The sequence below is a fragment of the Loxodonta africana genome, chromosome 17, assembly GCF_030014295.1.
Source record: "Loxodonta africana isolate mLoxAfr1 chromosome 17, mLoxAfr1.hap2, whole genome shotgun sequence".
NCBI lineage: Eukaryota > Metazoa > Chordata > Mammalia > Proboscidea > Elephantidae > Loxodonta > Loxodonta africana.
The window spans coordinates 40,094,925-40,239,103 of NC_087358.1; positions in this window are offsets into that span (position 1 = coordinate 40,094,925).

The window sequence follows — 144,179 nt, forward strand, 5'->3', positions numbered from 1 at the left end:
ATAAATTCTCTATTTAGTTCTTATTGGTATATTGTCATACCACAGATCAATGGAACCAGAGTGCCACTGACCTTATCGGTGGCTTGTATTACCAAATCATATTTCTCAAAATCTGTATTAACCTGTTGCTGTCGAGTTGATTTCGACTCATGGCAACCCTATAGGACAGAGTAGAACTGCCCTATAGGGTTTCCAAGAAGTGCCTGATGGATTTGAACTGCCGACCTTTTGGTTAGCAACTGTAGCTCTTAACAATTATGTCACCAGGGTTTTCAAATCCATATTATCAACCAAAAATTTAAGTGCACTCAATTAGTTAGTGTGCATTCAAATGCTGAAAGCACTTGCTATTGAAAAGAATTTTTATTTACATCAAATTCTTTAGCACAAACATTCTTTTCTCTGTGTTCTTCTTAGTGGTATTGTCTACTTTGTTCAGGCTGTGCTCATTACACCAACACTAAAAATAACAAGTATTTACACTCTGGAGAGTGATCTCTGCCCCCTCACTCCTGGTCACCACCAATGAACATTGGTCTCTCTATATCTACTCTTTTCTTCTAAGAGTGGGATAACACAATATTTAATATTTGTCTTTATGCTGTTGACTTATTTCATTCAGAATTAGGTCCTCCAGATACAACAGTGCTGGTGGATTTGAGCTGCCAGCCTTTTGGTTAGCAGCCAAACTTTTAACCACTATACCACCAGGGCTCCTCTTTGACTGTTTAGATACCATTTTTTTCTCTTTCTAACATTATTGCTCTGGGTAAGACTTCAAGTACAATATTGAATAACAGTGGTGATAATGGGCATTTAATGGGCATTTTATGGGCATTCTTGTCTCGTTCGTCTTCTCAGGGGAAAGGCTCTCAGTCTTTCTCTTTGAGAACAGTGTTACCTGTTGGTTTTGCATATCGGCCCTTAATTTTGTTGAGAACATTTTCTTCTATTTCTATTTGGCTGAAAGTTTTTATCAGAAAAGTGTGTTGAATTTTATCAAATACCTTTTCTGCATCAATTGATATGATCATGTGGTTCTTTTCCTTTGCTTTATTTGTGTTGTGAATTGCATTGGTTGATTTTATAATGTTGAACTGCCATTGCATTCCTGGTATGAATACCACTTGATCATGGTATATGATTTTTCTGACAGGTTGTTGAATTCTTTTGGTTAGATTTTTTTTGAAATTTTTTGCATCTATATTCATGAGGGATATTGGTCTGTAATTTTCTTTTTTGTGAAGTTTTTGCCTGGTTTTGGTAATAGAGTGATGCTGGCTTCATAGAATGAGTTAACAAGTATTCTTTCCTCTTCTATGTTTCTGAAGAATTTGAGTAGAATTGGTGTCAATTCTTCATTGAATGTTTGGCAAAGTTTCCCACTGTCCACACAAAATTTTAAACTACAGATAGAGCAATCAATATGGAGTAGTAGAATGTAAATGGTCTTCTTTGTAGAATCAAATAGGCCTTCGTACAATTCTCTGCTTTGCTGTTTATTAGATTAGACATGGTCAAGTTACTTTTTGAAATGTAGCGTAAACTTCTTTATCATGCAAATGGTAATATGGACAGTTTCGTTCAAGATGTGGAAACAGACCCTTCCCTTGATTCTTCATACTAAGAAAAAAAAAAAAATTAGCTTCTTAAAGTTTTAGTAAGTTAAGCATGCTATTAAGCCTTAGTGAGGTCTGTTGAATATCTCCAGCGCCAGCAATGCTTCCAGTATCTTAACAGTGATCTAACTGTATGGATACGTTCTTGTTCAGAATATGCTTTCCCATCGTGAAGAAAAAGAATATGTCTGTTTTGGTCACTTACCTATCCCCAGCATCTAGCATAGTGTCTAGCACTCAAAATAAGTGGCTTAATGAGCTGAGGAACAGAAAAAGAAAAGGAGTGTTGGTCAAAACTAATCCAGCTGTAAGACCAAGTCAGCGAAGAGTCTGCCATTGTCTTCACGCTTTAGTCACTTTGAATTTCTTGTTCTCTTATTTGGAGCAGTCTTGTATCCCTGCCCAGTCTTTACATTCTATTCTTGCTTCAGGAAGTAGGTGGGGAAGAAGGAAATGTATATCCTGTTGATTGCTAAACAACTTTTTTACTCCTACTACTAACATTCTAAGAGTCCTTACCACATTGTTTTACCTTCTTTACCACCCCTCTTCTTTCAAGTATTATAAACAGTTTTAAAGTCATACTTTTTCTTTTATGCACCTAACATTTATTATTCATTTGCTATATATGTTCCAATGTTATTTTTATTTCAACCAACTAATTAAAAAGAGAGAGAGAAGAATGAGAACCCTACGAGGAAGAAATAATACTATCCGTTTACCCTTTTATACTACTGATAAATGTACTTAGAAATAGCTGTGCATTTGACTTAGAGAAAGACAAATGACATAAATGCTGTATAACCTTCTACAGTAATTTGAGAGGTATATTGAAGTTTTAGGAATGAGGTAGTGCAAATGTGAAAAATGAAACAAGCAACAGATTTTTGGGATTTACACAACAAAAGTCAAAATAATCAAACAAAAAAAGATAGAAATGGCATCTGTCTGGAGCCCTTCTGAAGATCTCTCTCGTGCAATTCAACACCAAGTGCTCTCATCACCCTATGTTAGCCACCAACTGTGCTCAACGCCCCCTCCTCTACCCCTATGCCCCATCTTATAGAAAATCCTTGATTCATGTCCTGAAAACAACTCTTCACAGAAAATCTCATCTACTAGCAGGAATCCTTCTCTGCATCCTGTGGCAATAGGAAAGAAGAGGCAGAACTCTCAAACTGGGAGTGGAAATGCCCTTTCCCACTGATATATTGTTACACTATTTCCAATTTTAAATAACATTTACAAATATATATTTTTAAACATCACAGCTAGTTTTTCACTTGGGGCTACCTATATTTTATTCCAAAATATGGACTTTTAATAAAGATTATTACCTTTTTCATACTTCTGTTTCTAATTAATAAAGTCACGTTAATACAATTCGTTTCTTTGCTTTGTCTTCTTCCTGGTTGACATTTGACCAAAAGTTTCCAATAAATTTTTTAGTGAGTTACTTTTTCTCCCCTTGTACTTTTTACCGTTTTGGTTGCTAAATGTCCACTAGGTACCCAGGTAAGATTTACTATAAGAACAGAAAAAAAAAAAATCTGTTTATGGCCTTTTTGACAAAGATCTTATATGGTTCACACAGTTCTTGTAATTCTTCTCATTGCTAGATTGAATCCACCATCTTCTCAAATGCTAACTTAAGCAATTTTAGAAATCAGAATATTATTATTATTTTATCTTGTAGGTAGAAAAAGAAACTTTTTTCTAGGTAGATTATTAGAAAAAAGTGACATTCTGAAATGCAAAAATATTTCGTATTTTCTTTAGATAATCTTTATTGCTCTAACCATCTTCATTTAATTTGCTGAATACGGAAGACAAAATTAATGTTCTATTTGAAGTATTTGAGTCCTTGAGTGGTGCAGTTTATTCAGTCGTGTACTAACTGAAAGGTTAGAGGTTCAAGCCCACCCAGAAGCACTCAGAAGAAAGTCCTGATGATTTACTTCTAAAGAATCAGCCATTGAGAAAACCCTAGAGCACACAGTTCTAATCTGACCCAGAGAAGGTCGCTGTGAGTCAGAGTCAACACTATAACAACTGGTACTTGAAGTATTTATTTGTTAATTATGCCTATATGGAGACAATACAGTGAACAACAAATATTTAAAACAGAAATTTACTCAAATATTCAAGGTTTTAGGTCTAGAGAGACATAGTTAAAGTCCATGGATTAACAAAAACCAAAAAATCCACTGCCTTCAAGTCGGTTCTGACTCATAGTGACCCTGTAGGACAGAGTAGAACTGCCCCATACAGTTTTCAAGGAGCGCCTGGTGGATTCGAGCTGCCAACTTTTTGATTAACAGCTATAGCTCTTAACCACTATGCCACCAGGGTTTCCCATGAATTAATAAGCAATCCTGATTTAAGAATGATGGTAATGGATTTGTTATTTATGTTGTATATACGAAGCATGCATACACCAAAGATATGGGCCTATTATTATGATACAGTGAGAGGAATAGGAAACTTTGCTGTTTTCTATTTAACATCTTTGATTCTCAATGACTCCGTAGCACATCAACTTGTACATTTACATCATTTAATGTTCCAAATGCTTGATTTGAAAAGAAGTAAAAGTAATTCAACTCTATTGTGGCTCATTTTATTAAATAGAAATGAATAAAATGAAATAGCTTTAACCAGTTTGATTATTGAGGTTAACTCCACAAGCCTGTACTTTATACAAATCCTTTAGGAAATAGCTACATCCAGAGTTAAGCTAAATTAATAACCAGATACACTTTCATATAGAGAGGCGAAGAGTTTTATTAGAACATCAGAAACAAAGAATTATTTAAGGAAATAATGATTCTGGCATACTCTGCTTAACGTCAATGTCTAGTATGTGCCAGAATTAAAACATAAATTATTTATACAATTACAAAATGGAACAAAGAACTGATAACCGTACAAAGAAATGGAGAAAAAATACAGTTTCTTCCAGTTATAGCCTATATATTAAAAGCATAATTTCTATTTCACAGTAGGTATTTTCTATAACAAGGGGAAGTTTTTATGTTCTAGGACAAAGTGGCAGATATTCTTGATATCAAAGCTAAATATTTCAATGGTTAAGTCTTTGACTTTAAGCAAAGCATAAAACATGTGCTCTGGTAAAACTATAGATTCCTTTACTGTTGTTTTGATACTTCTGTTAAGACAGTCTCAAAATACATAATCTGAATCTGTTTTCATACCATTTCCTTTTACAAATAACTGATTATTTATATCTGCAATATGACACATTGGGAAAATTACTAGGTAGTTTGCAAAAGAAGAGACATTAAGCACTCTGCTACTTGAAACTTCACTCATAGTTTATAGGGAGCAGATCGTGAACAAATGTCAGAATCTATACGTTGCCTGATGAATCTAGTACCTTATTTGACTGGGCAAGAGACTAGGAAAAGCAGTCTTATCCTAGCATAATGAGAATCACAGGTGATATGTTTCTTCCCCCACCATCACTTTTAATTTCAACATGGACAATCTTTAAATTAATTACTAACCAGGATAAATAATTGCTATTTTGTATAATAAAGCATTGCTATTAAACGACTCGATGCACTAGTTTTTTTTCTCTTTCTTTATTATATTAAAATATGATTTTCAATCCTTTAGTTATCTAATCTAGTGTTAAATAAGGAAAAAATACTTTAAATTATGGCCATGTTTTTCGTATCAGTTAAATTATATAATTTTACATATAACTTGTACTCAACAAGCACTGACTCAGTGTGATTACTTTTTTATAAATTGTATTAAATGGAAAATAAGAGAGCTTTTATTTTAAAGGTAACAAAATTGAAAGACACTTTGAAAAAGAGGAAAACATTAGTAAATTTGAAAAAATATACAAGAATAATGTGAGCTTCTTGTAATACTACTAAGATCTAATGTTATAATTTCTTATTTGAGTGTTTTTATGGACGATGCTTATCAACTGTTTCTCTTTAAAGGCAATGTTTTTAAACTTCCAGCAGCAACACATTTGAAAAATCATGTCTTGAAATCAAACAGAACAGAATAAGAGTTTTGAGAACTCATATTTTTAAAGAACATTTTGTTTTGTTTACATAACTACATTAGTGTTGGGGGAGAATTTTGGTGTGATGTCAAATGAATGTTTTACTGTGCATCATGATCAAAAAGTGTGAGATTCACTATTTCTAGAAAAATTTCCCTGCAAGAAGAGTGAATGGGAAAGGAACGATGGGCCTACCATCCAGGAAAAGACAAAGAGCAATAAGTGTCTGATGTTTTGATTGCACAGTGTATAACACTGCTATCATTTTTGGCTAAAATACATATCTTTAAGAATGAGCATAAATGAGATCATTGGGACCGATGTACCAGTCACAGTACCAGAGAAAAATCTGTAGTATAATATACACAGAGCCACTCTCACTCTGTTCATGAAAGCACGGCCCATTTTATTCCCCTGCCACTGACTTAAAATCTACTCAATTTTAATCCTTTGCTCTTATAGTCCAGGTTCCCAGTATCTTATATATTAAATTTCAAAATCCAAAAATCTCAGAAATGCATTGTTTTCCTTAAGTTTGCAGCATACACATTGATGGCAAAAGATTAAGCAAACTGGTGTGAATGTACTCATTCCCATTATTTATTCCCTTCATGCAGATGTTCATATATTTCACCTTCAAAAAAGTTGTATGTTTGAAAACATGTTGCCCCAAAGCACACACATATTATGATGAACTTATGGTGAATGCATAGTACCTTGCTATGTATTCTTTCTAAGATCCGAAAATTTTCGAATTCCACAGGACATTTGGGTCTGAGAGTATAGGAAATTAGAGGCCAGTATCAATTTCTAAATGTATTTCACACGAAAAATAAAACGTATTGGTATTTTCATGCTCATGAGAATAACGTTGAAAGAATATCCTGGAGCAGGGATGGATTACTCAATAAGCAAGGTATGCACGAGCTTAATTGTGCTTACTTACAAATCTATAGTGCCCAATTTCACCTGTTTTCACTGTATCAAAGATGTGGTAAAGCCCATGCGAAATTGTGTATTTATATATGCTGTTGTTGTTGTGGTTAGGTGCTGTCTAGCCGATTTCGACTCATAGCAACCCTATGTACCACAAAACGAAACACTGGCCGGTCCTGAGCCCTGCTCATAATCGTTGTTATGCTTGAGCCCATTGTTGCAGCCACTATGTCAATCCATATCGTTGAGGGTCTTCCTCTTTTTCACTGACCCTCTACTTTACCAACCATGATGTCCTTCTCGAGGGACTGATCCCTCCTGATAACATGTCCAAATCATGTAAGACATAGTCTCACCATTCTTGCTTCAAAAGGAGCATTATGGTTGTACTTTTTCCATGACAGATTTATTTGTTCTTTTCGCAGTGCATGGTATGTTCAATATTCTTTGCCAACACCACAATTCAAAGGTGTCAATTCTTATTTGGTCTTCCTTATTCATTTTCCAGCTTTTGCATGCATATGATGCAATTGAAAATACCATGACTTGGGTCAGGCACACCTTAGTTTTCAAGGTGATATATATAATGTTATACCATCCTTCCTAGGTATCCATGGGGGATTGGCCCCAGGACCCCACAGATACTAAAATCTGCAGATGCTCAAGTTCCTTATATAAAATGGTGCAGTATTTGTGTATAACCTATGCACATCTCCCCAAAATTTAAAATTATCTCCAGATTACTTACAATACCTAATACAATGTAGGTAGTATGTTAATGCTAACACGTAACGATTAATGTTTTCTCAGTCTTTTCAGGTACTTTATCTTGAACCAGAGAGACAATTTTTACCATAGTAGGCACAGCATTAACACTTTCACAGATTCCAGCTTCTTTCTTACCCATTACTGTGTGAAAGCTCAATTTGTTCTTACCCACCTTACCGCCTATTTTGGCAAGCGACATGCCACTTCTCAAAAAATATAAGATTTTTATTTTCTCATCTAGAAATAGCACTTTATGCTCCCTCTTAGCTTTTGAAGGATTGCTTTGACTACTTCGTTGCTTTTTTAGGAGCCATTTTTTCACAGAAATAAAAGGTGCACGCAACACAAGAAGAGAAGAACCAGATGCCAGGCGAACATTGCTCAAACTCCAAGTGCTGGAGAGAGACTGAGGGTCTGTGAAATGGCAGGAGGCGACAGCAGGGAATGCCCACACACCAGTTCATTCGTGTGCATTCAGTGCCATGCTCTGCACGTGGCAAAAAGGTTTGCTTTTTTGGAACTTTCTCTTTTTTTTTGCAAATATTTTTAATCTATGGTTGATTGAACCTGCAGATTCAGAACCTGCAGATAAGCAGGGCTGATTGTAAAACCTGTGAAAATCAGAACCTGTATAACACAGAAACCTGTCAGAGAAGGAAAACTCAAATATATTCCACTAAAATGAATGATGGAAAAGTGGTAAGACTGCACACTGTTAAAGGCAGAAAACTTGCAAGACGCAGGTAAACAATGCAGTTCTATCAAGTTCTGGCTCTCACAAGTTTCATTAAATACATATAACCCATTGCCATGGAGTCAATTCTGACTAATAGCTACCCTATAGGACAGAGTAAAACTGCCCCATAGGCTTTCCAAAGAGCAGCTGGTGGATTTGAACTGCTGACCTTTTGGTTAACAGCCATAACTCTTAACCACTGTGCTACCAGGGCTCCAAATGTGTATATTTGATATGTAGTTTGCCAGATTAATTTTACTGAGTACCCTACATATTTTCTGTAGAATTCCAGGAAGGCTAAGGAACAATGAGGAAAGATCTATGGTTATCACATAATAATCTAGGTCTAGGATTATCACACAATAATCTAGGTTTAGGATCATCACATAATAATCTAGGTCTAGGATTATCACATAATAATCTATTCTAAAATAGTTTCTGCAGTTTATTAATCACAGAACATAAGCACAAATCATCAGAACCAACAATGTCCTAGGAAAAAAACAGAAAAGGGAGGCTTACATAAATTAGAATAAATGTGAAATAGTTTATATCATTACTTTAATAATCCTTATGATGGTAAAACAAAATAATACTCAGATTGTTATTCTTAGTGTCACTCTTAATGCAGCCTTGGTTTAGCCACTGGAGTTCTACGAACCTCAAATAACTCCCGGTAAACTAGAAATAATAACATGTACATGTCTGGCCTTCCCACTGGTAGTTTTATCATGTACAATGATTGAAGGACTTCAAGGGAGGAAAAAAATCACTGATGTTAGAAGTTTGTTTTTTTTGAAATTGTCATTTAATATCATTATTCACTAAATTTTATCCGTGTTGGAGAATATGATAATGTACATATGTATGTTTTAGGTAATTGTGAGCTGATGAACCTATTATAGACATCTTTAAAAAATTATTGTGACTTTATGTCCCTTCTCTGGAAAGACTTGATGTTTCCCACTTTGGATTGTGAGCAGCTTATTCATCCACTTTTGTTCATTTACGTATTTTTGATCTCATATTTGCACCACGCTTTCCTGGTTAGTGCCACCTTCAGTTAGCAACACCAATGATTTTTTTTTTTTCTAATGTGCCAGCTCAGATTTGAAAAATTTGTCTATAGATGGTTTAATAAAAAATGTTAATTCATATCAATGATCTTAATTAATATATCTGACCATTTAACGAAAACATAACATTAGCATATTACAAAATATGGAAAGAAAGTGCAATATTATTAATGTCTTTGTCTTTTTCAAATTTCATAATGTTTATACTTCTGATTCAGCCTTCAACCTTTTTATGGTGGAGATGTTGCTCACCTTCCCCAGGTTGAGTTAGGTGTTCTTACTCATAGAACTCTGACCGTAAAACCAAAAAACCAAACCTGTTGCTGTCGAGTAGATTCCGACCCATAGCAAACCTGTAAGACAGAGTAGAACTGCCCCATATACTTTCCAAGGAGTGGCTGGTGGATTCAAACTACCAACCTTTTGGTTAACATCAAGCTCTTAACAACTACGCCACCAGGACCATAGCATCTGTTTTATTCTCTGTAATTAAACTTTCCTTGGTAGATTAATATCTTATTTCTCATTACATAGAACATTGCTCAGAACTTACTAGAATCTTTTTTTTTTCAGTCCTTTTCACTTTGACCTGAAATAGAGCACATATTTAAATCCAGCATATGAAGAGTTTTGACATAGGCATACACTTATGCAACCTATACTTCCTGATAAAATTTTATCATTTATTTATTTTGAATAGCATTTCTTGTCTACTTATTTCCTTTTAAAAATTCAAGTACCTTGATTTTTTTACATTAATCTAACCCACAAAAAAAAAAAAAAACATAAGTTGGTTATTTCAATGTGTTTAGTAATAATCTAAACATATTGAAATAACCAACTTAGGGTTTCCTCCCCTCAAAATAAGTAAATAAAAGGGGACACTAAATTGTAACGGAATCCAAGAATTTTTCTTTCTTAAGCAAGACAATAGACACTTAAAAATTATTACATTTTACTAAAGGTTTAACTTTATAATTCTTATTATTGCATGAAATAAGGTAATTGTAAAAAACGCAGAATGCCCGGTGATACACAGAAAAACAGCAGTTGCAGAGGGATGTGGAGCAGCTAAAGTTGTTTTCTAGCCTCCAGAATTTGAAATGGATAATGCATTTGACCCTCTCAACACAGTAAACTCACTATCCCCAGAGAACACTTTCACTGGCTTGTGAATCTCTGTCTAAGTAGTACCCTGTGTGCTAGTATAATAAAGATCAAGTTGGTAAAAGTATCTCTGGTCTTAGTTTAATGCATGAATACTTCTGGCAACAAAGATAAAACCAGAAAATACCCAGAGGTATCTAAGGAATGGCACATGGAAGATAAAATTATTCAACTTAGTGGAATTGCTGAATTTAAGGCCAACATAGAAATTTTATCAGTTTATCCTGGAAGAAATTGAAAAATGTAATACTTCAAATAATATATTGTAGAAGATGAAATGCTTAACTTGCTGTTATGGGTGTAGCTATATCTGTTGGCTTATTGCTGTATTGCTCAGTGAAAAGAGAAAGTAAATGATGGATTTTTCAGAGCTAGAACTGCAATTCTTCAAAAGCACTTTTAAAGAAAGTCATTGCTAACTGTATATTTAGTGTTCACAAATATTTACAACTATAGGAATATTAGCAGTGGTATAAAGGTGAAAATTAGCATTATTGAAATATAGATCCTTTGCAAATGTAGATGTCAGTTTTCATGTTTATTCCAAATGGGGCATCAGACCTTAATAACGCAAAGATAATTGTTAACAAAAAGTGAATTGTTTTAGTCTTGGCTTTATGAATCTGCCTAATCACTTTGGAGTAAAAAGTAATTAAGAAATCAGAGATTTGATCTATGCATCTAATTAAAACACTTTTCTGTTAGTTTATTCATACATTTTTTTCAGTCATCTGGATTTAGTGAGGCATATAAGCCCATCATGCCAACACAGACATGTTTCTATTAAACCTATTTATAATACTGATGCATCCTTAAAGGTTTATAATGCTTTTTAATTTTTTCAACAATAATGCTTTATTTTCTGACAAATATATATATATATATCATGTCCAGTCATATGAAATACATATGTAAATACTTAGCATCCCAATTTTACAGGTGAGACTATAGAGAGCAACAAGAGATTATTGAAATATTTTCAAGTTTCCAGAGCTACGTATTGATATGGTGAAAGCTAATAATCTTGTTGTTTTGTTATGTTTCCAGTTAAAATTATCTAACTGGAAAATTATTAATCATATAAGGATGTGCTTGTTTGTAAGGAGAAGCATATTTTGATTAGAAGCGTGGTTTAGAATCCTCAGTTCATGTTGTTTTATACTGCTTAACAGTTAAATCAGAGTTTGAGATGGAATTATAGCATCTTTTCATTTAGATTAAAAAAAATCATTTGACAGCTGTAAATAAGCTGTAGTTATTCTCTCTTTTTGGTTGTATTATATCTACATATTTGTCTGAAGTCAATGAGCTCTGCAGAAATGTACTTACATATTGTCTTGTATCTGAACTTAATAAAAAGCTACAAAACAGAGGGTCAGACATTTTTACCAGAGGGAATGAAAGAGGTAAGGGTGCAGTCAATGCTTTACCCAGACACCCTCAAATGCCTTTTTCTTTAATGGGCCCCTTTTTCAGCTTAGAGATGCATTTACCCCCAATAGTGCATGGAGGACTGTCCTTGAGCCGTTGGAGTGCCTTACTGATAAATGTAGAGAGCTAGAACAGCCTGGAAGCTCCTGTGCCTGAAAGTATAAAGCCAGTGCTCTGGCCTCAGCAGAGGGCAATACTGAAACATAGAGTTCACCAGCTGAAATCATGCTGAAACCATGATTTTTATCCTAACTTTTCACTCCAGCTTTGCTTCTCCCCTACCCATGAAAAGTTTCCCCTACTTGCTAACTGGATTCTCTTAATATATCACTTGCACATGATCCCAGGAATTGCTCTTGGGGAACTCAGACTAGTAACAGTAACAAATTCACAACCACTCCAATGTAGCCATGAATCTAAGGATTTGTGTCTAAACTAGGGTCCGCTAATTTAGACACAAACGTTAATCTCTTTGCCTCTCCATTATCCTATGTTTCAAAGATGACCTAATCCCTTCTAATAAGATTTAAAAAAAAAAAAAATTTCTAAAGATGCTAATACTTTGGTTTGTTTATAGTCACATTCGTTTGTTTATAGTCAAGTTTTCCTGGCCTGGAAGTCATTCTATACCGATTGAATTTCATACCTTTGCTTTTAACCATGATATTACTTTCAAGTTATTTGGATAAGACTCTGTGGCAACTTACACACTAAAAATAAAAACTAATGGCATGGATATAATTACTTATAAATGAATAATCCTGTTCAATATTTCATTTAGTGAAGTTTAATAAAAAAAAATAAACCCACAGACATACTTTTGAGATACTTCCCCAAATCATTCAAATTCTAGAGAACAAAAATCTCTCTTAAAATTTCTTTAAAGAGATAACTAGCTTGCTTGCATATTCATTGGATTGATGATTATAGCTTTTGCTTAGACTATAAAGACACATTTTTCTTTAAAGTGACTTTTACATTCTCAGCCAACTCATTTCTGAAAATTATGCACTATCGTCCATATATTTACAGAAGTAACCAAGACTCAAAATATTTCATGGTTTCAAGGTACCATGTAGCCTTAAATAACCTGAAATTTATCAATTTTAAGATTTAGCAAGGTCTTAAAAATATGGATCTAATTTTTAAAATCCTGTGTTTATTTCAAAAGTACTAAAATTAAAAGAGAATTATCTAGGTAAAAACACAATTAATAAAGAGTAATTTTACTCACAATCCAGATATCTGGGAGAAAAAAGAATTGTATTTCTGTCCAATGATCTTGATAATTTTACATCGGTAGCAGTTATGCATCACAATGACGAACTTAATAGTGTCAAACCAAACCAAAACCAAACCCACTGCCGTGGAGTGGATTCCAACTCTCAGTGACCCAACAGGGTTTCTGAGGCCACAAATCTCTACAGAAGCAGACTGCCACATCTTTCTCCCTCAGAGCCACTGGTAGTTTCGAACTGCTAAACTTTGGGTTATCAGTTGTCGATTGCTTTAACTACTGCGCCACCAGGGCCAACGTATAGCATATTTGAAAATGTTTATGTTTAAATAAAATACAAATTCAAGCCCTAAGAATCCATCATGGTTGTGAAGAAAATAATATATGCTGATACTAAGGGCTTTTCAGAGTCCTGGTGGCACAGTGGTTAAGAGCTAGGCTGCTAACCAAAAGGTAAGCAATTCAAAACCACCAGCTGCTCCTTGAAAACCATATGGATCAGTTCTACTCTGTCCTAGAGGGTCGCTGTGAGTTGTAATTGACTTGATGGCAAAGGGTCTGAAGGGCTTTTCAAACTCCCCCTCTGCACAGAGGTTTGCATAACCCTAGGATTATATTCAGAGTCAAACTTAAAGGAAGTCAATCACCAATCATTTGTCCACTGGAGTTATACATAAGAAGCCCATTATCTCAGCGTATAGGATACCAATTAAACTAGCCCTTTTACTTGCATAAAACCCCAGGTAACCAAGGAGTCTCTGGTGAGACTTGGGGGTCAGTGCCCAGGTGTCAAGCTTACTTAACTGGGCATTCATGTCTTTTGGTATCATTGGCTCTCACCCAGACAATGGAACATAGTGAGCTTGCCCACTATTCTCAGGACATGCCAACCTCAGACTTCTTCCCATCTGGAAAGCAACTACTCTCTCTTTTTCCTATGCCCAGAGGCAGTCTCCACTTTTTTTTTCCCATTCTAGACACTTGAATAATTGATTTGACAAGATTAGATTTTGAAAGAAAGAAAAAAAAAGATATGATGAAAGGAGTAACTAATTCAGAGTTGAGTAATGAGGCTAAGAAAGGAAATGATGATTTGATTATTTTAAGTGAGCATAAGTTATTCAGGCTAATAAAGACATGATAAGACAGTCTAGAAGGAAGAAAAGACTGTATGAAGAATAGATGCCAAAAAAAGCGTAATTTATCGTCACAGAGCAAAGGTTAATTTTGGAGTGTAGTTATAGATTTCAATGAAAAGATGTGGGGTGGCTACACCATGAAAGTTCAGGTCCTAAATCTCACTTACTGGCTGTGTGACCTTTATTATTTATTTACCCAGCTAAGCCTCATTCTCCTTTTTCTAAATTATGGGTGGTAAAACCTCACTTAAATAATCATCTATTCTATAAATATTTATTAAACACCTATTTCTGTGCCAAAAACTGTAAAATACCACAGTCAAGAGGCAAAAAAAAATTATTTCAGGTACCTTAATTTTAATTTTAATGAAAGCATAGAGTACTTGAAGCATTTACTGGTGAAGATTAAAAACTACAGCCTTCAGTATGGTTTACACCTCAGTATAAAACAAAAATCCTCACAACTGTACCAATAAGTAACATCATGATAAATGAGAAAAGATCGAAGTTATCAAGGATTGCATTTTATTTGGATCCACGATCAATGCCCATGGAAACAGCAATCAAGAAATCAAATGACACACTGCATTGGGCAAATCTGCCACAAAAGACATCTTTACAGTATTGAAAAGCAAAGACGTCACCTTGAGGACTAACGTGTGCCTGACCCAAGCCATGGTATTTCCAATTGCTTCATATGTGCGAGAAAACTGGACAATGAATAAGGAAGACCAAAGAAGAATTGATGCCTCCAAATTATGGTGCTGGCAAAGAATATTGAATATACCATGGACTGAGAGAAGAACAAACACAAGCTTGTCTTGGAAGAAATACAACCAGAGTGCTCCTCGGAAGGGAAGTTGGCTAGACTTTGTCTCACATATCTTGGACATGTTATCAGAAGGGACTAGTCGCTGGAGAAGGACATCGTACTTGGTAAGGTAGAAGGTCAGCAATAAAGAGGAAGACCCTCAATAAGCTGAGCTGGTGCAGTAGTTGCAAAAAGGGGCTCAAACATAGCAATGATTGTGAAGATGGTGCAGGACTGGGCAGTGTTTTGTTTAGTGCACATAGGGTCATGGTGAGTTGGAACTGACTAGGTGGCACCTAAAATCAACAACAAACAAAATAAAACAAAACAAAATAATATATATGTATATATTACATTTTTTGAAAACTGAGATTGTGCAAATGCTGAGAAGGATGTGGTACAAGAGAAACTTTCATTGTTGGTAGGAATACAAAATTGTACAGCCACTTTGGAAGAGTGTGACAGTTTCTTTCAAAGCTAAATACAGACTCGACGTAAGATACAGCAATCATGTTCCTAGGTGCCTACTCAAATGAGATAAAAAAATAAATAAATAAAAAGATATGCCCACATAAAAAGCTGAGGATGACTGTTTATATCAACTTCATTTATAATTTCCAAAAACTGGAAGCAACCAAAACGTCCTTCAATAACTGAATGAATAAACAAACTGTAGTACACGTATGAACTATTATTAAGCAATGAAAATAAATCAGCTCTCGAGTCATAAAAAGACATAGAGGAATCTTAAATTCATATTGCTATGACAGAGGCAGTCTAAAAAAACAACTACATACTATATGATTTCAAGTTTATAACATTCTTTAAAAGGGAAAACTATAGAATTAGTGAAAAGATCAGTGGCTTACAGGGTTAGAGAGGTAGGAGGAATAAATAAGTAGATGGCTCTAAGGGCGTAGGACAGTGAAGCTCTTGTGTATAATGCTGTAATGGTGAACACAAGACATTATACATTAGTCAAAATCCACAGGACTGTACAACACAAATTGTGAACCCTAAAATATACTATGGGCTTGGGTTAACTTTAGTTCTTGTGAGAACTCAAGGTGAGGTTGTGATGATTGTGTCAATAAACACTAACAAGGACAGAATTAGAGGGTAGAAGATTAAAATATTGTTGTTGTTGTTCTTGTTGTTGTTAGGCGCCATAGTGTTGGCTCCAGCAACTCTATGAACAACAGAACAAAACACTGACCAACCATGACTGTCCTCACAACCTTTGCTGAGCTTGAGCCCATTCTGTTCAAAGGACTGCCTCTTGGTTTATGCACAGGTTTCTCATGAGCACATTTAAGTGTTCTGGAATTCCCACTGTCTTCAATGTTATCCATAACTTGCTGTGATCCACACTGTTGAATGTCTTTGCATAGTCAATAAAATACACATAAACATCTTTCTGGTATTCTCTGCTTTCAACAAAGATTCATTTGACATCAACGATGTTATTCCTCATTCTGTGTCCTCTTCTGAATCCGGTTTGAATTTCTGTCAGTTCCCTGTCAATGTACTTCTGCAACTGCTTTTGAATGATCTTCAGCAAAATTTTTCTTTTGTGTAATATTAATGATATTGTTCAATAATTTCTTCCTTCTGCTGAATCACCTTTATTTGGACTCTTTGGTCTTCTTTCTTCAATCCATTGGTTCTTGATCACATGCTATTTCTTAAATGGTTGAATGTCAACCATTTCTTTTTGGTACAGTGACTCTGTGTATTCCTCCCACCTTCTTTCGATGTTTCCTATGTCATTCAATAGTTTCCCTGTAGAATCCTTCAGAATTGCAATTCAAGCTCTGAATTTTTTTCTTCAGATCTTTTGCCTTGAGAAATGTCTAGTGTATTCTTCCCTTTTTGTTTTCTAACTCTAGGTCTTTGCACATGTCATTATAATTCTTTACTTTGTCTTCTAGAACCACCCTTTGAAATCTTTAGTTTACTCCTTTACTTCACCATTTCTTCCATTTGCTTTAGCTGCCTTAAGTTCAAGAGGAAGTTTCATTGTTTCTTCTGACATTCACTTTGGTCTTTTTTTTGTCTTTGCTGTGTTTTTAATGACGTTTTGCTTTCTTCACGTATGATGTCCCTGCACAAATTGTCCGGTCTTCTATCATTAGTTTTCAATACTTCAAATCTATTCTTGAGATGGTCCATAAATTCAGGTGGGCTATATTCAAGGTTGTATTTTGACTCATGTAATTGTTTTAATTTTCTTTAACTTCCCCTTGAACTTGCTTATGAGCAATAGATGGTCTGTTCTGAAGTTGGCTCCTGGCCTTGTTCTGACTGATGATATTGAGCTTCTCCATGGTCTCTTTCAACAGATGTAGTCCATTTGATTCCTGTGTTTTCCATTTAGTGAGTTCAACATATAAAGTTGCTGTTTATGTTGTTGAAAAAAGGTATTTGTAATAAATAAATCATTGGTATAGGAAAATTCTATCACCTGATCTCTGACATTGTTTCTATCATCAAGGCCATATTTTCCAACTACTAATCCTTCTACAGGGTCACTGTGAGTTGAAATCGACTCGACGGCACTGGGTTCTGGGTAATTCTTCTTCTTTGTTTCCAAAGTCACATTCCAATCACCAGTAATTATCAATCCATGTCGATTGCATCTTTGATGAATTTCAGACTGCAGAAGTTGGTAAAAGCTTCAATTTCTTCATCTTTGGCATTCGCAGTTGGGTTAACTGCAAAGATTTGAATAATAGACATATTAACTGGTCTTCCCTGTAGGCATATGGATATTATCTTATCTCTGACAGAGTTGCACTTCAGGATAGATCTTGAAATGTTCTTTTTGATGACAAACACGACACCATTCCTCTTCAATATGTCATTCTCTCTATAATAGATCATATGATTGCCTGATTCCAAATGGCCAATGCCAGTCCATTTCAGCTCTATAATGCCAAGAATATTGATCTTTATGCCTTCTAGTTCATTTTTAACTATTTCCAATTTTCCTACACTCTTACTTTGTACATTCCATGTTCCAATTATTAATGGGCATTTGCAGCTCTTTCTTCTCATTTTGAGTCATGCCACATCAGCAAATTAAGGACCCAAAATCTTTATTCCATCCATGTCATTAAGATCAACTATACTTTGAGAAGGCAGCTCTTGCCCAGTCATATTTTGAGTGCCTTCCAACCTGAGGGGATCATCTGAATAGCAGTGGAACATTGTCTGGCACTATATCAGACAATGTTCCACTGCTATTCATAAGGGTTTCATTGGTCATTTTTTTCAGAAGTAGATCGACAAGTCCTTCTTGCTAGTCTGTCTTAGTCTGGAAGCTCTGCTGAAACCTGTACATCATGGGTGACTGTGTTTGCATTTGAAATATCAGTGGCATAGTTTCCGGCATCACAAGACACGCAAGCCAACGTACTATGACAAACTGACAGATGGGTGGTGGAAAATAGTCTTAGTAACTACAATGATAAATGCTGACACCAACAAGGCTCTGTCAGGATTTTTTTTATGTCTGAGAAGATTCCAAAATGTACAAATGACAAGAAAGACTCCCACTCTACTTCCATCTAATCCTTTTCTCTTCTAAATCCTCTGAGACTGTTCCAACTGCCTAACTCAGTGGAAGGTGAATTGACAAAGGAAACCTGGATTAGAATCTCAATGGCCAACATAAATTTCAACATTTTTGGAACAAATGACTGCTATCTAAAGGCTATATACCTCCCTGCATTCAATTCTTACTCCTTATTCGAGTAATTATTGTTTCTTTCCATTATTTTCAACAGCTCCTTCCCCATGGACTCTTTAATATAGAAGCAAGATAATTTATTTCTTATATAAAATATTCTATAACTTGTTATCTTTCTGTATTTTTCTCTTACTCAATCCCTGTCTTAAAAAAAAAATTCAACATTATACTATTAAGTAAGTTATTTCTGTATGTTTAAAAGTATGTACTCTTCTTGTAATTAACAATCTTTTTATTCAGTAATGGATATTGAATTTTATTCATTTTTTTCCTCTATTAAAATAATATTGTCATTTTTCCCCTACATATGTTAAGGTAAGATATCGAATACTGCATTAATTGATGTTAACAAAACTGAAATAATTTTCAAAATTAAAAAATTGTAAGAATAGTAAACAGAACATATTTTATCCAGATTTACTAATTGTTTTGCCACATTTCCACAATTACATTCTCTCTCTCTGGTGGTGCAGTGGTTAAAGTGTTTGACTGCTAACTGAAATGGTTCAAAACCAACAGTGATACCATGGGAGAAAGATGTAGCAGTCTGATTCCATAAATATTTACAGCTTTAGAAACCCCATGGAGTCTCTATGAGTCAGAATCAACCTGATGAAGTGGGTTCTTTGGTGCGTATATAGACGCAAGTATGTGTGTGTGTGTGTGTGTATATATATACTCATACACATATATATTCACATAAGCATACACAGTTAATTCTCATTATTCGCAGCAGTTATGTACTATAAACTAACCACAAACACTGAATAAGCAAATACTGAACCATTACTCCTAGGGGAAATAGGAAATATAGGGTTAGATTCCTGCGAGCCTCTGGTCACAGTGTTTTCTTCAACTGATCCATACATAAGCTTGTTTTATGTGTGGTTATACTTAAAGACCTGTTATTTAATATATACTGTTTATCCATTAACATTGAATTCATAGCCAACAGCACTATAACTCATGCCCGAATGAAGCTTATCTAAGACAAGTAATTTCTCCACGAGACACATTACAGTCTTCTTAGACTTAGGAACCTATACAGCACCTGAGCACTATGCTTGTGGCCATTGAAAACAGTGAAATCACCAACACAAAAAACCCATAAAAATATTAAAAGTGTTGCACTAAATAGATCACAGTGTTACTTGTAACATTTTTATTGTGGAACTTACTCATGTTTTGTTGTGATCTTATATATGATCAATTTTGTAAATATCCCATGTGTTTTTGAAAAGAATGTATATTTTTTTTATTGTCAGAGTATAGTGTCTATTGTCCATTTGGCCTACATTGTATGGAGAATGGCGTGTTAAAGCCTCTAATTATTAATTTGTTTTTTTATCTATTTCTCCATCACAGGAGCTCTGATGGCACAGTGGTTAAGCGCTCTACTGGTTTAGCACTCTGCAGAGAAAGATGTGGCAGTCTGCTTCTGTAAAGATTTACAGCCTTGTAAACTTTACGCGGCCGTTCTACTCTGTTTAGTACAGTAGCTACGAGTTGGAATCTACTGGACAGCAAAGGGGTATTTTATATAAAATAGAGAACTAATGTAAGACTTGGAAGAGGAGGAATGTGGAGTGCTTTTTGTTTCTTTTGTTTTTATTTTAATTTTTTTTGTTTTGTTTTTGGATTTTTAACATTTTCCAGATATAAAAGAAAGAATGAGATAATTCAGAAAATAGATATTTACACTCTCAAATCATGTCAAGGATGCCACCCAAAGATTTTTCTTCTTACAATTCAAAATCACATGATTTTTGTTACTGATGGATTTATCCAAACTGGATATTGGAAATATTGGAAGCGCTAGTCTAGATCTAGTGTATGATTCATTTCTGACTTTGAGTTATGTGGGTGATCTATCAAAAGTGGAAGCAATTACACAGTTTTCTCATTTCTACAAAATAAAAACAAAATAGCTGCTTTTTAATTACCATGATATCCTTTGATGATTGTTCATTGGATACACAGTAAAAAAAAAAAAGCAGTGAGTACAAACTTCAGAAGAGGACAGATTTCAGTTTAAATATTTATATTACCATTTACTAGCTGTGTGATCTTTGACATGTGCATTAACATCTCCATTTTTTGTGTGAAAATGGTTTGTCAAACTTATAGAGTAATCGTGATTATTAGAATCAACTTATATAGAGCTTAATAGAGTGTCTAGCAGCATGGTATTTCAATCATCCTTGTTCACATACCACTATAAGAATTTTGAAAAGTTGTGTAGCCCTCAAATGCAGTTAGGTTGATATGTAAATTTTATCATAAGTTAAAATAATTGCAAAGGATGTATTTCCAGAATATTATAGCCATTTAAAATAAAACACAAAATCATTTTCATAAATTTGTTCAGTGGAATCTAAATGCCATTGTGGAATCTAAATATCACAGTGACTTCATATTCAAAATATTCATTAAAAAAAATAAATAACCTCTTCTATAACACTCAGAAATCTTGTAACCTGTCTTAGTCATCTAGCGCTGTTATAACAGAATACCACAAGTGGATGGCTTTAATGAAGAGAAGTTTATTCTCTAACAATCCAGTAGGCTAGAAGTCTGAATTCAGGGCACTGGCTCCAGGGTACGGCTGTTTCTCTCTGTCAGCTGTAGAAGGAAGTCTTTGTCATCAGTCTTCCCGAAGTCTGGGAGCGTCTCAGTGCAGGAACCTCAGGCCCAAAGGACACGCTTTGCTCCAGGTACTGGTTTCTTGGTGGTAGGAAGTCCCCATGTCTCTGCTTGCTTCTCTCTTTTATATCTTAAGAGATTGGCTTAAGACACTATCTAATCTTGTAGATATCGTCAATATAACTGCCACTAATCTGTCTCATGACATCATAGTAATAGGATTTACAACACATAGGGAAATCACATCAGATGACAAAATGGTAGACAATCGTACAATACTGGGAATCACAACCTAGCCCAGTTGACAGATATTTTTGGGGAACACAATTCAGTCCATGACATATCTTTTGTTTTTTTCTCATGAAATTATATTTCCATTTTATTTTCCATCTTTGACTCTGAGGATAGTATGGTTTGGTATGTAAGTGTAAATGAAGTATAAAATTTCAGCATCAACTATTGATGTTCATGATAAGACTTCTGAGTGAGATGAGGGTGGTTGAGAAGGGGTAGATTTCTAAGAGATAGAAAGAGTGCCGAATATGAATCAGAAACAACAAATGAAGAAAACTCATATTCTTTTTTTCTTCTTTGCCCAGAATATGTCCTTTGGTTGAATACAGTGTATTTAAATTATAGTTATTCTCCACTGCCCACATGTTTTGTGTTTGCCCCATATAGGGTGGGATAAACTATTCCATCCACAACTGGTTTGAATGTTGGAAATGTTGATGCCATGTGCCCCAACACAGCATAAAAAAGGTTTACTGCTTATGTAATGGGCTACCTGGGGAGATTAGGGTAGGCACAAGCCAGTCCCCATGGCTTAAGAGTAGCAGAGAGAGTGGGCTGGACCTTAATAATAACTAGGCATTGGGATTCAGGAAAAGTTTTGTGAGGGTCAGACAGGGATTTGTACTGTTTGAATTCCCCACCTGCATCAAGGGAGAAGGTGCAGGCTTCTTATTGGTTGACCAGATTGAGGAAAAAAGGAAAGTGGGGGTGTCAGCAATCAAACATAAAAAAAAAAATGTACTTGTTCTCTTCATTACAATACATACTAACCATTCAAATATTTTTGCATTTTCCTGAGAAAGACATTGTTCCTATCATTACATCTATAATGGTTCTTCCAATGGGCAAGAATTAAACTATCGTGACTATTCAAATCTCTTATCTACTCTCCTCCATACTGGTTGAACTTAATTTTATACCCATATCCAAAATCTATTGGAACTTATTCAAATATATATATATACACACACATATATATGTTCATATGTAAATGTTATCATAGATTATATACGTACTCACATATATATCTACACATATCTATGTGTATATATTATACAAAGAAAAAAAAATCCACTGCCCTCGAGTCGATTCCGACTCATGGTGACCCTATAGGACAGAGTAAAACTGCCCCACAGAGTTTCCAAGGATTTGAACTGCCAACCTCTTGGTTAGGAGCTGTAGCACTTAACCACTATGCCACCAGGGTATATATATTATACTCATATATAAATATGTATATCTACACATATCTGTACGGTTTCATGATATCTATTATAGTAGGAGTATAACCATTACTCTTGGCCGATGCCAAGCTCAAAAGCTTTTAAGACCCCAGGCTCTACTCACTGAACTAGCAGGTAGAACAGAAACTTTTAAAGAAAATATTAAGCCAATTGACTGGATAAACACCTGAAACCAGGACCCTAACCAACACTTATACCTTAAAGATCTAAAAACGGTGACATGAACAGACATGCACACCAATGTTCACTGAAGCACTGTTCACATTATCAAAAAAGTGGAAACAATCTAAGGCCCATCAGCAGATGAATAGAAAAGCAAAATGTGGTACATACATACTACGGAATATTCAGCCTTAAGGAAAAATGAAGTCCTGATACATGCTACTTACTACAGGGATGAACCTCTAAGACATTATGCTGAGCAAAATAAGTCATTCATAAAAGGACAGATAAGGTGTGGTCTCACTTATATGGAATGACAAGAATAGATAAATATATTGAAACTAATGGTTACTAGTGATTATCAGGGGTGGTATGGAGGAGAGAAAGATGAAATCATTTTTTTGGAAGTGGTAAAGTTTTGTCTATGGTGATGGGAAAATTTGCACCAGCTAAAACTAAGTGTTTCACAGCTTAACTAATGTAACTGATACACTAAACTGTATACAAGAAAAAAAATAAGAGGGTGAATTGACAAACAGTGTTATGTATAACTTCATAATAAAAAAGCAGCCAAATAAATAAGGTAACAGCTGTTGATAATTCTTAAGTGTGACTAAACTCATAAGCTCAGCTTTTTTGGCTCAAAGGTTTAGGAGCATGGTTTCATGGGTCTATCCAGTCAATTGGCCTAATGTTGGCTTTAATGTCTCTGTTCTATATCCTAGTTCGGTGAGTAGTGTTTGTGGTCTTAAAAACTTACCAACAGCTACCACACATACAACAATTGGTCTCCATTCATCTGGAGCAATAGAGGAAGAAGGAGACAAAGGAATCAGAGAATGTAATGGACTGCAGGTCTAATTGCATCCATGAACTACTGTCCTTCACTATGAGACCAAGGGAAAGGGATGGCGCCTGGCTACCACGCTGAATATTTTAATCAAGGACCAAATAAATGGATCCTGATCCAAAGGAGTAAAACTGTGGAACATAACTTCAAATTGTCATGGAAACCAGATTTACTGGATCCAGTGAGACTGAGTGAACCCCTGAATCTATTTCTAGGAAAGAATTTTTAAACCTTGAACCAAAACTACCTCATGAAGTCGTTGCTAAACTATACAACAGTTTAGTTCAATTAATAAAGAATTTTCACCTTGAGTATTGAAATCTTACAAAGAATTATCTTTATGAGATCAAGTTGACAACAGTTGACAACTTTAAAGCACAAATGAAAACTTTAAAGGGCAAAGAGTGTCATTTAACAGCGATGAAACAATATAAGTAGAAATAGCGGAAAGGGTGACACAATATATATAGTATGTTATATTTGGAATTGAACTTCACATGTAAAAACTGTTGAAAGTGTATGTTTTATTATGTATATTTTCATACAAAATAAAAATCTATTGAAATTTATTCAGATACATAGGGATATATATGTTGTGTGTTACGGTTTGTGTCAGCTTGGTTTCAGTGATTCTCGGTGGTTTGGCAGTTACAATGTAATTTGGTAGTCATATAATGATGTAATCACTTCCATGATGAGTCCTGTTATAAGGCAATCACGTCCATGATGAGATCAGCTGTGAGTAGCCAATCGCTTGAAAGGGACTTTCCTCTAGAACATGGCCTGCATCCAATATAGTTGGGCTTTCTGGCAGGCTTGCAGGCATTTTGCACACTCTGGATCCTGCAGCTGGCTCTTTTTTATCTGACCTCTGGTTCTTGGGAATTGAGGTAGCAGCTGACCTGCCAATCTTGGACTCACCAGACCCTGCAATTATGTGAGTCAGGAGAAACCTCCAGCCTGATCCATGAAATTGGGATTTTCCAGCCTCTACAATCACATGAGCCATTTCCTTGATATAAATCTCTCTCTCTCTATCTCTGTATTTATTTATATTTATATATACATATGGATATATATATAGAGAGAGAGAGACACTTCACTGGTTTTACTTCTCTAAGAATGCAGCCTAAGACATGTTGATACATAAATTTTATCATAAATTATACTTAAAAAAAAATCAAACTTGCTGCCATTAAGTCGATTTTGACTCATAGTGACCCTATAGGACAGAGTAGAACTGCCCGTAGGGTTTCCAAGGAGTGGCTGGTGGACTCAAATTTCAGACCTTTTGGTTAGCTGCCAAGCTCTTAACCACTGTGCTGCCAGGGCTCCTTGTTGGTGGCTCTCACTTGTGGGATATTAAGGTTTAATATGGACCATTATATTTATTTGGTAGATTTTCTAACATCTACTAACATAAAAGCAATTTTAAAATTTTTAACTGAGAGTGAGAGACTATCTAACTAGCCTTAGTTTAAGAACCAAGGCAATATTAAAAAAAAAAAAAGCTGGCCATTGGACAATGTTCCTGGATATATTGGATACCAAAAGAGTTTTTATTTCCTACTTATTGCAAGAACATTATTATCAATTTAATTTTAAAATCTGTAAAAGAGAACAGGTGATTATCAGCACTGATGAAAATATGTTTGTATAAAATAAAAAGGACATTTGTCATTTATTATTAGCATGGAACTCAAGGGCAAGGATATGGCTTAGTAATCATTTACCTACATAATGCATAGACTGACAAACAATTCAAAGTTAATGACGTATGATAAACTCCTTAAGGTTATTAACTCGGCTAACAGTAAAAAAAAAAAAAAAAGAATAATATCTAGAAAACAGTATATTAAAGATTTCTATTTGAATAGAATGAAAACTTTTTATTCCTTTTCAGAACATTCCCTAAATTAATTTCTTAATATACCCACTGTGCCCTTGTCAACATGGTTAGTTTCCAAAAATGAGGTCATATTGCAAAATTGGGTGTTTTATGAAAATGGAGGATGACTATATCAGATCACAAAATGGAGGATGACTGCACTATTACATAACTGCCAAATTCATAATTACTAAAGTGCCAAACCACTGAGAATCACACCCCAGTCAAGCTGACACATAACCTTAACCATCACAGTCAGTGCTACTGTCGCCTCGTACCTCAGCATTCGTTACTGCCAGACATACTTCATGAATGTTCAAAATAATCAGATAGTAGATTTTATACTATATATTAGATTTTTGCAAATGTGAAATATTGGATAACAAGACAGTTGATAAGTGAGGAGTAAGTATATGTACCTAAAAGCTTTCTGTGATATGTCCAAATAAGTATATATTAATTAAGTCATTAATTTAAAAATATTTATTAAGTACCTATTATGTACCAGGTACTATTCTAAATGCCAGGAACATAGAATGATTAAAAAATAAGACTGAATAATTTTTTCATGGCTCCACATTCTAGTTTTTTGATAATTAATGAAAAATATGATTATGCTTCATAATGAAAGAGGTAAGGAAAAAAATAAAAGTGGTGTATAGAGAGTGCCAGGGGATGAGGCAATTGCAAGTTTAAAGAAGGTTTCATTTGAGACAAATTCTGAAGAGAAGAGGGAATAAACTTTGTGGATATCTTGAGGAAGTATATGATAGAATGTGCCTGCAATGTTTGAGGGGCAAGGGAGAAGCCAAGGTGGATGGAGCTGAGTGAGTCAGATGGTAAAGGGAAAAAATTAATGGTGGGAAGCCCTCTAGGTCACCTCAATATTTTTGCCCCCTTCTCCCCCAGGTGACATGAGAAGCCATCAGAGGATTTTGAGCACAAAAGTAGTAGAATTTCATTTCACAGTATAATAGGGTTATTCTGGCTGGTAGTGGTGGTTATGGTTGCCGTCGAGTTGATTTCGACTCACCGTGACACCATGTGTGCAGAGTGGAACTACTTCGTAAGGATTTCAAGGCTGCAACCTTTCAAAAGCACATCCTCAGGCCTGTCTTTCAAAGAACTGAATCAACAACAACGGGTTTTTAATAGCGACCCTATAGGACAGAGTAGAACTGCCCCATTGGGTTTCCTAGGCTGTCTGCTGTTAACTAAAAGGTTGCCGGTTTGAACCCACCAGTTGCTTTGGGGGTGAAATATGTGGCAGTCTGCTTCCATAAAGATTAACCAACCAAAAAACCAAACCCATTGCCATCGGGTTGATAGTAACTCATAGCAACCCTGTAGGACAAAGTAGAACCGCCCCACATGGCTTCCAAGGGGTGGCCAGTGGATTCCAACTGCCAATATTTTTGGTTAGAAGCAAAATGCTTAATCACTAGCACCACCAGGGCTCCATAAACATTACAGCTTTGGAAATCTTATGAGACAGTTTTACTCTGTCCTAGAAGGTCCCTATGAGTCAGAATGGATCAATGGCAATGGTGTTACACTTTACAGAAACAGATTGCTACATCTTTCTCCTGCAGAGAGGCTGGTGGGTTAAAACTGCTGACCTTTCCATTAGAGCCAAATGCTTAACCACTGCACCAGCAGGACTCCTTGAAAAGAGTGTATGGGATGTAAATATATATTGAAGGGAGGGGAAAAGGCTTTGTGGAAAGACTCAATTTGTGACATAAAAAAAAAAAGAATACAGTTGACATTGTATAGAATTAAGAGTTTTGTAAGGGACAGGCTTACGGGAAAACAAGTATTTACTTTTAGACATAAGTTTGATAGGTCAATTTTACATCCAAGTGAAAGTGTCAAGCATTGGATATGAGCGTGTAATTCAAGGGAGAATTCTAGTTTGGAAATATAAATATGCTGTTGTCAGTGTCTTGAAATATTTAAAGCCATGATACTAAAAGAGTTATTCAAGGAAGTGCATACACAGCAAACAAAAGTATTTAAAGACCAAGCCCTTCAATCTTTAGGGCAGGAATCTTAACAGTCTGGAAAGAGGTAGAGAAACCTACAAATGATACTCAAAATGATCATCGACCGTGGTAAAACCAAAAGCACGATTTTATTCTGGAAGATAAGTGAGGAAAGAGCTTCAAACAAGAGGGAAATTGTGATAAATAATGCTAAGTAATGAACATATATAATAAAACAATGATATCTAAGAATTAACTATTGTGTTAAGCAACATTTAAGTCCAACTTTACTAGGAGCAGTTTCAATGGAGTGATGCAAATGGAATAGAAAATGTGAAATTTGTGATAATAAGTGTAGACATCATTTTTCAATGGGTTTTCTTATAATGGATAATGTAGCAACGAGGTGGGATTGACGTCCGTAGATGTAGGGTCTACACCTTACTGTCCTTGCAATCGAAAAAGGTAGCCTGCTGCAATTTCATGAGTGAGAGGAGAAGACACAAGACTTCTGGGTCAGAGATAGTTTATTACTTACAACAATAGCAATAGTCTTAATGTCGGCAGTTTTGAGCCTGTTCTATAAACCCCAACTTCCATATGCAGTGAGTTAAGTTATAGAAGAAAAAGCCTGAGTTTAGGAATCTTGAATCTTTTATAATGAAGAGTAAGTATGCTTTCCTTTGGCTCCAACAGGAGATATCATCTCTGCTGCCCAAAACTGATTTCTCTCCAGGAACAAAGAGCAGTCAGTGCCTAATTTTGCAAGATCTGCAGAAACATGAGAGACACATGGAGAATGGTCTCCCAACAGTTAGTAGAGGATTTTACTTAATGAGAAAATCAGCTGTATCTTTGTGTGTTGATGGAGTCCTTGGGTGGGGTAAAATGTTAAGCACTCAACTACTAACCAAAATGGTCACAGTTCAAAATTACCCAGAGGCACCTCAGAAAAAGCCCTGGTGATCTGCTTCTGAACGGTCACAGCCTTGAAAAACTTAAGAAGCATAGTGTATACTACAACAAATGGGTTTACCTTTAGTCTGAATTGACTGCAACTGCTTTTTTTTTTTTTCTCTAATGTTGATAGACATGGTTCAGGAGGGAGAAGGAAATTGATGATGTAAGAAACAGGATGGAACAATTTCTAGGCTGATACAGTTGAGTAGACAAGAATGAGTTAAATCTAATATGCAAATAAAGAGTTTAGTTTTAGGTACTTCTTATACCAACAGACGATCCATGACCATAAGAAGGCAGGCACTTAGACACTTATCTTGGTAATGAGATATATATAGGTGTGGGAGTTGGTGGAAGTTCTTTTCTGATTGCACATGTTTTCTCATTGAAATAGAAATCAAGATAAATAGCTGAGAATGGGAACTAGAAGCAAGATATGACAACATCATAGAGAAAGGAAAGGATATAAAAGAGTTATCCAGGAAATGTAAGAGTATAAACTCAGAGAGTCTAAAAATATGTAGAGAAGACATAGCTATAACTTCCATATGTGCAACACTTCACTGTGATGGATACCTTCTGTTTGGCCCCTGTTTTAGTAATCTAGTGCTGCTATAACAGAAATACCACAAGTGGATGGCTTTAACAAAGAGAAATTTATTTTCTCACAGTCTAGTAGGCTAGAAGTCTAAATTTAGGGCATCAGCTCCAGGGGAAGGCTTTCTCTCTCTGTCAGCTCTGGAGGATGGTCCTTCTTATCAATCTTCCCCTGGACTAGAAGCTTCTCTGCACAGGAACCCCAGGTCGAAATTACCTGCTTTGCTCCTGGTGCCTCTTTCTTGGTGGTATGTAGTCCCTACTCTCTGCTTGCTTCCCTTTCCTTTTCCTTCTTGTAAGATAAAAGGAGGTGCAGGCCACACCCTACCGAAGCTCCCTTTACATTGGATCAGGGATTTGACCTTAGAAAGAGTGTTAACATCCCACCCTATCCTGTTTAACATAAAATTACAATCACAAAATCGAGGACAACTACACAATACTGGGAATCATGGCCTAACCAAGTTGGCACATATTTTTAAGGAACGCACTTCAATCCATGACAGCCCTTCTCCCCAAGATCCCTAGATCCCATGCTTTTCCATCATGATCTCTATCTGTATAGATTACATCCTTTTCCTTAATCTTCCAGTTGGATGCAGCCAATAGGAAGCCACTAAAGGAGACTGGAGAGTCGGAGGAAATTTAAATCAAGGTATTTATTCCTAACGGAATGCTTTCCTCAGGGGCCCCATGAGTTGGTTGTATCCCTTAAATAAAAATTTTTGTTTCTCTTAAGATGGATTCTTCTTCGTACAGGTTTCATTAACATCTCCCTGCTGCCAGGAACACATCCTTCAGGAAAGCCAAGCAGCAATGATTTTCTCCATTCTTCCCTGCTGTCATCTGCAGGCCTCAGAGTAAACCAGCACCCCCACTTAGGCCTGATGTTATCAGGGCTAAAAAGATACAGTTCTGAGCTAACCATCCCCTCTCCTGAGGACATCAGGAAGGCATGATGTAGTAGGAAGCTTGTTAGCAGGATTAAAAAGACAATTAGTTGCTTATGCTGTAATAAAAACAATATATTTATTTATTTATTTTATTTCTAGGGATATATAAAAGCAGAAGGAGGAAGTTTTCAGAGTCCCCTCAGCAACAGTGCAGGTGGGGCACACAAACATAAGTTTGCAGTCCACCTAAGTGGACCATGCCTGGCTAGGGTGAGACCAGCAATAGGTGGGGTCCCATTTAAGCCCCTCACTCATGGCACGAAGTGAGGCGTGCAAAGTTATCTCTTTCCTGACAGCTCTTGAGGGAGGACTGCTCATTATGTAACTTTCCTGGTTGTATTCTTTCTGATTCTTGTAAGTAATAAAAGCTATTTTCCGTGTGCTAACGTTTTTTAACGTGTTCAGGTTCTGATCAGAACGATGTGATGTTTACGGACCAATCCATATTAGTTACTGGTACTCTTTTTCTAATAGTCTCCTGGCTATCTCAAAATCGAGTCCGTCTTGTGAGCACCACCCAGATTTGGATGGAGTATTGTCTTACAGTCCTGGGGTAGTTGAGCAGGACATGGTGTCCTACATCTGCCCTTAGGGCCTAGTAGTGGTAGAAACTATGCTACTACTAGTTCTGAACTCGTGTACTGCTCTTTATGGTTAACATACACCCTATACATACCTTTTAATCAGTTCCTTTAGTTGGAAAGGAGCTTTGGTGGCACCATGGTTAAGAGCTTGGCTGCTAACCAAAAGGTCGGCAGTTTGAATCCATCAGGCACACCTTGGAAACCCTATGGGGCAGTTCTGTGTCTTATAAGGTCGCTATGAGTTGGAATCGACTCAACAGCAACGGGTTTGTTTTTGTTTTGGTTAGTTGGAAAAGTAGCAATTGAAATTATCCTTACTTGAGCATTCCAGCTCTTTCCTATTGGAACCTGAAGAATAAAACCACAGATGTTAGTCACTTGACATTTTTTTCACTGAGTATAAGAATTTGTATAGATACTTAAGAGTTTGGAATGAGTCCAGTTAGGATAGATTTAGTGGATCACCAATGTCTAAATAATCTTTCATGTTCACTGATAATTGAGCCTATGCTTTCTTGTTATTCTGTATATACTAAAATATTTAATGCCCTCCAAAGATAATTGATCCTTCTGTCTCATTATAGCATTTATGTTGGGGTGGCATGGTAGCAGAAGTTCACTGAGAAATCTGATAGTTTCATTAATTGTTTTTTTTAGGTGTATCTAATCCACAGTGGAAAACCTGGTGGCTTAGTAGTTAAGTGCTACGGCTGCTAACCAAAACGTTGGAGGTTCAAATCCACCAGGCATTCCTTGGAAGTTCTATGGGACAGTTCTACTCTGTCCTATAGGGTCACTATCAACTCGACGGCAACGAGTTTGGTTTTTTTGGTTTGGAATCTGTAGTAGCCTTCCTTGACTCTAACTAATACTGATTTATACCCTTCCTTTCTGTGAAGGATGTACCACTTTTTCTCAAAGCTTTCATTCACCATTTGTCAATATTTTATCATATTTAATTTTTTTTTTCCTTCTCGTCTCTGAATTCTCTTCTATGTACTTTTTCTAACTGGTCCTTCATCTATAATTTTCAGCCACTACGCTCTGTTACTCTTTCAATATCCTTCAACATTCTAACCGGAAGACATGCTAAACTTTAAAGCTGGGAAATTCAGGATTTTAATCCTAGACCTGACTCTTGCTATCTATTTAACTGTGGGTATTAGTTAACTCTGCTGAACTTCTGTATCCCTCATCTACAAAAAGAAATAAACATAAATACACATTTCCTAAAACATTTTTATGTTTTATATTTTATATGTAACAATGTACATGAAGTTCATACTACCAAATTAGAAGTCAAAGTACAATATCCTCTTTTTCTATCTCTCATTTCCTGGTGATTTATGCAGCTCTGCTTCTAACATTGAGCCCCTGTAGTGCAAATGGGTAATGAACTCAGCTGCCTCAGATTTACCTCAGAAGAAAGGTCTAGTTATCTACTTCTGAAAAATTCAGCCATTGAAAACTCTATGGAGCACCGTTCAACTCTGACCTACACGGATGGCCATGATTTGGAATCAACTGGGTGGCAACTGGTTTTGGTTTTCTGACAGTATAATTTAAGAATAACATTTATAACATTCTGTGTATTTTTTACAAAACTATGAAAGGATGCCTAAAAATTAAAAAAAAAAATTAAAAGGAGCCATATTTATAATTAAAAACCCATAAGTATATTTTCCTACTATAATATGTATACTGTATATACTGGTAAAACAAAAAGCAAACCTATTGTTGTTGAGTTAATTCCAGCTCCTGGTGGCCCCACGTGTTACAGAGTGAAGCTGCTCCCTAGGGTTTTCATGGCTGTAATATTTACGGAGGCAGATCGCAAGGCCTTTATTCCACAATGACACTGGCTGGGTTCCAACTGCTTTTAGGTTAGTAGTCAAAAGCAATCTGTTTGCACTACCCAGGGATCTGTATATGCTGGCAACAGGAGAATAAGCGGTTATTCTTGCAACTAAGTGAGCATCTGAAGATAGTGGATATTTTAACCTCATAAAAAAATATAGTGCTACATTAAATTAAGAGTTCTTTTTGATGAGAGGATAAAGGAGGCATTGTCAAAGATATATGACAAAATATTATTTTAAATTTGCAAAATAAATCTTTTCTTTGAATTCTATATGTCTTTAAAGATAAACCAACCACAAAAAGTTGTATTTTTGTGTGTGTGTGTCTCCACATTTAAGATAGCATGTCATGGTTACTTTAATACTGTGCTATACCAGATCATTCCACTGGACAAATACCTACTGAGCTTTTTTCTGAAATAACACAGCAATGCAAGGTTTGACTTCAAAAAGCTCTGGGTTTCATTCTGGACACAGAAAAATAAAATCTTATATGTAGTGAGAAAAAAAAAAAAAAATCCCAGTAAGTTGTACCTTGGTCTTCATACTTCAAAAAATACCTCAAAATGAATAATTCTATTTGTTACTGTAACACAATATGTTGGACTCAAGAATAAGACTAACTCACGTGGATTGTATTTATCAATTGGAAGTGTATGCTGAAATGATAAGATTTAAGACATAGGCATTGCTCTTCTTTTGCAAAGGTTCCTGAGGAAAAGCTTTCAGCATCTAAGACTCACTAAAAGAGTAAGGTATCTATACCCTTCAAATAAAATGCACAATCATATTCTACTTTTTAACTCATTCACCTTTTTACAAAGATGTAAGGAAGTATTAAAAAAAAAATGAATCAAAAGTATTTAAGTTAGGTAAGTTTCTTGATTTATTATTAATCTTGTAGTTACATGAAAAAAGAAGTTAAACTATTACTAATTGTACTTTTTAAATAATATATCAGAAAAATATACACTGTGCTACAAAGAGAAATTTCTATTTGTGATCTAAACGTAATGATTAATAACTACTTTTGGAAAAGATAAACATAAGTGAATATAAAAATAATTTTAAAATTTAATTGTATTCCTTATGATTTCAACAGAATAAACCTTTTTGGTAAATTAGAAATTAAGGTTTATCAAATTCTAAAAAATTTATTCATCACATAAGAAACAATGCTAAATCCTTCATCCTGTCTTCCTATTATTGATCAAAATGATTTTGAATTCTTACAGTGTGAGAGGGACTATTTTTTCATGTGTATGTTTGGTGTTCAAGTAGATCATGCTTTCTTCAGTGTCTAGAACTTTCAAGGAAATGGTAGTATCCACGATTAAACAGTAGTAATTAAGCATTAAATACTGGATTCTATATCAGGTTTTTATTCGTTTGTTTTGTTTTTTTAAGTTCAGGGGTTGTATTGATCCAGCTGTGTGAAAATGTACATGCCAGTCAATGTAGCTGAGTTTTAATTGGTTAATTTCTGAAATGAGAGAGGTAGTTTAGGTTATCTCTCAAAGTATCTTTCAGGTGAAGAAGGTCAAAGGACAGAAAAGGATAGAGTTAAGCTGTTTTGTAGAAAGAAAGTTGTAGTTTTGTAATATGAAATTTGACTAAGGTATTAATTTTGAGCTTGCTGAAAATATCACAAATTTCTTTATTGATGAGGCATTTTTGACTGATAGTCCAATAAAAATGTTCTTCAATGACCTCTACCCACATATATTTTAAGAATGTTATATTTCAATGCAGAGAAATATAATTTACTGTAGTTTTATTGGGCCTTTATTAACTGATGAAACAGCAAAAAAGGAAGTAGAAAAAATTGTATTAAGTGTACTCCCACTGAATTATTGTAAAAGAATCCTTAAATGTCATTTATACTTATAATTTAGGCAGCAAGGTAACCATCAAAATTACCTTACCACACATTCATTGAACAAAAGGAAGTGGTTAAGTGCTATGACTGCTAACCAAAAGTTGGACGTTTGAATCCACCAGCTGCTCTTTGGAAACCCTAGGAGGAATTTCGACTCTGTCCTATAGGGTCTCTGTAAGTCTGAAACTACTCAATGGCAACAGGATTTTTTTTTTCTTTTTTTGGTTTGTTAAAAAAATTTTTTTTTTTTTTTCAGTTAAGTGGGAATCTTTGAATGTCTTAAGTCTTTATAAAAATTCTCAATGACTTTTATCTGTACATGTTGTTCTATGCCATATAACTGATTCCAACTCATCGAGACCTCACATGACAGAGTAGGGTTTTCTTGGCTGTAACCTTTACAGAAGCCCGTCACCAGGTCTTTCTCTGGCAGAGCCACTGGGTGGGTTCAAACCCCCTTGTGTCACCAGGGTTCCTATATAAATATAAATTTATAAATATAAATGTAGATATAGATATTTACATCAGTAATTTCCATCATATTTTCAAAAGAGGAATATAAAGTAGATACTACTTTCTAGGCTTATGTGAATAAAGAACCAATAGTTCTCAGAACGTTCTATGGAGCTAGTGTCCTTTGGGACACACTTAAGAGACACTGTTAGAGACCCAGGCAGTATTAATAAAATGGTTATGCCAATGAGTTTGTGGTAAAAGCTAATATAATGATTCCTCAATTATAAGAAATAGAAATCATACTTGTTAAGCGTACATTCTATAACTAGTCTGAGGAATCAAAATTTAGGTTTATAAACAAGTAAATTACAGCTTTCTTACTAACATGTTTCAAAAAACAATTTTCAGGCCATAAAGTTACACTATTTGAAAGTAAGATAATGTAATTTTTCTGAACTTAAAAATGATTAAGTTTCAAATATTTTAATATATTGAGTGAGATAAAATGTAATCTACTACCCAGAATCAAAAAGAAAATTCACTATACAATTAGTTGTCCTAGAATGCAATAAAATGCTGAAATATTAAAATACTACAAAGAACATATTCTTACATGACAAATAGATATTCTAGAATTAAACAGTAACTCTAGAATATTATCTATTTTTCATGTAAGAATATGTTTTTTCTACTGTTTTAATATTTCAGCATTTTATTTCATTCTAGGACCCCTGGTAGCATGTAACGGTTAAGAGCTCGGCTAACCAAAAAAGCCGGAAGTTCAAATCCACCAGCCGCTACTTGGAAGCCTTAGGGGGCAGTTCTATTCTGTCCTATAGGGTCACTAAGTGTCGGAATCTACTCTACAGCGATTTTTTTTTTTTTTTAATTTTTGCTTTTTAGTGCATTCTAACATTTAGTATTGTTTGATTTTAAAGTTAATTTATAGCACTAGGTTATTAAAATATTGTTGTATGTAAGGTCTTTATGAGTCAGAACTGACTTGATGGCACCGAATAACAAGTGATCAGAGCGATATAGTTAAGATGCATTCCATAATATCTCAGCATCTGAAAGAAATGCATGCAATCAACATAGATTTTTCTCTAAAACACATATAATGGAAAAAAAGTTGAAAGACAAAGGAAAAACTAAAAGACTATTTTTAAACTATATGAAATAAAAGATAAGAATAAATGCACCAGAAAATTCAAACATGGGTAAAATAATTAAACAGAAAGTTCACAAATAAAACATATGAGTGCTAAAAAAAATTAAAGCTAAGCCAATTACTTAATGGAAAAATTCCAACTTTACTAATAATCAAATAAAAAATTAATTCATTTCTCTCTAAAATACTTCAAAACCTATAAATAGGTATACCTCATAGAATATAAACAAAAAATCTGTGATAGGCATTATTATTAACATATAAAATAAAAATGAATCTGTTTTATTGTGGTAAAATATGTATAACAAAACGTGCCATTTCATACATTTTTATGTGTACAATTCAGTGATGCATATTACATTCATCGTGTTGTTTGACCAACACCAAAATTGTATTCAGTTTTTTTTCTATCACTCTTAACTGAAACACTGTACCTCTTAATCACTCACTCCCAATTTCCCTTCCCGCCTGCCCCTGAAAACCACTAATAAACTTTGGTCTCTATGCGTTTGCATGTTCTTAGATATTTCATATAAGTGGGATCACATAGATTTATCCTTTTGTGTCCGATTTATTTCACTCAGCGTAATGTTTCCAAGATTCATTCATGTCAGAGCCTGTATCAGAACTTCTTTTACTAAATAAACCTCTTTTACTTGCTAAATAATACTCCATTGTATGTATATACCATGTTTTGTTTATCCATTTAATCTATCGTCTCACAATTGTTGCTATCCATGAGCCCATTGTTGCAGCCACTGTGTCAATCCATCTCATTGACGGTCTTCCTTTTTTCTCTGACTCTCTACTATTACCAAGCATGATGTCTTTCTCCAGGGAATGATCCCTCCTGATAACATGTCCAAAGTATGTAAGATGTAGTATGAACACTGGGTTGTTTCAACTTTTGGGCTATCGTGCACACCGCTGCAGTGAACATTTGCATACTAGTATTTGAGTTTCTCCCTTCAATTTTTTTTGGTATTGTCTTAGTCATCTAGTGCTGCCATAACAGAAATACCACGAGTGGATGGCTTTAACAAAGAGAAATTTATTTTCTCACAGCCTAGTAGGTTACAGTCCAAATTCAGGGTGTCGACTCCAAGGGAAGGCTTTTTCTCTCTGTTGGCTGCAGAGGAAGGTCCATGTGCTCAAACTCCCTCTTGGTCAAGGAGCTTTTCAGGCACAGGGACCCAGTGTCCAAAGGACACGCTCTACTCCTGGTGCTGCTTTCTTGGTGATTTGAGGTCCCCCACTCTCTGCTTGCCTCTCTTTCCTTTTTATCTCTTGAGAGATAAAAGGTGGTACAGGTCACAATCCAGGGCAACTCCCTTTACATTGGATCAGGGATTTGACCTGATAGTGTTACAATTACACCCTAATCCTTTTAACATAAAATTATAATCACAAAATGGAGGACAACCACAGAATACTGGGAATCATGGCCTAACCAAGTTCATACACATATTTTTGGGGGGACATATTTCAGTCCATGACAGGTACATACCCAGCAGTGGAATTGCTTGGTCATGGGTTAATTCTATGCCTAATTTTTAAAGAAAAAAATGTCAATCTATTTTCCCCAGCATCTGAGCAATTTTACAGTCCCACCAGAATTGGATAAGGTTTCTAATCTCTCCACATCCTCTCTAACACTTGTTATTTTCCTTTTATTTTTTTCCTGTAGAAAAGTCATTCTAATGGGTATTAAGTAGTATTTCATTGTAGTTTTGATTTGCATTTCTCTAATGACTAATAATGTTGAACATCTTTTCATGTGTTTACTGGCCATTTTTTTTGTGTGTGAAATATCAGTCTTTTATCCATTTTTAAATAGGTTTGCTGTCTTCCTGTTGTTGAATTATAGGGGTGCTTTACATATTCTAAATATTAAACCCTTATTAGACATATTGTACCCAAATATTTTCTCCCATTCTGTAGGTTGTCTTTTCACTTTTATGATAAAGTTCTTGGGTGCAATTAATTTTTTTTAGTTTTGATAAGTTCCAAATGATCAATTTTGTCTTTTGGTTTCTTGTGCATTTGGTGTCATAGGTAAGAATCTGTTTTTGAAAATGAGATCCTGAAGCATTACCACCAAATTTTGTTCTAAGGCTTTTATAGTTTTGATTCTTATATTTTTTCATTGATCCATTTTGATTTAATTTTCACATATGGTGTGAAGTACAGGTCCAACTTCATTCTTTTGCACGTGGAGATCCAGTAATTCCAGCACCATTTGTTGAAGAGATTATCGTTTTCCCATTATATACACTTTACTCCCTTGATGAAAATCAGTTGACCATAGATGTTTGGATTAATATCTGGACTATTAGTTCTATTCCATTGGTCTGCATGACTGCATGCCAGTAACAGGCTGGTTTGATTAATGTAGCTTTATAGTATGCTTTGAAATTGGGAAGTGTGAGCTCCCTTCCTTGTTCTTTTTCAAGATTGCTTTTATTATTTGGGGCTCCATGCATTTTCATATAAATTTGAGGAATTCAGTTTTGCATTTTTGCAAAAAAGTCTGTTGGAATTTTTTATCACTCTTAACAGAAAGTCTGTACCTCTTAAACAATCACTTCCAATTTCCCTTCCTGCTTGCCCCTGTTGTGTACTTATGCTTTTGGATATTTTCTTTGTGGTTAGAATGAGAATTACATTTGACATCTTAAATTCATAACAATCTAATTTAAAATGATATCAATTTAACTACAGAATATGAAAATCTCCATTCCAATATCAGTTCCCTCTTTAGGATTTCCCTTTAGTTCTTTGAGCATGTTTAATTCTGTTGTTTTAAAGTCTTGTAGTATGTCCATTACCCTTGTGTCCCTACAGACAATGTCTTTTCCTTCATTTTTTTAATACACTGTTATTTTCTGTTTATATGTATACCTTGTGATTTTTTGTTGAAGAAAAGGCATTAGACTATTACAGTGTGTTAACTCTGATCATGCATGTGACTTTCTCAATTCTCTTGTATACGTGGTGAATTTAAAAGCACTAATCTCTGCAAGAAACTCTCAGATACTCACAGATTTCAGCCTTTGCTTACCACTACCTTCCTGCCTTGTGGTGAGCTCTATCTGGCTTTAATCCTTCAGACAGCTCCCTGAGAGGTCAGAATAGATATACTGAACAATCTGCCAACAAAGTGTACCTTCCTTACCCCAGAACCAGAAAATGGGCCCCTTCTCTGAGAATGCTAACTGTAGACCACCTCCCTTCAGATGCTGCCACTACACTGTAGGGAAGTGGCCTGAGGAGAGGGATAGAGAGAATAGGAAAAAAAAATCCTATTGCTTAATAGGCTACTTTTTCTTGTTTCACCATGCAATTAGTTGCTACAATCCTATTGCTTAAAAGCCTACTTTTTCTTGTTTTCCCATGCAGTTCATTGCTACAATCTCTTACTTAACTTACAGATTTCTTACAGAGTTGAGATAATAAATTTCTAGTTGTTTTCCATGGTGCTCATGTGGGAGGGTCATGATCTGAGACCTACTTGCATTGCCATCTTCCCAAAAGTTCAAAAGTGCATCTTTTTTTAACAGAGAAAATTTTCATCTTAGAATTTAATGTGTGAAAATAATAAATTATATCAATATATATACAAGTGATAGAAAAATGTATAGCACTTGTAATTATGCAAATGTAATCTTCTTAAAAGTTTAAAATATACATTAAGGTCTCTGTAAGTTAGATTCAACTTAATATCATTTTTTAAAAATAAGTAATTAAAATATTGAAGCTGTTTTTAAGGAAGTATTTTTTTTTTTACATTGAAAAACAACATGAATTTTTATAAAAAGTCTCCACCCGCCCTCTACAGTCAGAATCCTGCCCTTAGCCCTTGTAAGAAGAAAACAGAAGAGTTATTTCTAGAGAGGTAGAATGAGAGAGTTGCTATTGAATCCATTACCTTGCACAAGTTATTATAGGGATTATGTGAAAATATGAACATTGAAAAGTCTTTCCCAGAGCTTATTCCTGTCAGTGTCAGATTTGTAGGTGAGTTACTTGTCCAGTCTTTCAGGGCCCACAATTAAAATGCCCTGGTCTTGGTCGCTATAAGTTGGAATCAACTTGACTGCAGTGGTTGTTTTTGTTTGTTTGTTTGTTTATTTTTGGCTCTTGGTTTAATGCTCTCTTCTCTCTGTCTTGAAATTCCTAATAATTTTTTTTAACAAGTGCGAGTCCCTCTAATTATGTAATTGTTCCCTTCTCTTGATTGGCTCCCAAATTCTGTCAGCCAGATTAAATTCTTGGCAAGATATTGAAGAACTTCTCTCAGAGGAATTTATCTTGCTCTAGACAAAAGTCTCCTAGATACTAAACCTAAGGTCTCCCAGTGAAATGGACAGAATTCTGCCCTACCAGTGTGTAGTCAGGCCAACATATTAACAAGCCCCTCCCACCACACACACATAGGGCTTCAAACATTTTAGTGCCTTCTTCTCGCATCTGAAGAAGCCAACAGTCACTCCACATTGGGGGGAAAAAAAAAAAAAACTCAAACAATAAAAAGAGTTACTAAGACACCCAAGCAGAAAGGAAGGAAATCTTAGAGGCAGGAAGCAAACAGAGAGCATATATAACTTTGAAACATATAAAATGCACTGAAATTTTTTAAACATTTCGTTCATGAATTAAAACCATATATTGATATTAGAAAAAAAAAAAAGAAAGCGAAACCCTGAGAGAGAGGAAAAAAAAATAATAACTTGGAAAAAACACTGTGAAGCAGAATTTAAAAAATCATGATAGATATTAGAATGTATAATTAATTGCACCTGTCCAAAAGGAGAACAAAAAAAGACACAGAGATGCATAAGAAGAGATAATAGATAAGGAACATTAAATAATACAGGACATATGATATTCAAATAGCAAACAATAAAAGAATAGAGAAATTAAAGAGAAGGTTACAAGAAGAACTACAGGAGAAATTTTTCTGGATCAGCAAACCCCAGTGAGTGCTCAATGTAATTAAAAAATAAAATAAAATCTTCTTACCAAAAAAGGTGGATAAGTAAAATATCCTAAAGGAGTTAGTAGACAGAAAGAGAAAAGAAAGAAAAGAAACCCCATACAAATTACCATTAATCAAAATGTCGTAGAACTCCTTAAGAGCAAAACAGAAAATGTAAGACAATGAGGCCAAGCATTGAATAATTTGAGGTAACATGAGGTCTGTACAAAAAGGAAAAAGTCAAGAAAATGTGAGGATAGAATAAAAACATTCCTAAACATGTAACATCAGATGATATTCACCTCCCACGCATTCTTTTTGAGGAAACTTCTGGAGAATATGTTCCACACAAATTTAGTGGTATTTCAGGAATGATGATGATCTCAGATCTAGTAAAGTGGTTCAGCCACAGATGAGAAAGAGATTTCCAGGATGTTAGTTAGGGGAAGTCCAAGAGAGGTAGCTCTGACACTCGTTGATAGAGTGAGGTCTACCCAGAGGGAAGAAGAAGAAAGAGTTGGAGACAGTAGGGGAAGAGGTGTCACTTAAGAACCAACTGCAACTGATACTTTATGTACAGCATTTGGTAGTTTCAAGGGGTGTCAAAGAGTTTGGGATTTAATTAATCATAATCATTGGGATTTAATTAAACAGAACAAAGCTATAAGCAAGTGAAAATACATGAAACAGAAAAAAAAAAAAACTAAATTTCACCAAAACAGAAATATAATCATGGTATACTATGTAGCTGAGCTTTGTCTAAAAATTACAACTTGTGATAATATAAAAAATGAATATGAATTGTGCTAAAAAGTTTGTTCTAATTATATTGAGAGGCTAGAGGAAGGGGACTATGATTTGGGGATGGGTATGAAAAAAGTGTTTAATATTAAACTTCTAATGTAGAAAGCCAATAGGCAATGTCTAGAACTGAAAAATAAGTTATGAAAGAAAGAGAAAGAGGGGAGGAGGGTGGAAGGGAGGTAGAGAGAAAAAATAGGATAAAAATATTCTTTAGAAATATGGAGTGAAATGCATAAAGACACAGCAATATGTCATTGATTCCCTATGGGGAGTGAGACTAAGGATTAGCAAAGATTGATTTAATTTTATTTTGTTTTTTAATTAGACTTATGGTATTACCTTATTTTTTAGATCATGTATAAATATAAATTTGAAAAAAAGTGAAATAATTATCTATTACTATTTAACTTAATTTTTACCTCTTACTGCCTGTTTAAATTTCATGTAAAATTAACATTATTTTAAATATAACTTTCATATGAGATTTATATTTACTTATCACTTTAGCACAATATCAAAATTGTTAGGCAGAGATAGTTGAATTTTCTAATGTTTATAAAATCATTACATATGCAGGTATGGGTAGGTAAAAATTTGGATCACTGAAGTCTTATTCTTACATAGAGAATTCAAAAAAAGAGAATGTGAAGTGCTGTTCTTCATTTCACAGACCAGAACCACTTAAAAGTTAAACAAATGAGCCAAAGTTATATTTACCACCTTAAATTATCCAAGCAGATTATTTTTAGTGGGTTAATGCTTTAGTGCAGAGAGGAGAAAAACATGCCTGAAATTCCCCTTAAAATATGCCAGAAATCCCACAATTATGTTGGAATTAAATATACTAAAATAAAACCAATAGAATTAATTTGACCATATCAGTTCAAATCTAGGACTAACCTATTGGCTTACAATGTTCCTTTGACGTAACTCTTCAGTTAAAAAATCAGTCTGAGGAGGCCCAGGCTAAACACAGAAAAAAAAGAGCGTTAAAAAAAACAAAAAGAAAAGAAAGACATAGGCCAAGAGCAAAGGCAAGGGAGAGAGCAGAAATTGAGCAAACAGAGCAAAAACATAGCCTACTATGTGAGAGCACTCTCATTGTCTAGTACCAAAAACTGAACTAACTTATCAAGAGAATTGAAACATTTTCTTTGTTGATCTTCTTAGGGAACCATCTACCATAAAGGCGTTTTCATAGGGGTGCAGGGTGTATCATAATTAGTCATATTCTTGATAAGAGAAATTTCTCTTCTTACAGTGTTAATTGTCACCTCTCATTGAAGACTGAGCAAAAATGCCAAAACATAGCTCTGCAGGGACAGTTTTGCAGTAGGGTGGGGCCAAAGTGATATGGCTAAGGAATATCATTTCCAGTGAGCTAACAACACAAGGATATATCTTAGAAAATTTTGAGGCATCAAAAGCTAGGCTATTTCTCATGCCTTCTGTCTCAAATATCAGCTCTATCAGCAGAATTTTGGAAGCACCTAATTGGCAGAGAAATCAAATTTGACATCATTAGCAAGAAACTGAATAGCAGTTAATCTATATTTCACAGTAAAAGAAGATCTTTATGGTTAAAATCTACATGTTGTTTTTGTTAGGTGCCAGCAAGTCAGTTCTGAATCATAGTGACCCTATCTATGTACAACAAAACAAAAAACTGCCCAGTCCTGTGCCATCCTCACAATCGTTGTTATGCTTCACCCCATCGTTGGAGCCACTGTGTCAATCCATCTCACTGAAAACATTCCTCTTTTTCGATGACCCTCTACCAAGCATGGTTTCCTTCTCCAGGGTCTGGTCCCTCTTGATAATATGTCCAAAGTGCATAAGATGAAAATTTATGTAGCTGTTGGCAAAGGTAAAGCTTCGTTTTGGAAAAAAGATATTGTGGGATTTTATTATTCTAATAATGAGGATTGTGTTACCTCCATATGGAATTTAAGCAGAAAAATGTTTATTTGCAGTGGCAATAATAATAACAATGAGCAATACCTTATTTTGCATTTAATCAGTTGTTCAGTCAAGCATTTACTCAGTTGAAGCTCCACATTTTCACCATTAATTGTAAGTAAGTTAACGCTATTGGCGTCTCATTTGAAATTATAGTTTGTTAGATGGTGTTTTACAAACAGACCCCTTCCCCAAAGCTCTGACTTTTGATTTAATCAATACAGCCAAATTATTGAGCTCAAGTAGAAAGACTATTTCCGATTCTTCAGTTGTAAGATTTCCTCATTCCCTTTTTTATCCATTTTCAGGTTTCAGGTTAATTATAGTAAATACTTGAATCCCTGCTTCCCTTTTCCTCTCCTTCACTTCCTTTCTCTAAATGCAACCCCGTTCTCTGTGCTGGCCTGCACTACTTGGAAAACGCATTCCTGACTACTAATACAAAATTGCCTGGTGATTTGATCTGTTTCTCTAAGAATGCCTGCTTTCTACTCTCCTCAATGACGACTTAGCACTTTGGTTGAGTATCTTCCTTCCACCACAATCACTTCCTCACTTTTAGCTTACAATTTCATCTTTTCTTATAATACATTAACAAACAGAATTTCTCCAGCAGGGCTTTCTCATCTTCCCCTGTATTTTCTGCCTTGTCTTTTGATAAAATGAAAGACCCTGTCCTCCACAATTGCTCTGGATCTTTTCCCTTCTCATTACCAAGGACAGCCCTTTGGTTTTCCCTACCAGATTCATTGTAACTTCCAGTTCTTTCTGGAATTTATCATTCTAAAAAGAAAATGGCAGCTGTTCTAAAGCCATTAAGGTTTTATCCAGACAAATGCCAAGGAGTTTCTGAGACTCCGATTCCTCATGCTACTTTTTCTCACTATTTTCAAACTTGACATTTCTCTGATTGAATCTCTGGCGTTTGACTGACTTCAGTTCTGATTCTCTAGTTGTAAGAATCTGTTTCAGACTGAATGCCCCCCTGTGGTCAGTTGAGTTTTTTAGGTCTCTGGATAGTTTATGCTCCGTTAGAAAAAAATAATATTTTTGCCATGTATTCTTCCTATTTTTGTCCTTCAGCAAAGAGCCTTTATCCCATAGCTTTCTTAGGTCAAGAACCTAATGTGACTAGCCCTCCTGGAAATAGTCTGTTAATTTTATTTTATATATATATTTTTTCCTCAGTACTTGCCTCAAGGTTATGAATCTCATTTTCATTGGTTCAACCTGGTTAGGCCCAGACTTTCTGATAATAGCAGCAAATCCTTGGAATGACCTTAAAACTAAGGCTCCAGAATAAATCACATCTTCTTTGGGTGTCAGATAGAATTTCCAGATAACTGAAATCTAAGGAAGAGATTCTTGCAAGTTCTCACCACCAAGGCTTTGCAGTTCCATTTACTTCTAAATATCTTCAAATTTATATTCTATTCTCTTTATTATATAAAGTACTAAATAGAATAATACATTATTCATGAAGTTCCTCATACATTTTTCTCTAGTTTTAAAATATGCCCTTATTGAATTAAATGAAAATACCATAGAAACATACAAATTAAAAAATGAAAGATTGTCCTATCCCATATTTTATTCATTTGCTTACAAACAAGATAAAGATTATAGTGCAAAATATAATATTCTTATAATTATAAAGATATTCCATTATAAATTTATTATTTCTTAAATTAAAAAAATTACAATTACCCTTATGATATAACATAGTTTAATAAAGTGCTCATTATCTATCAGATACCAAGGAAGAATTAGAGTGACTGCTCTATTAGGTTTTGGAAAGTGCAAATATTTTAAAATGAGACAATATAATCTGCATTGACTGTTCCAGAATAATCATGGTAATTGGGTATTGCTATTCATCCTCGAAGAACGATGTCTTTCCAGGACTGTGCATTCAAGATGGCATATGGTATACCTTTTAAATGTCAGAGCACCATACCAAATAGATGTTTTTGAAGTACCTGTCCAAAACCCTGGTGGTGTAGGGGTTAAGTACTATGGCTGCTAACCAAGAGGTCGGCAGTTCAATTCTGCCAGGAGCTCCTTGGAAACTCTATGGGGCAGTTCTACTCTGTCCTATAGGGTCACTCTGAGTTGGAATCGACTTGACGGCACTGGGTTTGGTTTGGTTTTTTGGTCTCAACAGATAGCTTCATATGCCCCATATGTGGTCAGGCAATCTACTGGCTTATTGCTTATTTTAAAATTTCAATTTAAGCATTAGAATAAAAAAAAAAAAACACGAGATAGACTGAACAAATGCTCTGAATTGGGCACTACCCAAATAGTTCCAAATGGTCTAATTTTTTGACTCAGAACGTTTGCTTTGAAAATTGCTTAATTTCTCAGCATTGGTTACTGTTTTACTTTCTTTACCTACCTCAGCATCTGAAAACTGTATTGGTGGATCTATTTTTAATTTTTTTGTCAAATCCAAATGTCCTAGTAGACACAGGCTTTTAGGGAAATACCACATTTGTGTTTCAGATTTTATATATGCAAATCCAACTCATGTTAATTATGTATTTTCTCAGTACATTCCCCTGCATTGTGCCTTTTCTTAACCAAGAGTTTAAAAAAACCTTAAAAAAAACTCTGTTTTCAAATACTTTCCTCACCAAAAAATGTGAACAAAATGAACAGATAAAAATTATTGATGAGCAGCACATCAAAATCAATTAAATTTATTAAAGACATAATTTAGATATAAGTATTTACATGACTTAATCATTTAGTATCTAAAAGTTAGTTTTATAATAGAACAATCACCATACCGCCAACATCAATTTCTTAGCTGATATATTTACACTGAAATAGATGATATGGCCTATTATGATGGAGGTAAGTGCTCCTCAGTGGATAATAGTGTTCATTAAAACAAATGAGAATCCCATAAAAACACTGTTTGGGGCCATATATATGAGATTTTATAGGGTCTTAATGGTATTTTTTCATACTATGCTTGGAAAGGCGATATATCTATCCTTTCATAGCTTGAAGTGCTAGAAAAATATTAGCAAGGATAATTAAAGTGGTTGATAATCTACCCATGGCTTTGGTTTTATAGCAGCATTTGAGTGTTGGTGTTAGGGAAATCAAACTGAGAAACTCGGGGAACAAACAGAGGATCACTTTAGATTTGAAGATACTGCAGGCTGACATTTTCTTGTGTTTTTAATAGCTCCATTTCAATCATGCATCATTCTTCAAAAAGTAACATTGGAATCACTAGTAAAACACTCAAATACATTTTTTATATATTTTTTTTACAAATCCAAAATAATGGAGTATTATTAAACCCAAAGGAGCCCTGGTGGCGTAATGTTTAAATGCTCAGCTGCTAAAGGAAAGCTCAGTGGTTGAAACCACCAGAAGACAAGACCTGGTGATCTGTTCCCATAAAGATTTCAACATAGGAAATCCTATGGGGCAGTTATATTCTGTCCTATAATGTAGCTATGAGTCGGAATCGACTCAGAGGCACACGACAACAAAAACAACCCAAAGGAAAACATTTCTTAAAGGGTAGAAAAAGAGTCATGGAGAAGTCTTAGTGGTTTGAGAAATTGTCACACCTAAATTGAGACCATTAGGCATTAGAATATGATATATTTAAATCATAATGAAACATGCAACAAGCTGTTTTAAAATGTGTGTAAAAATGATAATGAAAGCAAGATGTCTGCCCAGCCCCTCCTTTAACAGAATTCTGGGAAAAAAGAAAAGATAAATATATGGTAGATATGCAATTTGAAACTTTAACTTTCTAGTTGTTGTTTTAACAAATTACTGTCTATTTCTTGGACTATCCTTTGGGAATTTTTTTTTTTAAGTCAAAAAACATGACCTATTGTTTCCACATTATTACATAAAACTAGAATGATTTCCAAAGTGTATTTAATTCAGAATGATAACATAAGGTGACCTTAGCAATAGCCTTTCTACCTATGTCCCCTCTTAGATTTTGCAATGAACTGAAGAAACATTTTTGAGAATTTTAAATTCCGCTTACAGTCATCCCATGGATTCTTTTCTGCACAAAGAACAGCAGCTATATAAGTTCCAGAATCTCTGTTCTAGTAGAGTCCCCACCTGTAGATCTTCAATAGATTAGATAGTAGTTTTTTTTTAATGATTAACTGTAATATATGTTACTATTTATGAATAATAACAGCTGTGGCTTTGGGCGATATTTGTAAAATTTGGCACATGCATTATCCTATGTTAAAAACTATGATTGATTTTTTTTTATTTTAAACATTCCCTTAAATTAAAAAATATGTATATATTATTAAGCAGATAATTAATTATCCATAGGCAACAGGTTCTATATGCATGTGTTTGTTAATAGACCAGATTAACCCTTTGGAATGAACACAATATAGTTGTAACAGAGATGAATCCTCATGAGATTTTTGCTTCTAATTTTTTTTTTAACCTCTAATGATTTTTCAGTGTGCCTTTGTGCACGTGCATACACACACACTGTCTCATCAAATGTACAACAGTTTTTGTTTTAGTTTTATTTTGGAATTAAATATTTAGAGCTTTCTTATTTTAGGCTTTATTTAAGTCAACTTAGTTGAAATTGGCAAACTGATCAGAAGTTGCTATGACATGAACAGGAAGTTAAGTTGATGGAATACTATACATGTCTGTGTATATTCTTCCCTGAAAATATAACCTCTGGAATTCACCAACTTTGAAAAGAGACAAAGGTAGTTCAAAATTAAAATAAAGAGTTTTTTATCTTGTGAAACAATTGTGGATTTAAAAAAAAAAATGAGTGATATGTGTATATATAAATCCAATCATTTTGAAAGCTTAGATATGAATTATACTGTTAAAAAAATAAACCATTAAATACAATTTTAGAAAGTTAACTTTCACCCCTAATGCGATCAGTTATAAAACAGGAAGAATTTAATTAGAGACATAGAATCCCAGTAATAATGTCAGCAATAATTACCTTTTAATATAATTTTATAGTTTTTTGGAAAGCAGTTTCATCTCATTAAATCTGATTCTTGAATTTTTAAGACTCAAAGTTTACAGCTTGTAAAATAAATATCTCCTTCAAGAGGTGCCTAAGGAACACCTTAAGCAGTTCAGCTACAAATAAAATACAATTTACAAGCAATCCTATTCTTATTCACCTTCCAGAGAAACAAACCGGGTCTCCTGTAACCTATCCCTACCTTTCCCTGTCATTGACTTGCTTAGCTATTACTAAGTTTGCACAATTGTACAGCTGTTTGAACTACAATCTCAGAATAGTCTAGTTCATTCTTAAGGTGGAGTAGTTTTCTGGAATAGTATAATTGTGAGAGTGATAAAAAATATTGGTAATTGTAATTAATGTGTGTGCAACTGTATGCTAGAGTTTTCTCTAGCCTCCTTAAATGGGGTCAAGCCAACCTGAATTAAAATCATCATTTCTCTTCTCTTGTTAACAGTTGTTCAACTTGGAACAGTTTAAAATCTTTTCATTTATTTCCTTAGTCGAAAACTTTGGATACCTTCTAGGTATATTCTTAGCATTAAATAAGAAAACATGCTAAAATGGGTAGCAAAATGTATCTGGTGCCTAAGAGGCACTCTGTAAATGTTATTTTCATCTCTCACACAAAATGGATTTCTTCTGTGCTTTCATTCAACATTTTCCTCCCTGCCAAAATAGCTTTTTCCATGCAATATATATTTTGCAAGTAATTGTAAGAAAATGCTGGGTGAATAAAAGAAAAGAGGACATGTTTTAAGTGGACATTTCTTTCTTCTGGTTTTCAATTAACATGTCTCCATTTACATTGCAACCGTCATAGAATGTTGGGGTCTAGCAATCTTTGAAGTTATAGCACCTGAGAATCTGTCCAGAGGACAAAATACATCCGTGTAGCTAGAATCTTAATGAGTTTCTTGTTCAGTACCCACCTCCCTTCTACCTTTCAAAGCCCTTCAGCTCTCTGAAAACTTTACAACTAGAAGTGCTGTTATGTGTCTATGCCCGGCAAGAGTCCATTATGTCCAGGAGGTCTACCACCTTTTTTTTGATAAATCTCAGGAATGTAAAATGAATCTTCCATACCTTGATCAAGGCCTCAGGCTTGTGGCATGGCTGATATCAAACATTTGTTCCCATCTGGTATTCTTCCTTGGTCTGCAGCCCATTAAATTTAATGCATGCCAACTGAACTACAAGTTCATCAAAAACAATAACAACTCAGAAAAGACCAATAAAAAAGAAAAACAGGAGAGTGTTGTTTAATTCTAATTGGTGAAACTTTATATGAAAGATAAAATAATGCTATAATGCAGGCATGCCACTGAAATGGATATGGCTCTATCTAGTATAATGTATACATACCATCAACATATTCTAACTCTATCTTGAAAACTTTAAAGAATATTATATTAGTAATATATTTCCTTATTTTTTGTTTTGTTTCCTTTAGGCCATTAACTACAGCAAGTGGAAGTGTCTAGTTAAAATATTTTACACATTATTGATCTTCATGGACCCCTCACTGAAGAGTAAGGTCAAAATGCATCTGTCCCTGTTGTATAGAATTAATTGAAATGAAATGAGAGCAATTTACCACAGAAAAATTGCTGCTGAGGATAAAAGCACAGCAGGGCAATATTGATCAGATCTCTATGGCTACACAAACATACAGCAGAAATCTGAACAGTTCATAGTGAAGGTAGACACTTTAGCAAGAGACTAAAAAGAATAACATTTTTTTTTATTTCAGTCTCTGAAGAATCTGCCAACAGTGTAAAGCCTGTCATTTGCAAGTTCTTATTTTTCTAAATGCCCTTCTCTACTAAACCCAAGCTACAGATGTCCTTTCTAACACACTCTTTATCTTAGCTAAGGTCCTAAATTAAAAAGAAAAAAAAAAGTTAAACAAGATAAGAGAGAGAGAAAGAGGGACTGACATAGGGACTAATGTCACCCATATTGTTCAAATTTGCACCACCGTGGCAAAGATACATTCTACCAAATGAAAGAGAGAGAGAAAGAATGAGAGAGAGAGAGAGATAGCTTCCACTGAGTGAACTCTAACTCATGGCACTTTTATGTACAACAGAATGAAACATTGCCTGGTCCTGCATCATCCTCTTGTTCATGAATTACTGACTTAAAAGAAATTTCATGGATTTTCTTTATTTATTGATTGATTTTTGGTCTATAAATTATCATTGTCAAAGTAAGAAAGAAAAACAAAAAACTAGAAACAACGTGGTAGAAACAACATGAATTTCTGAAACTAAGAAAGTAATTGAATAATGTATTCCTTGTAAGGTATATACATGTAACTGAATTGGTCTGGAAATATGTCCATGGCAAATTATTAAGTGAAAAGAGTCTATTATGGAATATGGTACTACATTATCCAGTGTTTGAAAAAATATGTATATATACTTATAAAACTTTGAGCAGATTTGTATAAGTATCAAAAATATGGAAAGAGACCACCAAATTGTTATCATTGCTCAGTGTAGGGGGTGGGGATTGGAGGGGAGAAGGGAAGTCTTTTTACTGTTTGGCTTGTTATGACAGATAGGTGTCACTTTCATCACTAAAAAAAAAAAAAAGATGAGTTCCCCCCTCCATCCCTCCTTCTAGTCTGCTTCAGCCATCTACCTGCCTCCCATCCTTGTCTCCTGGACCGACCTCCAGCCTGCTTGTTGTTATTAGGTGCCCTCAAGTTGTTTCTGACTTATAGCGACCCTATGTACCACAGAACAAAACACTGCTCAGTCCTGTGCCATGCTCGCCATCATCGTTATGCTTGACCCCGTAGCCACTGTGTCAATCCATCTCTTCGAGGCTCTTCCTCTTTCCTGCTGACCCTGTACCTGATAAGCCTGCTAGATGTGTCAAATTAACTGGTCTTACAGCCAGTAGCAGTTCAAACCTAAATTCACCAGTAAATTAGTGTCATGCCTCAATTCTCTTTTTTGTCTGCCTCCAGTGGTACAGACGAATAGCCCACAGGGCAGTTCAGCTGATAGGTATGTATTCAAATTCCTATGCTGTTATACATAATATGAGATAGCTGAATAATTTAGTGGTTTTCAGCATGGGATTTGAATTTAGAAAGATCTAGATATGAACCTTTGGAGTTTTGTGAAGGTATTTAAACTCCCTGGGCCTCAAATTCTTTACCTATAAAATAAAGGTCAAAACAATGACTTCAAAGGTCATTTCAAGGAGGAATTAGCTAATGTTTACAGAGAGTTAAGTTCTGTGTGTGGTGCTTATATATGCATACTTTTTTTTCTCTCTTTAATCCTCAGTGTCTAAGACAAAACAATGCCCAATAATCATTTATTGCAGCATCAAGTTTCTTCTACCTCTTAGGTGCTTTTGAGTTATTTCTCTTGCTTATCAGGATCACATGCCATAATGGAATTATTTCTGCTCCTTTTTCTTTCAGTTAGTAATGATTTTATGATCTTATTTCGGTGATTGAAGGAGAATGTCTGGGAAGTTCTAAAGTGATGCAATACATAAGCAGGGAAGGCTTTCTAGAAAGAATGATTTGAAATGCACTAAAACCTCAGTTCTGATGGAGCTGACGCCAAAATTTTGATGGAGAACATTATTTTTTAGAGTCTAAAATTACAGACTAACTGAATCTAGTGATTATTTACTTTGAAACGGTAATGAGAAAACTGGCTAATATCTCTGTAGAGATGAGGTACTATGATTAAAACAGTAGCACCCTTTATCATGAAGTTATAGATAAAATTCCAAGGTTATGGCTTTCAAACTTTTTAATTCCAGCAACAATTTTTAATAATAATAATAAGCTCTGATTTTGACTTTATTATCCTGAAATGAAAATCATAATATAACTGACCTATATACTTAATTTTAAAAAAGTAAATATGATCACCATGATAGTTAAAGTTATGCCTCAACTTGAGTAGGCCATGATTCTCAGTGGTTTGGCAGGTGTTTTGCGATCATCACCATTTTGTGATCTGATATGAGCATCCAATCATTGAAAGGGGAATTTCTTTTGGGGTATGGCCCACATCCAATATATCTCAATGTTCTGGCAAAGCTCACCCTCTCTTGATCCTGCATTTGACTTGTCATCCTCTGACCTCTGGTTCTTGGGATGCGAACAAGCAGCCTACTATCTGATCTACAGATTTGGGAATATATGTATATGCTTCATTAGTATTGCTCCTCTAGAGAGCCCAGCCTAAGACATTTGGTACAGAGGGTGGCTCTAGAGAAACAAAGGATGACTTTTCTGAATTGGTTCTCAAATCTGGCTACTCTTAAAGAAACTAATGGCTCTGCCTCCAGTAGTAAAGAGAGCACTGTTAAACCATGGCATGAAGTGGGAATAGAAATATACAAAACATCACCACCATTGGATTAAATATTATTATTTGTGAGAGGCAAGGCCCTGGGCAATTGCATATTTGATACTTCTTTACAACTTAGTCACAATGAGAAGTATAAGGAAGCTGATTGGTTGGTCTTACTTTCACTAGACAAAGTGGTGAAAGAAAGGGATAAGCTCAAAGCTTCAGAGTCATACCTTAAGTACCATATACAATAACTGAAAGTTGACACTTGAGCCCTGAAAGGAAGACTTATTTCTTATAGTAACAGAGCTGATCTTGCTAAAAACCAATCCCAGAGTCTTACCATAAGAATGGTAATATTACAATGCCAACTGAATTCCCAACCTTGAATATTATCTGAGGTTAAAGTGGAGGCATTGACTGGGAAGAAATGGGATCCTGAAATTTGAGATGAGGACACATGGGCAGATAATCAGGAAGTTGGGGACTCTGAGCCCCTAAATTTTGTTGAATTACTTCTGCCACAGAACAAGCTTTCTTTCTCCCATCTGAAGAGATTACTCCATTTTGTCTGCTAAGCCATCCTCCTCAGTAAAACCATTATCTCTTCCACCACTATGTGATGAAATTAATCCAGCTGTGCCTGAAGAGTCTTATATAAGGTATCACCTGGGGCGGCACCTGGGACATTGCCTGGTGCATTGCCTGATGCAGATACCTTATAAGACTTTACTGAATGTCATCAGGATTCACGTCCAACACTCATTTTAACTTCTAGACCTATAACTAGACTTAAGTCCAAATGACCCCTAGAGGTGAAGTACAAATTGTGACCTAGGAGGAATGTATGCTACACTAAGAAAGGACTGCTTGATTTTTCTACTATATACAGACAGAAACCTTCGAAATATGTGTGGGAATTGCTATTAAGGATGCCAGATAATGGTGAAAGGAGCTTAAAGTTAGATAAGTCCAAGTTTATTGACATGATCCCATAAGCAAAGATTCTTTACTCAGTGTTTCAGCTTGAGATGTTAGAAAATGATTTAATAGTTTATTTGGCTGGTTCACTGAAGTATGTATTAAGCAGTGGGCTACACTAAATCAGGTTGAAAGGCCAGATCTACCTTGGTATATTGTAGAAGAAAGTATCCAAAGGCTTAAGTAAATTGGCCTGTTAGAGTGGATTTATTAACTTTGGACACACAGACCTACACATGGAGTGCCCAGGAGACACACCTTTGACCACAAGGGTGAGGAACAAATTTGTGAAGGGAGGTCCAGTATCCTTGAAGACTTCTGTGATTATTTTAAGTAAGTCAGATTGGACAGTGAGAATTGCCCTAACTGAATTAAGACACCTAACTACAATGGGACTGATCAGACCCTGTGGTGGCAGAGGCCAAGTGGAAACACTTAACTGACGAAGACAAGGTACTATGATTATCATAATGGACAGCAGACTCAAGTCAGTAATCAGAAAAGCCTGGCTTGTACAGATTTAAGGCACTAGCTACTTAGTCATGCCGTCCCTAGAAGTGAAATAGATGGGAAATCTACTAAATATTTACTTGTTTTGCACAAGTGGAAGAATTTTAGGTCAAGTGAATGGCAGTCTAACTTGAACCACCAGAAATGAAACATAAAAATTCCCAGATTTGAGCCAGGTTATAGACCCATAACCCCTTGAGTGAAGGGGAGGCCAAGCCCCCTACACTGTCAAAAATTTATACTGTTAATCTTTCTCCCAGCATTCCCCGAAGGTATCTGTAGCTTTTTACTAGACTGACTGTTCATTGAAGAAAAAGAGATAGAATTTTCAGGAATCACTGGACACTGGCTCTGAAAAGGCAATAATTCTAACCCGCTGCCATTGAGTCAATTCCAACTCATGGTGACCCTATAGGACAGGGTAGAACTGCCCCATAGAGTTTCCAAGGAGCAGCTGGTGGATTCAAACTGCCAACCTCTTGGTTAGCAGCTGTAGCACTTAACCACTATGCCAGCAGGGTTTCCACAAATAATTCTAGGATACCTAAAATGTCACTGTGACCCACCAGTCAGAGTAGGGGCATATGGAGGTCAAGTTATGAATGGAGTCTTAGATAAGTTTCATCTCACACTGGGTCCAGTGGGTCCCTGAATTCATCCCATATTGATTTTCCCAGTTCCAGAATGCATAATTGGAATAGACATACTCAACAACCGGTAGAATCCCATATTGAATCCCTGACATGAGTAAGGGCTATTGAGATAGGAAAAGCCATGTGGAAGCCATTAGAACTGCCCCCTATCTAGGAAAATAGAAATTAAAATCAATACCACAATACTGGAGGGACTGCAAAGATTATTGCCATCATTAAGTACTTGAAGGATGCAGGGGTGCTAACTGCCACCACATCCGCACTCAAATTCCCTATTTGACCTTTGAAAAAAACAGATGGATCTTGGAGAAAGACAGTGAGTTATTGAAAACAACCAGGTGATGACTCCAATTGCAGCTGCTGTTCCAGACGTGGTGTCATTGCTTGAGCAAATTAATACACCTCCTGGTACCTGGTATACAGCTATTGATCTGGCCATGTCTTTTTCTTCATTCAGGTTTTGAAGGAACAGCAGAAGCAGTTTACCTTCTGCTGGCAAGCCCAGCAATATACCTTCAGTGTCCTCCCTCAGAGATTTATCAACTTTCCAGCCTTTTATCATAATTTAGTCTGCAGGGACCTTGATTTTCTTTTCCTCCTACCAAAACATCATATTGATCCATACATTAATGACATTATGCTAATTGGACCTAATAAGGAAGAACTATCAATGACCCTAGACTTGCTGGTAAGACATTTGTGTGTTAGAAGGTAGAAAATTAACCTGACAAAAACTCAAGGACCTTCTACCTCAGAGAAATTTCTAGAGGTCCAGTGGTGTGGAGCATGTTGAGATATTCCCTCTAAAGTGAAAGATAGGCTATTGCATCTGACCTCTGCTACACTTAAAAAGAAGGCACAATGTCTGGTAATTCTCTTTGGATTTGGAGGCAATATATCTCTCATTCTGGTGTTCTACTCCACCCTATTTATCAAGAGACTCAAAAACTACTAGTCTTGAGTGGGCTCTGAACAGGAGAAGGCTCTGAAATAGGTTCAAGCCATTGTGCAAGAATCTCTGCCACTTGCACCATATGATCCAGCTGATCCAATGGTGCTTGAAATGTCAGTGGCAGAAAGAAATACTGTTTGCAGTCTTTGGCAAGCCTCTATTGGTGAATCACAGTGTAGGCCCTTAGGATTTTTGAGCAAAGTCCTGCCACCCTTTGATGATAACTACTCTCCTTTTGAGAAACTGCTTTGGCTTGTTGATGGGTCTTAGTAGGGACTGAATGCTTTACCCTGGGCCACCAAGTTACCAAGTGGTCTGACCTACCATCATGAACTGGATGTTATTTGACCCACAGAATCATAAAATCATATGTTCCCAACAGCAGCCCATCATTAAATGGAAGTTGTATATACAAGATTGGGCCTGAGCAGGACCTGAAGGCACAAGGAAATTACATGAGGAAGTGGTCCAAGTAACCATTGTCTCCATTCTGTCACTTTGCCTCCCCTTAGTCTGCACCCATGGTCTTATGGGGAGTCCCTTTTGATCAGTTGGCTGAGGAAGAGAAAATTAATGCCTGATTTACAGATGGTTCTACATGATATGCAAGCACCACTAGAAAGTGGACAGAGGCAGCACTATAGCCCCTTTCTGGGACCTTTCTGAAGGAGAGTGGTGTAGGGAAATCCTCCCAATAGGCAGAATTTAGTGTACTGCACCTGGTTGTTCACTTTGCTAGGAAGGAGAAATGTACAGGTGTGCAACTGTAGACTGATTCATGGGGTGTGGCCAATGACTTGGCTGGATGGATAGGGACTTAGAATCGACATGTCTTGAAAATTGGGGACAAGGAGTTATTGGGAAGAGATATGTGGATAGACCTCTCTGAAGAATCACTTTGGCTATTTGTGTCTCATATGAATACTCACCAAAGTGTGATCTTGGCAGAGGAAGATTTTAACAATCAAGTAGATAGGGTGACATATTCTGTATAATCCAGTCATCTTTCCCAGACAGTGCTGTCTTGCCCAATAGGCTTATGAACTGATTCCACTCACCAGGGATGACTTGACTACACCACCGCTGAGTCCCCAGTCTGCCAGCAACAGAGATCAACACTGAGTCCTTGATATGGAACCATTTCATGAGGGTGTTCAGCCAGCAACCTGAATCTAGGAATATTGGATATAATAAAAAATGAACCAGGACACATAAAGATCAATACCTTAGACATTAGTGAGCTGAAATGGACTGGTATTGGTCATTTTGAATTGGACAATCACACGGTCTATTATGCTGGGAAAGACAACTTAAAGAGGAATGGCGTTGTATTCATCATCAAAAAGAACATTTCAAGATCTATCCTGAGGTACGGAAACCCTGGTGGCATACTGGTTAAGTACTACGGTTGCTACCCAAGAGATCAGCAGTTTGAATCCGCCAGGCGCTACTTGGAAACTCTGTGGCACAGTTCTACTCTGTCTTGTAGGGTCACTATGAGTTGGAATCGACTTGAAGGCTGTGGGTTTGATTTGGTTTTGGTTATCCTGAAGTACAGTGCTGTCAGGTGATAGGATCATATCCGTATGCCTACAAGGAAGACCAGTTAATGTGACTATTATTCAAATTTGCACACCAACCACTAAGACCAAAGATGAAAAATTGAAGATTTTACCAACTTCTGCAGTCTGAAATTGATCAGACATTCAATCAGTATGCATTGATAATTACTGGTGATTGGAACACAAAAGTTGGAAACAAAGAAGAAGGATTGGGAGTTGGAAAATATGACCTTGGTGATAGAAATGATGCTGGCAATTGTGTGATAGAATTTTGCAAGACAAATGACTTCTTCATTGCAAATACCTTGTTTCACTAACATAAATGGCAGCTATACACCTGGACTTTGCCTGATGGAATACACGGGAATTAAATCAACCACATCTGTGGAAAGTGAAGACGAAAAAGCTCAATATTATTGGTCAGAACAAGGCCAGGAGCCGACTATGGATCAGACCATGAATTACTCATATGCAAGTTCAAGTTGAAACTGAAGAAAATTAGAACAAGTTGATGAGAGCCAAAGTACGACCTTGGGTGTATCCCACCTTGAGTGTATCTCACCTGAATTTAGAGATGTGTCAAGATTTGACACGTTGAACACTAATGACCAAAGACCAGGTGAGTTATGGAATGACATCAAGGATATCATAAATGAAGAAAGCAAGAGGTCATTTAAAAGACAGAAAAGACCTAAATGAATGTCAGAAGAGACTCTCACACTTGCTTTTGAACATCAAGTAGCTAAAGCAAAAGGAAAAAAATAATGAAGTAAAAAAGCTGATCAGAAGATTTAAAGGACAGCTTGAGAAGACAAAGTATTAAGGTGACATGTGCAAAGACCTGGAGAAAGAAAACCAAAAGGGAAGAACACGCTCAGCATTTCTCTAGCTGAGAGAACTGAAGAAAAAAATTCAAGGCTTGAGTTGCAATACTGAAGGATTCTACAGGGAAAATATTAAAGGACACAGGAAGCATCAAAAGAAGATGGAAGGAATACATAGAGTCACTACACCAAAGAGAATTGGTAAATGTTCAACCATTTCGGGGAGTAAAATGTGATCAGGAGCCTATGGTACTGAAGGAAGGAGTCCAAGCTGCACTGAAGACATTGGGAAAAAAAGGTCCCGGGAATTGACAGAATACCAATTAAGATGTTTCAACAAACAGATGAAGCATTGGAAGTGCTCACTCGTCTATGCCAAAAAAATTGGAAGACAGCTACCTGGCCAACTGACTGGAAGAGATCCATATTTATGCCTATTCCCAAGAAAGGTGATCCAACCAAATGCAGAAGTTATCAAACAATATCATTAACATAACATGTAAGCAAAATGTTGCTGAAGATCATTCCAAAGCATCTGCAGCACTGTATCAACAGGGAACTGCCAGAAATCCAAGCAGGGTTTAGAACAGCATGTGGAACCAGGGATATGATCGCTGATGTCAGATGGATGCTGTCTGAAAGCAGAGAATACCAGAAGGATGTTTACCTGTGCTTTATTGACTATGCAAAGCCATTCGACTGTGCGGATCATAACAAATTATGGATAACATTGCAGAGAATGAGAATTTCAGAATACTTAATTGTGCTCACGAGGAATCTATACATGGATCAAGAAGCAGTCATTAGAACAGAACAAGGAGATACTGCATGGTTTAAAGTCAGGAAAGGTGTGCGTTGTGTTGGTTGTATCCTTTCACCATACCTATTCAATAATCTGTATGCTGAGCAAGTAATCTGAGAAGCCGGACTATATGAAGGAGAACGGGACATCAGGATTGGAGGAAGACTTATTAACAACCTGCGTTATGCAGATGACACAACCTTCCTTGCTGAGAGTGAAGAGGATTTGAGGCACTTAATGATGAAGATCAAAGATCACAGCCTTCAGTACGGATTACACCTCAACATAAGAAAATAGACATCCTCAGAACTGGACTAATAAGTGACATCGTGATAAATGCAGAAAAGATTGAGGTTGTCAAGGATTTTATTTTAATTGGATTCACAATTAACACCCATGAAAGCAGCAGTCAAGAAATCCAGAGACGCATTGCATTGGGCAAATAGGCTGCAAGAAATCTCTTTAAAGTGTTAAAGAGTAAAGATGTCACCTTGAGGACTAAGGTGCACCTGACCCAAGCCATGATGTTATCTATTGCATCATATGCATGCAAAAGCTGGACAATGAATAAGGAAGACTGAAGAAGAATTGATGCCTTTGATTGTGGTGTCAGCAAAGAATATGGAATATACCATGGACTGCCAAAAGAAGGAACAAATCTGTCTTGAAAGAAGTACAACCAGAATGCTCCTTAGAAGTAAGGATGGCGAGACTACGTCTCACATAATTTGGACATATTATCAGGAGGGATCAGTCCTTGGAAAAGGACATTATGCTTGGTAAAGAAGAGGGTCGGTGAAAAGGAAGTAGACCCTCAAGGAGATAGATTGACACAGTGACTGCAACGATGGGCTTAAGCATAGCAATGATTGTGAGGATGTTGCAAGATCGGGCAGTGTTTCGTTCTGTTGTACACAGCGTTGCTATGAGTCAGAGCTGACTCAATGGCACCTAACAACAACAGAAAAAACAGGTCCAAACTCTGCCTCTGTCTTTACATAGCCATCTTCCAACTGTGTCTCTCCATATATTTATTTTTTGGAGCATAAAACAAAACTGTCATCAAATACATAAATGAGCCACTGGGTAAATATAATTATATGGCATTCTTTAATACATAATATCATGGCGTCATTGATATGTTAAGAATCATTACCAATGTTACAGAAGAAGATTTAGTATGCAATGTTTTCTAGACTCAATTTGACCATGAATTTGTTTCTGTTCTCTTCCCCTCCCCCCACAATTTATCTTCAAAGGCTACTGTTGCTAAGAATTAGTGTTTTCTAGTATATCCTTTGAGAAAACTAGTTTTGCTGTGTTATAGACAGTATTAAAAAGATGCAAGACTAGGATTAAAGAAATTAAAAAAAAAAAAAAAAGTGTTACAGGAATCCAAGAGAGATTTTAAAGGAATAATCTAAGATAGGCACTGGGGCTGAGTACTATGGGAGAAGTGGAAATTTAAATTGATTTGCAAGATAATAAGTATGTGGAGTTTAGAGAAGCAGAGGAATCTCTGAAAAGAATTGTCATAGGTTATTTGAAAAACCTTCCTAGGTAATTTGATAACCCCTCCCTAACATTGTCAAGAATCACTTTTCATGGTCTGAGGAGATTTTATATGTACAGGTTAAGATCCTTACGTCTTGTGGCCTGCCTCTAAGCGACACCCAATAACCCAATGACCTCTAGACACATTGACACTTTCTAAATCTAGACAAAGGTCTTATTCTCATTCTGTTGCCCAGCTCTGTTTTCCAATTGCTGTTCCTTATCAGAGATGTGTAACTCTTCCCTTCATCCTTCAGGAGGAACGATTTGGCTTTAACCTTGTAAGGCCATTCAGTTTGCAGTAATCTAGCGCTGTCACCATAGGATAGCTATGAGTCAGAATCAACTCAACAGCATTTTCTTTTTAAGACCGTAGAACCATAATAGACAAATAACAAACAGTAACAACCAAAGGGTGTTAACTATGCACCATATGTTGTGGCTTTAGACAAATTATTTTGGCTGGTTTTACTGTCAAGAGGAATTTGGAGGGGGAGGTTGCTGGTGTTATTATACTAAATAATTTCTTAAAAATTTTATCACTGATTCCAGCAAAGAAAAGTGTCCTGAGTTGTTAGATGGCTGACCTAAAGGAAATCAGACAAAAAATTCTTGAACCACTAGGGTGGATAAGCAAGAATAAATTGTGAAACTGACACCCACCGAATTCACACTTTGGACTTTCCTTCTTGCCACACATGACATTGCTGGGATACAGACAAATGGGGGAAGAGAAAAGATCCTTTTTATGCCAATAAATATTTAGAAACCTCTATCGAGGCTAATGTGCTGTCATTTGTACTTAAAGTTTAAAACATGGTGGGTTTTAAAAAAGTAATTGGGGGGGGTGGAGCCAAGATGGCGGACTAGGCAGACGCTACCTCGTATCCCTCTTACAACAAAGACACTGAAAAACAAGTGAATCGATCACATACATAACAATCTACGAACCCTGAACAACAAACACAGATTTAGAGACGGAGAATGAACTAATATGGGGAAGCAGCGATTGTTTCCAGAGCCTGGAGCCAGCGTACCAGTCAGGTACGGCACAAGCACAGAGACCTGCTCCACCCCCCTGAACTAACCCCGGGAGGGGGACCAGCAGGTTCCATGGGCGGCGTGGGACGCAGCCGGTAGGAGAAGTCCCGGGGAGGCAGTGACTGATCTTGGAGCAGAAAGAGCAGCACCCGAGCCGGGGAACAGTCCCGCAGGGATTTGGACTGGACGCAGGCGGCTTCATTAACATCTGAATAGCCTGAGCCAGAGGGAGAACTCTGATAGGGATCTGACTGCAGTTTTTTTTTAGCGGATTTTCTGGAAAAACTAGTTTCCCAGTGATGGCTCGGAGACAACAATCCATATCAAACCACTTAAAGAAGCAGACTATGACAGCTTCTCCAACCCCCCAAACAAAAGAATCAAAATCTTTCCCAAATGAAGATACAATCTTGGAATTATCAGATACAGAATATAAAAAACTAATTTACAGAATGCTTAATGATATCACAAATGAAATTAGGATATCTGCAGAAAAAGCCAAGGAACACACTGATAAAACTGTTGAAGAATTCAAAAAGATTATTCAAGAACATACTGGAAAAATTAATAAGTTGCAAGAATCCGTAGAGAGACAACATGTAGAAATCCAAAAGATTAACAATAAAATAACAGAATTAGACAACACACTAGGAAGTCAGAGGACCAGACTCGAGCAATTAGAATGCAGACTGGGACATCTGGAGGACCAGGGAATCAACACCAACATAGCTGAAAAAAAATCAGATAAAAGAATTAAAAAAAATGAAGAAACCCTAAGAATTATGTGGGACTCTATCAAGAAGGATAACCTGCGGGTGATTGGAGTCCCAGAACAGGGAGGGGGGACAGAAAACACAGAGAAAATAGTTGAAGAACTCCTGACAGAAAACTTCCCTGACATCATGAAAGACGAAAGGATAGCTATCCAAGATGCTCATCGAACCCCATTTAAGATTGATCCAAAAAGAAAAACACCAAGACATATTATCATCAAACTCACCAAAACCAAAGATAAACAGAATATTTTAAAAGCACCCAGGGAGAAAAGAAAGGTTTCCTTCAAGGGAGAATCAATAAGAATATGTTCTGACTACTCAGCAGAAACCATGCAGGCAAGAAGGGAATGGGACGACATACACAGAACACTGAAGGAGAAAAACTGCCAACCAAGGATCATATATCCAGCAAAACTCTCTCTGAAATATGAAGGCGAAATTAAGATATTTACAGACAAACACAAGTTTAGAGAATTTGCAAAAACCAAACCAAAGCTATAAGAAATACTAAAGGATATTGTTTGGTCAGAGAACCAATAATATCAGACATCAGCACAACACAAGGTCACAAAACAGATTGTCCTGATATCAACTCAAATAGGGAAATCACAAAAACAAACAAATTAAGATTAATTAAAAAAAAAAAAAATACACATAACAGGGAATCATGGAAGTCAATAGGTAAAAGATCACAATAATCAAAAAGAGGGACTAAATACAGGAGGCATTGAACTGCCATATGGAGAGTGATACAAGGCGATATAGAACAATACAAGTTAGGTTTTTACTTACAAAAATAGGGGTAAATGATAAGGTAACCACAAAAATGTATAACAACTCTATAACTCAAGATAAAAACCAAGAAAAACGTAACGACTCAACTAACATAAAGTCAAGCACTATGAAAATGAGGATCTCACAATTTACTAAGAAAAACGCCTCAGCACAAAAAAGTATGTGGAAAAATGAAATTGTCAACAACACACATAAAAAGGCATCAAAATGACAGCACTAAAAACTTATTTATCTATAATTACCCTGAATGTAAATGGACTAAATGCACCAATAAAGAGACAGAGAGTCACAGACTGGATAAAGAAACACGATCCATCTATATGCTGCCTACAAGAGACACACCTTAGACTTAGAGACACAAACAAACTAAAACTCAAAGGATGGAAAAAAGCATATCAAGCAAACAATAAGCAAAAAAGAAGAGGAGTAGCAATATTAATTTCTGACAAAATAGACTTTACACTTAAATCCACCACAAAGGATAAAGAAGGACACTATATAATGACAAAAGGGACAATTGATCAGGAAGACATAACCATATTAAATATTTACGCACCCAATGACAGGGCTGCAAGATACATAAATCAAATTTTAACAGAATTGAAAAGCGAGATAGATACCTCCACAATTATAGTAGGAGACTTCAACACACCACTTTCGGAGAAGGACAGGACAGCCAGTAAGAAGCTCAACAGAGACACGGAAGATCTAATTACAACAATCAACCAACTTGACCTCATTGACTTATACAGAACTCTCCACCCAACTGCTGCAAAATATACTTTTTTTTCTAGCGCACATGGAACATTCTCTAGAATAGACCACATATTCGGTCATAAAACACACCTTTGCAGAGTCCAAAACATCGAAATATTACAAAGCATCTTCTCAGACCACAAGGCAATAAAACTAGAGATCAATAACAGAAAAACGAGGGAAAAGAAATCAAATACTTGGAAAATGAACAATACCCTCCTGAAAAAAGACTGGGTTATAGAAGACATCAAGGAGGGAATAAGGAAATTCATAGAAAGCAACGAGAATGAAAATACTTCCTATCAAAACCTCTGGGACACAGCAAAAGCAGTGCTCAGAGGCCAATTTATATCGATAAATGCACACATACAAAAAGAAGAAAGAGCCAAAATCAGAGAACTGTCCCTACAACTTGAACAAATAGAAAGTGAGCAACAAAAGAATTCATCAGGCACCAGAAGAAAACAAATAATAAAAATTAGAGCTGAACTAAATGAATTAGAGAACAGAAAAACAATCGAAAGAATTAACAAAGCCAAAAGCTGGTTCTTTGAAAAAATTAACAAAATTGATAAACCATTGGCTACACTGACTAAAGAAATACAGGAAAGGAAACAAATAACCCAAATAAGAAATGAGAAGGACCACATCACAACAGAACCAAATGAAATTAAAAGAATCATTTCAGATTATTATGAAAAATTGTACTCTAACAAATTTGAAAACCTAGAAGAAATGGATGAATTCCTGGAAAAACACTACCTACCTAAACTAACACATTCAGAAGTAGAACAACTAAATAGACCCATAACAAAAAAAGAGATTGAAACGGTAATCAAAAAACTCCCCCCAAAAAAAAGCCCTGGCCCAGACGGCTTCACTGCAGAGTTCTACCAAACTTTCAGAGAAGAGTTAACACCACTACTACTAAAGGTATTCCAAAGCATAGAAAATGACGGAATACTACCCAACTCATTCTATGAAGCCACCATCTCCCTGATACCAAAACCAGGTAAAGACATTACAAAAAAAGAAAATTATAGACCTATATCCCTCATGAACATAGATGCAAAAATCCTCAACAAAATTCTAGCCAATAGAATCCAACAACACATCAAAAAAATAATTCACCCTGATCAAGTGGGATTTATATCAGGTATGCAAGGCTGGTTTAATATCAGAAAAACCATTAATGTAATCCATCACATAAATAAAACAAAAGACAAAAACCACATGATCTTATCAATTGATGCAGAAAAGGCATTTGACAAAGTCCAACACCCATTTATGATAAAAACTCTTACCAAAATAGGAATTGAAGGAAAATTCCTCAACATAATAAAGGGCATCTATGCAAAGCCAACAGCCAATATCACTCTAAATGGAGAGAACCTGAAAGCATTTCCCTTGAGAACGAGAAGCAGACAAGGATGCCCTTTATCACCGCTCTTATTCAACACCGTGTTGGAAGTCTTAGCCAGGGCAATTAGGCTAGACAAAGAAATAAAAGGTATCTGGACTGGCAAGGAAGAAGTAAAGTTATCACTATTTGCAGATGACATGATTATATACACAGAAAACCCTAAGGAATCCTCCAGAAAACTACTGAAACTAATAGAAGAGTTTGGCAGAGTCTCAGGTTATAAAATAAACATACAAAAATCACTTGGATTCCTCTACATCAACAAAAAGAACACCAAAGAGGAAATAACCAAATCAATACCATTCACAGTAGCCCCCAAGAAGATAAGATACTTAGGAATAAATCTTACCAAGGATGTAAAAGACCTATACAAAGAAAACTACAAAGCTCTACTACAAGAAATTCAAAAGGACATACTTAAGTGGAAAAACATACCCTGCTCATGGATAGGAAGACTTAACATAGTAAAAATGTCTCTTCTACCAAAAGCCATCTATACATTTAACGCACTTCCGATCCAAATTCCAATGTCATATTTTAAGGGGATAGAGAAACAAATCACCAACTTCATATGGAAGGGAAAGAAGCCCCGGATAAGCAAAGCACTACTGAAAAAGAAGAAGAAAGTGGGAGGCCTCACCTTACCTGACTTCAGAACCTATTATACAGCCACAGTAGTCAAAACAGCCTGGTATTGGTACAACAACAGACACATAGACCAATGGAACAGAATTGAGAACCCAGACATAGATCCATCCACATATGAGCAGCTGATATTTGACAAAGGACCAGTGTCAATTAACTGGGGAAAAGATAGCCTTTTTAACAAATGGTGCTGGCATAACTGGATATCCATTTGCAAAAAAATGAAACAGGACCCATACCTCACACCATGCACAAAAACTAACTCCAAGTGGATCAAAGACCTAAACATAAAGACTAAAACGATAAAGATCATGGAAGAAAAAATTGGGACAACCCTAGGAGCCCTAATACAAGGTATAAACAGAATACAAAACATTACCAAAAATGACGAAGAGAAACCCGATAACTGGGAGCTCCTAAAAATTAAACACCTATGCTCATCTAAAGACTTCACCAAAAGAGTAAAAAGACCACCTACAGATTGGGAAAGAATTTTCAGCTATGACATCTCCGACCAGTGCCTGATCTCTAAAATCTACATGATTCTGTCAAAACTCAACCACAAAAAGACAAACAACCCAATCAAGAAGTGGGCAAAGGATATGAACACACATTTCTCTAAAGAAGATATTCAGGCAGCCAACAGATACATGAGAAAATGCTCTCGATCATTAGCCATTAGAGAAATGCAAATTAAAACTAAGATGAGATTCCATCTCACACCAGCAAGGCTGGCATTAATCCAAAAAACACAAAATAATAAATGTTGGAGAGGCTGCGGAGAGATTGGAACTCTCATACACTGCTGGTGGGAATGTAAAATGGTACAACCACTTTGGAAATCTATCTGGCGTTATCTTAAACAGTTAGAAATCGAACTACCATACAACCCAGAAATCCCACTCCTGGGAATATACCCTAGAGATACAAGAGCCTTCATACAAACAGATATATGCACACCCATGTTTATTGCAGCTCTGTTTACAATAGGAAAAAGTTGGAAGCAACCAAGGTGTCCATCAACGGATGAATGGGTAAATAAATTGTGGTATATTCACACAATGGAATACTACGCATCGATAAAGAACAGTGACGAATCTCTGAAACATTTCATAACATGGAGGAACCTGGAAGGCATTATGCTGAGTGAAATTAGTCAGAGGCAAAAGGACAAATATTGTATAAGACCACTATTACAAGATCTTGAGAAATAGTAAACCTGAGAAGGACACATACTTTTGTGGTTGCGAGGCGGGGAGGGAGGGAGGGTGGGAGAGGGTTTTTTATTGATTAATCAGTAGATAAGAACTGCTTTAGGTGAAGGGAAAGACAACACTCAATACATGGAAGGTCAGCTCAATTGCACTGGACCAAAAGCAAAGAAGTTTCCGGGATAAAATGAATGCTTCAAAGCTCAGCGGAGCAAGCGCGGGGGTCTGGGGAACATGGTTTGCGGGGACTTCTAAGTCAATTGGCAAAATAATTCTATTATGAAATCATTCTGCATCCTGCTTTGAAATGTGGCGTCTGGGGTCTTAAATGCTAACAAGCGGCCATCTAAGATGCATCAATTGGTCTCAACCCACCTGGAGCAAAGGAAAATGAAGAACACCAAGCCCACACGGCAACTAAGAGCCCAAGAGACAGAAAGGGCCACATGAAACAGAGACCTACATCATCCTGAGACCAGAAGAACTAGTTGGTGCCCGGCCACAATCGATGACTGCCCTGACAGGGAGCACAACAGAGGACCCCTGAGGGAGCAGGAGATCAGTGGGATGCAGACCCCAGATTCTCATAAAAAGACCAAACTTAATGGTCTGACTGAGACTGGAGGAATCCCGGCGGCCATGCTCTCCAGACCTTCTGTTGACACAGGACAGGAACCATCCCCGAAGACAACTCATCAGAAATGAAAGGGACTGGTCAGCGGGTGGGAGAGAGACGCTGATGAAGAGTGAGCTAATTATATCAGGTGGACACTTGAGATTGTGTTGGCAACTCTTGTCTGGAGGGGGGATGGGAGGATAGAGAGAGAGGGAAGCCGGCAAAATTGTCAAGAAAGGAGAGACTGAAAGGGCTGACTCAAGACGGGGAGAGTAAGTGGGAGTAGGGAGTGAGATGTATGTAAACTTATATGTGACAGACTGATTGGATTTGTAAACGTTCACTTGAAGCTTAATAAAAGTTATTAAAAAAAAAAAAAGTAATTAGGATTCTAAAAGAGTAAAAGAAGTGCCTGAATTTTGAAGGTGAGCACAAAATAGAAGAAATGGGTCATTTTGTGGCATGACTGTAATAATAGTTTCAATATTTTAAAAAGTACTCTTGCCATCGTGGAACAGGCAGGCTATATTTGAAAGAGAGAGAGAAAACCACTTCTAAGCATGCATTTGTTTTGTTTTACAAATACCTTCATTTTAAAACTGTATTTCATTTTAAAGTGCTCTTCAGAGTACTATTCCCGGGGAGAAATTATTCATAAATGGCACTAATGAGTGTCAAGCTGCCTTTCAAGGCATTTTGAAAATTGTCCTATTAATTAATGGTGTAATTAAGCTTTTGTCAGTGACATATCATATTTCTGACAGGAATAGATGGCCTGTGTAAGTCACTGCCAGGCAGCCATCCAGGCAGCCACTGTGTATAATGGATGGTAGCAATTTAGCCCAGGTTTACAGGGATAGGACCACCTACGTGAGGGAGGCTGGCAACTTGCATACGCAAACGGCTTTGCACTGTACTTGAGGAAATAACTGTACCCGAGATTGATGTGGCCCCCTCCCTGGGATGACACTTTAGCCTTTTACCATTAAACCGTAAATAGTGTTTCTCTGAGCTTTTGTGACAAAAATGTCAATTAGCTTCCAAATTTCATTTTCATTTAATTTTGTATTCTAATTTCATTTCCATATTAATGTGAACGTGGTGCAGAACTGTTAGATTAGACTACCTCGCTAAGGCTAATAAGATGTAATACATACTTATTGAGGGTAATAGTCATACACATTTAAATACACCCCCCCACATACACACACACACAATCCATCTACCAGCGTGAGAGACATGCCTCCATTTAATGCTCCTTGAATATCACTGTGTCACACACAGCAAGATTTAAACTTGGGTAGAGAAAAAGAAAAGGAATAAAATTAAAGGAGTAGAAAGATGCAAGTACGCTGACATCAACACAAGTAAATATAAATGATTTTATTCTGGTTCTCCCTCTGTACCAGATCTCTATTAATTCTAGTGTTAATAATTTACATTCTGGCTCCAGCTATCAAGGTTGTAAAAATTGAATAAGAATCAAATACAAAGAAGGAATTTCCTTGGTAGAAACATTTCCTATCAGTGAAGCTCACAGGCTCAGGATGACTTTTTCTACAGAAAGGATTATTCTTTCTCTTAAACATTTTTATGTTTTCTGGTTTGTAACAATAAACATTTTTAAATTAAAAGAAAAAAAACTATTTTCATTAAAAATCACAAAAGTTTATATAAGTGTACCTGATCCATACTCTGGTCTTACTTTTTCAAATATCTTCCAAGGTTTAAGTAGGAGTATAAATTGCTAATTGGCACTAGTTCAGAAATCCATGTTACCATACTTAGACTCAGACTGTTAAAGCTGGAAAAGGACATTAAAGATCACCTAGGTCAGCCCACTTCATTTTACAGATGAAGAACCTGAAGCCTGGGAGATTATATAACCTGCCCAAGGTCACACAGCTAGTAAGTGGCAGAGTGAGAACTAGGCGCTGACAGGTTCAACTTCTTTTTTTCAGAGGTTGTTTTCAAAGTCATTTTTTTTTTTTAACGATAGCAGTTTAGATTTAAACAGAAATAGAAATATAAGATAAATAAGATGACAGAGAGAAAGGGCAAGAGGAAAAAAAAAGAAAGGCGAGAGAGAGGAAGGGAAGAAGAAAGAAGGAAGGGAAGAAAGAAAGAAGAAACAAAGGGAGGGGGAGGGAGGGAAAGAGATATGGGAGGGAGAGGGATGGAGGGAGGGAGGGCAGAAGAAAAGAAAGGCAGGCAAAGAAAAAAATACATGATATTGTGAGGATTTTAATGCAATCTTTTAAGATGCCTTAGTAATTTGATAAAGTGCATCGTTCATCTTTTGAGACATGGATTGATTGCATTACACTGTGTACTAAACTCCCAATTTACAAACGAAGTGTGTTCCAGAATTACGTTTTGCACCTTTCTTTTGGTAACCATTTTAGTCATAGGAACAAGGGCATACCAGGGTTACTCATGAGAACTTATTTAACTCACCGTGAACCTTAAGAAGTTGAAGTCAGAAATGCTAAAGATGTTGTTGTAAGAATCGCCTTGAGGATTTGGAGTGCAGAGTTAAGTGGAGGTTCTGGAAGGCTGAGAAATGTGGGTGCATAGGCAATGACAGGTTAGCAATCCCTTAGAAAATATTCTTTTTTTGTTTCACATTTAGTTAGAGAAGAGATTGAACATTCTGTGAGAGAAGACAGAGAAGTATCTTTCAGCCTTTCTTATTATATTGGTCAGTTCTGTCCTGAAATATGTATATTCCACTCAACAAATTAAAGCTCTTCTTTTAACTAAACTTGCCTACTCTGAGAGGCAGTTTAGACTCACTGTTTTTATTTAAGCATTTTTCTTCTTTGGAGGATCTTATCCCTCACCCAATACAGCTTAGCAAAGTATTCCTTCCAATCACGCAGTACTTTTCCCTGAGAGAAGTTTCCAGTGATGAATTCGGCAGTTCTTGTAACTTCAGCTACCATACAGGTGATGCTCTTCTGTGTTAGTTACACTATTAAATTATTTTTCATTTGATTTCTTTAATTCCCGCAACTATTCTATGTGATGAGTATTATTATCGTTCTCATCTTACAGATGAGAAAACTAAGGCACAGGTGTTAACCAAGTTGACTAAAATCATACAGCTAGTAGGTGTCAGAGCTGGGATTCAAACCCAGACCACATACTTTTTTTTTTTTTTAATAATTTTTATTGAGCTTTAAGTGAACGTTTACAAATCCAGTCTGTCACATATAAGCTTATATACACCTTACTCCATACTCCCACTTACTCTCCTCCAATGAGTCAGCCCACTCCCTACTTCCAGTCTCTCCTTTCGTGACAATTTTGCCAGTTTCTAACTCTCTCCACCCTCCTATCTCCCCTCCAGATAGGAGATGCCAACACAGTCTCAAGTGTCCACCTGATACAAGTAGCTCACTCTTCATCAGCATCTCTCGCCTACACATTGTCCAGTCCCTTCCATGTTTGATGAGTTGTCTTCGGGAAATGTTCCTATTCTGGTCCAACAGAAGGTTTGAGGACCATGACCGCTGGGATTCCTCTAGTCTCAGTCAGCCCATTAAGTCTGGTCTTTTTATGAGAATTTGGGGTCTGCTTCCCACTGATCCCCTGCTCCCTCAGGGGTTCTCTGTTGTGCTCCCTGCCAGGACAGTCATCAGTTGTAGCCGGGCACCATCTAGTTCTTCTGGTCTCAGGATGATGTAAGTCTCTAGTTCATGTGGCCCTTTCTGTCTCTTGGGCTCATAGTTATTGTGTGACCTTGGTGTTCTTCATTCTCCTTTGATCCAGGTGGGTTGAGACCAATTGATGCATCTTAGATGGCCGCTTGTTAGCATTTAAGACCCCAGATGTCACATTTCAAAGTGGGATGCAGAATGTTTTCATAATAGTATTATTTCGCCAATTGACTTAGAAGTCCCCTTAAACCATGGTCCCCAAACCGCCGCCCTTGCTCCGCTGACCTTTGAAGCATTCAGTTCATCCAGGAAACTTCTTTGGTTTTGGTCCAGTCCAGTTGAGCTGACCTTCCTTGTATTGAGTATTGTCCTTCCCTTTACCTAAAGTACTTCTTATCTACTAACTAATCAGTAAAAAAAAAAAAAAAAAAAAAAAAAAATTTTTTTTTACCCTCCCTCCCCCCCTCGTATCCACAAAAGTATGTGTTCTTCTCAGTTTATACTATTTCTCAGGATCTTATAATAGTGGTCTTATACAATATTTGTCCTTTTGCCTCTGACTAATTACACTCAGCATAATGCCTTCCAGGTTCCTCCAGGTTATGAATGTTTCACAAATTCGTCACTGTTCTTTATAGATGCGTAGTATTCCATTGTGTGAATATACCACAAATTATTTAACCATTCATCCATTGATGGACACCTCGGTTGCTTCCAGCTTTTTGCTATTGTAAACAGTGCTGCAATAAACATGGGTGTGCATATATTTGTTCGTGTGAAGGCTCTTATTCTCTAGGGTATATTCCGAGGAGTGGGATTTCTGGGTTGTATGGTAGTTCTATTTCTAACTTTTTAAGAAAACTCCAGATAGATTTCCAAAGTGGTTGTACCATTTTACATTCCCACCAGCAGTGTGTAAGAGTTCCAATCTCTCCACAGCTTCTCCAACATTTATTATTTTTTGTTTTTTGGATTAATGCCAGCCTTGTTGGAGTGAGATGGAATCTCATCGTAGTTTTAATTTGCATTTCTCTAATGGCTAATGATTGAGAGCATTTTCTCATGTATCTGTTTCAACTACCAACCTTTTGATTAACAGCCGTAGCTCTTAACCACTATGCCACCAAGGTTTCCTCTAGCCTCTTTAGGTACATATAGAATTATTACCCTCTGGTGTCCCATCAGCTCTCAGAAGACAGATCTACACTAAGATCTGGCATCAGCAGACCTCTGACTCTTTTCCTGTTTTGATGATCTCCCACTCCATTTAACTGCTTCTATGAAACCCCACCTTTCCCTTCACATAATACCCTCAAGAACCCAGCTTTAGACCCTGACAGAAATTTCTCCTGAAACAAGGGAATAAAATGGCTGGAAGGGTGGTTCTTTAAGACCACCACTACTTCTTTAAGAAAGGAGGAGTAAAATGATAGTGCAAATGAAATATTCTGCCACACATATCCTATTGTCCACTAGATGTATCGACTTCTAAGATCCATGGGTTCTTTTAAATCACTATAACCTAAAATAACACTGTACCAGCCCTACCCAACGTACCCAGGCAATACCAATTTGACCCCTTCTCACTACAGGTAGTGCGATGGACCCATTTATCTGATGAAGAAACCGTTTCTTATCCTCGGCTTTTGCTTTATCTATTCCCTACATTCAAGCAACAGTCAAATACTCTTTCTTCAGCCTCAGAGTAAATCTGTCTCAAATTCATCTATTGCCACTGTCTCAGTGAAATACCATTTTTGATGGGATCTTCCATTATCTGAATAATCACCACTAAACGCTTGTAATAGTCTCCTAATTGACCTCCATGCTTTAAATGCTGCCTCTCCAACACATTCTCCACAATTTGTCATTTAAAATACCAGATTTTGACAGGGCGTTATTTGCTTAGGACCCGTTAGTGGCTATGAGGGTTTTCAGGGTGAAATCCAAACTCCCTACAATTCCATGCAAGGCCCTTCATTATATGGCCCCTGGCTATTTCTACATCTGTCTCATCACTATTTTATTTTCTACCCTACTCAAGAGGTGGGGTGCTTACGTGCTCGACTACCAGCTGAAATGTTGACAGTTTGAAGTGCCTCAGGAGACAGGCCTGGCCATAGTAAAGGCCACAGCCTTGAAAACCCTATGAAGCAGTTCTGCTCTGCAATGCATGGAGTCACCATGAGTTGGAATCAACTCAACAACCACTAAAATCAACAACAATCCTATTTACGTCCTCCATAGCACATTCCTCAGACTTATTGAACTATTTTTTTGTTGTAAACCTTTTCTAAGATCTCTCTTGCCTCTAAGCTTTTGAAATTGCTCATTTTTTTTTCCTTTGAGAGTTCCTCACTACCCCCACTCATGTTTCCACTTCATTTCTTCCCTTCACTTATTGATCTGTATCATCATTCAAAAATCAGTGGAAGCATCGTCTCTTCTGGAAGTTTTCCCTGAACTCCTAACACTCTGGATTAAGAACCTCTCATGTGTTCCCATAGCCCCATGGCTTCTCGTTACAGCATCGGACTGCGTTATAATTATCTGTTCACTCGTCGATCTTCCTCAGCTAGGTTATAAACCCTTCCAGAAAAGTGATGATGTCTTATTAATCATTGTATCCCTGGTGCCTTATAGAATTTTGTCATTTAGCAAGAGCTAAGTGTTGAAGAAATGAACAAATACCCCAAGGACATGTATGAGTGTTACACAGGTAATTCAGAAACTGCCTGTTAAACTCACCTTACTACCAAAAATCTTAGAATTTCTTTATAAGAATCTCAATACCACTCCCTCGCTCTCTTACTAAAAATAGTTGAAACAAACAATGAATTTATTTCTAAAAATTGAAAGAAAAAGGGAAGGAAGGTAACACAATACACAGTATGAAGTGTTTTTATTGACTTTGTTTCCTTCTTGTGGTTTAGAATACAAAATAACTTTATCATGCTAACAATATTGCAGGATAATTTTAGCTATTCAGTAATGATCAGTTCTATACTAAATGCATAAAAAGAGCTCAGTACCCGCTTGGTGAGCATCTAATATATTTAAATTAAATTGGCAACTCATTATACTGACTAAGACATAGAATTACTTCATCATAAATTATAGGTAATCTGTATTTTCACATTAACTCTATTACCAGTAATAGAGTTTTAATGTGGTACTTACACTTTGATAAAAGAGATATCGTGTTGCCACTAGAAATATGTAAGACGTGAGGAGAGAAAAAAATGGGGAAGTCATGGGGAGGATAACAGTAATGGAGGATGTGGGGGAGAATTAAGAATTGTATGAAGAACTGGAACGACTAAGAAAATAGCAACAAAGAAAGGGAGGGAGAAAAGAAAAGATGAATGGAAGAAAAGTAACACAATGAGATGGGAAAATTGTAGGAAAGACTATTAAGAAGAGAAAAAATAGATGATCAGAGAAAGAAAAGAGAACCCAACAATATAAAATGTGTATGGATCACCAGTAGATTGAGAAAAAAAAAAAATGATGAAAATAGGTATGATATACTACCTGCAGTTTACAAAGGTAGTTTTTACATAACTAGCAAGTGGAAAGATATATCACATTTTGATAAGATATAATACCATATTATATAATATTATATTTTTGAACAACTTGATAGTGATTAAGTTTATTCTATAGCCTGAAATTCAAAATCAACTCTGAGATGACTCTAAAAATCAGTTACATTGGTTGTACAGTGGGAAAAATGTCTTTTCTACCCTCAAGGCTATGCAAAAGCAGAACAACACAGGTAATGCTGTCAGGTCTGCATTTACTCAGGTGAATTCCATGTACCTTCCTTTTTTTTTTTTTCTTAGGTTGTGGTAGGTTCAGCAGGGCATATATTCAACAATACATATCCAAGGGCATGGAAGGGGGAATGTGCAGCACATTCACTAGTTCAGACATTAACAAAAAAGACATGTGCAGTGGTCCCATTTTATAGAAGTTTTTTTTTTTTTTTCCTGAAGCACATAGTATTTTAGATTTTCTTTAAATCCACTTTATCTGTCTGATCTAATACCTTTGGAATTCACTATTCCACACATTGTTAGAGAATAAAGAAAAGCTTCCATAGTGGATTTTAAGAATTGAACATTTTGGTGGCTAATATTGACAATAATAAAGAAAAGGAGATTATCTGAGTCACGTCCGTCCTATCTTTCTCATATGATTAATTTTAATTCTGTAGTAAAGAAAAATGGAAAATTCAAGGAGCACACAGAATGAATCACTATATTGGGAGAAGAAAGTGTCTTACAGAAACAAGGGAAGCACTGACTAAATGGCGTAACATATCACAAATTTGGAGGCACTGGTGTTAAATTGGGTTTCTATTAATATGGGTATTGGGTCAAGACCTTTTGAGCATAAATTTGATTCAAACCGCAGACCTTTCGGTTAGCAGCCAAGTGCATTGACCACTGTGTAACCAGGGCTTCTATAAATTTGATAGAAGATTAAAATATGCTACATTTTCAAATTTCCTCTGTTAGGTGCAGTCTACTTTTCATGAACGCAGGCATAAGAGGGCCATTTTGAGTTATATGAGTATAATAATACTTAGAAAATTTGTGCTACCATACTAAGAATGCACATCAACATGTCTGTACAGTATTCTTGTTATAGAACTTATGGTTCTTTTATAACATAAAGTAACTTATTTATAAATAAGAAAATTAATACCAACAGTTATGTATTGGACCCAAATCTCCTCTTTGACATGAGGAGACACAGTTGAGGTAAGCGTTCTTTTGAAGAGGACGGCAAACGTTGGAGGGAGGAATGTGAGATTATGCACAGGAATTTGGCCACTGTGTTCTGATCTTTCTTCCATAATGCTTTCATTCACAAAGAGATTTGTCGAAAGCAAAATTTCTAGTAAAACACCTACATACGGCATAAAATGGTCTCCCTATTTCCAATTTTCAAAATACTCTACCTTTTTGCATTCCAAGGGAAGAATTATGCCAAAGGAGTACAACGATATTTCTTAAAATTATCCTGTCCTCTTGAGGAAGGCTGAACATTTAGTCCATCAGCAGATTATTCGTTTGGGAGACTTTTGTGACCATAAAATTCAGTTCAGGATTAGTTCTCTGACCATTCACCTATTTGCCATAGCTTCCTTAATTAAGATGCTTAATTGAGGAAATAAATACATCATGATATTGAACAGGTAGGCTTTCTAAAGCCTTTTCCAAACCAACTTTAACTTTTAAAATATCGTGTCATTAAAAGCTTTCCACTGAAAACTAATCTTAGAAAAGTAATCTTCCTGCACACTTACAGCTTCTTGGGAGCAATATTATACTCATTATACGCATAGCTATCTTTACTTAACTCTTCTTCACACTTTCTCATCTACCACTACTATCCTAACCAGTATTGTCATTAGTTACAAACACATTTGCTTACTTCACTACATGGGGAATTCCGTGAATATTGCAAACATTTCTTGCATATTTTTCACTTATTCATTTTTTATGTATTCATCCTTTATTCAGATACCTTACAGAGTGCTTTTTATATACTGCATGTACAATAAATACTTGCCAATTTAATGTGTTTAAATATAAAATAGGGGACTTTTACCACGTAGAATAGTCCTCCTTAGTTTTTATTAAATTATTAAACAGTGTTCTAAAGATAATAATTTTTAATAAAATCCAATTTATTTTTTCAACCAAAAAAACTTTACATATGAATTAGGGCAAATTCTGTATCCAAGAACAATGTTTATATTTTTTTTAATGGAAAATGTAAACTTTTTAAAAATATAGCTCATTTTTGTAAAGATCAGATTTCAGGTCCCCATAAGTCCCTGCAATGTCTCTGAAGCTAGAAGTAATATGGACGGGAACCATGACTGTAGTAATTAATACACACACAAACACATACCTTTGGATTGTGATTGTATTCTGCACAGTGAAACTAAAGATCCAAAAATTACACTTTGTGGTTACTGACTAACTGGTAAGAAAGCATGTCTTCTAAGGGTTTCCAGGAATCATAGCCAAGATGGGTCTAGATATACAATGAATTCATTACAGAAAACACCTGTAAGAAAATGGGGAGGAAGACAAAGGAGGCTGGGAGAGCTGTCACAGTAATGCAGAGCTGACCTTGTAAAGAAAAGAGATTAACAATGATTGCTGGATAAAATTGTCTTAGACTGGAATGCAGTCCTAAAGAACATCAAATACCAAATGGGAATTCCTACAGCCAAAGTCACCCATTAAAGAAGCCTAACCCACTCTCCTAGGAAAGAGTCTGCCTTGTCATACCCGCTAGGCTCAGCCATTGACAGAGCAGCAGTGGAAACTAGAAACTAGGCTACGGATATCAGAAAACAGTAGTGGTGATGTCTGGCCAATTTTGATTCCTACAGTTGGGAGATCTGACAGCAACATTTACTTGGCTGCCACAGAAGGAAATGAGATAATGGCTGTGATTAATTGACAATGCATTTTTTTGTTTGCTTGGTTTTTTTAATGTGTGGTACAAAGATGGAGAATAACAACAGCAGTGGTTGATAAAAAGATGAACATTGAAATAGTGTTATGGTCTGAGTTGAGTCAAGTCCTCCTAGGTGAATGGTTTGGGCAAAAGCTCTGATATCAGACTTCTTGGATTCAAATCCTAGCTTCAAACTTGCTAGCTATGTACCCATGAACAAATTATTCAAGCTTGTTGTTGTTGTTAGGTGCCATTGAGTTGGTTCTGAACCATAGTGACCCTAGGCACAACAGAATGAAACACTGCCCAGTCCTGCCCCGTTCTTACAATCCTTGTTGTGTTTGATCCCCATTGTTGCAGCCACTGTGTCAATCCATCTCATTGAAGGTCTTCCTCTTATTTGCTCACCCTCCACTTTACCAAGCATGATGTCCTTCTCCAGGGACTGATCCCTCCTGATAACATGTCAGAAGTATGTGAGGCATAGTCTCCCCATCCTTGCTTTTAAGGAACATTCTGGTTTCACTTTTTCCAAGACAGATTTGTTCATTCTTTTGGCAGTCCATGGTATATTCAGTATTCTTTGCCAACACCACAATTCAACGGTTTCAATTCTTCAGTTTTCCTTACTCATTGCTCAGCTTTTGCATGCGTATGAGGTGAATGAAAACACCATGGCTTGGGTCATTGACACCTAAGTCTTGTAGGTGACATTTCTGCTTTTCAACACTATAAAGAGGTCCTTTGCAGGAGATTTGCCCAGTGCAATGTGTCTTTTGATTTCTTGACTGCTGCTTTCACGGCTGTTGATTGTGGAGTCCAACTAAAATGAAATCCTTGACAACTTCAATCTTTTCTTCATTTAACGTGATGTTGCTTATTAGTCCAGTTGTGAGGATTTTTTTTCCTTTATGTTGTGGTGTAATCTACTGAAGGCTGTGATCTTTGATCTTCGGTAAGTGCTTCAAGTCCTCTTCACTTTCAACAAGAAATGTTGCATCATCTGCATAAAGCTGGTTGTTAATGAGTCTTCCTCCAATCCCATTCTTCTTCATATACCCCAGTTTCTCTAGTTATTTGCTAAGCATACAGGTAGAGTAGGTATGGTGAAAAGATACAACTCTGATGCACACCTTTACTGACTTTAAACCACACAGTATTCCATTCTTCCGTGCAAACGGCTGTCACTTGATCTATGTACAAGTTCCTTATGAGCAAAATTAAGTGTTCTGGAATTCCCATTCTTCACCATATTATCCATAACTTATTATGATCTATACATACAAATGCATTTGCAATTTCAATAAAACACAGGTAAATATCTTTCTGGTATTCAGTGCTTTCCGCCAGGATTGATCTGACATCAGCAATGGTATCCCCGGTTCCAGGTCCTCTTCTGAATCCAGCTTTAATTTCTAGCAATTCCCCGTCGATATACTGCTGCAGCCACTTTTGAGTGTTCTTCAGCAAAATTTTACTTACCTGTGATTTTAATGACATTGTTTGACAATTTCTGCACTTGGTTGGATCACCTTTCTTGGGAATAGGCAAAAATATGGATCTTGTCCAGTAGGTTGGCCAGGTAACTGTCTTTCAAATTTCTTGGCATAGATGAGTGAGCACTTCGAGCACTGCATCCATTTGTTGAAACATCTTGATTGACATTCTGTCAGTTTCTGTATCCTTGTTTTTCTCCAATGCCTTCAGTGCAGCTTGGACTTCTTCCTTCAGTACCAGAGGTTCCTGATCATATGCTACCTTCTGAAATGGTTGAACATTGGCCAGTTCTTTTTGGTATAGTGACTCCATGTATTCCTCCCCATAAAAAAAAAAAAAAAAAAAAAATGTATAGGATCCTTTAAAATTGAAACTCAAGCCTTGAATGTTTTCTTCAGTTCTTTCAGCTTGAGAAATACTGAATATGTTCTTCCCTTTTTGTTTTCTATCTCCAGGTTTTTGCACATGTCATTAAAATATTTTGTCTTCTGGAGCTCCCCTTTGAAATCTTCTGTTCAATTCTTTTACTTCATTTCTTCCATTTGATTTAGCTACTTCACATTGAAGAGCAAGTTTCAGAGTCTCTTCTGACATCCATTTTTGTCTTTTCTTTCTTTCCTGTCTTTTGAATGACCTCTTGCTTTCTACATGTATGATGTCCTTGATGTCATTCCACAACCCGTCTCATCTTTGGTCTTTAGTGTTCAATATGTCAAATCTATTCTTAAGATGGTCTCTAAACTCAGGTGGGATGCACCCAAGGTTGTACTTTGCCTTTCATGGACTTGTTCTAATTTCCTTCAGTTTCAACTTGAATTCGCATATGAGCAATTGATGGTCTTCTCCGAAGTCGGCCCCGGCCTTGTTTTGACTGATGATATTGAGCGTTTCCATTGTTTCTTTCCACAAATGCAGTTGATTTTGTTCCTGTGTATTCCATTTGGTGAGATCCACATGTACAGTCACCGTTTATGTCCTTGAAAAAGACATTTGCAATGAAGATGTCATTTGCCTTGCAAAATCATATCATGTGATCTCAGGCATCATTTCTATCACCAAGGCCATGTTTTCAAACTACTGATCCTTTCCTTTTTCTTTGTTTCCAACTTTTGCATTCCAATCACCAGTAATTACCAATGCAATCTGACTGCATGTTCGATCAGTTTAAGACTGCAGCAGTTGGTAAAAGTCTTCAATTTCTTCATCTTTTGCCTCAGTGGTTGGTGTGTAAATTTGAATAATAGTAGAATTAACCAGTCTTCCTTTTAAGTGTATGGATGTTATCCTATCACTGACAGTGTTGTACTTCAGGATAGATCTTAAAATGTTCTGTTTGGAGATGAATGCAATGCCTTTCCTCTTCAAGTTGTCATTCCTGGCATAGTAGACCATATGATTGTCCAAGTCAAAATGGCCTATACCAGTTCATTTCAGCTCACTAATGCCTAGGATATTGATCTGTACATGTTCAATTTCATTTTTGACAATTTCCAATTTTTCTAGATTCTTACTTCGTACATTCCACATTCTGATTATTAACAGATGTTTGCAGCTGTTTTCTTCTCATTTTGAGTTATACCACATCAGCAAATGAAAGTCCTGAAAACATGACCCTATCCAATTCATGAAGGTCAATTCTAATCCTGGTGAAATAGTGGTTAAGAGCTATGGCTGCTAGTGAAAATTCAGCAGTTTGAATCCACCAGACACTCGTTGGAAACTCTATGGGGCAGTTCTATTCTGTCCTATAGGGTCTCTATGAGTCAGAACGGATGGGTTTGGTTTTTGATTTTTATTTTGAGGAGGCAGCTTTTCCCCATTCAACTTTTGATTGTTTTTCAACCTGAGAAGCTCATCTTCCAGCACTGTATCAGACAATGTTAATCTGCTATTCATAAGGTTTTCACTGGCTAATTCTTTTCAGAAGTAGACTGCCAGGTCCTTCTTCCTAGTCTGTCTTAGCTTGGAAGCTTAGCTTAATCCTGTCCGCCATGGGTGATCCTGCTGGTATCTGAATACCTGTGGCATAGCTTCCAGCATCACAGCAACACACAAGCCCCCAAAGTAAGACAAACTGACAGACACATGGGGGTATTCAAGCTTACCTTTCCTCAATTTCCTCACCTTTAAAATGATAGTAATTATATTACTTCTCTTAGAAAAAGCAACATTATTTCCCTAGATTGTTAGCATTGGGGGCACTTTAAAGGACATGCCATTCAACAACATATTCACATGGCCTGAGCTCATTTTTCTATGAGCTTTCCAAGTGGCTTATTCATCTCTGAGTTGGAAAATAGGGAATGGGTCAGGAAATCAGTTTTGTGTTCATAAGAAAGGCAAAGTATCAAAGCGAAATTTATCAAATACTTTTTCCCCAAAATATATTTAAGTCTGCTAATAAGTTATTATTCATTAGGTCCCATTTATAATGTACATGTATTTGCATATCCAAATAACAGTAAAGCAACAACAAAAAAAGCACAATATTGATCATGACAAACAAATTTGAAGCTTCAATAAAAACATTAGAATGTTCAGAAAAATATAATTAAGATGCAATGCCTCAAACCACAAATATAACGATGAAAATATTGAATTCCCATACTAAAATGTTAAGAATTTGCTCATGGAGAGACAGTATACATACACATACACATATATGGTCATTTTATAATTTATATTGGAAAAAGAGCATTCAGTATATCTTATACTGTTTCTTACTGATGTGGAACAATTTTCACTGGGAGGAACTGTCTCTGCATTGCAGGACATTTTGCATCATTGTCCCCACACATTTTAAAAAGGCCACAAGAAAGACACTGTTCTTAATTGAGAAAAGTACAAGATATGCCTTATCAGAGGGAAGACAAGATTTTGTGGGCCCAGGAGTTACAAAACTTAGAGTTTCTCTTTGAGAAAAAGAATACAAAATTGGTTTTAAAGTGTGTATTTATTTGCAATGAGAAAGTAAGTCATAAAATTTGTGGGTTCTAAAAAACTAACAATTACCACAAAGTAAATTTTTTTTTTTTTATAATGGTTTCACATTGTCATAATACTTTACCACAGAGTAGCTTCTGTCTTCAAACATTTTAAATTATGACTATGGTCCCCTATATATTCAGTAAGAAACTTTCTTTTTCATAATAGAGTCTCTCATGCTACAGCATCAATCACAATTCTTGGTTAAGTCAGCACAATAAATGATAGGGAAATACCTGGAAGACATTCCTACAGCAGGGAAGTTGACAAAATCCTAACAATACATGCACATGACCGTGAGCCACTTAAGTATATGCCATTGTCCACTTCACCCTCTTAGAAAACATTATCTGATTCATCTTCGAATTAAAAAACAATATCATATTAATCTACCCGCCTTTTCCACAGAAACATTGGATCCTCTTAGAAATCTTACATACACAATCTTCTTATAACTTGGCATATGCAATGATTTTTAATTTGGGTTCCATTTCAAATAATCTATTTACCGTGCAATTATTTCTACCAGACAATTTAAGAACTCTGATACAATTGTTCAGCACTGTTTTGTTTAAATTTAAAATCAAGTTGCCCAACTATAGAGATGAATATTGAATATGGCATGAAATGTATTCTGTTTTGAAACATGGTATGCTAGTAAAACAGCTGCTCGTAATGCTGTTTCCTTCTGTGCAGAAGTAAATTGAAACAACTAATCACATAAAAAATAAAGCTACTTTGAGGACTAAAGCAGCTCATTTTTTTCCTTCTGCAAATCGAGAAAAAGATTGGAATTGTTTTATATATTTCACGGGGCTCTGAGTTGCAAACACTTGCACTTCGGCAAATGCCACATTCTAAAAATTAGACTGACAAAAAAACACTTATTCTCTCAACACCTTGTTATGTGTGTGAAAGACAACTAATTTAATCTAGAAAGTGCTCCCTCGTTATACTTTGGAATTCTAGGGATTAATCAAGTTAAAAAACTATATTCCGCATCACAGAGGGTCCTTGTGTAGCCACAAAAGGCTGCCTTTTGTCAGGAAGGAGTAAGTGCCAAGGTTTCAGCATATTTACAGCTTGAAAATGAATATTTTAACACATGCTTTAATGGGGTAATTTGACTTATAAAAATATTTATGGGAATGTTACAATAGTGAAAAATGTACTTATGGGCCATAAGCTATAGTCGATTTGCCACAATTGCTTGGCAATGAGAGAAATACAGTACAGGGAGTTCCTGGATGACGAACAAGTTCTTTGAGTCAAATTCTATGTAAGTCAGAACAGTTACGTACAATTCGTACCTAACATCAATTAGTCAAATTTTTGTCTTGGTATATAGTATATAGAGTACATTTCTATGCATTAAAAAACACTAAAGAAACACTTCCAGGTACACTAAAACATCTTTAACATACTAATAGAGTAATAATAATAATGTTTTGATGTGTGTTGCAAAGTAGTGCCCTTTTGTTATTACAAGCCTTCTCCACAGTTGAAGAGATACCTACAAGGCAAACATTACCCAAAATACAAGATTCTGTTCTTTAAAACCCTTGAGACCAATTAAATACTTTATTGTAGACTCTGAACTAAAAAATTGAGGTTGTACCACTGGGCTGCATTTCTGCTGGGTTTTGAACCCTTCCCAGCTGAGGCCCTGGTGCTCAGGGGTTAAGGGCTTGGCTCTACCGGTGCTCCTTGGAAACCCTATAGGGCAGTTCTCCTCTGCCCTATAGGGTTACTATGAGTCAGAACCAACTTAATGGCAACTGGTTTGTTCCTTTGTTTTTTTCAGTTGAGACAGGGAGAGTTGGGAATGTGGGATAGGATAATGCTGGGGCCAGAGGGATCATTCTCCCATCACTTCCTCACCAGACCTGTCAACCCCATGCACAAAATACGAGGCCCCTGCTTCTGGGTACAGGGGAGAAATTGCCACTCAGGATATACTAAGAGCAAGGCCTAGGTCCAAGAGTTGGGAAGAGGACACTTAAGGAATCCCAAGTCCGAAGTTCTCTATGGACCCTTAGAAACCATATGGACATACAGGGGTCAGGAATCTAAGACTGCTCTCACCCTTTCCATGCAACAAAAGGCCAAGATCCTCTGCAACAGTGAAATCCCGCATATGTAAGGTAGGGGAAACAGAAGCTGAGAGAGGTTCTGCAACGGCCCTGGGCAGCACAGAATGGAGGGCCCAGTGAGGTGGAGTGGGCCAAGCTGGGTAAGGGGGTGCTCCAGAGGCCCAGCAGTGTGCCCAGTGTGGCCCATGGACTGGTTCTGCTTGGAGAGCATGGAGAGCTCAACATTAGCATCTGGTTGCCACCACTGGCAGGCCGGAAAAGAAAGTTGAGAGGGGGTGTTTATAGCACTCAGATGGTGGGGCTGCCCCGTTCCAAGCTCTGAGAGAGGTGGATGTACGTGGACTCTCAGCTAGCTTCTGCTGCGGATGACAGCTGCGTGCACCATGTCATAGGGGCCCACCTGCTGCCAGTGTCCACCCAAGAACCTACTGCTGCACCTGCGCACATGAGTGAAGAGTGGCCCATTGTGGGAGCCTGGGCTTAACACCAAGTCAGTTTTTTTCCTTATAGGCCTTGTGGGCATTGGTTCATAACTATGGATTGTATGTAAATCGGATATAACCCAGGGCACTGCCTGTACTAAAGTTAACTTGTGAGACCAAAACATGAGTATCAATATTCAAATACAAGGCCACCTGAAAAAATAGACCAGTCGTGTCATGTCAGCCCCCAAACCCAACACGACAATTCAGCAGAAAAACTTTTTTTTGGATGTATTAAAATACATAAATAAGAATTGCGTAAGTTGGGAAGATTATTGATTGATCTTATAAATGGGGAAAAAAATAGAGACACGCAGAGCAGTAGTCCTCAAATGTGTTGTAGGTACATGCCAGGCCTATGCAATACAAGAAGAAAATATTGGAAATACTATTAGTATTTATTAGCCTTTTAGTCTATGTTTTTGATTATGCTTTATAACTTTTAAAATATATTGGTATGTTACTGATTGGATCAAAATTGTCTATAAATGTATGAATATTTGGCATGAACATTTTAAAATGATTTTTAGTAGTAGAGTTACAAAATTACAGTGTTTGGATACTACTCACCTAGACAAGGTGTTGTGGATTGAATTGTTTCCCTCCAAAAAATATGTATCGTAAATGCTAACCCTTGTGCTTGGTAGAATGAAGCTCTGGGTGTACATTGGTTAAGTGCATGGCTACTAACCGAAAAGTTGGCGGTTCAAACCCACCAGCTGCTCTGTGGGAGAAAGATGTGGCATTCTGCTTCTGTAAAGATTTACAGCCTTGGAAACCCTGTGGCAGTTCTACTTTGTCGTACAGGTTGTTATGAGTCAGAATAAACTCAATGGCAATGGGTTTATACTTGTGGATATAATTCCATTTGGGAATAAGGTTTTCTTTGTTATGTTAATGAGGACATGTCATTGAGCTTGTGTCTTAATCCAAACACTTTTAAAACATAAAAACAGTAGATTGGGCTCAGAAGAAAGCAAGCACACACTGAGGGGTAGGCAAATGTTACACGGAGATCTGCAAGAAAAGCTAAGAAGAACACTACAGAAGCTGAGGCAAGAATTTTCCTCCAGAGCAGACAGAAAAAGCCTTACCCTACAACCAGCACCCTAATAAGGATCTCTATCTTCCTAAATGATGAGAAAATAAAACTCTGTTTGTTAAAGCCTCCCACTCCTGGTATGTTTGTTATAGCAGCACCAGATTACTAAGACACAAGGCTATACCCAGGGGATAAAAGAGCCTTAGCCAAAAATATAGAAGAGCTTGGATCCTATAAGGAATGCAATCCCTACCATGAAATGGGTGATCTTAACCTGATATTATGCCAGTTCATACAGAGATTATGTTCTTTTTTTTTTTTTTAAATTGTGCTTTAAGTGAAAGTTTACAAATCAAGTCAGTCTCTCATACAAAACCTTGCTATATACTCCTAGTTCCTCTCCCCCTACTGAGACAGCACACTCCTTCTCTCCATGTCCACTCAGCCAGCTTCTGTCCCACTCAGCCTTCATATCTCCCCTCTAGACAGGAGCTGCCCACATAGTCTCATCTGTCTACTTGATCCAAGAAGGCCACTCCTCACCAATATCATTTTCTGTCTTATACTCCAGTCCAATCCCTGTCTGAAGAGGTGGCTTTGGGAATAGTTCCTGTCTTGGGCTAACAGAAGTACTGAGGACCATGACCTCCAGGGTCTCTCCAGTCTCAGTCAGACCATTAAGTCTGGTCTTTTTACAAGAATTTGAGGTCTGTATCCCACTGCTCTCCTGCTCCTTTGGGGATTCTCTCCTGTGCTCCCTGTCATGGCAGCCATTGGTTGTAGCTGGGCACCATCTAGTTCTTCTGATCTCAGCCTGGTGTAGTCTGATTTACGTGGCCCATTCTGACTCTTGGGCTCATACTTACCTTGTGTCTTTGGTGTTCTTCATTCTTCTTTGCTCCATATGGGTTGAGACCAATTGTTGCATCTTCCATGGCTGCTTGCTAGTGTTTAAGACCCCAGATGCCACTCTCCAAAGTGGGATGCAGAATGTTTTCTTAATAGATTTTATTATGCCAATTGACCTAGATGTCCCCTGAAACCATGGTGACCAAACACCTGCCCCTACTACACTGGCCTTAGAAGTGTTTGGTTTATTCAGGAAACTTTTTTGCTTTTGGTTTAGTCCAGTTGTGCTGACCTCTCCTGTATTGTGTCTCGTCTTTCCCTTTACCTAAAATAGTTCTTACCTAATATCTAATTAGTGAATACCCCTCTCTCTCCCGCCTACCCTTCCCCCTCTTGTGACCATCAAACAATCTTTCCTTCTCTGTTTAAACTATTTCCTGAGTTCTTATAATAGTGGTCTCATACAATATTTGCCCTTTTGCAGTTGACTAATTTCACTCAGCATAATGCCTTCCAGATTCCTCTGTGCTATGAAATGTTTCACAGATTCATCATTGTTCTTTATCAATGCATAGTATTCCATTTTGTGAATATACCATAATTTATTTAACCATTCATCTGTTGATGGACACCTTGGTTGCTTCCATCTTTTTGCTATTGTAAACAGTGCAGCAATGAACATGGGTGTGCATATATATCTGTTCATGTAAAGGCTCTTATTTCTCTAGGATATATTCCAAGGAATAGGACTGCTGGATCCTATGGTAATTCTATTTTTAGCTTTTTAAGGAAGCACCAAATCGATTTCCAAAGTGGTTGTACCATTTTACAGTCCCACCAGCAGTGTATATGTGTGCCAGTCTCTCCACAGCCTCTCCAACTTTATTTTTTTGTATTTTGGATTAAAACCAGCCTTGTTAGAGTGAGATGGAATCTCACTGTAGTTTTGATTTGCATTTCTCTAACGGCTAATGATTGTGAGCATTTCCTCACGTATCTGTTAGTCACCTGAATATCTTCTTTAGTGAAGTGTCTGTTCATATCATTTACCCATTTTTTTTTAATTGGGTTATTTGTCATTTTGTTGTTGAGTTTTTGCAGTATCATGTAGATTTTAGAGATCAGATGCTGATCAGCAATGTCACAGATAAAAACTTTTTCCCAATCTGTAGGTAATCTTTTTACTCTTTTGATGAAGTCTTTGGATGAGCAAAGATGTTAGAGTTTTAGGAGCTCCCAGTTATCTAATCTCTCTTTTGATGTTTGTACAGTTCTAGTGATGTTTCGTATACTGTTTATGCCATGTATTAGGGCTCCTGGCATTGTTTCTATTTTTTCTTCCATGATCTTTATCATTTTAGATTTTATATTTAGGTCTTTGATCCATTTTGAGTTAGTTTTTGTGCATGGCGTGAGGTATGGGTCTTGTTTCATTTTTTTACAGATGGATATCCAGTTATGCTAGCACTATTTGTTAAAGAGACTGTCTTTTCCCCCATTTAACAGACTTTGGGCCTTTGTCAAATACCAGCTGCTCATATGTGGAAGGATTTATGTCTGGATTCTCAATTCTGTTCCGTTGGTCTACGTGCCTGTTGTTGTACTAGTACCAGACTGTTTTGACTACTGTGGCTGTTTAATATGTTTTAAAATCAGGTAGTGTGAGGCCTCCAACTTCTTTTTCAGTAGTGCTTTACTTATCCTGGGCCTCTTTCCCTTCCCTATGAAGTTGGTGATTTGTTTCTCCATCTCATTAAAAAATGTCACTGGTCAGAGAACACAACAGAGAACCCCTGAGGAAGCAGGAGAGCAGTGGGATGCAGACCCCAAATTCTCATAAGACCAGACTTAATGGTCTGACTGAGACTGGAAGGACCCCAGTGGTCATGGCACCCAGACCTTCTGTTGACCCAGGACAGGAACCATTCCCGAAGCCAACTGTTCAGACATGGATTGGACTGGACAATGTGTTGGAGAGGGATGCTTGTGAGGAGTGAGCTTCTTGGATCAGGTGGGCACTTGAGACTAGGTTGGCATCTCCCACCTGGAGGGGAGATGGGAGGGAGGAGGAGGTTAGAAGCTGGCGAAACGGACACGAAAAGAGAAAGTGGAGGGAGAGAGCAGACTGTGTGATTGGGGGGAGAGTAATTGGGAGTGTGTAGCAAGGTGTATATGGATTTTTGTGTGAGAGACTGACTTGATTTGTAAACTTTCACTTAAAGCACAATAAAAATTATTTTAAAAAATGTCACTGGTATTTGGATAGGGATTGTATTGTGCCTATAGATCGTGTTGGGCAAGATAGATATTTTTACAATGTTTAGTATTCCTATCTATGAGTAAGATATGTTTTTCCACTTATGTAGGTTTCTTTTGGTTTCTTGCAGTAGTGTCTTATAGTATTCTTTGTATAGGTTTTTATGTCTCTGGTTAGATTTATTCCTAAGTATTTTATCTTCTTAGGGCTATTGTAAATGGTATTGATTTGGTGATTTCCTCTTTGTCGCTCTCTGTTGCTATAGAGGAATCGATCTGATTTATGTACGTTTATCTCGTATCCTGATACTGTGCTGAATTCTTCTGTTAGTTTCGGTAGTTTTCTTGAGGATTCGTTAGGTTTTTCTGTGTATAAGATCATGTCATCTGCAAACAGAAATACTTTTACTTCTTTGCCAATTAGGATGCCCTTTATTTCTTTATGTAGCCTAATAGCTCTGTCTAGGACCTCCAGCACAACGTTGAATAAGAGTGGTGAGAAAAGGCGTTCTTGTCTGGCTCCTGTTCTCAATGGGAATGGTTTCAGCCTCTCTCCTTTTAGGATGATGTTGACTCTTGGCTTTGCACAAATGCCCTTTATAATGTTTAGCAATTTTCCTTCTATTACTATTTTGCTGAGAATTTTTGTCATGAATGTGTGTTGGACTTTGTCAAATGCCTTTTCTGCATCAATGGATAAGATCATGCAGTTCTTGTCTTTTGTTTTATTTATGTGATTGATTACATTGATTGTTTTTCTAATATTGAACCATCCCTGAATACCTGGTATGAATCCCACTTGGTCATGGTGAATTATTTTTTTTGATATGTTGTTGAATTCTATTGGCTAGAATTTTGTTGAGGATTTTTGCATCTAAGTTCATAAGGGATATTGGTCTGTAATTTTCTTTTTTTGTGGAGCCTTTACCTTGTTTTGGTATCAGGGTTATGCTGGCTTCATAGAATGAGTTTGGGAGTATTCTATCCTTTTCTATGCTCTGAAATACCTTTAGTAGTAGTGGTGTTAACTCTTCTCTGAAAGTTTGGCAGAACTCTCCAGTAAAGCTGTCTGGACCAGGGCTTTTCTTTGTTGGGACTTTTTTTACTCGTTTTTCTATCTCTCCTTTTGCTTTAGGTTTATTTAGTTGTTCTGCCTCTGTTTTTGTTATTTAGGTAGGTAGTGTGTTTCTAGAAATTTGTCCATTTCCTCTAGGTTTTCAAATTTGTTAGAGTACAATTTTCATATTACTGTTATGATTCTTTTAATTTCAGTTGGGTCTGTTGTGGTATCGCCCATCTCATTTCTTATTTGGATTATTTGCTTCTCCTGTTTTTCTTTTGTCAGCCTGGCCAATGGTTTATCTATGTTCTTAATCTTTTCAAAGAACCAGCTTTTGGTCTTGTTGTTTACTCTTTCAATCATTTTTCTGTTTTCTATTTCATTTAATTCATCTTTTATTATTATTATTTGCTTTCTTCTGGTGCCTGAAGATTTCTTTTGTTGCTCTCCTTCTATTTGTTCAAGTTGTAGGGATAATACTTTGATTTTGGCCCATTCTCCTTTTTGTATGTGTGCACTTATTGATATAAATTGACCTCTGAGCACTGCTTTCTCTGTGTCCCAAAGGTTCTCATAGGAAGTGTTTACATTCTTGTTCAATTTTATGAATTTATTTATTCCGTCCTTAATTTGTTCTATAATCCAATCGTTTTTGAGCAAAGTGTTGCTTAGTTTCTATGTGTTTGATTTCTTTTCCCTGATTTTTCTGTTATTGACTTCTAGTTTTATGTCTTTATTGTCAGAGAAGATGCTTTGTAATATTTCGATGTTTTGGATTCTGTTAAGGCTTGCTTTATGGCCTAATATGTGGTCTCTTCTAGAGAATGCCCCATGTGCACTGGAAAAGAAAGTATACTTGGCTGCTGTTGGGTGGAATGTTCTGTATATGTCTATGAGGTCAAATTGGTTAATTGTGGCATTTAACTCTTCCATATCTTTATTGAGCTTCTTTCTGGATGTTCTGTCCTTCACCGAAAGTGGTGTGTTGAAGTTTCCTACTATTATTGTGGAACTATCTATCTCACTTTTCAATGCAGTTAGAGTTTGCTTTATGTATCTTGAAGCTCTGTCATTGGGTGCATAAATATTTAATGTGGTTATATCCTTCTGGTCTATTGTCCCTTTAATCGTTATATGGTGGCCTTCCTTATCCTTTGTGGTGGATTTAAGTTTGGACTCTGTTTTGTCAGAAATTAGTATAGCCACTCCTGCTCTTTTTTGATTGTTGTTTGCCTGATCTACTTTATTCCATCCTTTGAGTTTTAGTTTGTTTGTGTCTTTAAAAAACTAAGGTGTGTCTCTTGTAGGCAGCATACAGATGAATCCTTTTTTTTTTTTTTAATCCATTCTGCAACTCTCTGTCTCTTTATTGGAACATTTAGTCCATTTTCATTCATGATGATTATAGACAGGTATGAGTTTAGTTCTGTCATTTTGATGCCTTTTTTTGTGTGTTGTTGACAGCTGCATTTTTCCACTTACTTTTTTTGTGCTGAGTTTTTCTTTGTAAATTGTGTGTTCCTCTTTTTCATTGTAGTTGAATTTGTTTCTTGCTAAGTCTTTATGTTTTTCTTGTTTTTTATTTTGAAATGTAGGATTGTTAGTCTTCTTTGTGGTTACCTTCATATTTACCCCCATTTTTCCAAGTTTAAACCTAACTTGTATCTCCCTATATTGCTTTGCTTTCCTCTCCATATGGAATATCTGTGCCTTCTTTATTCAGTCCCTCTTTATTGATTTAATGTCATTTTTTACATAAGGGCATCACTGATTCCCTGTTTTGAGCATTTTTTGAATCTTAGTTTATTTTTGTGATTTCTCTAGCTGAGTTGATATCTGGAGCTCTCTTTTGTGTTCTAGTGTTGGGTTGATCTGATATTATTGATTTTCTAACCAGAGAATTCCTTTTAGTATTTCTTGTAGTCTTGGTTTGGTTTGAAAATTCCCTAAGCTTCTGTTTATCTGTAAATGTCTTAATTTTGCCTTTGTATTTGAGAGACAGTTTTGATGGATATATGATTCTTGGCTGGCAATTTTTCTCCTTCAATGCTTTATATATATCATCCCATTGCCTTCTTGCCTGCATGGTTTCTGCCAAGTAGTCCAACCTTATTCTTATTGATTCTCCCTTGTAGGTGACTTTTCGCTTACCCCCCTAGCCACTCTTAAAATTTTCTCTTTATTTTTGGTTTTGGCAAGTTTGATTATAACATGTCTTGGTGACTTTCTTTTGGGATCTACCTTGTATGGGGTTCGATGAGCATCTTGAATAGATACCCTTTCATCTTTCACAATGTCAGGGAAATTTTCTTCCAACAATTCTTCAACAATTCTTTCTGTATTTTCTGTTACCCCTCCCTGTTCTGGTATTCCAACCAGTCATAAGTGATTCTTCTTGATAAAATCTTACATGATTCTTAGGGTTTCTTCATTTTTTAATTTTTTTCTGATTTTTCTTCTAATATATTGTTTCCAAGTTTTTTATCTTCAGTCTCGCCAATTCTGCATTCTACCTCCTCAATTCTGCTCCTCTGACTTTCTATTGAGTTTTCTAATTCTATGATTTTATTGTTTATCTTCTGAATTTCTGATTTCTGTCTCTCTAGGGATTTTTTGCAGTTCATTAATTTTTTCGTTGTGTTCTTTAATAATCTTTTTAATTTCTTCAACTGCTTTATCTGTATTCTTTTGCTTTTTCTGCATGTTGCCTGACGTCATTCCTGATGTCGTTCCTGATGTCTTCAAGAGATCTGTATATTAGTCTTTTGTATTCTACACCTGGTAATTTCAGGAATGCATCTTGATTCTTTGTTTTGGGGTTTTGTTGAAGCTATCATGGTCTGCTTCTTTATGTGATTTGATATTGACTGTTGTTTCCGAGCCATCTATAAGTTATTGTATTAATTTATTTTATGTTTGCTCACTGTGTCCTAGTTTCTCCCTTTGTTTAGTTTTAATATACCCAAATAGGCTAACTGAGTGAGGTAACTTGATTATTGGAGCCTTTGTAGCACCAATGTCCTGTTGCCAGTTGGCTAGAGCTGTTACCAGGTATATAAGCTTAGGAGTGCATTCACTATTCTTGCATAGATTCAGTTCAGGTGTCCTGATAGTCACTCAGTCTGTGATGTAGGCTGTAACCTACTATCTTAGAGGAGTAGTGATGATGAGTGTATGCACAGGTTTCTGGTAGCAGCAGAGAGTTACACTCTGAGGAAGGCAGGGGGCTGACAGCCTTCCCCCAAGTGTCAGTGAGGAAGGAGTGTCTCTGTTCTCTAGAGCTCTCTGGCACGTGGGCTTTGCAGCTGTACCTTAGACACCCAATTCTTATACCTGTCTGGTAGGCACCACTATCCCTGGAACTCTTTCATGGGTGGCTAGGTGGTATGGATGGAGCCACCAGTCCTCAGGCCCCTGCTGTGCGTAGGTGAAGGCCCCATTTAATAGGCAGAGTGGTATCAAACTTCCAAAACCTTCCTTTCCACTGCACAGCTGAAACATTTAGTCAATCCTCAAACAGATTTTCCCTTGCAATTTAATAGCTGCCTGAATCCATGCAAGGATGAAAGACAAAGTCTGTGGATTGCTTGTGCCTGGCCTGGAGCCACTTCTGCTCTGAGCTTCCAGATTAGGGGAATCTGCAAAGTATTTTTCTCCCATTTGTTAATTTATTCCTTCTCCAAGACCAGGAGATAGTTCAGAGAGTGCAGGAGGTCTTATCTCAGGCCCAGGGAAATCAACTGTTAATGAAGCCATTTGGGGCAGAGGGAGGAAGGATCAGATGGATAGGAGAGAGTTCTTTCAAAAGAAGGAGGTATTAGATCCACGCAAGGTGAATTAAACTAAATCACTCTTCTTGTGCTGAGAACACTGTTTTATCTCAGATTTCAGAGGTGAGTGTAGCCTGTGTGCACTGGCTGGGTCCCCACCAAGATCACCCCAGGGCATTAGGGCTGCATTCCGTGCTTGCCTTCTTTTGCTGAAGCAGCTGCTTCCTAAACACCATGACCAGCCCTGCTGTAGACAAGCCACAGGGTCAGAGGTGTGCCACTCTTCTTCCCTTCTTTTGGTGAAGTTGCCATGTCCCAGGAAACTACCATCAGCCCCACCACAGTCACTCCAAGGGACATACCAAGGAATCAGAGCTGAGGTGCTGCTGTGGCCTCGGCAACTCCTCGCTGCTTCTGCACCATCTCTCCCTCTCTCGTCACTCAGTCTAGTTCCTTCGTTCCTAGCTTGTCATATGTATAATCAATTCACTTGTTTTTTCGGATCTTTGTTGTAACAGGGATCAGTGGAAGAGTCTGACCACTTCATAGTTCTGGGCCCCACCTCTGTTTCTTTATTATAAACGTTCAAAAATATTTTGGTTTAATTAGCCAATTCTGTGTTTTTGGTAAATGTACATCAACCAGGAAAAATGTAATCTAACTTGGTGTCTCAAGTGTTTTCACCATACCTTTTGTTAGGAGAACTCCAGAGGGAAGATTTTAGACCTTGTTAAATTCTCCAAATCAAGGACTACCACATGCCATCTTTAGAAAATATAATCTGCAATCTTCTCCGTGGATATCACCTACAATGGTTATGTGAATATATGAATGCATTTGGGGAAACTGGTATGTTAATAACCTCCAATAGATAATGCATTTTTGTGACCAAGACCTTGTATAGTCCCCTTTCATAGTGGCACTTGAGTTGGCCATGTTATTTTCCTTGACCAATGAAACATTAGCAAATAGAATGAAAACTGCTGCTAGAAACACTTTTTCATCTTGGGACTATTCCTCTTATGCTGCTGATTGGAACTCTTCTATACGTGAAAAGCTTTTGCTGGCCTGCTGGAGTACATGGACCAGTCAAGAGCCAGGACCAATAACAAATGTGTGAGTGAAGTCATATTAATGCCTTCAGTACCAGAAGAGCAAAGTCATAAAAATTAATCTAAGAGTGACCAGCAGAAGAACTGCCAAACTAAGCCCAGTCCAAACTGCAGATCCACAAGATTGTGAGCAACGAAATGACTGTGTTTTTAACCTTTGGGATGATTTGTTAAATATATATAACTGAGACAAATGTTCTACAAGTTTAAAAAAAAAAGAAAAATGATACTTTAATTTTAATTCAAAAGTCAAAAAGCAGATGCGTAGCATGTCTCTAAGAGAGAACAACACTTCTTACTCCAGTTGAAAAATAATATAAGAGATTCGTTGTGTGTGCATGTTTGTGTGTATGTGTATGTGTATGTGTACGAAACTATAATGATATGATTCTGGACTGCAATATTTTACAGGAGTCGATGAGGAATGTCCCAAGGAAAATAGGTTGATATGGTACTTATCGTTTCAGTGGTCATACGTTATCCCACAAATAACAGAGGACTTTTCTTTTGACAGTAAAGGGAAGCTGAGCAGTAAATCCAAAAGGTATATTGAAACAAAAAACGAGAAGCTCTACTTCTGATTATCAGAGGACACTCTTATAAGCCAATGAGCTTACCAAGGGAAAATAGTGGGCCCTACAGAAGGCTCACTGACAGCAATGTGACTAAGAGTAAGAGTGTAGAGGTCAATTTAAACAATAGTTGAAAAAAACTGAAGTATGAACAGTTAATTAGAGAAAAAGAAGAAGGTAGTATTTCCAAAGGCATATAGTTTGTTATAATCAAATTCTATTGCCCATATAAACTATTTGAAATGTCAGCATTATCTAAATGGGTTTGTATTGTTACATCATCATTGCAGAATTCTTCTTAGACGCTGTTTGCTTTTTAGGAGCTGATATAAATGAGAGGTTAACAATATAATCATTTGCAGATGTGAGTAACTGACTATGATCAAATTTTTGTAATGTGATCTTTTAAATATTTGCACTTGCAAACATTTGGGGCATAACATCATGATGTGTGCTCCAAAAATCAATGAAACAAATGGATATTTACGCATTCGCTGCTGTTTTTGAACACGCGCACATTGTGTAATTTCTAAACCAAATATTCTTAAACATAACTAAGGCACGCCTTCTTTAGAGATGTGAGTGAAAACCTCACTTTAAAGATATCAATGGATAAAATATTTGTAGGAATAAGTAAATAATTTTAGCTTTATCTAAGTGAGTATGACAACATAAACGTGCAAATTTGTGAGGATTTGATTAAATCTCACTTTTTTAATCTTGTGAATTTGAATTTCTGAAAATGTTAAAGTTATTCTAATAGCAACATACAAAAGAAAATCTAGATAAAGATATCACAGAAAATGTTACTATAAGTAATTATTTAATTTTGAGAATGATGTGTTTCTAATAATGAGCTTACAAATAAAATGTTTGTGAATTTATAGAATGTCATCTTCATGCTTATTGGATTGGAGGATGTATAACAACAGAGCTCTACAACCAGAAAATGATGCTGAGTTATGTATACATTATTTTCCTTCTTTTTGAAGTGCTGTCCCACTAAGGACCAGGCAACTTGGTGATGAGGTTTGAAAATCAAAATGATGCATGGACTTCTAGGACTGATATTCAAGCCCCCATTCTAGCACATTTCGTTGTGACCACTGGGACCATGAAACTGAGTCTGGTATTTTCTTTGTCTAGGTCAACCCACAGATAAATCAACGATTAAAAAAATAATTGTTGGGCTGTAAGTTCCGACTTACAGAGACACCATGTATCGCAGGGTAGAACTGTGCTCCATAGGGGTACAGGGGCTGATCGTTTGGAAGTAGCTCACCAGGCTTTTTTTTCTAGGCACTTTTTGCTTAGCAGCTGAGTGAGTATTCACTGTTTGCACCACCCAGGGATTCCAATAATGAAATAGCAGTGTGGAAAAATGATGTAATGTTTTTAAAAGTGTGCTCTGTGTAATCTGAAATGTATCTAATGCTCTTCCTAACATTGGAATCAGAGACAGCAGATTAAGATTTATTCAGTATCTGTCCTGTGTTCACTTTCCTACTGAGTAACCTACAAACGTGTCATTGACCAGTGTGGTTTACACATATTTTCTTATTTAATCCCAATAATCACCCTATAAAATGCATATAATCATTATAATTTTAAAGTTGAAGAAATTGAGGTTTAAGAAATTATGTAATTTTTCCATTATTATAAAGCAGGTATGTTGGGTAAATGAGATTCAAATCTAGGTTGGTCTGACACTTTAGACTGGACCCATTCCGACCCTACTCTTAATATTTCTAGGATTTGATTTCTCTACTAGCAGACAAGATTTCATATGGTTACTGTTTTGTTGTACTAGATATTCTACAAGGAAAACACCACAAAAATATCCAGCATCCGTGTAATTTTAATAGTATACATGAACTAAACTCCAAATGGCACACCTGGTGTGGATTTGCATTTTTAACATAATTTTAAGTTTTAATCTTAAGTAATCTTATCTCCAATTTCAGATAAATGTAAGGTATAGATGAAAGGATAGTAGAGGTGATTTTTTTTTTCCATTGTGACCTCTGCAATTGAAGCAGCTACTTTGTCTACTTAACTATAAATCAGCTTTGTGCTTAGTTTCTTGCTGCAGTAGATGAATTAAAAAAAGACTTTAAATGTTGTGCTCAGAGTCTTGAACTTTAAAGTGGCTCACTGCTAGGCAAAGTAAACTCTACAAGAGGCAATATTTTAAATAACAATTCTAATATATTCCGACACTTGGTATAACAGCTCATAAAATATTAATAATCTTAATCAGTTTAGTACCACTGATGATAAAACTCTGAATATAACTGGGCATGTTAATTTTAATAACTCCATTTTGAGATGGTGTATACTGAAATTTAGTTAAACTAAATTATCCAATCTGATAATATTAAAAAAAAAAAAAAATCCTGAGACTTCTGAGCTACACCCCAGGAATTGTCAAAGTAACATAAAAGAAGGAAAGTGTAAAGAACTGCCATGGTACAGAGGCGGCTAAGGGGGCGTGATGACTAAATGTAAGGTGATGTCCTTGAAGGAATCATGGAACATCAAAAAGGAAAATATGGAAAACTAAGGAAATCTGAATAAAGTGTGTTATTTTGTGAACATGACAACAACTACAAAGAAGAATAAATAAAGGAAGGAAAGAAGAAAATAAAGGAGGGAGAAAGGGAGGTAGAACAACTCAAGTACATTTGGATAGTTTATGTTTCTCATTTAGATTAATATGTTTTCTTAAGAAGATTTGAGGACTACCTTTTGAAAAGAATCCAAAAAATTCTCAATTTGAAATAATTCTCTTCACAAGAATCAAACATTGATGAATATTTAATTATTTTGAGATAGAAGCTAATAGGCACACAATTATTTGAAAGTTTCCTTTTTGTTTCATTAAGCAGATAATTTTTCACTTGATGCAAATAATATGATGTTTCAGCCATTTAGTAACTTTAAAGAAGCCCAAATGAGTATAAAGTTAACACACAAAGGAAGGCAGATGAGAGAGGATGCAGAAATATGTAGTTGGAACACTGAACTTACCATATATGAATCCAACATTAACAATATTGCTAATTATGTGTATGTTTGTGTATGTACAGATAGTTAAATGTATTATTGCATTAAAAACCAAACCAAACCCCTTGCCCTTGAGTCGATTCTGACTCATAGGGACCCTATAGAACAGAGTAGAGCTGCCCCATAGAGTTCCCAAGGAGCGCCTGGTGGATTCAAACTGCTGGCCTTTTGGTTAGCAGCTGTAGCAGTTAACCACTATGCCACCAGGGTTTCCATATTATTGCACATGTGAATAAAATTCTGAAAAAGATACCCAGTGCCTTTACACCAATGTTTGGTAATAAGGAAAAAATAATTAAAAAAAAAGAAAAAATCCTTTGGGGTAAATACTCTCCTAGATGGCTAGCAATGGCTCTCACCTTCTGGTACTTATACACTTATGTATTCCCTTCTAGCACTGCATCAGGGCTGACATATGTGACCACTGAAAAACAGTGGAAATGAATAAATTGTGGACTAGATCAGAAAATGCATCTTAGCTTTTGCTTGACTTCATGGACCACTTGCTCTAGAGGAATATAACCACAAAAATCTGAAGATGCCCCAGCAATCCTAGGGGAAGTTGTTTGGTAGAAAGAAACTGAGGCCTTTCACAATATATTCACAACATAAAGAAAACAAAAATCCTCACAACTGGATCAATAAGAAGTAGCATGGTAAATGAAGAAAAGATCGATGTTGTTAAGGATTTTATTTTACTTGGATCCACAATCCACATCCATGGAAGCAGCAGTCAAGAAATCAAAAGGAGCATTTCGTTGGGCAAATCTGCTGCAAAAGACCTCTTTAAAGTGTTGAAAAAAAAAAGATATCATTTTGGGGGCTAATGTGCTGACTTAACCAGGCCATGAGTTTTCAATTACCTCATATGCGTGTGAAACCTGGACAATGAATAAGGAAGACCGAAGATGAATTGATGCCTTTGAATTATGCTTTTGGCAAAAAATATTGAATATACCATGGACTACCAAAAAATGAACAAATCTGCCCTGGGAGAAGTACAACCAGAAAACTCCTTAGAAACAAGGATGGCAAGACTAGGTCTCACATACTTTGGACATGTTATCTCCAGTGATCAGTCCCTGGAGAAGGACATCATGCTTTGTAAAGCAGAGTGTCAGTGAAAGAGAGGAAGACCCTCAACAAGATAGACCGACACAATGGCTACAACAATGGGCTCGAGCATGGCAACAATTGTGAGGATGGTGCAGGACCAGGCACTATTTTGTTCTGTTGTGCATAGGCTTGCTATGAGTCAGAACCAACTAGATGGCACCTAACAACAATTCCAATGTTATCATCCCTGTGGTTAATAGCCTAGGAAATCAGATCATTCAGCACCAGTTAAGCCTTCAGGTAACAGGCAATCCTACTACAACCTCTCTGAGAGAACATGAGCCAAAACTGCCAGGTAGGCTGCTCTCAAATTTCTGATTTACAGAAATCATGAGAACAAATTAATGATTACTGTTGTTCTGAGTCACTAAGTTTTGAGGTAATTTCTCATGCATCAGATAGCTCACCCAACCTTCATAATTTGTCAAAAGCATAGAATAAAAGAAGTTCTGATTTTAGAAATCCACAAAAACAACTATTAGGGTGATATTAAGTGAATATCTTTGTGATGAAATCTCATTTACCTCTTTTCCATACTGGCTTCCATATGCAGAAGAGGCAAATAGGGTTATACCCTGGCAAAGGATTGCAGAATTCCACATAGACAAACAAACTCAAAAGATGAGGAAATACCTATAAATAATGACATTTTACAACATCCTAGTGAAATAGCTCTGCCTCCCTTTGTTCAATACAAAGCAAAACACATCAATCAATGAGTTCTGCTCATTCATGCATAATTTTTTTTATGTTTCTTAGAGTGTCACACTTAGATATTACAAGACATCCAAGAATAAAAAGACATTTATGGACAGCTCCTACCATAAAAGATTTAAACCAGACAAAATGAAACTATGAAAGAAAGGGAGTTGGAGAAAGAGAAAAAATACAAGAATCAGACAGAAGTTTAAGAATCATTGAAAAGAGGAGAGATTACATCCAGGAAAAAAGTAACACTATTATCAAAAAAAAGAGCTTTTAGAGAATAAGATAAAGTATTTTGAATTTCAAATATGATTAAAAAAAAAAAAAACAGAAGCGGAGCCAACAAGGTGCTACAGATAGAAGCACCACGTGGTCCCCTCACAGCAAAGACTCGGAAAACTAAGTAAAATAGAGATAAATGTCAATCCTGGGACCTTAAGTGTCAAATGAAGAGACAAAGAACTCAGCCAAGCACCAAATGGAATAAGAAACTAACAGAAAAAAAGAGAGCTATGTGCAAAGGTCCCCTATCAGCTAACGCAGCATGGATTCACCATCTTGGACTCCTGTCAGAGATCAGCAGACAGGGAGTACAGGAAAGCAGTTTCATGGAGCTCCCAGCAGGACACAGAGCACCTGGTAACTAGCGATACACACTTTCCCAACCCCTCATCCTTTTCCCCTTGCTGCTTGGCCTCCTTCACATCCTAGCTGGCTGTGATCACTTGGCCAGCCAAGAAGATCAGGGTCCTTGCCACTTGGATTTGCCCCATCCACATCAGAGATTGGTGGACAGGGAGTACAGGAAAGCAGCTTCACAGAGCTCCCAGGAGGAGACAGAATACCTGGTAACCAACAATACACACTTTCCCACCCCCCACATTTCTTCCCCATCAGGTCTCTGCCACTTCCTGCCAACCTCAGTCTCTTGGGTGGGAGGCACTATGCAGCTTGGAATCTCCCTACCCACTCTGACTGGCGCTATCAGTGCCATTTATTTGCTGCCAAGTGTTGCTTTTTTCTGCTTCTTTTTGTTTCCTCCCTGCCTTTCACCACCTCCCCCTCCTTTCTGTTGAAGCTCCGTAAGTCAGCTTTGCTTCTTCTTGAAAAGATGTGAAGCACCCCTCAGTTGGGGAACTGCATCCCCTGACCGTGCCACCACGCTGGTGGGAACCCCAGGGCCTTTTTTGTTTGTTGTTGTTTTGGAGTTTTTTTTGTTTGTTTGTTTTCTTTTTCTTTTCATAGCTTGGGAGCCCTTTCTAGCCAGGCTGTACTGCCTGGTTTGGGAGCCACTTCCCCACTCTGCACAGATGTGTTGGGAAGATACCTGGGGACATTTCCTTTTGTTTTGTCTGTTTGTTTGTTTTGTTTTTCTTTTCATGGCTTGGGAGCCCCTTCTAGCTGGGCCGTACTGTGTAGACTGGGAGCCAACTCCCTAGTCTTCATGGCCACACAGGTGGGATCTCTGGGACCTTTTATTTTTCCTTTTTTCGAATTTTTATTTGTTTATTTTTCCTTTTCTCCATTTTCCTACATTTCTCAGTTCCTTGTCTCTCCACTCCAATGACAAGCTCCCTTAGAACTCTTTTTTTGTTGTTGTTGTTTCTTTTTTGTTTGCTTCTTTTTGGCTCCCATTTCTCTATCCTTTCTCTCTTCTTTTCCATATCCATCTTAGTTCCACACATCACAACTTCCTCCTCATTCCTGCCTTCCTGCACCATGCACTGAACATCACACCTCCAAGCAGCACGGCCTGGCCAGAACCTGCACTGCACAGATTCCCAGCCCACACTGTAAGACCTAGTACATGCCACAAAAAATCCATTCCAGCCCCTTCCCTTCAGCTGGACCTACCCCATGGCACCATAGCTGAGCAAGTGGCCCTGGCCATTGGTCAAAGGGATGAAAAGTATGATGACCACTGATGAGTAAACATCAAAGAATGCACAGTCCACTAGCTCAGACATAACCAAATAAAACAAGAAGACAGGATGAGACAAACAAATCTACAATCAATAAATGAAGAAAATAACTACTGAATGTCCAGAAGACAGCAGAAAATATCAAACATAAAAAATAGGACAGGATGGCTCCAGTAGGCATCAAAAATAAAACACCAGATGACTTTCCAGTAGAGGAAAAGTCACTAGAAGTGCTTGAAAGGGAATTCAAATCTCTAATATTCTAAGCTATCCAAGAGTTGAAGCAAAAGGTAGACAAAATTGAGGAAAAAGATGACAAATTTACAGAAAAGTCAGACAAATTCAAGGAAAATGCAGAAAAAAATCAAAGAATTCAGGAAAATAATACAGGAACAAAATGCCAAAATAAATTCACATGTAGAAATCACACAAAAACAACATATAGAAATACAAAAGATAAACAACAAGATTTCAGAAATGGACAGCATCATAGAAGGGCTGAGGAGCAGATTTGAAACAATGGAAGACAGAATCAGCGCGATTGAAGACAGGTTACTTAGACACAATTTTTCTTTTAAGGAAAAATCAGAAAAAAAGAATGAAGAAAAATGAAGAAACTTTGAGAATTATGTGGGATACAATCAAAAGCAAAAATTTGCAAGTGATTGGAGTTCCAGAACAGGAAGAAAAAGCAGGAAACACAGAAAGGATCATTGAAAAGTAGCTGACAGAAAACTTCCCTAATATCATGAAAGATGAGAAGCTGACCACCCGAGGCTCAAGGAATCCGGAATAGGATAGACTCCCAAAAGAAAATCACCAAGACATATCATAATCACAATCGCTAAAACTAAAGACAAAGAAAAATCTTGAGAGCAGCTTGAGAAAAATGAAAAGCCACATACAGAGGGGAAAAATAAGGTAAGCTCTGATTATTTGGCAGAAAGCATGCAAGGAAGAAAGCAATGGGATGACATACATAAAACCTTGAAAGAAAAAAATTGCCAACTAAGAATAATATAACCTGCAAAACTCTTATTCATATATGATGGTGAAATTAGGCCATTTCCAGATAAACAGAAATTAAGGGAATATGTAAAAACCAAACCAAACTTACAAAAATTATTAAAAGGATTCCTTCAGTTTGAGAACAAAGAACACCTGAATCGAGGATTCAAGATCATACCAGACAGATACCAAAAGAATTACAACAGAAAACCAGAGAGGTTAACTTGTAAATAACAATGTCAGAACAAAAAAGGAGGGAATAAATGGTATAGGTATAGACCTTTCTAATGGAGAGGAAGGAAAGGTGATACCAAGTAATAATAGACTGGTTCAAACCCAGAAAGATAAGGGTAAACTTCAAGGTAACCGCAAAGAAAGTTAACAAGCCTACACACCAAAACAAAGAAGCAGCAGAAGAAGAAAAGTCTCAATAAAAACAAAATCTACAAAAACAAAAGGAAGAAAGAAACAAACAAAAATCCACAAGCAAAAGGAATTCAGCACAGGAGAGGAAGAGGAACAAAGAAAACATCAGCACCACACAAAAAAAAAAAAGGCACTACAAAATGAAAGCAATAAACTCAAACCTATCAGTAATTGCACTGAATGTAGATAGCCTAAATGTACCCATAAAGAGACAGAGAGTAACAGAATAGATTTAAAAAAAAAAAAAAAAAAAACAGGATCCATCAATATGCTGTCTACAAGAGATGCACCTTGGAAACAAAGATGTAAATTTATTAAAAACCAAAGGATGGACAAAAATATTTCAAGCAAACAGCTACCAAAAAAAGAATAGGAGTAGCAATACTTATCTCACATACAATAGGCTTTAAAACAAAATCCACTATAAAAGACAAAGAAGGGCTCTACATAATGACTAAAGGGAAGATTCACCTTAAAGGCTTAACCATCATAAACATCTATGCACCCAAAGACAGTGTTCCAAAACACATAAAACAAACTCTAACAAAACTGAAAAGAGAAATTGACAGTTCCACAATAACAGTAGGAGACTTTAACACACTACTCTGGGTAATAGAACATCTAGAAAGAAACTCAACAAAGATACAGAAGAGCTAAAGGGCACAATCAGCCAATTTGACCTCATAGACATATATACAACACTAAACCCAACATCTGCAAAGTACACATTCTTTTTCAATACACATGGAATGTTCTCCAGAGTAGACTACATCATAGACCACAGAGCAGCCCTCAAGAAAATCCAAAACATTGAGATAATACAAAGTATCTTCTCTGACCACCATTCCATCAAGGCAGAAACTAAACACAAGAAGAGCTAAAAAAAAAAAAAAAAAATCAATTACATGGAAACTGAATAACGCCATGCTTAAAAACCACTAGGCAATAGAAGAAATCTGAGACAGAACAAAAAAATTCCTAGAATCAAATGAGAATGAAAACACATCATACCAAAAACTTTTGGATACAGAAAAGGCAGTCCTCAGAGGACAATTTATAGCAATAGATGCTCACATCAAAAAAAAAAAAAAGGGACAAAATCAAAGCATTAGCTACACGATTCAAACACATAGAACAAGAACAGCAAAAAACAAAAAAACAAAAAACCCACAGTCACCAGAAGAAAAGAAATAAGAAAGATCAGAGCAGAAATAAATGAAATAGAAAAACAATAGAAAGAATCGACAAAATCAAAAGTTGGTTCTTTGAAAGGAACAACAAAGTCAACAAACCAGTTGCCAAAGTGACAAAAGAAAAATGAGAGGACACAAATAACCAAATAAGAAATGAAATTGGGGACATTACAACAGACTCCACTGAAATAGAAAGGATCATAACAGAGTATTATGAAAAAGTGCATGCCAACAAATTTGAAAACCTAGAGGAAATGGACAAATTTCTAGAAACACACCACCTACCCAACTAACAAAAAATGGTGTTGAAAATATGAATAGACACATAACAAGAGAAAAGATTGAAAAGGTAAAAAAAAAAAAAAAGAACTCCCTACAAAAAAAAAGGCCTGGCCCAGATGGTTTCACCGGAGAATTCTACCAAACATTCAGAGAAGAGCTCACACTAGTACTACTCAAAATATTTCAGGACATAGAAAACGAAGTGATACTTCTGAATTCATTCTATGAAGCCAGCTTAACCCTGATACCAAAACCAGGCAAAGACAACACAAAAAAAGAAAATTACAGACCAATATCACCTATGAATAAAAATGCAAAAATTCTCAACAAAATTCTAGACAGTAGAATAGAACATCATATAAAAAAATAACACACCATGACGAAGTGGGATTCATACCAGGTATGCAAGGATGGTTCAACATTAGAAAATCAATCAACATAATCTACCACATAAATAAAAAGAATCACATAATCATCTCAATCCACTCAGAAAAGGCATTCGACAAAGTCCAACACCTATTCCTGATAAAAAAGCTTATAGTAAAATAGGTATAGAAATGAAATTCCTCAACATAATAAAAGGCATTTATACAAAACCAACAGCAAACATCATTTTTAATGGAGGCTGAAAACATTCCCCTTGTGAACAGGAACAAGATAAGAATGCCCTTTATCACCACTTCTATTTAACATTGTTTAAAAGTCTTAGCTAAAGCAATAAGGCAAGAAACAGAAATAAAGGGCACCCAAACTAGTAATGAAGAAGTTAAACTGTCCCTATTTGTAGATGATATGATACTGTACATAGAAAACCCAAAAGACTCCATGAGAAAACTACTGGAACTAATAGATTCAGCAGAGATGATATAAACATATAAAAATCAGTTGGATTTCTATACACCAATAAACAGAACAATAAAAAGGAAATGAGGAAAACAATACCATTTATAATAGCCCCTCCAAAAATAAAATACTTATGAAGAAATATAACCAGGGATATAAAAGACCTACACAAAGAAAACTACAAAACACTACTGGAAGAAGCCAAAAGAGATCTTCATAAATTCAAAAACATACCGTGCTTGTAGATAGGTAGACTCAACATTGTAAAGATGACAATTCTACCCAAAGCAATCTACAAATACAATGCAATACTGATCCAAATATCAACAACATTCTTTAAAGAGATGGAAAAGCTAATCATTAACTTTGTATGAAAAGGGAAGAAGCCCTGGATAAGTAAAGCACTACTGAAGAAGAAAAATAAAGTAGGAGGACTCCTACCTGACCTCAGAACTTAGTATACAGCTACCCACTGCCCAGTAGTCAAAACAGCCTGGTACTGGTACAATGACAGATACATTGACCAATGGAACAGAATTGATAACCCAGATGTAGATCCACCAACCTACAGTCACCTGATTTTCAACAAGGGCCCAAAGTCCATCAAATGGGGAAAAAGATAGTCTTTTTAACAAATGGTGCTGGCAAAACTGGGTGTCCATTTGCAAAAAAAAAAGCAACAGAACCCATACCTCACCCCATACACAAAAACTAATTTAAAATGGATCAAAGACCTAAATATAAAGCCAAAAACTATGAAGTTCATAGAAGAAAAAATAGGATCAAAGCTAGAAGCCCTAATACATGGCATTAACAGGATACAAACCATAACCAACAAAACGCAAACTCCAGAAGATAAGCTAGATAACTGGAATTGTTCTAAAAATTAAACACTTGTGCTCATCAGAACACTTCACCAAATGAGTAAAAAGAGAACCTGCAGACCTGGAAAAAAAACTGGCTATCACAAATCAGACAAATGTCTAATCTCTAAATCCTACAGGAAAATTCAACACCTCCACAACAAGCACTGGGTTGGGTTTACAACAAAAAGACAAATAATCCAGTTAAAAACTAGGCAAATGAAATGAACAGACACCTCACCAAAGAAGACATTCAAGTGGCCAACAGACACAGGAGGAAATGTTCGTGATCACTAGTCATTAAAAAAAAAAAAAAAGTCATTAGAGAAATGCAAATCGAAGCCACAGTGAGATACCATCTCATCTCCAGCATTACTGGCACAAATCAAAAAAACAGGAAATAACAAATGTTGGAGAGGCTGCGGGGAGATTATAACTCTTACGCACTGCTGGTGGGAATGCAAAATTTTACAACCATTTTGGAAAATGATATGATGCTTCTTTAGATAGTTAGAAATAGACATACCGTATGATCCAGCAATCCCACTCCTAGGAATATATACTAGAGAAATAAGAGCTATTACATGAATAGATACATGCACTATCCATGTTCATTGCAGCATTGTTCACAATGGCAAAAAGATGGAAACAACCTAGATACCCATCAACAGATGAATGGGTAAACAAACTAAGGTACATACACACAATGGAGTATTACACAAGAATAAAGAACAAAGATGAATCGGTGAAGCATCTCATAACATGGATAAATCTGGAGGGCATTATGCTGAGTGAAATAAGTCAATCACAAAAGGACAAATATTGTATGAGACCACTACTGTAAAAACTCATCAAAAGGTTTACACACAAAAAGAAAAAAATCTTTGATGGTTAAGAGGGAGGGGAGGGGTGGGGATGGAAAAACACTAAACAGACAACAGATAAGTGGCAACTTAGGTGAAGGGTAAGACAGTAAACAATACTGGGGAAGCCAGCACAACTTTTACAAGGCAAGGCCATTGAAGCTCCATAGTCACATCCAAACTCCCTGATGGACCAAATTGCTGGGTTGAGGGCTGATGGGACCATGGTCTTGGGGAACGTTTAGCTCAATTTGCATAACATAATTTATACAGGAAATGTTCTACATTCTACTTCGGTGAGTAGTGCCTGGGGTCTTAAAAAGCCTGTGAGCAGCCATCTAAGATACTCCACTGGTCTCACCCCTTCTGGAACAAGGAAGAATGAAGAAACCTAAGCATACAAGTGAAAGAATAGTTCAAAGGACTAATGAACCACATCTACCATGACCTCCACCAGACTGAGTTCAGCACAACTAGGTGGTGCCCAGCTACCACCAGTGACTGCTCTGACAGAGATCATAATGGACAAAGCTGGAGAAAAATGTAGAACAAAATTCTAGCTCACCAATACTGGCCTAACAGAGACTGGAGAAACCCCAAGAGTATGGCCCCTGGACACCCTTTTAGCTCAGTAATGAAGTCACTCTCAAGGTTCATCCTTTAGCCAAAGATTACACAAGCCCATAAAACAAAACAAGACTAAAGGGGCACAATAGCCCAGGGATAAGGACTAGAAGGCAGGAGGCGAGAGGAAAGATGGTAATAAAAAAAAATAGTGAACCTAAAGTCAAGAATTTAGAGTGTGGACATGTTGTGGGGTTGTTAACCAATGCCATAAAACAATATGTGTACTAACTGTCTAATGAGAAACTAGTTTGTTCTGTTAACCTGTATCTAAAGTACAATAAAAATAATAATAAAAAAATAAAAATACAATGTCATGAAAAATAAATATGATTGAAATATAAATTTGAAATAGCAGAAAATGGAACAAAAAGAATGAGATCGAAAATGGGAATTATAAAGAAAATTAGAAGATCAAAACATTGGACTAAAAGGACTCAGATTTTAGGAAAAGGGGAATGAAAAAATAGAAGTGGGGTTCTTACCAAGGTAATGACATAAAAATGATTCCCAACCTGAATAGTGTAAGTTTTCAGACTAAAAGGGTCCACAGAGAGTCCTGTACAATGAATTAAAAAAATACCTGCAATAAGACAAGTTAGTGATAAGGAAAAAATCTTAAAACTTCTGGGCAAAGGTTTTTAAAAAATAGATCATCAACAAAAGATCATAAAAGGAATTGCTTCTTCTTTTTTTTTTTTTTAATAGGAACACTAGAAACCAGATCTATGAGGAAGATGTAGGCTTAAGACTTCCAGAGGCCATAATACCTCCTCACTGAAAAGCTTGTTTAAAAATGAAACTGAAGCAAAAATATTAAAGACATAAAGGAGGAAGATCTACTTCTGATGACATCATTGAATTCTGAATTCAGCAATGCCCAAACCAGACAGGCTTTTTAGACATGCTAGTTACAGGTGATAATAAATTACTCTTTTTTATTTTTAAGATTGTTTTAGTTTGTTTTCTATCACTTGTAATTGAAAAAATCCTGACAAACACAAATAAATCCATCATTGCTACACACACACACACACACACACACACACATGCGCACACAGACACATCTATAAAACCTTTCATTGTAGAGTCACAATTTAGAATATTTATGTAAATTTATGTAGTTCTACTACCAAATCAGTAACTAGTACCCGTGAAGTATCTTGTATCAAATTTATTTGTTAAAATGGAACCACAGAAGCAAAGCCAATGTGGCATCCTAAACAGATGCATCATGCCGTCCCTCTGCTGCAAAGACTCTAAGCTTCAAATGAAGGGATAAATAACTAGATCAAACACTGAATGGAAGAAGAACCTGAAGTAAAACAACGAATACAGAACAGCATCACCATCTTGCACAGCCAGTAATGACCCTGAATAGGGAGTATGGGGAGGCATATTTGTGGAGCTCCCAACAGGAGACAGATCACCTGATAACCAGAGAGACGCATCTTCCCCCTCCTCAACTGTCTGCCCCATATGTCACCTCCACTACTTCCCAACTGGACCTGCAATGTGGCCTTGGCTAAAGAACTACTGGCCCACAGCCAGCCTGTGTCTGCCTAGCCCCCACCTGCCGGATCCTGTTGCACCATGTTTTTTTTTTTTTTTTTTTTGCCTTCTTCCTTTTCTTCTCCTCACATCTAGCCCTACAAGCCTTCTCTACCCCTTCTAGTCAGGCCACACCATACCACCAGAAGTAGAGATTTACCAGCCCACCATGTCCCTGGTTCCACCTGCACCAATCCCATTTCACTTTTCTTCTTTTTCTCTTTCTTCTTTTGCTTTCTCCTTCCCACCCAGCCCCATACACCACCTCTACCCCTTACTGCTGGGCCATGCTGTACCACTGAGGGTAGACAGTTACTGGCCCAGAGCCAACACAGTTCTGCCCTGCCCCCAAACTCCAACTCCTGCCATGTCATTTTTCCCTTTCTTCCTGTTCTTTCTCCCTCCCACCTAGCCCATATGTAGCCTCTACCCCTTCCCACTGGACTACACTTCACAACCATGGGTAGAGAGCCACCGGACTTATGCTACCTTGGGTCTGCCCTACTAACACCCACAGGCTCCTGCTGCACCATTTTTTTTCTCTTTCTCTCCCTTTCCTCCTTTTCTTTCTCCCTCTTAGCCCTATTCCTATTCCTTACCCAACAAAAAGAAACCCAGGTCCAAATGGCTTCACTGAAGAATTCTAACAAACATTCAGAGAAGAGCTCAAATCAGTACTACACAAACTATTTCAGAAGATAGAAAAAGAAGGGATGCTCTTGAAACCATCCTATAAAGTCAGCATAACCCTGATATCAAAGCAAGGCAAAAACCAAAAAAAAAAAAAAAAACCTGTTGCCATTTAGTCAATTCTGACTCATAGCAATCCTACAGGACAGATTAAAACTGCCACATAGGATTTCTAAGCAGTGGCTACTGGATTCTTACTGCCAGCATTTTTTTTAGCAGCCATTGCTGTTAACCATCATACCTTCATGGTTACAAGCCAGGCAAAGACACCACAAAAAAGGAAAATTACAGACAAACATCTCTCATGAATATAGATGCAAAAATTCTCAAAAAAATTCTAGCCCATAGAATTCAGCATCATATCAAAAAAATAATAAACCATGGGCAAGTGAGATTCATACCTGGTATCTACGGATGGTTCAATATTAGAAAATCAATCAATGTAATCCACCATATAAAGAGAACAAAAGAAAGAATCAAGTGATTATCTCAATTGATGCAGAAAAGGCATTCGATGAGGTCCAACACACATTCCTGATACAAACTCTCAGCAAAATAGGAATAGAAGGGAAATCCCTCAACACAATAAAGGGCATCTATACAAAACCAATAGCCAACATCATTCTCAATGGAGAGAGGCTGAAAACATTCCCCCTGAGAAAGGGAACAAGACAAGGATGCCCTTTATTACCACTCCTATTTAACATTGTGCTAGAAGTCCTAGCTAGAGCAATAAGGCAAGAAGGAGAAATAACATGCATCCAAATTCGAAAGGAAGAAGTAAAAATACCCCTATTCACAGATGATATGATCCTATACATAAAAAACGCTAAAGATTCCTTCCACAAGAAAAATATTGGAACTAATAGAAAGTTCCAGCAGAGTAGCAGGATATGAGATCAACATATAAAAATCAGTTGGATTCCGATACACCAAAAAAGAGAACTTTGACAAGGAAATCAGGAAAACAATACATGTATAATAAGCCCTAAAAAGATAAAATGCTTCAGAATAAATATAACCAGTAACATAAAAAACCTATACAAAGAAAACTGCAAAACACTATTATAAGAAACAAAAAGAGACTGACATAAATGGAAAAACATACCACGTTCATGGATAGGAAGGCTCGACATTGTGTAAATATCAATTCTACACAAAGTGATCTACAGATATAGTCCTGATCCAAATACCAGCAACATTCTTTAATGAGATGGAAAAACTAATTACCGAATTTATATGGAAAGGAAAGAGGTCCTTGATAAGCAAAGCACTATTGAAGAAAAAGAACAAAGTAGAAGACATCACACTATCTGATCTTGAAACCTGCTATACAGTCACAGTAGTCAAAACATCCTGGTACTGGTGCAAAGACAGACACAGAGACCAATGGTACACAATCAAGAACTCAGATGTAAATCCATACACCTGGGGTCAGCTGACCTTTGACAAAGGACCAAAGTCCATTAAATGGAAAAGGACAGTTTTTTTTTTTTTTTTTTAACAAATAATGCTGGCAAAACTGGATGTCCATTTATTAAAAAATGAAACAGGATTCATACCTCACACTATATACAAAAACTAACTGAAAATGGATCAAAGACCTAAATATAAAACCAAAAATGATAAAGATCATGGAAGGAAAAATAGGGACAGTGCTAAGGGCACTAATACACGGCATAAATAGAATAAAACCATAATTAACAATGCACAAACATCAGAACATAAACTAGATAACCAGCAATGCCTAGAAATTAAACACTTATGCTCATCAAAAGATTCATCAAAAGAGTAAAAGGAGAACCTACAGACTGGGAAAAATTTTTTGGCTGCAACATATCCAACAAGGGTCTAATCTCTAAAATCTATAGAATATTTCAACATCTCAGCAACAAAAAGACAAATAATCCAATTAAAAATGGGCAAAGGATATGAATAGACACTTCACCAAAGAAGACATTCAGGCAGCTAAAAGACATGTATGGAAATGCCCTCAATTGTTAGCCTTTAGAGCAAGGCAAATAAAACTACAATTAGATACCATCCAACCCCAACATCACTAGCACTAATCAAACAAAAGATAAAAAGAAAATAACAAATGTTGGAGAGGGTGCACAGAGATTGGAACTCTTATGCACTGCTCATGGATATGTAAAATGATTTGACCATTTTGGAAAATGATAGGGTGCCTCCTTAAAAAGCTAGAAATCCAGAAATTCCACTCCTAGGAATATATCCTGGAAAAATGAGAATATATCACATGAGTAATATATGCATATCCATGTACATTCAGCATTATTCACAATAGCAAAAAGATGGAAACAACTTAAGCACCCATCAAAGATGAATGGATTGACAAGTTATGGTAGATACACACAATGGAATATTATGCAACAATAAAGAACAATGAGCAATCCCGGTAACATCTCACAACATGGATGAATCTGGAGGGCCTTATGCTGAGTAAAACAAGTCAATCACAAAAGTACAAAATGTACAAGATCACTATTATAAAAAAAGAAATAAGAAAAGATTTACACACAGAAATAAAACAATCTTTGATGGTTACTAGGGGAAGGGGGTGAAGAAGACAAATCACTCACTAGATAGTAGACAAGTGTTAACTTTGGTGACAAGTGTTAACTTTGGTGACGGGAAAGACAACAAACAATATAAGAGAAGTCAGCACAACTTGACCATAGAAAAGTCACAGAAGCTTCCTAGACATATCCAAACACCTTGAGACCTGAGTTACTGGGGCTGAGAGATGGGGACCATGGTCTCAGGGTGGCATCTAGGTCAATTGGCATAACATAGTACATGTTATAACTAAGATTGTTTGTCAACTTGACTGGGTCATGATTCTCAGTGGTTTGGCAGTTATGATGTAGCTTAGCATTTGTACAATGGTGTAATCATTTCCATGATGAGATCTGATATAATGTGATCACCTCCATGATAGGATCTTCAGTGTAAAGCAAATCAGTTGAAGAGGGAGCGTCCATGGGTGTGGTGCACATCCAATATAGGTGGACTTTCTGGCCAGGCTCCCAGGCATTTGCAGGCTCTGGATCCTGTAGCTGGCCTCCAGCTCTTGGCACTTTAGCTAGGAGCTTGCCTGCCGATCTTGGGATTCCTCAGCCTCCATGGTCTGGATCTTGCGCTTGTCAGCCCCTGTAGCTACTTGAGTTGGGAGAAGCCTCCAGCCTGACCCACTGCCTTGGGATATTCCAGCTTCTACAACCACATGAGCCATTTCCTTGATATAAATCTCTCTTCCTCTCTGATTTATATAAAGGAATGTCCTTCTATTAGACCATTTATTGGTTCCATCACGTTCCCATCATGTTTGGAAACCCTGGTGGCATAGTGGTTAAGTGCCATGGCTGCTATCCAAAAGGCCAGCAGTTTGAATCCAGCCGGCACTCCTTGGAAACTCTAGAGGGCAGTTCTACTCTGTCTTATAGGTTTGCTATGAGTCGGAATCGATTCGACCACAACAGGTAATGTAATGAGTATCATCTTTGGAGTAAAGGAGAATGAATAAAACTAAAGACACATGGAAAATATTAGTCCAAAAGACTAATGGACCACATGAACCACACCCTTCACCATTATGAGCCCAGAAGAACTAGATGGTGTCTGGCTAACATCACCTACTACTCTGATAGGGATTACAATAGAGGGTCCTGGACAGGGTGGAAGAAAAATGTAGACGATCAAATTTGCAAAAAAAGATCAGATTTACTGATCTGACAGAAACTGGGGGAACCCCCGAGACTATGGTCCCCAGACACCCTGCTAACTCAGAACTGAAGCCACTCCCAAAATCTCCCTTTCAGCCAAAGATTAGGCAGACCTATGAAATAAACAATAACACATGTAAGGAGTATGTTTTTTAGTTCAACCAAGTATATGAGACCAAATGGGAACCTCTGCCCAAAAGCAAAGATGGAAGGTAGGAAAGTACAGGAAACCTAGACAAATGGAAACAGAGAAGCCAGGGTGGAAAGGGAAAGGGGGAGAGTGCTGACACATAGCGAGGATTGCAACTAATGTCACAAAAATACGTGTATGAGGGAAGTGAAAGATGGCGGACTAGGTAGACACTACCTTGGATCCCTCTTGCAACAAAGACTCAGAAAAACAAGTGAATCGATCACATACATAACAATCTACAAACCCTGAACAACAAACACAGATTTAGAGACGGAAAACAAACAAATACGGGGAAGCAGCGATTGTTTTCGGAGCCTGGAGCCAGCGTCGCAGTCAGGTAACCTTGGCGCCCGAGTTAGGGCAGGGCCCAGGGGAGCTGATGGTGCAAACAAGGGGCTCAGCCCTACCCCCCTGAACTCACTCCAGGAGGGGGCCCAGCCAGTCTGTGCGGGCAGCGTGGCGACGCAGCTGGTGGGAGAAGTCCCCGGGAGGCTGTGACTGGTCTTGGAGCTGGGAGAGCAGCGTCCCAGCCGGAGAATTTTGCCGCTGGGCTTTTGACTGGGCACTGTCACGGCTCAAGCACGGAGAGCTCCTCCACTCCCCTGAACTAACCCCGGGAGGGGGCCCAGCTGGTTCGCGGAGGCAGCGCGGCGACGCGGCTGGCAGGACGAGAAGTCCCCGGGAGGCAGTGACTGATTTTGGAGTCAGGAGAGCACTGTCCCAGCAGGGGAACCTTGACCTTGGGCGTGGGACTGGCAGCAGAGGATCTGACCGCGGCTTCAGTGGGCCAGATCCCCGGGGGCAATCTCTACACAGCCAGCACACATAGGTGACACGCCCCCCGGGAATCTCAGATTAAATAGTCATTCCAAGCAAGACAAGCAACTCTGGCTATATTCTGAGGTGCTACTCTCCTCTCTCTCTGATTCTTCCACGACCCTCCCCAGGGGGCTTCATTAACATTGGAATTTCCTGAGCCAGAGGGAGAACGGCTCCGGCTCTGTGGCGGCTTTGCTTCCCCCCCCCCCCTTTTTTTTTCTTTTGGTCTTTTCCTAACCCACTCTTCCAGACTGAGAGAAGGAAACACAAAAAACCCAGGGACCAAAAATCCACCCCTAATTGGACTAAAAACACAGAACCAGCTACAGCCAAGCATATACGATCCAAATCTCAGACTTTCATCCTTACAGGGAACAAGGTGGCAGTTATAATCCAAAGGCAGTTCTGATAGGGATCTGACTGCATTTTTTTTTAGCGGATTTTCTGGAAAAACTAGTTTCCCAGTGATGGCTCGGAGGCAGCAGTCCATATCAAACCACATAAAGAAGCAGACCATGACAGCTTCTCCAACCTGCCAAACAAAAGAATCAAAATCTTTCCCAAATGAAGATACAATCCTGGAATTATCAGATACAGAATATAAAAAACTAATTTACAGAATGCTTCAAGACATCACAAATGAAATAAGGCAAACTGCAGAAAAAGCCAAGGAACACACTGATAAAACAGTTGAAGAACTCAAAAAGATTATTCAAGAACATAGTGGAAAAATTAATAAGTTGCAAGAATCCATAGAGAGACAGCATGTAGAAATCCAAAAGATTAACAATAAAATTACAGAACTAGACAACGCAATAGGAAGTCAGAGGAGCAGACTCGAGCAATTAGAATGCAGACTGGGACATCTGGAGGACCAGGGAATTAACACCAACATAGCTGAAAAAAAATCAGATAAAAGAATTAAAAAAAAAATGAAGAAACCCTAAGAATCATGTGGGACTCTATCAAGAAGGATAACTTGCCTGTGATTGGAGTCCCAGAACAGGGAGGGAGGACAGAAAACACAAAAAAAATAGTTGAAGATCTCCTGACAGAAAACTTCCCTGACATCATGAAAGACGAAAGGATATCTATCCAAGATGCTCATCGGACGCCATTTGAGATGATCCAAAAAGAAAAACACCAAGACATATTATCATCAAAGCTGCCAAAATCAAAGATAAAGAGAAAATTTTAAAAGCAACCAGGGAGCAAAGAAAGGTTTCCTTCAAGGGAGAATCAATAAGAATAAGTTCAGACTACTCAGCAGAAACCATGCAGGCAAGAAGGCAATGGGATGACATATACAGAGCACTGAAGGAGAAAAACTGCCAGCCAAGGATCATATATCCAGCAAAACTCTCTCTGAAATATGAAGGTGAAATTAAGATATTTACAGATAAACACAAGTTTAGAGAATTTGCAAAAACCAAACCAAAGCTACAAGAAACACTAAAGGATATTGTTTGGTCAGAAAACCAATAACATCAGATACCAGCACAACACAAGGTCACAAAACAGAACATCCTGATATCAACTCAAATAGGGAAATCAGAAAAACAAAGATTAATTAAAAAAAATGCTCATAACAGGGAATCACTGAAGCCAATATGTAAAAGATCACAATAATCAAAAAGAGGGCCTAATACAGGATGCATAGAATTGCCATATGGAGAGTGATACAAGGCGACATAGAACAATACAAGTTAGGTTTTTACTTAGAAAAATAGGGGTAAATAATAAGGTAACCACAAAGAGGTATAACAACTCCATAACTCAAGATAAAAGCCAAGAAAAATGTAACGACTCAACAAACATAAAGTCAAACACTACGAAAATGAGGATCTCACAATTTACTAAGAAAAACGTCTCAGCACAAAAAAGTATGTAGAAAAATGAAATTGTCAACAACACACATAAAAAGGCATCAAAATGACAACACTAAACACTTATTTGTCTATAATTACTCCGAATGTAAATGGACTGAATGCACCAATAAAGAGACAGAGAGTCTCGGACTGGATAAAGAAACACGATCCGTCTATATGCTGCTTACAAGAGACACACCTTAGACTTAGAGACACAAACAAACTAAAACTCAAAGGATGGAAAAAAATATATCAAGCAAACAATAAGCAAAAAAGAAGAGAAGTAGCAATATTAATTTCTGACAAAATAGACTTCAGACTTAAATCCACCACAAAGGATAAAGAAGGACACTACATAATGATAAAAGGGACAATTGATCAGGAAGACATAACCATATTAAATATTTATGCACCCAATGACAGGGCTGCAAGATACATAAATCAAATTTTAACAGAATTGAAAAGTGAGATAGACACCTCCACAATTATAGTAAACAACATAAACAACCTAACATTCTAAGTCAAAAACAAACAAAAAGCAAGAGATAACATAGGTCATCTAAAGCAGAAGATTCAGAACCTGAAAAATTGAAAAAGTCTGAGAGTGCCCCTACCTTCTCCCTATTCATTTCCGCCCATAACCTAGAGGGGAACTGGTTGCTGATTCTTTCCCATCTCTCATGTCAACCACAACGTTGCAGACTTAAGGCCCATAACCTGACTGGCAGGTGGTCACCCTCTTAATTTGTGTTGCCAGGCAGTGCTTTCCACACTGATGCCTCTCAACGTCTCCCATGAGCCTGTGCCATAGGGATTCTCACACTCATCTGGTTCAAAACTGAACTCGATCTCCTCTTCCAAATAAGCCAACTCTTTCTCGATCTCTGGTTTTGGTGACTTGAACCTTTAAATATCCAGTTGTCTAAGTGGGAAATGAAGGTATCATCATTGACTTTGTCCTGTCTATCTCTCTGCCACATCTTGTCTCCTTCTATCCAGTCTTGCTTCACTTCAGTTCTCCCCATGACTACAGGAGACTTTTTCTTTTTTGGGGCACACATCTGATTATATCACTCCTCTAATTAAAAATGTACACCAGCTCCCCAACGATTCTAACCCCTTTACTATATCTCCCGCGATGCTGCTAAGCTCCTACATTCAATTTTTTTTTTTTTTTGACGTATTTCCCTTACACTCTTATGGTGTAGCCATACTGTACTATTTTCAGTTTACTGATTTTATAAGGCCTTCTGATTCCTTTGGTCCTTTGTAAAAGTTACAAATTTAGTTAGAAATAGTTTTTTTCTTCCACTTTCCTTTCTTTTACTTCCTCAGGAGACTGACTTCTCTATACCTGTCCAGGCTTATTCAAATAATTCTCCTTCTGGGATCTTCTTTATTTACCCCATCCCATGATCCATTTTAAGTCTTTCTCGCAGTTTTCACACTTTAACATTATGTTGTATTTGGCTCTATACTTTCCAGTCATCAAAATGAAACTGTAAAACAATTAAGGGCAGAGAAAATGGCTTGTCTCTATGACTTGGTACCCGATATAGTGTCTCACACACAGTACCACCCAGTGAATATTTGAACAAATTTGAATGAATTAATAAATGCATAAAATGTTTTCACTAATTTTACTTATCTATAAATTTATGTGCAGGATTCCTTTAAAACTCTTCTTTATCTTTTTCTTTGACCTTCATTAATGATAGCTCCTGGGGTAATCAAGTGCCATTGAATAACCTTAAATTTAATTCTGTCTTATCAACCTCTGCCTGGAGTAAAATAAATTATAAAAAAGACCATCAGGGATCTTAATAGATTTGAACACTTTTCCAGAGAATTCACAGCTTGGAAGGCATTTGTCATAATCAGCAGTAGTCACTTTTGTACTCATTACTTTAGAAACTCATCAAGTAATCTGATTGTCCAATGCTGTGAGGAAATGCGGGTGACAACAACGAAGTACTCACATTAGGTTTTGGGTGTTTATAAGGCTGCAAAAACTGTTGAGGGATTTTTTTTTTTTAATGATTCCTCTATCACTATACACACAAATTCCTTGAAAGTAAACCAAAGATATAGATAGCTAAGTAGATAGACAGATGGATAGATACATAATTATGACAGACAGACATACAAATAAAGAATCCATGGATGGATAAATATATTGATAGATGAGAGAGATACATAGATAGAATATCGAGAAGGGGGTCTCCATTCTTCTCTTGCAGGAAGGCAGTGGACTATCATGTGGTTATCCTCTAATTGCTTTTCCCGAATCCCCCCTTTTCTAAGCATACCACATACACACACACACACACGTCCCACACGACACACATCCTATCCTCTATATAACATCATGCTACCATGTAAAAACACAGAGATTACTGAAATTCCTTTGCAATATAAATACATGCATATTTTTTTCCCGGTTTAGTTAAAAAAAAAAAAGTCCTATAAGTAGCACTGAATAAACTCACTTCCACAGCAGTTTCATAACTGCAGACTCATTTCTTTCATTCAAACTCCATTTTCATGGTGATGTCAGAGCCTCCACACATTAAAAACTCTTATGTCCCTGAAGGAGGAAATGGTTTGCCTCATCATCATCACTGCTTGCCAAACCTCCTGCAAAAAGACTGAAGCTCCGATCTCAATTAAAACTAGCTTGGCACAGATTTGGGAACCCTGGTGGCATAGTGGTTAAGAGCTATGGCTGTTAACCAAAAGGTCAGCAGTTCAAATCTGCCAGGAGCTTCTTGAAAACTCTATGGGGCAGTTCTACTCTGTCCTATAGTGTTGCTATGAGTTGGAATTGACTCGATGACAACGGGTTTACTTTTGGTTTAGTACAGATTTTACCCACTAATCCTTTCAGGAAATAGAAATACCCCATGTGTGCACTCACATGTTTGTAATCACATCTTCAGATCTTGTGGCAGGACAGTTTCAAATTTAAGTTTAAGGAGTTGGTTTTTATCTTAGAAGTTCAGATATTATCAGAATAATTCAAGATCTCTTCATCTTCCTGAAGAGATCCCCTCTGAAAATGGTTTAAGCAAGCATGGGGGATTTATGAGCAGTTTATGTAACAACTCTTCATCTTCCGATACACCACCAACTTGCCCAGCACCCACGCTTGCTTCAAACATGGTCAAGCCTAGGGATATGTGATTTTGCCTCCTGGCTGCTTCCTTCTATCCTTGAGAGATGATGTTGCCTTTGCATATTTATAGTTTCTCTTTTTCCTCCTTGCTGCAGTTAGCTCCAGATGAAGAAGACAATTGTTATACTTCCCTCCGTCAGTGAACTTATTGTTTCCCAGGGATTCAAGGAGTACACAAAAGCACTCCTTCAGTATTCTTACCCACTCCTGCCCTCACTAGGAATGAACACACACACACACACACATGCATACACATGTACAGAGAATTGTGGTGACATGCTGTCTTTCACCTTATCGTTTGTTAAGTTAGGATGGAATGAGTAGATCGAAGAAGAATAGAGAAGTTTTAATATGTAGGTTCCTATTACCAACAAAAAGGATTAAGTTTTAGAGCAATAAAAACATCACTTTATTAAAGAGTGGGTTAGCTATTTGTTAAGCAGCAGAAACCGTTTATTTGCCTATCCTTTAAGAATGCAGTACTAACAGTCCAGATGTATTCAAATTGGTTAAAATGTGAATATAATATTCAATTTCATTCTCATTGCCCATGCTATACTTAAAGATTTGTATTATTAAATTATCTTATTATTTCATTATCCCTTAGCACAGGATGCAAACAAAAGTCTTACTTATAACTGCTCTCATAGATTTTCCTTAATGAGGATCAAAGTGTAGCTAGTGGACCCAAGCCCATGTACTGAGCTTCTTGATATCCTAACTTAGTCAGGAATTTGGGTTACCTTAGAATTCAAAGTGCCAGAAAGCATAAAAATACACGCGCTAGAAATCAGTTTGGGGCAGGCTCTAGGAGAGAGAACAGAGAGTTCTGAAATCCATACGGAGAAATAAAAGCAAAAACTGTCTAGAGCTCATGTTTTATTTAATTGACAATACTTCAGTGGGAAGAGATATGGTGCTATAAGTTACTTTCTATCAATGAACAATAAATATTTTATTTTGACAGTGCAGCATGGCATATAAATGCTGAAAAATCACCTTTATCCTCACTACATTTAGGCTGAAGTTTCTGCTTTTTTAAGAATATGTATTCAGAAAGCATACAATATCTAATACTAGTTAACATTTTCTATGTATGCTATTTGTTCAAAATTAATTCTTAGTGATTAAATCACAGACTTGAATTTTCAAAAGAAAATAATAGAAAGTTATAGCCATCACCGGAATGTACTGGGCATTGAGAAAAGTAAATACCTGCACTCAACAGAGTAAGTTTTGGCAGCAATCATAAGCACAAGAAAAACAATTTCATACTTGTATGAATGTTTCCAAAAAGCTTCCATATTGATTCCTTTTTTATTCCAAATGTAGTTGAATGAAAGGTAAGAAGCCTGAGTGATATTGTGTCTCTTGTCTATTTTATAGCAGAAAAATCTGAGGTCTGGTGCATTTAATCAACTTACTGAAGGTCACACAATTCATAATTGACAAAGTTAACGTCCTAATTTAGGCTCAGTGATGTCTAGTTGGCTGTGTTTTCAATTTGTCCATGGAAATCTTTGCTGATCTGAACAATTCTTTGGCGGCACTGCTTAAAAACACAGACCGAAGCCCCTTCCCTTGAGGTACTGATTCAGTTGGCTGAAAAATGTAGGTGTTTTTCCTTTCACCAACTCATAAAATTAACTTGAAATAGAGAAGGCCAATAATATTTTTGACTCTTTTAATATCAGGCTAAGTGTCCTTATTAAGCTTAGGCAGGAAAGCATTTTCTCAGCAATGATATTGTCAGAATGAGATCTGAGACAATTCATAGCAGAAAGGTGGGGAGGGGCTGATGGACACACCTCACCAAAACTGAGAAGCTCTCTGGCCTAACTCTAACTCAAATTTGATTTTTCAAGCAGGAATAAGGACAATAAACCAGAAAGGAAATAAATGAGAAGCATATGTCTTACTTTTTCAATACAGACCTGACACTGGAAAATTTTCTCATCAAAATTGAAAGTGAGATAGTATGTAAAATGCAAAGTAGTAATTTTAGTGTACGAGAAATAAAATGTGCCAGTGTTAATTACAAATCCATCTAATACTTTGTCAAAGGTACACTTAAGTAATGGGAGTCTCTGGAAAAGGCTATCTTTAGAAGTAATAATCTGGCAGGATTTTTCAAGAAACTTGGGGTTATGAAATACTCGCAGATCGGCAGAACATAGGGATAGAAATAAAACTGTACCTTCTATTCAATACCATAAACTGTGCTTAGAAGCATCCTTGTTTTCCTTGGTTATTGTACAATGGGAACGGGGGTATCTTCACTTTCACCTGGTGCAAGTGGACGATTTACAAGGTTAAAGGGAATCTAGGTCAGTATTCACTGGTGATTTATCCCAATGACAAGGACAAGGACAAGCTTGCCTATATTGCTCTGCATTTGATAAGTTTTTTTTTTTTCCTGATGCCTTTAAAATTATACAGCAAATAAAAAAGTAAAATCTAGAAACAGTAAGTACTGTAATCCTAAATAAAAATAAATGATCACTTATATGTTTATCAAGGCTTAAGCTGATAATGTCTTAATTACGTTTGATGTGACTTTTTGCCTTCCAGCTAGAGGCACATGAAAATTGAAAGGCATTCCTGTTGACTCTCTTACAAGCTACAGATCACCTTGGTGGTAACAACAGACTAAATGGTACTAAATATTAATAATAAAATTAAAATGTGCACTTTAAGTTACTCGGGAGAAGCACAAGTTTAGAAAGTAAAATTAATATCCACACTTGCTGCTACGCTGTAGTACAAACTATGGGTATAACTATAAAAAAATATATATATATATATATTTTTGATTTCATCTGCTTCGTTTATTTCAGTATACAATTTAGAGTTTTCCTTAAGAATAAAGTACTATTCTGCAAATACATTGGAGGCCAGAGATCTAGGTTCTAGGGTTAAATGTAATTTTTAATATTTTCTTCAATAAGCCCATGACACTCTCTATGCCTAAGTCTTCTCATCTATAACATCAGAAGTTGATACTGGGAAATTCCAACATCGTGAAGAACTGAACATACCTTATATAATATTTTACTTAATATTTATATAACCATTTGTCAAGGATTGAATTGTGTCCCTAAAAAATATGTGTATCAAATTGGCTAGGCCATGATTCCCAGCGTTGTGCGATTGTCCACCATTTTGTCATCTGACGTGATTTCCCTCTGTGATATAAATCCTATGACGTTAATGAGATGGGATTAGGGAAAATTATGTTAATGAGGCAGGACTCAATTTACAAGATTAGATTGTGTTTTAAGCCAATCTCTTTTAAGATATAAGAGAAAAATGAGCAGAGAGACATGTGGACCTCATACCACCGAGGAAGTGGTGCCAGGAGAAGAGCATATCCTTTGGACCCAGGACCCCTGCTCTGAGAAGCTCCTAGTCCAGGGGAAGACTGAGGACAAGGTACTTCCTCCAGAGTCGACAGAGAGAGAAAGCCTTCCCATGGAGTTGGCACCCTGAATTTGGACTTCCAACCTACCAGATTGTGAGAGAATAAACTTCTGTTTGTTGAAGTTATAGAAGCACTAGATGACTGAGACTTCACATAATCAAGATTTATTCCAAAAATACCCTAAATTCTCCATGCTTCTTTGCAAAGGGACCTTCGCTACCTACTTAGAGTGAAATCTGTGCCCCATTCCTTAAATCCAGATGGGCTGGTTTCTTGCTTTAGGCAATAGAGAGCCGTGGGTATGACAGTGTGCCAGATTCAACCCTAGCCTCAAGAGATTCCACATTCTCAAGAGGATTCCAAAAGAAAGAGTCCAGTCTGTTTCAGGATGAGAGAATGTGGGAAACAAGAATGAATGGTTCCACCTGAGAATATTCTAGAACAGTCACATTCCAACTGACTTGTCAGTTGATCACAGATATACGAATAAAACCAGCCAAGATGAGCCAAGCTCAGCCCAGATCAGCATCACCATCCTGATGATCCTGCAGTCTCCTGAGCAATTGTTGTTATTGTTAGTTTTCATCAAGTCAATTTCAACTCATGGTGATCCCATATGTACAGAGTAGAACTGTTCCATAGAGTTTTCAAGTCTGTGACATTACGAACTCAGGTCACCAGGCCTGTCTCCTGAGCAGCGTCTGAGTGAATTTGAACTGACAGCCTTTCATCTAGTAATTTGTTAGTGATGGACTGGGCTACCCTGGGAATCCTTCCCAAGCAATAACAAATGCTAATTGTGTTAAGCCACTTGAGTTACACAGTATTATTGCGGCACTGTGAGTCGGAATTGACTCGACGGCACTGGGTTTTATGTAACTGATGGAAACCCTGGTAGCATAGTGGTTAAGTGCTATGGCTGCTAACCAAAGCATCAGCAGTTCGAATTTGCCAGAGGCTCCTTGGAAACTCTATGGGGCAGTTCTACTCTGTCCTATAGGGTCGCTATGAGTCGGAATCAAGTTGATGGCACTGGGTTTGGTTTTTCAGTTTATGAAACTGATATATCTATAATGACTATATCACTATTCTTTCTTATTTCTATCAGTTAAAAAGTAGAACTAAGAAAAATAAACTGACTTGCTCCAGATTAATAAGTAGAAATGTTGTGATACCAACCCATATACTTTCTACCACAGAACAGTATATATCTACATTCTTTTTTTTTTTTTTTTTGGTGCTCATAATCATCCCTGCCCACTAAATTATAGTAAGGTACAAATGACCTTCAAAAAAACCTATAAATTAGCTTATTGTTATTATCACCTGATACCACATTCCATTAAATATGTATTTATGTAAAGAGCTTTTAAAAGGTGAGGAGCATTGTTTGATACATACATTGATACATGCTTGCGGTTCCAAAAGACATATATAAATCTCCTTTTAGTTTCTTTCTGCTGGAGGTGTGCATCTATTTGCATGTGAGCTATAGGAAAGAAATTAATAGCAGAATGGGAAAACTACAGAGACATAACTCATGCTGAGCTGCATCGTAGAATGAATAAGAATCTGTGCCCCTGTGCTCTAACAAGTGAAAATGATTGTCTTTGATATCTACCTTTCCTCTATACACTTCACCCAAAAAGTTGTATACATGTGTCATCTGTGTGTGTATGTTAAAATTTACACAATGAAAATCAGGAGGCAGAAAAAAAGATTAATAATCAAACAATTTCTTCAGGAAGACTTGTGTTCTTTGTCCTGGTCGCACAGAGTATATATATATTAGGCTTCTAGTACATTTCAGAGACATTCCCATCCTAATTGGAAACTCACCACTAAAATTCCACATATCACAATGGTGTATATTCCAGTATGGGACTACAGACTTCATTCTACCTGTCCCTGGGGATTCATCTGAATGACTTTGTGGTGGATTGGGAGTATTATTATTACACACACAGTGGAAAAAAAGTTTGAGAACCTGGATTAGGCAGAAGTGGCTTTTTTTTTTTTTTTTTAATCTTCTGAGATCAAAGGACCATAGAAGCCTTTTTTTTTTTTTTTTTAATTTCCAGACAGGGAAATTAATAACAAGCTGATAAGATATTGGTAAAATAATTAAAGTAAAATCCATTCATATCTGCATCTATTCCAACAGACATTCATTCATTGAGCATATACTCCATGCCATACAAGGTGGTCTCTGCAGTTACCAAAATGTATCACTCTTGAAGAATTTAAAATATAGGGAAGAGATACTATTAACAGCTATATAACTTGGTATATCCCAGATCCCTCAAAATAATTTAAAAACAATGCACAACTTTTTTGTTTCAATTATCTAGATATTTCAGAAGAAAGGTATTTTTTTTTTTTGTTCTTTTAACTGTCTAAAAAATAAAACCTGATTAAAAGTTAGGAAGCTTGGATGTATTTCCCATTAGCTTATCAGTGTTTCGTTCCATTATTGTAACCAGGTTAAAAATACAAACATGTGTGTACGCTGTATAACGACATTGTAAGAATGTAATGACGTGGTGTAAATAAAAGGGAGTTGTTAAATATTATGCATTACACAATATATTCATATGTCTTCAGAAAATGCATTGTAAAATACCCAACTCTGTTCAAAACTGTGTCAAATAAATTCAAATTTAAAATTGTGTTCCTTATTAAAAGTAGTTGTTTTACCCTAAAAGTCACTTTATATTAGGAAATTCCCCAGTAGGCTACATGTTATAGAGCGTCACTTGTTCCTATATTCTTAAAAAATAGTCTTGCCAGGGATAAATTGCTCCTTTTATTGCTCTCATGTGGAAAAAATAGTAGTAAAAGTTAAATTTTCTCTTTCCCTGGGTAAACCCACAGATGGAAGTCATTCATGACTTTTTAGAGACTTGAGCCCTATAAACCGTGGAAGTAGGTAGAATGTTTTTCCAAGGCCAAAGTATAGTGCATTTTTCTCTCGTAACATTTGGTGGAGTGAAAAATAACTCCTCTACTTATCATTTCTCTTCTCACACTTGTGACAGCCCCATCATCAGTGACATGACATAAGTGTTCAAGGCGTCCATCATGGAAAAAGGCATTATTCACTTACATTATGAATAGACTTTTTAAAACAAAAATGTCCTTGACTGTCTGCAGAAACTGGAGAAAATATATCTAATTATACAAGGAGATACATAATGCCACCTTTCACATTCTTCTTACATGATTCATTAGTTACAGTAGCATTACATGTACATTTTTGTTTTCAGGCAGGCATCTTTTAATATAAGGGACAAGGTAGGCATTCATATATGCACACACATACACACACATCAAAGAGCATTTTCACACACAAGCTATTGATTAATAATACAATGTCTTCTATAGGGATATTTTACTCATGAGAACAGAGAGCATCTGAAGGGCATGAATCTTAATTTTATACGACTTCCTTGAATATTATCTTTCCATTCTGAGAGTTAAAATTAACTTTTAGTAGCTAAGTTTCCAACTAAGATAGAAGTATTTCTGAGATGTAATAGAATCCTGCTGATAAGGACACTTCATGCCACAAGAAAACTCAACTCTTCTTGAAGAAGTCATTTAATTACCAATCCCTCTTTCTCCCCCAAACTTATTATTGTTGTAAATTTTAACAAGAAATATATTATGACATACAAATCTTATAATGAATGCATACATTCTCATCAGATACCTAAAGCATATATAATGAACATATACATTTATATATTAATAAAGTTCATAAAATTTACTGCTAGCTCAAGAATTATAACCAAAGCCATCAGGATTAGAGGGAAATGGCTAGCATAGCAATAGGACCTTTGATAGATTTTAAATTAAGGGAAAGGGAAGAAGAGCCATGGAACTCTGAATGTTATTTAATTTGACTAAATTTTATTGTTTTGATAAGGTATTTTTCTTTTTCCAATTTCATTGGCATCCAAGTTTTTTTTGTTACATATTCTCATAGTTTTAAAAATTGCTGTGGATTTAAAAAAATAATCTTGGTTAGCTAAATAATGATGCAAGTTTTGCGTGTTGGTCTTTGCTCTTTCTGCCCCCATACCACATTAGGTAGGGAGAAGTATACCACCAACCACCAGGGATAATGGAAAATGTAAACAAACCAAGTCAGTTCTGGAATCCAAAGGGCAAATAATGAGGGCTAGTTGTGGCGTTCACTCTTTCTGTCTGGACAGCAGGTGCCCTTGACCATATTTCTTTGTCTTCCTTATGCTAAAATTACACTCTAAAGATCATGCTCTCCATAAAGCTGGATTTTATTGTCTTATTCAGGAACTATTAGTTCCCGGACACGCAGAATGAAGTTTAATTCATCACTGTGTCCTTTTCTGCCTTCTCCGTTATAATTGTTCATTTGCTGCAGAGTTTTTATATATGAGCTCCTGCAGTTGAGATTTCCAGCTTCTCGAGCATACACAGAATATTAGGGTGCTGTTATAATGTAGAATTAATTATATATTCTAGTTATTTTATCTCCTAAGTGATAATTATATACATATATATACATATATGTTTGTTTGCTGCTTCTCTCTGACACTACCCTGAGATTTTCGTGGCAATTAAAGCCGCATTGTTTTTTATCATTACTGTATATTCAACTCACATCTGCTTTATAAAAGGAAATCAATAAATACAGTACTTATGGATTAGCTTAGCGTTAGGGGGAGTGGCAGGTAGGTTTCAATGCCGACCTTTTGTTTAGCAGTTGAACCCTTAACAACTGCACCACCTGGGCTCCACGGATCAAAATACTTAATTAAAAAGATTGGTGAAAAATGTGTGTGTGTGTATCCCCTCCTAGCCACGTTCAATTGCTTTTCAAGTAGGTAGCTAAGTCCATTGCAATTCCTTTATTAAAGGTTATTCTTTTAAATGCTGGAAAATCAAATTAGCTTGAAATCAAAGACTTATGGAGCTTTTCCAAATATTTGTAAAATCAAAGCTGAGAGAATAAAAATGGAGAGGGAAGAAGAGAAAGAGGATGCCTTTTGGACTAGTAAAGAAGAGTGTCATTCTCTCGAAACAGGAAGAGGACCTGAGAGTGAGTGACACTCCCCAGTTGTTATTATGACTTCAGGTATCCATGACTATGTGAGGCTCCAGGGAGACTAGATCCTAGGATCTGACCTTCTCAGCCTCTGCAGAGGTGCCCCTGCCTTTGGAAATATGCTGACAAGGCAAGCCTTCTGACAAGCCTTGTGACTTGAACCAGAGGAAATCAACAACCTACAGAGTTTTCTGCATCTGAAATTATGTAGTAGCTCTGGGACATGCTAAAGTCTAAAAACCATCATCTTTTCAGGTCAGACAGGTAAAGCCCTATTGTCTATCTCCAAAAAAAGTGCCATCAATAGCTGAGCCACCCAAGTGTTATATATGTAGAATTATTGCCTAATCGTAGATGCCATTTCAATACATTTTAAAACTCTTTCTTTGCCACCCAAACTGCTTCCCATGAGAAATTTTATTTTGAAATATTTCTTTTGAAAACTTTTATTAACATCAACTATGACATATGCACTCTTACAGTAAAGCTTAAATTTAGAACTATGGTCTTTCTTTGACCTTTGATTTGAGTTCTAGTTGTTTTATTGAACCTTTAATAGAAATTGCAAAGATACTCTGCTTCCTTTGGATATGTCAAGTTCTCATTGCACGTATGTAGAGAGGCCTTATATGAACTATGCAACCTGAAAAATCACTATTAAAATAAAATATCCACTAGAAAAATCAGCCCCACTCAGTTCAATTTTCTTGTCTCTGGATGATTTATTTGACCGTATAAAATCTTCATATGTTTATTTTATTCAACACAATAGTCTTGCCTTTTTTTAGTTAAAGTTTCTCTGTTAAGCTGTGAACAACTTCTGTAGTGGATAGGCTTATTTTGCCCTTCAGAATCCCCTTTCCTAAGTTTGTGACCCTGAGGTTGTTACTCTGCATGCTTTTTTATGAATCATCTGGGAAATTTTCCAAGAGTATTGAAGCACAGCCAGGACGCTGAGGAAATGTTGAAGAGAACTAGAGAAAAAGTGCTGGGAGGGTCAGAAGAATGTCAGAGAAGGTCGGGGAACATCAAACCCAGGGAGGCTCGAAACACATACCCTGAGGTCAATATCATGTTACAGTCAAAACCTCAAAATTATTCAGGTTAGAAGAGACTCTGTGTGTTCTTTTTTCTATCCCTCTTCATTAGTCTGGTTTTTCTTAGAGATTGCTGTTAAACAGGTAAATGGTACACTAGTATATATATATTTGCAACAACATTGTGGTTGGATAATAATGCCTGCTTAATAAATAGCATACCAATCAGTTGCATGAAGTCAATTCTGACTAAGGTCCCATGTGTGTCAGAGTAGAACTCTACTCTACAGGTTTTCAATGGCTAATTTTTCAGAGGTAGATTGCCTGGACTTGTCTTCTAAGCACCTCTAGGTGGACTCAAACCACCAAATTTTCAGTTAGCTGCTGAGCTTGTTAACCTTATGGACCACCCAGGGATTCAATAATTATTGAGAGTCCTCTGCTTCAAGTGTTATATTGAATACTTCACAAACATTATCTTATTTGTTCCCCACAGAAATTCTGTGGTATTGTTATTCTGTTTTGCTAATACAGAATCTTGGACTAAAAAAATATATATATATATATATGTACATATATAAAATACCCATTGCTATTGAGGCAATTCAACTCATAGCGACCCTATAGAGCAGCTGGCGGATTTGAACTATCAACCTTTTGGTTAGCAGCCAAACACTTAACCACTGTGCCACCAGGACTCTCTCTATATATACATGCATAAATATATATATATATATATATATATATATAAAATGTATGTATGTTAATTTACTCAGGTGATATAGGCAAAAAGTGAAATTCAGAACCAGGTCTACATGCGACCAAAGTTCCTTTAATTATGCTATGACTGTGCCACCTTTGAAATCATCTAACACTGTGGTTGTATGTGGTTACTAAATTAAATGTAGGTATAATTTTATTTTTCTTTCCTCATGGTAACTAATTTTCAGGAAAAAGAGAAAATATTCAGCTTATTCTGACTTATTGAAAGTTTAAGCACATCTAAGATTTTCAATTCAATGATTTTTAGCATGTAAAGGCGTCTTTGCAGTCTCTATTTTAATTGCTTTTTTTTTTTTCAGATTTACCAGGATAAAACAACTTAATCTCAGAAAATAATTTTCAATTAAACTATTTAAAATAATTTCAAAATTGGAGATTTTACTTTTGCTGCAATTGTTATACAAAAAAAATAGTTTTGATCAATATCATCAGCAACTAACAAATAGAATCCATGAGATTCATATGATGGAAAAGTCAGTTCTTCCAACTATAGATTCATGAATAGTACATTATAAAAACCGGTATAACATAAGATAGGACTGTGCCTTCGATCTAAGAGATTACCAAATTATTCTAATGTATGAGCCTAACATACTTACCTATACTGATGAAAAGACATGGATCATATCTATGTAGATGCCCTTGTACTGTTATCATAGTTTGTAGAGTTGTAGACCATTAGATGCTATCTGAAATGGTAAATGTACCATTTGTCAAGTTTTACATATCAAAGTAGAGCGAAATAGCATTAGCCTGTTATAAGTGAATTTTCCATCAATATGATTCTTACTCCATCTTTATGATATTTTATTTCAGTTTAACTTAGTTAAAAATATCCATTATGTACTATATTTCATATACTATGAAATTTCTAGGAGAAATAAATAATAAAAGGTTGTTTTTTTCTTTTGACCCTAAGATCTTTTATCCAAAATGAAAGGCAGATGTTAAGCAAAGTTTCAATGTAATGAATTAGGTGATCAAAAGAAGTGTGACTACATGCTAGAGGCTTGAGATTTAATCCTGGGGCTTTGGATTCCTCACTGCCTTTCAATATAAAGCAATAACATGTATTTATCTCTTTTTTTTCATACTCTGTGTACAACTGGCTTTGTTGATAGTGTTACTTATGTCCATAATATTTTTCCCCCCTAGGACCTGATTGATACAACTATTTAATCTGTTCACTGCAGTAACAGGTAATTATTATATATATATATACACATACACATATACATATATGCAAGCTTGTGATGGGAAATATATCTATTATATCCACCACTAAAACCTCAGTACTGATCACACTACCTAGACAAAGACAGTGATTAGGAGATATTTTCTAAATGAAAAAAAGAAGAGATGAATTAAAACTGTCAAACCCACAAGGGCTTTGGAAAAAACTATGATCATGAAACAATTTTGATATATAGAGTTTCTTTTTGTGCCTATCAATTATTTTTTAAAATGTAAACTTATTAATATTGATATTTATTGTATTAATATACAAAAGAAACCTCTATTTATAGAGAAAAAAATCACTAATCATATGTACATGTCCTAAACTAAAATATTAGAAACCCTCTTAAATTCTGTAAAAACTTGAAGGTTTTACTTACAGGATGCTTAAAAATATCCTGATAAATATCTCACACAAGGAAAGGCAATGCTCTCTGTAAATATTTAAGTAAATGGTTATACAGTATCAAAAAAACAAAATACCAAAACTGTTGCCGTTGAGTCCAATCGATTCCGAATCATAGCAACCCTACCGGACAGAGTAGAACTGCCCCACAGGCTTTCCAGGAAGCAGGTGGTGGATTTGAACCGCCAGCTTTTTGTTTAGCAGCCATAGCTGCACCACTGCATCACCAGGGGTCCCTATCAAGACCCTTCAAAAAAAAAATTATAGAAGGACACGAGCCATTCTTAGAAGCATGGAGAAATAGGAACCCAAATTTTCTTCCAAGTTTTATTTTCAACATCTGATTAGTAGAGTATTCCAAGATCATTGCAATGGCTTGGATCACAACACTCTCTGTGCTCCAGCCACACTGGTCTTCTTTCCTCTGACTCTCTTGCTTTCCATACTTCTCAATCCTTGTGTGTAGTTCTATGAGAAAACTCTCTTTTGCTCCATTCACTAACTGAACTGCACTTTTCCTCCAGATCTCAAGAAAAATATCATCAATTTACTGAGAAAAAAGTTCCCTAATCTAGATGAGCTCTCCCTGACGTAACCACTGATAACACTGTAAAATATTAATAGGATGCATCACAATTTGTGAATATATGTTTATTCGTTATTCATTTAATCAGTAGCTCACTTCCACAAGTTTTAATCAATGTGTGAACAGAGATGGGTCGGTAGGCAGACTAACGATTCACAAAAAAGTCCACACCTTAATCCCTGGAACCTGTGAATTTGCTGTTACATGGAAAGTGCAAGTTAAGATTGCAGATGGTATTATGCTTGCTAACCAGTTGACCTTAAAATAGGGAGATTATCCTGGGTTATTGAGATGGGAATAATGCAAACAGAAAGGTCCCCATAAGTGAAAGAGGGAGGTAAGAACGTCAATATCTCAGTGATGCAAAGTGAGAAAGACTCAATTGGCCATGGCTAACTTGAAGACCACAATCCAAGGAATGCAAGCAGCCTCTGTTATTGTTGTTATTAGGCGCAACTGAGTCAGTCCTGACTCATAGTGACCCTATGTACAACAGAAATAAACACTGCCTGGTCTTACACTGTCCTCACAATCACTGCTATGTTTGAGCCCATTGTCTCAGCACTATGTCATTCTATCTCATTGAGGGTCTTCCTCTTTATCCATAACCAAGCATGATATCCTTTTCCGGGGACTAGTTACTACTGATAACATGCTCAAAGTATGTGAGATGAAGTCTCACCACACTCCCTTCCAAGGAGCATTCTGACAGTCCAACACCATAATTCAAAGGCATCGTCCTCTTTGGTCTTCCTTATTCATTGCCCAGTTCTCACATGCATGTGAAGTGATTGAAAATACCATGGCTTGGGTCGGGTGCACCTTAGCACTTAAGAGACATTTTCGCTTTTGAATATTTTAACATTTTTAAAGTAGTCTTTTACATCAGATTTGCCCATTGCAATACATCGTTTGATTTCTTGACCAGTGCTTTCAAGGGCATTGAACTGTGGAGTCAAGTAAAATGAAATTCTTGACAACTTCAATATTTTCACCATTTAGCATAATGGTTCTTATTGCTCCATTTGTGAGGATTTTTGTTTTCTTTAGGCTGAGGTGTAATTCATACTGAATGCTGCGGTCTTCAATCATCAGTAAGTGCTTCAAGTCCTCTTCACTTTCAGCAAGCAAGGTGGCATCATCTGCGTATCACAGGTTGTTAATGAGTCTATCTCTAATCCTGATGTGTAGTTATTCTTCATATAGTCTGACTTTTCATATCATTTTCTCAGCATACATATTGAATAAGATGGTAAAAGGATACAACCCTGACACATGCCTTTTCTGATTTAAACCACTCAGTAGCCCCTTATTCTGCATGAATGACTGCCACTTGGTCTATGTACAGGTTCCTCATGAGCACAATTGAGTGTTCTGGAATTCCCATTCTTTGCAATTTTATCCATAATTTCTTATGATCCGCACAATGGAATGGCTTTGTAAATAAAAGAGAAGTAAACAACTTTCCGGTATTCTCTGCTTTCAGCCAGGATCCATTTGACATCGGCAATGATATCGCTTGTTCCATATTCTATTCTGAACCTGGCTTGAATTACTGGCAGTTTCCTGTCGGTGTACTGCTGCAAGTGCTTCTAAATTATCTTCAGCAAAACTTAACTTGTGTGTGATATTAGATAACTTCTGCATTCTGTTGGATAACCTGTTTTTGGAATGGACATGAATATGCATCTCTTCTAGTTGGTTGTCCAGCTAGCTGTCTTCCATATTTCTTGATATAGATGAGTGAGTGCTCTCAGCTTTGTATCCATTTGTTGGATCATCTCAACTGGCATACTGTCAATTGCTGGAGGCTTGCTTTTCATCAGTGCTTTCAATGAAGCTTGGACTTCTTCCTTTAATACCATCGGTTCTTGATCATATGCTACCTCCTGAAATGGTTGAATGTCAACCAATTCTATTTGGTACAGTAACTCTGTGTATTCTTTCCATCATCTTTTGATGCTTCCTGCATCCTTCAATATCTTGCCCACAGAATCCTTCAATATTGCAACTCAAGGATTGAATTTTTTCTTCAGTTCTTTCAGCTTGAGAAATGCTGAGCATATTCTTGCCTTTTGATTTTCTAACTCCAGGTCTTTGCACATTTCATTACAATACTTTATCTTCTTCAGCTGCCATTTGAAATCTTCTGTTCAGCTCTTTTACTTCATCATTTCTTCTTTTTCCTTTAGTTACTCTACATACAAAAGCAAGTTTCAGAGTCTCTTCTGACATCCATATTAACCCTTTCTTTCTTCCCAGTATTTTTAAATGACCTTTCGGTTTCTTCACATATGATACCTGTGATGAAATTTTACAACTCCTGGAAGCTCTGCTGAAACCTGTCTACCACAGGTGATCAGGCTGGTATTTGAAATATAAGTGGCATAGCTTCTAGCCTCACAGCAACACACAAGCCAAACTAACAGACAGTAAGACAAACTAACAGACAAGTTGTGGAAGCAGCCTCTTAGAAGCTGGAAAATGAGAGATTTCATTTCACCGAGCTAAAATCAAGAAAAACCTATTTTCTTTCATTTTCCAGCTTCAAGCAGCCTAGAAGCTGGAAAATGAAAGACAATAAATAGGTTTTCTCCTTGACCTTCCAGAAAAGAAAGCAGTGCAGCTGATACCTGATTTTAGCTCAGTGATATTCATGCAAGATTTCTAATATACAGAACTGTAAGAAAGTATATTTTAGTTGTTTTAAGCCACTAAGTATACTGCAATTTGTTACAGTAGCCATAGAAAACCAATGCAGATGGTATCCACAGCACCTAATACAGTAGCAGTCACATAGCTGATGCTTGATACTATTTGACAAATAAATGTATAGATAGTGAGTGAGATGTGCTATATCCCTTCTGTAGTATTGGGGGCCTCATCATTCCCTTCTCATTCCATTCCCATTCAATCAAAAAGCAAAACAAAAAAACAAATAAAAAAGTCAATTAAGCTGAGTCAAGAAAGCAATGAAAAAAAAAGTCTATAAAATCACATTTTGGAATTTGAAAATTACAGGTCACTTTTACTAGGTTTGCATGGACAGCGAATGTAAAATGAGAGCCAACACCATTGTCACCATGTTTTTGTTCTGTTTGTTTGCTTTTAAACTTTGTTAAGGCCTTGAGAAATGGGGCAGAGAAATGATGTTGAAAGGCCATAATTAACTGATGGAGCATGATTAAGAAACAAGAAATATATACAAATTTTGCCTTAAATTAAATGACTTCTATTATTTTGCAGTGATTATATTAGAATTGCTTATTTTACTAATGTTATTTATAACAGTCTTGTGAGGCACCTATAGCTAATACTATCTTCACATTATTAATTGAGACTCAAAAAAATCTAGTGAGTATTGGTCTTGGCAATAGCATATGAAAAGAGGAGGTTAGAGGTAGTGGGAGAGACCCACCTTGATGGGGAAGAATATTTTATCCAGGTCAGAATTGTCTGAACATAATGAGAATAAAAAGTATACTGACTTTTATTTGGTGTGTGTGATTGTTAAGGCTGTGTGTCTGAATGGCTGGGCCATGATTCTCAGGGGTTTGACAGTTATGATGTAGTTTGGCAGTTATGTAATAATGTAATCACCTCCATTATGAGATCTGCTATGAGCAGTCAATCAGTTGAAAGGGAGTTTCTTTATGGGTGTGGCCTGTATCCAATATATATGTACTTTCCGGCAACGCTTGCTGACTTTTGCTCGCTCTGGATCCTGCATTGGTCTTGTAGTCATCTGACCTCTGGTTCTTGGGACTTGAGCCAGCAGCCTGCTGTCTTACCTGCTGATCTTGGATTCTTCAGCCCCTGCAGCTGCGTGAGTCAGAAGCTTCCAGCCTGAAGCCTGACCCATGGACTCTACAACTGAATGAGGCATTTCCTTGAGATAAATCTCTCTCTCTTTGTATATATGCATATATATACATATATATAGCTTTGGTGGTGCAGTGGTTAAAGTGTTTGACTGCTAATTGAAAGGTCAGTGGTTCAAATCAAATTTAGAAAAAAAAGTCCTTAAAAAGTATACCCCAAGGACTGCTTCTCTGACACATTCTGAAGTGGCAGTAGACTTTCATTTTCCTAACTCCGTTTTCCTGTTTGTTTGTTTTTTCCTCACTAAGGATTTTGCATTTTAGTTTTTGGTTCTAGTTCAGTCATGTTCAAAGGGATTCATTTTCCATGTGAAGCCAATACCTAGGAAGCCCTCAAGTGTGCCTGGCTTACTGGGACCTGATCTCCCAGCTGCTAAGGAAGGTCATTTCCTGCAGATTTTGGGGAGTTCAAAATGGGAGAAATTTACTTTTTATGTCATTATTAAACTTTCCAGACAGAGGTTAATATTTTGGTTTAATAGTTGCTCAGTTATGTCTCTGGATTTGCAGATAAAACTCAAGGAGGTCTGTGTCTTGTTGCACCTGTTTAAAGAATCAGACTAAGCAGAGTAAGAACAACCTTTTTTGTGATCAAGAATAGTTTTTGGATATTATTTATGATCACAATGTAGAAGGCAGTTAAGACAATTTAAGGTTCCTCATTTAGTGAAGTTCCATATTCCTTATAGATTTTTGTCTGGTAGATGTACATTTATTTCCTTTCCAGTGGAAAGAAAAATGCCAGTGGTTAGGTTTTATTACCTGTTTTGTATCTAATCTAGCAAGTTTATCTAAAAATTTCTTTATTCATTACTTATCGATACTTAGTGCTTCAACGTCTTCTGAACCAATTTTAACATCTTACTGGTTTCTTCATTAACCCATTGAATAAATTCTTTGTCACATACTCATTATACATCTGTTTTAGATTCATGTTTTTCACTTTTTGAAAATTACACTGTAACAGGTTAAAAAAAAAAAAAAGCAAATGGATGTTTGTTCCTGCTCTTCCTGCAATAAGAAAAATAAATCTATTTAGATATTCCAGTGGTTTAAAGATACTGAAATTTAAAAAAAAAAAAAAAAAAAACTTTTTTTTTTTAAATCTGACCATACTACTTAAAACATATTTTTGTGTCAAAATTTTTTGAGTAATTCACTGAGAGGAGAAATCTGGGCTTATTCCAAATCATATAAAATCAACTTGATTTTTTTTTGGGGGGGGGGAGCAGTAGTAAAAGAAGTCATGTTGAACAATATTAGGTATTGACGTTTTTATTTCTTTAACATATATTAGGTTTATTTACTTGTGTTATTTCATTGTCTTTTCACAACTATGTAAGATTTGTTTGCATACCTTCATGATTCCTCTAGGTCAATTAAGTTTGCCTAACCTAATATTCACTACACACTCTTATAATTAATTTTAAGGTTCTGTCTTTCCTGCTGAATTTAAAATATCATGTAGGGAAGAAGGCTTATATTTCTTGGTTATGTCTGTATAACTAATAGAATTGAGCCAAAATAAATATTTTCTTTCAAAAATTTTACTTAAATGAATGGATGAGAGAGTAAATCAAGATTAAAATTTGTATTTAGATTTAAGGTTAAAATGTTGTGTTTTGACCAATACTAAGAATGGTTCTAAGTAATATTTTAATAATATGAACAGATCCACTTTCTTACAGAGTTACAAAACATGAAATTGTATTTGCCTTCATTCCATTCTTTTTTGTTCTGACTTCTTTCTCCTCAATGTGGCCACAGTCCCCATGGAACCCATGGAAGCTTCTTGCCATGAGAAGAGTAAGAGCTTCAATGCCCAAAGGTCCTGGATTCAAACTCTGCTTCATCTACCTACTCCAATAAGTTAATTGATCTCTCTTAGATTTCTTATCTGTAATGTGAGTATGAGATTGTCTCTTGCAGAACAGCACTGCATCAAAAAGTGTTATAATATTTACATACTTAACATAGTTCTTAGTATATGGAATATCATCAAATAATAATCCCCATCTCTTTTATGCTTCCAATTCCATCCCAATAACCCATAATCTAGAGTTATGGGCTTTTCAAAGGAACAAAACATGACCTGTCAACATTTATCTGTCACTTTTAGACAACTATTAAACCACTGTGAATTTCAGAATAAGAGTAGTTGGTATGGATTGAATTGTGTCCCCCCAAAAGACATGTTGAAGCCCTAACCTCTGGTACCTGTGAGCCTAACCTTAAGAAATAGAGCCTTTAAAGATGTATCAGTCAACATGAGGTCATAGGAATAGGGTGGGTCCTAATCTCATCTGCGTGGTATCCTTATGAATGAGGAGGAGAGCAGGGAGAGACACACACAGAGGGATGATGGTCGTGTGAAGATGCATCCACAAGCCAAGGAATGCTAAGGAACACCTAGTGCTACTAAAAGCTAGAAGAGAAAAGGATCTTCACCTAGAAGCAAAAAAGAGAGGATGCCCTGCTGATGCCCTAAATTCAGACTCTCAACCTCCAAAACTCTGAGAAAATAAACTTCCATTCTTAAAAGCCATTCATTTTGTGGTACTTTGTTATGACAGGCCTAGGAAACTATAAACAAGTGAGGTAGAACCGTGCTCTTCAAAGGATGGTTCATGAACCAGTGGTATTTCCACTATGTGGAAGTCCATTAGGGATGCAATATCTCATATCCACCCCTGAACTAATGAATCAAAGGCTTCATTTTTTAGGATGCGCAGATGGTTCATAGGCACATTAAATTTTAAGAAGCCTCAACTAGATTACTCAAGTTATCTTCCTTCTTCCATTTCTGAAAATATAAAAGTCTTAAAAATCATATGCCTTGCTCTTCTATTAGCAGTACTTAGACTTTTCAGTTATATCTCACTCCAATTATAAATTGCTAAGTTACAAGTTGCTACTAAACTTGGTGGAAAGAAACAACAACAAGTTTATTCTGTTTCTTAAGAATTTAAATAGGGCACAGCAGGGATGGTTTGTATCTGCTCCACAATATCTGAGGTGTTTGCAGAAAAGACTTAAATATCAGGTTGTTACTTGTATGCCTGTCTGTCAGTTTGTTGTACTGTGGTAGCTTGTGTGTTGCTATGATGCTGAGAGCTATGTCACCAGTATTTCAAATACCAGTAGAATTACCCATGATGGACGGCTTTCAGTGGAGTGTCCCATCTAAGGAAAAATATGGAAGAAAGGCCCGAAACCTTGTGGATCACAACAGAGTTGTGCCCAGTATAATGCTGGAAAATGAGCTCCGAGGTTTGGAAGGTGCTCAAAATACGCAGTGGCCACAACAATGGACATGAGCATATCAATAAGTATGAAGATGGCACTGGACCAGGCAATGTTTTGTTCTGTTGTACATGAGGCTGTCATGAGTCAGAGCCAACTCCATGTTAACTAACAATGACAACTTGTACAGTGGGATTTGGAATCATTTGGAGGCTTCTTCACTGACAAGTCTGGCACCTGGGCTTAGATGACTTAAAGGCTGAATTTTTTTATTGGAATGTATACATGAGGCCTCCCAAAAGGCTTGAGCTTCTCAAAGAATTTTGACCTCAGAGTAGTAAGACTTCTAACATGACGTCTCAGGACTCCAAGAGCAAACAGTTTTTTGAACCCAAAGCAGAAATTGAATGATCACGATTGGCTTAGATTTCCTTCCTCTGTATTTTATTGCTCCAACCACTGAAAACTTGCCCAGTTTTAAGGGAAGAAGATGTGGAACCCTCATTTCCATGTAAGAAGTGTCAAAGAATTAGGAACGATAATAAAACCCTCACATTTAGTGTTTTTATTTTTATGTAAGTGCTTCTCAAAAAGTCTACCTAAGTGTCTCCTCAAAAAATGAAAATAGATAATCATGGAGAATCTAGAAATATAATAACACTCTAGAAGAAAATATTAAGTACTTTGTTTCATCACTAAATTGTCTAAAATGTTTTCATCTGTTAATACAGTCTTTGTATCTGCTATTATTTTAATTAGGGCTGCAAATAAAATACAGGATGCCCCGTTAAATTTGAATTTCAGAAAAATGATTTTTTTTTTCAGTATAAGCATGCCTCAAATATTTCAGGACATATTTGTACTAAAAATTATTCATTGTTTATCTGAAATTCAAATTTAACTTGGATTTCTGTCTCTTTACCTGCAAAATATGGCTGCCCTAACTGTAATTTAGTTGTATAACTTTTTCCAGTTTTTTATTAATGTTCGTGCTTTAAGAATTTGTGCCATATTTAGCTTGGTTCTACTTTAACTTGGATTTCTGTCTCTTTATTTGCAAAGTATGGCTGCCCTAACTGTAATTTAGATGTATATCTTCTTCCAGTTTTTTATTAATGTTCGTGCTTTAAGAATTTGTGCCATATTTAGCTTGGTTCTTCCCTTACCCTATGATCTAATATGTGGTCTACACTGGAGTACAGACACCTTAATTTTAGGTGTACAGCTGGTTATAAGCCAAAAGAGTAAATGAATGGTGAGGACTCCAAACAAGTAGCAAGCAAGTAGAGAAATTATTTTAGGTCAGACAATCTTTTTTTGATTTTTCCAAATTCTAAGTATTTACCTCTATTAATACATTCTAATACATTTATCTTTAAAATATTTTAGAATCCAATCATCAAAAATACAACTAATATCCAGCTAGATGTAAAATCCCAACATAGTCCTGAATTTCACACTACTAATATCTCCACGGAGATCTGGTAATGAAGTGGTTAAGTGTTCAGGCTGCTAACCAAAAGGTGGCAGTTCGAATTCACCAGCCCTCCCTGGAAACCCTATGAGGCAGGTCTACTCTGTTCTATACAGTCGCTATGAGTCAGAACGGACTCAAGGGCACACAGGAACAACAACACTATACTCACGGAATTCGGTCGGTGTAGCGGTTGAGAGCTCAGCTGCTAACCAAAAAGTAGGCAGTTAGAATCCACCAGCCGCTACTTGGAAACCCTGTGGGGGCAGTTCTGCTCTCTCCTATAGGGTCGCTATGAGTCAGAGTAGACTACTACAATGGGTTTTTTTTTTTTTTTTTTAAATATATCCACAGTGCTATAGTCAGAATTCTCAGGTTTTGGAGAGCACAAATTATATTCGTCTGCCTTTGAATTTCCTAAATATAACATATTCTCATTAAAAGAATGCAAAATTATTTACAGGCAAAATAAAAGGCAATTTTCAATGTAACTGTATGGAACAGCCAAAGAAGGAAATAATGTTCAAGGCAGTTTCCCAATCAATACCTGTTTAAATTAGGTTGCCAATTAAGTTTTTTTTTTTTTTGCATTCAAACCTGTAACTAAATATTCTGAATGCATGGGGTTAAGCTGTGGAAAAATAGCTGAAAATTGAGTTTATACATTTGCCCACAGGAATTATAAATATACCTCAATGTGTTCCTTGAAGAGAATCTAAGACATCTCAAACCTTATTCCCTTTTCCTAATGCAAGTACCTAATGCCCTCCGTGTCTGATTGTGTGTGTTAAAGACAGGTTATTCAACTGAAGAAAATCCACAGCTATGTTAATTTCTCTGAGGGGAAAAAAAAAAAAGTCTGTTGAAGAAGATAAATCCTTTCCTACTTTTCCTTTTGCATATCAATGTAAAATATACTTTTTATTTTTGAAAGCTTGTGTAAGGAAAAGAATTATAACTGCATATTGTTAACTTCATATTAAATCACAGAGTTTAGAGAAGAAAACAACTAAAGCTTCACTACTTGCTTAACATTTCTACTGCTGGTATTTGAATATTTTTGCTGATAGGTCAGAAAATAGTGTGAGCTATGCATAGCTGGATATCAAAGGATAAAATGGGTGGAACAAAACAAGAATTTCCGGAACAGCTGCCAGAAAATACGGGCATGCATTATCATGAGAGCAAACATTTTAGTGTAGACAGGATGTGTTATTGGTCTTTTCCTTTTACCATAGTTCTGTACATCCTCAAGGTGGCTTAAAATCACAATATGATTAATTCTCATGAAATCCTCATGGTTCCAATAGATGTAGTTGTTATTTGTTACCAGCCATGTGATGGGAGAAATGACCCCTGCATTCCGCATTTACCTCTCCAGGAGAAATGATTTGAATTTAAACATTCAAAGGCATCTTCTCTCAAAAAGACACTAGTAACAGGAACCTGGAAAAAAACAGACAAGCAAACAGAGACGCCTATTACTAGGTTTCAACAACTCACATTTGTTTTCGAATTACTCATCTTACAGAAATGTATGAAACATTGTGCTAGGCAAAGAATAAAATACTGAAAAGTTTAATTTGAAGTCTCTGTCCTAATGAAGCTTACACCAGATTCAGAAGAAACAAAACAATTATACACAGAGAAATAATAATGTTATATATGGACTTAAGTAAATAACATGATGCACCTCATTCAATGTATCACAATTATTGGCAATGCAGTGTAATGTGTGCTTTTTGTAATGAAAGAATGCAGAGGAAAATG